This window comes from Thamnophis sirtalis, unplaced genomic scaffold (genome assembly GCF_051295495.1).
Source record: "Thamnophis sirtalis isolate CommonGarterSnake01/CBP01778 unplaced genomic scaffold, rThaSir2_p1.2 scaffold_5, whole genome shotgun sequence".
NCBI classification, from domain to species: Eukaryota; Metazoa; Chordata; class Lepidosauria; order Squamata; family Natricidae; genus Thamnophis; species Thamnophis sirtalis.
In genome coordinates this window covers 129,808,159-129,936,587 of record NW_028261385.1, presented here as the reverse complement: position 1 = coordinate 129,936,587, position 128,429 = coordinate 129,808,159, and the positions used below count along the sequence as shown (strand labels likewise).

The window sequence follows — 128,429 nt, the reverse complement described above, 5'->3', positions numbered from 1 at the left end:
TTAAGCATGACTTAATGCAGTGATGTGCAGTCAGGGGAGGCAGGAGAGGCACAGCTTCTCCACTGTCAATCATGAAAAGGAAAATAAAATGTAAACGGGAAAAGGTGAGTGCTGAGGTTAGGCTAGCTAGCTGCTGCCACACCGTGAATGACTGACTTCCTGTTTAAAAAAGCCTCTAAAAAAGCGCCCTCTACTATGAGGCAGGAGAACTGCATGCCTCATCTCGTCTGACTTTTTAGGCGCTCGAGCAGAGTTAAGCGCGGGTTAAAATCCCAAGGTAGTTGAGGCACGCAGTTCTCCTGCCTCATAGTAGAGGGCGCATTTTTTAGAGGCTTCAACTCTGTCACTCTGTTTAAAGCTGCAGCGTCGCACTCACTTTTCCTCCTCTCTTTCTCCGTTTCTGATGCCCCCACCCCCACCCCATCTCCCTCTTTTCCTTCAAATTTCCTTTTTTTCTTTTTTCTTTAATAAATGCAATGCTCAGGCATTCTCTCCTCTCCCACGACACCCCACTAACTAAAGCACTTTCTTTCACCTGCCTGAACTTGCGGCAGCCCTCCTGAGCTCTGCTGCGAGCACAGTGGGGTGTCGCGGGACAGGACTGCCTCACCCGCCATAAACCTCACCGCACGTCACTGACTTAATGTATCTTATGAATACAGTCTTTGTTGGAGGTTAATAGTTAAGTTGGAAAGGAGTATATAGTATCATAGGCCTGAACTGCAAAATGGACATGTGAGTGAGTGGCTGACCACTAGCTGTCAAAAAAGAGGAGGTGCAACAATTAAGCAAGACATAACAGGGTTCACACTACTGAAGAATAAAACGGTCTTGGTATGCTCACCTGTAGAAGATGTCTTGGAATTCCATAGAGTAAAAAACGGTTCCACCACAAAACCGCGTCCGACTAAACCGCGTAGCTGACGTCATCAACAGGGTGACAACAGCGCGGAGACAGAAGCACGCTGTAAACCCTAAACCTAAAATTAACCCCTAAACCTAAACCTAACCCCCCTAAACCTAACCCTAAACCTAACCCTAAACCTAACCCTTAACCTAACCCTAAAGCTAACCCCAAAGCTAACCCTTAACCTAACCCTAAACCTAACCCTAACCCTTAACCTAACCCTAACCCTAACCCTTAACCTAACCCTAACCCTAACCCTAAACCTAACCCTAAACCTAACCCTAAACCTAACCCTTACCTTAAGTTGAATCGGCTTGCTTTCAAAGCGCTATTTAAAGCGCCCTTCTTTCTCCGCGCTGGCTGTTGTCGCCCTGTTGATGACGTCAGCGACGCGGTTTAATCGGGCGCGGCTTAGTTGAGCGCGGTTTTGACGGGTCATGGTAAAAAACATATACAAAACGAGGAGGTCAAAGAGCATGAGGCAGACCCAGAAGACGATGGAGAGACAACACCCAAGACATGCTACAACAGAAGGTGCCAGAAGAGCTAGAAACAGAACTATATCGCTTTCTTGACCCCCCCCACCCCACGATCTGTAAAAGAGGAAGTAAAGAAGACATTTATATCTCCTTTTAAAAACAGTGTTACGTGTCCTTGAGATGCTTCGTACATTTACATAAAAACAGGTTTTAAGATGTTGCAGGGGTAATGAGTGAGGAGCATCAAGCTTCAGTCTCCAATTTTTTTTTTATGTTTGGCTGAAGGATCTTCCTTATCATGCAGAGAACATTCTCCGAATCAGTTTGTTCTAGTGGTCAAGGCACCAGACTAGAAAATGGGAGAATGTGCGTTCTATTGCCACCTTAGCCATGAAAGCCAACTGAGTGACTTTGTGTTAGTTACTGCCTCTCAGCCCAACCTACTTCCACAGGATTGATGTTGTGGGGAAAATAGGAGGAGGAAAATGTGTTGGATATGCTTGCTGCCTTGAGAGAGGTGCAAAAACAATGCAGGTGGGATATAAATAAAATAAAAATAAATAAAAATAAGTAGCCAACAAGTTGTTGTTGATCTTTTGGAAAGTGTAAAGTTTCCAATATCACAGATCCTGGAATTGAACTGAATTTATTGTATTTCTATGCCGCCCTATTCCCAGAGGGACTCAGGGCGGCTCACAAACCAAGTCAGGGTGGGGGGGGAATACAAACAGGAAAAAAAAGACATGGACAAAACAATACCACAATTTAAAAACAATCAGGAGCCACACCATTCGAGCGGGGGCAAGAACTCATCAGCCCCAGGCCTATCGGAACAGCCAGGTTTTAAGGGCTTTGCGGAAAGCCTGGAGGGTGGTGAGGGTCCGAATCTCCACGGGGAGCTCGTTCCAGAGGGCCGGAGCAGCCACAGAGAAGGCCCTCCTCCGGGTGGTAGCCAGTCGGCATTGGCCAGTGGATAGAATTCGGTGGAGGCCTAATCTGTGGGATCTAATCGGTCTGTTGGAGGTAATTGGCAGCAGGCGGTCTCTCAAGTACCCAGGTCCAATACCATGAAGGGCTTTATAAGTGACGACTAGCACCTTGAAGCGTATCCGAAGACCAATAGGCCCTGGAGCCCTTGAAAGTAGTGGGCCCTCTATTCCAAGTCATCTAGGGCTATATAAAATGAGCAAGAATCATTTTTCATTACATTTATTCATTATATTTAGCAATTCTTTTATATTATATTTTTGGGAATGGTATGACATTCTTTCATGATGAAGAGAATCATTCGGTGTGCTGATTTTTACAGAAAGCCCTGGTTAATGGCACTGTTTTTGTTTTAGGAAATTAAGAAAAAAATGCATTAAAATTGCTGCTTTTGCCACTGATTGTGGATTGCTATCCTGATAATGTATAGGAAAAATATTTAGTTCTTTATCAAGGGCTGAATCATTCTGCCAAAAAATTATTTGGTTTAGGGACTCGAGTGTTTTTTGAGTAGTAGCAAATAATATTTTCTTGCCATGTGCCATTTCCATTAATACAATATTGTAAAGTCTGAATTACTTGTCTTTTTGATTGGTCTGCTCCTCCCCCCCCAAGAGATTTTAAAATAAAACTAAAGGTACTTCCCTTCAAAAGTAAACCAAGTGGTTTAAAAGATACTCATACCTGATTTGTGGAAAGAAAAAGGGAACAATTAACCAACTTTGCAATTCTGTGCCCAATGAAACCGAAGTGAAGCCTCCCTCCATTTGTAAGGCCAAATTTCCAAATAAACCTACCAATCAACAAAGGGATTCTTTAAAAAATGCAATTGTCACAAAATGCTTTTCCTCGTATTATATGAATATTGGATCAGTTTGGTCTTTCTTGTTTGTTTAAAACGGGTCTGTTCCAGAGGTAGGTTGCTCCCAGTTTGCCCAAACTGGTAGTGGTACTTTGGGCTGGGTCACAGAACCGGCAGTGACCCAGGCTGGCCACACCCCCGAACCAATTCCCTGGTTGCCGCTATCATTGCCGGCATGTTGTTAGTAGTGCACACACCAGAGGTGGGTTCCTACCAGTTCGCACCTATTCGGTAGAACCAGTTCGTCAAATCTACCGAACCGATTAGAAGAGGTTCCACCAGTGGACCCGGAAAGCAGGCCACACCTACAGAAGAGGTTCCAAAAATTTTTGAAACCCACCACTGGTCCTTGGATATGATTATTCTACACTATCATGCTCATATTTATAAAACTCAGTGCCTCTGTGAAAGGTAAGGATGACTACTGCGTTTGTGGTGCAATCAGAACATTGCGTGTGTTGAAGTTGTTTTAACGCAAACCAAAGATGCCTTTTAAAAAACAAGTTGACATCCTATTCTTATGCATGCCAGGGCTGTGCGTGAGGTAATTTAAGGTGGTTCTGACAAGTGTCGTCAGCATCTTCATATCCGGTCACATGGGCGGCAAGCCACTCCCATCTGATCACATGGGCGGCAAGCCACTCCCACAAAGGAGGCCACACCCAGAGTAGGTTCGAACAATTTTTGAAACCCACCACTGGCACACACGTGTGCAGTTCACTGTAAATTGTTCTGCACATGCGCGAAGAACAATTTACATTAAACTGCACATGCGCACGTAGCAAACCGGTAATATAAACGGGAGCAACCCACCTCTGGTCTGTTCCCTAGCTAATGCTGCCATGAGCCAAAATCTTCTATTAAGCAGCATAAGGAACACATCCAATGGCGGCTGTTAGCTGAGCTCTTTCCATCTCAGACAGCAAAAGACAATCTTAAACAGTACAATAGGTACAAGGAAGTGCCAGAAATATATTGCCCTGCAGGTCTCTTCTATGTGTGAAAACCCCTCCCCAATATACAGGCCTCAGACATCCATCTTTCCCTTGTGTAGCAAATCATTATGCTCTGGAATGTTGCTGCTGAAAGCCTGAATTCTTTATTGACACAGGAAGATAAACAGAACCCAGCAGCCCGTCCCAAGAGGAGATGGTACCCTGCTTCAGAGAAGAATTCCTCGCCCCTCTTCCTTCCCCCCCACCCCATCAGCAAATACCGAGGGTCCTTCTCAACCTCAAGACTTATACAAGGTGAAACCCGGAGTTGAGAGACATTCCCAGGAAGTCCCAGGGATTAGTGAAGTTTCAAATAGCTGAACAACAAATTGTGAAATTTCAAATAGCTGAAAACATCCAATGTTTTTTTTAAAAATCCAAGTTAAAGTTTCACATAGGCAAAGAATCCGGGTACTCCATGGAAGTTTTGAAGCCCTTTTTAATCCAGGCATGAAATGAAAGGAATATCCAACATGTAAAATCTCTCAGAATTCACTTTCAGAAAAAGAGGCAATTTTTCCATTCCGCTCACAGGTATTCTTATACATCAGGACCACAGTTTCATGGTGCCCTCCTATTCTCTTATGGCTTTTCTTTCTTCTTCTTCTTCCTGTCTGTTTAGCTCAGGGACAGGATATTTGTTTCAGTTTGAATGGAGGACACAAATGGAGAACTGTTTAAAATAAAAGCATATGGCTGTAGGATTTATTTAGGAAATGGGTTCCACCACAAATGCGCGAACGACAAAAGCGCGCCTCACTACAGTGACAAAACCGTGCCGACGAATGAGCGCTGAAGTGCGCCGACAACAGCGCGCCGACAGAAGCGCACTGTAACATAACCCTAAAAATAACTGTAAACCTAACCCTAAACCTAACCCTAACCCTAAACCTAACGCTAAACCTTACCTTAACTTAAATCGCGCTTCTGTCGGCGCGCTGTTGTTGGCACGCTTTTGACATCGTGGTTTTAGCGCCGCGGTTTTGTCGGCGCGCTTTTGACGTTCGCGCTTTTGTCGTGCCACGTAGGAAATGTATACACTATCTTAATCCAACTGTATTCTAGGCAGCCCACCATGTACAGAGAATAATGCATTCTAATATATATTATTATATATTATATGTACAAAATAATATATACTAATAATAATAGCACAATACTATAAATATAGACAAAATGTAATTATAAAAAAGCCCTAAAAGTATATGGTTCCAGATGCAGAAGGCTCCATAATCTGTGTTTTATCTGGAATTATTATATTTTTATCCTGCCTCTAATATATGGAATGGAAGCCTGGTGATAATGGGTCTAAAACAAGAAACTGAGAATAAAAAAAGATACTATTAAGAAAGAGCCAAATTTATACACTTCTGAGTGACTTCTGGTTTGTAGAGGTATTCCTAGACTTTCGTTTGTATAAATCCAAATGGCATAACTTTTGTGACAGTTTCATTTATTTTACAAAGAGTACCTCTATGGATTTCAATTATCTTATTATTCCAAATAACTCTCTGGAGATAAAAGGACAAAACTATAAGTGAAATCCTGAAAGTGACAATCTCAAAAGAATGCCGGGAATATAAACTGAAAATATTAACTGAAGGGGAAAAGATTCCAAATTGTGTTTATGCGGTAAGTTACCTTGTAATTCCTCAGTATCAAATCCCCCGTCCTTTAATTTACGGTTTCATCAACTTTATCACTAGTAATTGAAATAAAATGTCCAAACAATTGAAACAGTTTAAAAACATTTCAGAATTTATTTTATTTGATTGCAACTAAAACATAGCAAAACATCAATAAAGCTAATTTTAATCACTATTCTACAAAATTCAGAAACTGCTGAAGCATTTTATAGTAAAAAAGTGAAAATTAAAAAAGGACAAAAATATGATATACAGTAGGAACAAAACAGAAGCCCTTTTGATTAAAATGAACTGGATTCTCTTTGGAGCCGATGATACATTTAGAATTTTGAAAAAGTCTCCTTCCAAAATGTTTATAAAATGGCTGCTATAGGGTGCAAAGCCAGTCGTAAGACATCCAGTTTACAGCAAGGCAAATTTATGATGCTGAAAATAAATTGATTTTTCATTCTACACACTTACACTTAGTCACCCTTTATTTTTGCAACGTGAGATCCATTCACCTGTGCTATGCAGGCCTCTCCCACTTGACTTAATCAGGCACAAATATAAGGAAATTTAAAACTCTTTAAATTGACCCTTGAAAAATTTATCGAAACATTTTTGGTTGCAATTGTATGGACAAGCCCCTGCAGTTTTCTTGGCAAGATTTCAGAAGTGGTTTGCCATTGCCTACTTAGGGCTGAGAGAGAGGACAGGCCCAAGGTCATCCATGCTTAGGCAGCACTAAAACTCACAGTCTCCTTGTTTCTAGCCTGGTGCCTTAACCACTAGACCAGTGTTTCTCAACCTTGGCAACTTGAAGATGTCCGGACTTCAACTCCCAGAATTCCCCAGCCAGCGAATGCTGGCTGGGGAATTCTGGGAGTTGAAGTCCGGACATCTTCAAGTTGCCATGGTTGAGAAACACTGCACTAGACCAAACTGATCATTAAAAATTACTATGCTAATATATACTATATTAATCTTTCATTTCTGCTGTCTTGTCATCTTTTCCCATGAAATATCAGTTATAACAGATAGTGATACATCTACGAAACCTTGTATCTTAGTACCTAAAACAACATTAACCTATAATTATGTAGGAGCAAATAATACTAGGAAAAATAATGAAATTGAATGCCCAATTATTTAGATGCTAATTTAATCAAGAAAAGGTCAAAGGCATAGGAAAAATGCCTTCATTCAAGGATAACAAGGACGAAGAATCTGGCGGAGTGGTTGGGGTGCAGTACTGCGGGCTATTTCTGTTGACTGCCAGTTGCCTGCAATTTGGCAGTTCGAATCCCACCAGGCTCAAGGTTGACTCAGCCTTCCATCCGGTTTACAGTAAGCAATATGCTGACTCTATAAAGCGCTTAGAGAGGGCTGTAAAAGCACTGTGAAGTGGTATATAAGTCTAAGTGCTATTGCTATTGCTACGGCGGTTCGAATCCTTAGCACAGGTCTCCTGCGTGAGCAGGGGGTTGGATTAGATGACCTTCAAGGTCCCTTCCAACTGTTAGTTTACTGTTTTACCTCTCAAGCAATTACCATGAGCTCTAGCCTCATATGCAATAGAATTGGAATCCAGCCACTAGGGGGCACTGTTGTGTATTTAAGATTTAACGGACCAGAAAATCTCTTCCTCCCTTTTTTCTTAGCACATATGGACAATTCTTGCTTCTACTTCTCTTCACTGTAACCACTAGTGGAAGAACCAGCCAGGAAGAATAGAGAGGAAAACATTGTTCCATGTTTGGGTCAAAATAAGTATCAGTAATTGAATAATTGCTCTCCTTCCAGAACAGGAGCCTTTCCAGAAAGTTTAAGACAATCTATTAACACCAATTAAAGTCTACAGCACACCGTGAAATAAGTTGGCTCAAGAATTCCTATAGTTCTAAGAATACGCTTCCAGAAGCATTCCAGTTCCACAAGTTCTTTTGAAAGCAAGATATGCTTTGAGTTTGGATTAGTTTTCTTCTCCAGTCCTCCAGACTAGTGCAAAGGATAAATATTATTTCCAAAAGGATATACTTCCCATAAATACATTATCGGTGTTGCAAGAAGATTGGTTGGGCAGCAGGCAGCTCTCTTTAGAACAATGAATTCCATTGACTGGAAAGGCTGTAAAGGACGGTGATTCAGTGTTGACAGGTGTGCAAAAGGGAACAGTAAACGACAACTGGGCTGCGCTCCAACAGATTGGCACGCTAAAATGTTTTCATTTTTTGTTAAGAAATACCTTTTACTTTAATTCAGGAGATTCTTAAAATAAATATAAAACCGAAACCAGAAGCTTTCCTTTTGGGTTTCATGGACCCCCCCCTCCAAAAAAAGCTAGAATGTTTTCAGAAGAGTCTTCTATTATGCAATTAGTTGCCTTGTTCATGGAATTTTGTGAAGGCTTCATCTGACAATCTCCCATTTATAATTCTGTCTCTTTCCACCATCAGCCTCCCTCCCCCAATGGTCATGGAAGAGAAGACAATAAGTAGAACATTGATTTTTGATCAGAACGTGAAAAGCTCTCCATCTTGATGCCAGAGGCTGATGCTTTGCTTCACAGTATGCCCGCTTCCTCTTTATCGATTTTTATTAAAGGAATCAGGCAGGAGGTACCAAGGAGCCATTTAAGCGGAGCACCATCACTTCTGGCCCTTCTCTGCAGTTCAGAAAAAGCTTCTGGTTCCCTTTCATTCCCTTCCACCGGTTAATTTATGGAACAAGTCTTCATCCAACGTCTCATTCTGGTCTTTGGAACGGGTTGACAGGAAAATATAGCCGCCAATGTATTCATGAACCACTTTGCAATTTGCACTCAGGCAAGCAAAAGCGATAGATACATTCTGATCGAACTCAATGGCAACCTGAAGGGGAAAGACAATTGAAATACCAAAAATATAAATGCCGTGGTTGCAATTTTCTTACTGCTCTAGGTTCATTAGTGTGAAAAGAATCACATGAGGCACAAATGTCTTAAGGTTAAATTTGGTATATCCTAATCAGGGATGAGTTGCTCCCGGCATTACTGCCCGTTCGGTGTGCGTGTGCATGTACATTTGCACAAAAATAGCTTTGCGTATGCGCAAAATGTAAAAAAAAGGAAAAAAAATAAAGTTGTGCAATTACAATTCTTCCCCGCATGTGCAGAACTGAAAATCAAGATGGTGCCCCCCAGTGGTGGGATTCAAATAATTTAACAACTGGTTCTCTGCCCTGATGACCAGCTGGGTAGGCGGAGATCAGTGGTCATGTGACTGTGTGGGCGTGGCCAACTCAACGTCACTCAGGTCTATGGGCGTTTCACCTTAGCTGTTATAATGTAACAAGGGTTAACTGGAGAGGCAGTTTCTGTAAGCAGGACAATAAAGATTAGGCTAGAAACAACACCAGAATGTTTCCTTCCTGCCTTCTTTACAGGATTAGCCCTGTAAAGTGGAAAAAAAACAAAAGGAGATTTCTTCCAACAACTGGTTCTCCGAACTGCTTAGAAAGTTAAGAACTGGTTCTCCTGAATAGGTGTGAACTGGCTGAATCCCACCGCTGGTGCCCCCATAGGAGAACCAGTTCGGGGGTGTGGCAGATCTGGGTCACTGCCAGTTCCAGAGTCCCAGGCTGCCAAATCACTACCGGTTTGGCTGAACCAGTCTGAACCGGTAGGAACCCCCCTATGATCCTAATACAATATTTCTCAACCTCAGCAACTTTAAGATGTGTGGGCCTGAACTCCCAGAATTCCCCTAAACACCATTCTGGGATTCGTTCCACATGTCTTTAATGTTGCGGAGGTTGAGAAACACTGACCTGTCCTAATGGCTCACTTTCTAAAATTTTGTTTTCCAGGGAAAACGTTCCTTTTTATTTTAATTAGATTAATTAGAATTCTTTATTGGCCAAGTGTGATGAGACACACAAAGAATTTGTCTCAGATGCATAAGCTCTCAGTGTCATCATCATCCTCTTTTAACAATCCCATAATCCCTTGCTGGGCAACTGAATTGAGCTGAGTTTTTATTGTCCGGATGCCCCTCCTGTCGCCAATGAGGTTTTATTCAGCAGATATATTCTCTGTGTGCCCAGAGAGAGAAATATCTGCCTCTACCTAGGATTGAACTAAGCTCTCGGTGTACATACAATAATAGTGATACATAGCGATTTTCCACCAAGCATCAGAAGTGACAGAAAGGAGAAGCTATTTAATCCTATTCCATGTTGGGCCTGCTGACCTCCCTTCCTTCAATCTTTCTACATTTTCCAGGAAAAACTCTTGAGGGATTTTTCCCCCCCTGCAGGGAGAAAAATCAGTTTTGAAAGGATAATTTAGAATGGACCCATGACAGTTTCCTGGGATTCTTCATGCACCTGCTATAGCTAGCATCATCAGACCTTTTAAAATGAATGTTTCTGTGGCGATTTTCCCTTTTTCGATATTGGCAACTTTTCCTGCAATATTAGCAATAGCAATAGCAGTTAGACTTATATACCGCTTCATAGGGCTTTCAGCCCTCTCTAAGCGGTTTACAGAGTCAGCATATTGCCCCCAACAACAATCCGGGCCCTCATTTTACCCACCTCGGAAGGATGGAAGGCTGAGTCAACCTTGAGCCGGTGAGATTTGAACAGCCGAACTGCAGAACTGCAGTCAGCTGAAGTAGCCTGCAGTGCTGCATTTAACCACTGCGCCACCTCGGCTCTGCAACTCAATAGATAAAAATCAAACCTTGGGTGGGGGGTCATCAGTGTGCCTTGTCTCACCCTAATTCAAAATAGAAACTTTAGAATACAAACTTTATTCTGAAACTTTCTCCTAAATGTAGAAATACATTTTGGCTGATAGCAATGATGAGAAAGCATTTAGGCCATAGGGGGAACCACAGAGGCCTATTTCATGTATTAATGGAGATTTCCTTATATTTGTGCCAGATATGCAGATGATACCATTCTAATGGCAGAAAGTGAAGAGGAACTAAAGAGCCTATTGATATGGGTGAAGAAGGAAAGTGCAAATGGTGGCTTGAAACTCAACATTAAGAAAACTAAGGTCATGGCATCCGCCCCTCTCAATTCCTGGCAAATAGATTGCGCCCCCCCCCCCCCCGGAAATGGAGGTAGTGACAGATTTTACTTTCCTGGGCTCCAAGACCCCGCAGATGGGGGCTGCAGCCAAGAAATTAAATGACGTTTGCTCCCTGTGAGGAAAACTATAGCAAATCTAGACAGCACACTAAAAAGCAGAGGCATCGCCCTGCCAACAAAAGCGCATAGAGTCAAAGCTATGATATTCCCAGTTGCAATGTATGGCTGTGAAAGTTGGACCATAAGAAAGGCTGAGTGCCAAAGAATGGAGCCCTTTGAACTATGGTGCTGGAGAAGACTCCTGTGAGTCCCTTGGACTGCAAAGCCATCAAACCGGTCAGTCCTAGAGGAGATCAACCCTGACTGCTCTTCAGAAGGCCAGATCCCGAAGATGAAGATCAAATACTTTGGCCACCTAATGAGAAGGAAGGACTCACTGGAGAAGAGCCTGATGCTGGGAATAATGGAGGGCAAAAGAAGAAGGGGACGACAGAGAATGAGGTGGCTGGATGGAGTCACTGAAGCAGTCAGCATGAGCTTAAATGGAGTCTGGGGATGGTAGGGGACAGGAAGGCTTGGAGGAACGTTGTCCATGGGGTCGCGATTGGTCGGACACAACTTCGCAACTAACAACAACAATTCATGGCATATTACTATTCATAAGCAGTCACATATGGGGCTGGGTGATGGCATTTGATTTAGCTCAGTGTTTCTCGACCTTAGCGACTTTAAGTCCTGTGGACTTCAACTCCCAGAATTCCCCAGCCAGCTCTGCTGGCTGGGGGATTCTGGGAGTTGAAGTCCACAGGACTTAAAGTCGCCAAGGTTGAGAAACACTGATTTAGCTTCTTGCCTATAATTTACCCCTCTAGAAGGCAGCATAGGAAAAAAATACCTCAAAAAAGACTTTCATTATACAGTTGCTGTGTCTTAACACAAAAACTCCAAAGGACACGCTTGTCCATTTGGATAGTCCTCGGTTTATAACCACAAACGGACCAGAATTTCCACTGCCAAGCAAGGCAGTTGTTGAGAGTGGTGATTTTGTGACCTTTTTTTTGCTACAGTCGTTAAATGAATCACTACCGTTGTTAAGTGAACCATGCAGTCATTTAGCAACTCCAGTTTCTCCCATTGACTTTGCTTGTGTGTGACTTGATGGCAACAACAAATGCTAAAGTAAGGTTGTCTTTAGAGAAGAGGCCTGAGGGAAAATTCTTCTTGAAAATCAGATAAGAAGCATTTTCTGTCAGCAGAGCCCCATCTCAACCAATGAAACAGTTGGAAAAAGTTGTGATTAGGGAAGGGGAATATATCTTTCCACCTCTCCCATTTTCTATTTAACAACTTGTTCTCTTCTCTGCTCCAGAAAACTTTTCTTCCACTAGCATTAAACAAAATATTTTGCAATTCTTCAGTCAACTCTTTCTCGGGTGAAGAAATTTTAATCAAGTAGCAACAGATCAGAAATGGTTGCTGTCCAGGAAACACTTCATATTTACCTGCCGTATCTCCCAGTTAACGTTCCATTGTTTCATATTTGAATACCTCCAGGTTGTAATTGGGTCCCCAGTTGCTGTGTCTATTCTAATCAGCCTGTTATAAGAAATCCCCAAGATATCGTCCTTCTTGCTTCCTTTAAATCTAAGGGAAAGAAGAAAAAGAGAAAAATCCAACCAATCGCTTTTGTTTCTCCAAGCAATTATTCCCATGTGCATTAGAATGGAACCAAATGGAATAGAATAGAAGCTGGAAAGGACATTGGAAGTCTTCTAGCCCAGCATCCCTCTCCTCAAGCAGGAGAACCTACCAATTCTGATAAGTGACTTCCTAAAAGTCTCCAGTGATGGAGAGCCCACGATTTCTGAAGACAAGCTGTTCCACTGGTTAATTGACCCCACTGTTAAGAAGTTTCTCCTTAGTTCTAGGTTGCTTCTCTCTTTGATTAGTTTCCAACCATTGTTTCTAGTCCTGCCCTCTGGTGCTTTGGAGAATAATTTGACCCCCTCTTCTTTGTGGCAGCCCCTCAAACACTGGAATACTGCTGTGATGTCCCCCTAGTCCTCCTTTTCTCTAGACTAGACATACCCAATTCCTGCAACCATTCTTCATATGTTTTAGTCTCCAGGCCTTTAAATCATCTTAGTTGCTCTCAGACTGAGCAGCAGGAGAACAGAATTACAGGTAGTCCTTGACATACAACTTCTCATTTAGCAATTGTTTGAAATTACAAGGGCACTAAAAAAAAAAAAAGACTTAAAACCGAATCCCTTGCAGCACCCCCATTGTCATGTGATCAAGATTCAGATGCTTGGCAGCTGGCATTTATTTACTACAGTTGCAGATTCATGTGATAGCTATTTGACACTTTCCCAGCTGGCTTCCGAGTAGCAAAGTCAAATGGGGGAAGCTGGATTTGCTTAATAACTATGCAATTCACTCAACAACTGCAGTGATTAAATTAACATCCGGTGCCAAAAGGTTCATAAAATCAGGTGTGATTCACTTAACAAATGCTTTGCTTATGGACAGGGATTCAAGTACCAATTGTGGGTTGTAAGTCAAGGACTACCTATATATGGTCTTTTTCATAAAGCCAGTGCATTAAAAGAGCAGGAAGTGATTCGATTTAGGGGCATTTTCCATTCACATTTGATTCCACTTCTCACTCTCACGCGAACTGGTAGGTGGGTTCCTACCAGTTCGCACCTATTTGGTAGAACCGGTTCGTCAAATCTACTGAACCGGTTAGAAGAGGTTCCACCAGTGGACCCGGAAAGCAGGCTACACCTACAGAAGAGGTTCCAAATTTTTTTGAAACCCACCACTGGTCCTTGGATATGATTATTCTACACTATCATGCTCATATTTATAAAACTCAGCGCCTCTGTGAAAGGTAAGGATGACTACTGCGTTTGTGGTGCAATCAGAACATTGCATGTGTTGAAGTTGTTTTAACGCAAACCAAAGATGCCTTTTAAAAAACAAGTTTACATCATATTCTTATGCATGCCAGTGCTGGGTGTGAGGTATTTAAGGTGGTTCTGACAAGTGTCATCGGCATCTTATATCCGGTCACATGGGCAGCAAGCTACTCCCATCCGTCACATGGGTGGCAAGCCACTCCCACAAAGGAGGCCACACCCACAGAGTAGGTTCGAACAATTTTTGAAACCCACCACTGTCTCACTCCCAAATCAATACTTGTGAGTCGGGCTATTGTGTGCATTTTGTTATACCCCTTTTGCTAATGCACATCTTTGTGTGTTCGTGTATCTCTAGGCATTTTCTTTTAAATGGCAATTGCATTTTGGGTTTGCGTATCAGTTCAGGAAACACAAATATTGTTAAGTTAGCATTCTGAATTCAAATCGGAAAAACTTCCCCATGCACACTAGCGGAAAGGACTGACTATAGCACCATCCCAGTGAAAGTTGCTGCTGAGGTGGAAGAAGGGAGGAAGCAGAGAAGGGTGCAGTCCTGTCAATCATCAGTTGCAAACAGAATTTTTATGCTTCCCTCTACTAGCCAAATATAGAACTACTAAACACACTTGGGAAAATAACCATCTAAGCCAGGGGTCCTCAAACTTTTTAAACGGGGCCAATTCACGGTCCCTCAGAGTGTTGGGGGCCAGGCTGGCTGGGTGGGCATGGCTAAGTGGTCATGTGACTGGGTGGGTGTGGTCAATTTAACAGTCCAATTGTTAAACAATGCACACAAATTAAACTTGAATTTGTTTTGCTCCTGGGGGTGTTTTATTTGCTTTTGTTTTCATGTTGCTCTTTTGTTTGCCTTTTCTTTTTACTAGATCATTTTTTCATTTGCTTAGGAGTCTAGCGATCTAACTCAATTTTGCAGCAATTCTTCTCAGCTCCAAGGAACTTAAGAAATTTCTCTCTCTCTCTCTCTCTCTTTCCCTCTCTCTCTTTAATTTTGATTTTATCTGTCTCTTTTTATCTATCTTCTGGAGGCGGGGAGGTGAAAAAACAGGCCTTTTTTGTCAGGTTTTTTTTTGGCCTCTTGGGGCATCTGTGCACTCTGTTTTTCATCTTCCCCGTCTCCAGGATGTCTCTGCAGGCCACAAATGTTGGCCTTACTTTTCAGTTCCAGTCCACGGGGCTCGCGAAGGTAAATCCTGCGCTTGGCCAAAAGGTTGGTGGGGTAACCTTGTGGTCCTGCGCGGGTTGGATTAATGGTTTCAGCGGGTCGCATGTAGCCTATGGGCCATAGTTTGAGGACCCATGATCTAAGCAGATAACTTTCCGAAGAGGCTTTTTGACTTCTGGCATGGCCTAAAAAAAGTTAATCCAGATGATATTACGTTTATGCTTGTTAACCCTGAAGGGCCAGGTTGAGGCAGGCCATCCTGAAGAAATTCTATTCATGAGGTTATTACAAGCTGTCACTGATTTAATGGCACACGATCAATCATAAGTCTGGGTTAGGTGCTGGCAGAACAGCCTGAAAATGGTGGAGCTGTCAATATGTGACACCCAGTGCTAGGAACAGGGGGAATTCCAGTGTTCGATAGATTCAATAGATTCTACTTTTGCTTATGTAATCAGAATTATCAATCATGTTTTCATGTTCTAAAATAATTTCCAATGAAAGGAAATGGCCACTGCTTGATAATAAAAGGCAGAATATATTTTTAAAAGAAGCCACAAAGCAGATGTTGCAGCCTTGATTATTCCCAGAAAGGTACCAAGAGCATTGTGGGAAGAGATTATATTATATATAAGCCAGAAAAAGGGTTACAGGTAGTCCTTGGTTTGGGACCATTTGTTTAGCAACCATTCATGGTAATGAAGGTGCTGAAAAAGTTGGACATATAACTGGTCCTTAGAGTTCCAGCTGTTGCAGTATGCCAGGGGTGGGCTTCAAAATTTTTAGCAAGGGGTTCTCTGCCCAGTTGCTGGGTGGGGGTGGCCACAGTGGGTGTCACCTAGTCAGCCTCCTGCACTATGGCAGGGGTGGTGGTTTTGTCCTCCTCGGGCTCTGGAGGCTTTTCTTGAGCCTCCGGGAGGGTGAAAAGGGCTTCCCGAGGCTCTGGAGGCTGGAAACGGGCGCATTCCGGACCTTCCCAAACTTCCAGTAGGCCCGCTTTTTGCCCTCACCGAGCTTCCACGCGTGCTCTGCACTTACCTGCATCCAAAACGGGCCGTGTGGGGACTCTAAGAGCCAAGGTGGCGCAGTGGTTAAATGCAGCACTGCAGGCTACTGCTAGATCAGCAGGTCAGCAGTTCAAATCTCACCGGCTCAGGGTTGACTCAGCCTTCCATCCTTCCGAGGTGGGTAAAATGAGGACCCAGATTGTTGGGGGCAATATGCTGACTCTCTGTAAACCGCTTAGAGAGGCCTGAAAGGCCTATGAAGCGGTATATAAGTCTACTGCTATTGCTATTGCTATATTCCTGGGAGAGGTGGGGTGGGCGTGGCCAGCCAGGAGTGGGATTTTGGGGTTCTCCAAACTGCACAGAGTCTTAGTTAGAGGTTCTCCTGAACCCCTGCAAACCCCCAGCAGCCCAGCAGCTGATATGAAGACGCCATTATATTCTGCCATCATCACCACCACCAACAACAGATCTTCCTACTCATTTTTCTCCTTGGCATATCTACCTTCTTCCTCTTCTCAGCATTGGCTGCCTCTCCCTCCTCTGGGCTTTCCAACGTTAGCTGGCCTTAAGGCCCACAGAGAGGAGTTCTATCAGTATTGGGTTCAGAGGTAGCAATGAGGGATGGGGCAATGGTGAGCGCAAGCCCAGTTCCAACAGAGGCCCTATGGGGCTTGAGGATGGCCAGTGTTGGTGAGCCCCATGTAAGAAAGGCGAGACAAAAGTGAGGGGAAGGAAGAAGACAACAATGGTGCTGAAGAAGACAGAGAGGAATGTCCAGTGGCAGTGATAGCAGTTGGTAGATGGTGGCAATAGAATACTGAGGGGTCTTCATTTCAACCATGCTGTGCAGGGTGGCCAAAAGCATAGGGGGAGATAAGTGTGGGAGGAGTAGTTGAAATGTCAGGGGAAACAAGTCAGCCTCTTCTGCAGTGGTGGGTTCTGGATCCCATTGCAACTGGTACAGTTGCAATGGGCCCCGGCTCCACTACATGAATGTGCGCAGTGTGCACGCACACATGTACAGTGCATGCATGCATGCCCACGCGTAGCGCATGCATGCATCCTTACCTCTTGCGATGCCTCTGTGAGACTCCATGACACTCCAGCTGCTTGGCGGAGCATCACGCAGGCACTGTGTGCTCCGTGCGCTTAAGCGCCGAAGAGCTCAAATACAGGTAAGGAGCTCGGGCGGGCAGGCGGGCCCTCCGGAACACCGTACTGGAACGCTACCTGGTGTTTCGGGCACGCACCGGTACGCCTGTACCAGGGCGTACCGCCTGCAACTCACCACTGCTCTTCTGGCTCAATGATCTCCTGAAAACAATCTTAGTTTTAGAAGAATCGAGGCTCATGCCTGGGAGGGACCAAGCCACAGATGGCTTGAATCTTTTGGGAGGCAGGAGACGTGATTGCCAGCTGGCTTCCAAGAAAAAGAAAATCAGTGGGGAATTCATCCAGAAGTCACAAGTTGTGGTCGTGTAAGGGCCTTGTTTAATGACTGCCTGCTCCTCACTAGCAACTGCATCTACGACTGCTGGAATTGCTATTGCTAAGCAGTCACAAGATGTTTGCTTTAATGATAGTTTTGCTTAGTTAGAAATTCTGGCCTGTTAAAGCCATAACCTGAGGATTACTGTACCTGTATATAGAACAGTGATTTTAAGAATGCTCCCAAACCTAAAATGCATTCCCTCCTCCCCTAAAGGCCATTTCTGTAGTCAAAACGAAAGTGGTTAAAAAGGTTCTAAGCAGTACTCTTCTATAAAAATTTAGGGGCAGAGGAACACTAGAATTACCTTACAACATAATAGGATAAGCCGAATTCTGGAAGTGATTGCCATGCCTGGATAAACCTCAGTTTGGCTTCCATAAGAGGCAGGTGAATGATGTTGTGGTGTGCTTCTAGAATACGAGCAGCTAACTAGGGAAACGTGGAAAGGAAAGCACAGGTTTAACTGAAGTAGAAATGAACAAGCAGCATTCAAATAGTGAAAAAGCTTGGACCACATAACTTTTGCTACTTTACTAATCTGCCGTTTTAAGGAATCAAACTACATACTGAGTATAGAACACACTGGGGGAACCCTGAGGATGTCAATACTGGATGTGAAAATGCTGGCAACTCCATCAGCATGGACACCCTTTATCTTAGCTCTTCCTCTTCTCCTTTCTTTGCACAGGTGAGTGGAAATGATATTCTAGCTACAACAGCACCTCTGTCACCTGGGTGATGAGCAGCTATGCCTATTTTCCCATCACTTTCTTATCTTCCTAGCAGAAATTCAAGCATGGCATCCAGTATTTAAGAGCAGGGGTCCCCAACCGGTCTATGGACTGGCACCGGTCCGCGGCATGCCAGAAATTGGTCCGTGCAAACCAGTGAAGTCCCATGGACAACAAAGGACACCACACCCCCTCTGGTACATGGAAAAACAGGTCCCTGGTGCCCAAAAAGTTGGGGGGGTTGCTGTTTAAGAGGACTTTATTTAATGGCTGCATTGTAATATGTATGGTTGGCCATAAAGCTAGTTGGCAATAAGAGTGTATGTATGTGTGTGTGTGTGTGTGTGTGTGTGTGTGTATGTATACACACACACATATATATATATACATACATACATACATACACACGCATACACACATACATACACACACTCGTATTACCAACTAGCTTTATAGCCAACCATACATATTACAATGCAGCTATTAAATAAATTATGTATTGTGTCACAACCCCTGGTATGCCCAAATATGGGAGGGAGCATACTGCTTTCATTTTCTGACTTTTGGCTCACCCTAGGAGCCATCTAGGTAGAAAGCCTTTTTTAATGTGGCCTTGTTGCATTTATGCTGATAAAATAAATAAAGGGAGAGTAGTATAGATTTATTTCAAGATATTTAGGTCTCATCAGCTAGCCATACCCTTACTGGGAATTGAACCTGGGCTGTATTACATATTAGGCAGTTGTATTAGCCACTCCGCCACAGGCTCTCCTCCTTTATCAACTAAGCCAGGGAAATCCCCTGGTATGCCCAAATATGGGAGGGAGCATATATGTATGCTGGTCTTGTTGTATTCGGGTTTTTTCCTGTGTAAGCTTGAGATTGTCTTGGCAAGTGAGACTTGCCGAAACATTGCCAAAACAATCTCAATCTTACAGAGGAAAAGACCCGAATACAACAAGACCAGCATATATATATATATGCTCCCCCATACACACACACACATATACACATACCAGCCTGAAGATGGTGAGTGGGACCTCGCCCAAACGTTTCCAAGTCAATTTCAATCTTACATGGAAAGAAACCCAAATACAAGACCAATACACACACACACACACACACACACACACAGTATTTGTTTTCATAGATTTTGTATATATATATATATATACAATACACACATACTGGTATTTTTTGTATACAATAGTAATTTCTCATTCATTCATTCTGTCGTGGCCTGCCAGCGGCCATCGGAGCTGGCAGCAAATTCGGACAGTGAGGAGGTTGGGGAGGAACATGGGCCAGTTCTGGAGTCTGGGGAGGGCTCTGAGGAGGGCTCTGTGTCAGAGGCAGAGTGGGGGCCAGAGCCGTATGTCTGTTATCAGCTGCCTTCCAAGTCAGACATCAGTGAGGCAGGTGAACATCTGGATATTGTTCCCAATGTGCACATGCATAGAGTTGCCAGACAAAGGGTACAGCTAAAGAACAGGAGTCGACTTGGGAGTAAGGCCACAGGTGGACAATGAATGGCCTCTCCCAGAGGAAATAAAAGAGGAGCAAAAGGGGAGTGGCGTTTGCAGGAGATGACCTGTCAGCTCTCCAAGCCAGATAAGGTCTGTGACTATAAATCCTCCATTGAAAGACTTTGCTGGATGTGAATGAGCAGAATTCACAGTAAATTAATAAAAGGGTTTTTTGTTGGGGCAAGGAGTTTGCTTCATGTTCTCGGGAAGCATAGGTCAGAACACATTCGTTCATTCATATCCCACCTTTATTTTCACAAATAACTCAAGGCAGTGAACATATCCAACAGACCTTCCTCCTCCTATTTTCCTCATGATAACAATCCTATTAGGTAAACTGGGAGAATGACAGGCCCAAGGTCACCCAGATGGCTTTTATGGCTAAGACGGGACTTAAACTCACTGCCGTAACCGCTAGACCAAACTAGCTATAGATTAATTAATGACAGAGTTTAATTACCAATTGTGGTTATCACATTCATCAAATGGTTTGAACAATTTGTTTTCTTTTAACTTCTTGGACTGCTTTGTGCACCTCTGCTTAGTAAATGTTTTTGCTCCAGTACACTTAGCGGGATTTGCAACCGCAAACATGCAAGGATATGACTATTGATCAATTCTGTAAAATGATGTTCTGCTGACTTTTTGTGTGTGTGTGTGTGGGAGATTCTGATTTGGGAGTTTCTGGGGTAAATTACAGGATTATTTATTTCCTCAGCTTCTGCTAGCCAGGAAACTATTTTTGGTTGAAGAGGCAGAAGATGAGAACTTCTGAAAATTGAAATTCTGAAAATGGAAGAGTTTAATGTATCTCTTCTTCTTCCTTTATTATCCTACTGCAGATGCAAAAACACAGAAGAATAATTACATAGAATCAATACACTGAGATCAGGGAAAAGCAATTTTGGGCAGAATTCCTATCTCACAAATTCAGGTCCAATATTCTATTTATAGGTTTGTGCTGTCTCTTCAGATTTTACTTGTACATTTGCTGTAAGAAAGATACTCCCTGAAATTCATTTTTTGACCTATTAAACAAGACTCGTCTACCAATTAGACCTGAGTCAGTTTGAGTAGATCCCCTGCAATTGGCCCAAGATGCAGCTGTTCCTGTATTTTCCTTGCCACCCCATTTACCTGCTTAGATTTATATTTCTTAGCATATCGTGGTGAGATGAAGCATTCCGGTTTCACGTCCATGCTTTCTACATCCGAAGCTTCTTGGATTGCAGCTGTTCTGCTTTTCATTTTCAGGAGCGAGAGGATGTTACGCACCTCGGATTGGTAAGAACTGTCTGCCATTGTTTTTCCTTTGGAAGCCAATGAACAAGCAGCCATCCATCTGGCATACTGCTCTTCCTGCAATGAATAGTCCATGGAGAGATATTAAAAATATATATATCTGGCACCGATTTTTACTCACATTGTTTAGCTGCAATCATTTGAAATGCTTTGTTTAACTTCTCCAACATTGGTAACTTTAAGACTTGTAGACTTCAACTCCCAGAATTCTGTTGCCAAGGTTGGAGATTCCTGCCATAGACAACAACACTTCATCAGTCTAATTTGTTTATTCAACTTCTATCCTATCTCTTCTTCAGAAATTCTAAAGGGGAAGCTTTCAAGGACCCAGGTTCTGTTTTCAGCCGTGATGGCCTTCTGCCGCCCTCTGCACCCTCCCCCTCACCAAGCTCCATTTTCAATGGCAGAGGGTGGTAGAAGGCTGTCATGGCTGAAAACAGAGCTTGGGAGAGACATACGCATTTTTGCTGGAAGAGGCACCGTGGGTTGGTCCTTTGCTGTTTCTAGGGCAGCCCCACGGGCCAGATCTAAGCACCCCGCGGGCTGGATCCAGATCCCGGGCCTTTAGTTTGACATCTCTGATGTAGAAAGAGGGAACAAAAAAAATGTATTACAACTGCTGCCATGAAGATTAGAAGCTGTTCTTTATTATCTTTTTCTTTTCTTTATATCTCAAATGTATATGCCCCCCCCATCTGACCTAGAGGCCACTCTAGGCAGCTTACAGCCAATAAAAAGCAACAAGATGGAACATTAAAACAACAAATATTACCACTAAAATTGACTTAAAAATTAACAAAGATGGCAAGGAAGGAAGACCTCCAGTATGACATGCGACCATCAGGGCTACAGGTCAATTGTCAGAGCCAGGTCTTCAGGGCCCTTGAGAAGGCCAAAAGAGTGGGCCTGGATCTCACTTCACCTTTTCTCACCAAAAGAGTGGGTTCAGATCTCATCTCACCTTTTAAATGTATTTTTCCACTATTTTTTATCATTTTCCTTTATTATCTTTATATTAGCTAAATAAAATATGTGTATAGAAAATATTGAATCCTTTTTTTTCTGTTCCTCGCTGACGTATCAGAACTCTTAGATCTCCTTTGTCCCTTAATTTCCCTCCGCCCCACCAGTCCATCTTGGGAGAGCCTGAGGAAATCCCAGGGCCACACAAAATATAGCCCAAACAAGGCAATGGCAAACCTACACTGTTGGCTGAGAAAGCTTTATTGCTCTGTTTGTGGAATTGCCAGATATTAATGACTTTAGGGAGGGAAGCTGAGTTTCATAAGAGTTCTTCAGCCAGGAAGGTCAGATGAGGCAAAGGACAAATACCGACAAATTTACAGAATAATTTGGCAAAGTAGCTCTTGACGCAGACTTTTAAACAAAAATCCCCTGTCACGAATGGAGGTGAGTAGCGGGATATAAATGCAAGGCAACCTGGGGTTTGGTTCATTGCTTTTTAAAAAAAAAATACAAGCCTTGTTTTATTTCCATGCACAAATAGCTGGGAATATTTATTACTGTGTGGGTTTGCAATGCACTGAAATGCCAGCCAAGCACCTGGACCTTAATGAGGTTTCCAAAGGGGCAATGCAATGCACAAAAAGCACATTAATACCCCTCCTCTGTGCACACAATAGGTTCATTCAGTTGTTTTGTTACTCACATCATTACACCTCAAAAGTATTTCATTCATTCCATCGGCAACTGGGATGAGTAATTTAATCCCATATTTTTTCCCTGACACACTTACATCTGGGACAATTTCACATCCTAAACAACAAAACAGAATTTATATGTAAATTTACACTTCATCTTCATTTAAAAACAATACACGAGAAAGACAGGGAGAACGAACAGCATATAAAAAAGGTAATAAGGACAATTTTAAAAAGGTAAATGATTAATTATTACTTACTACTAAGGCAGAGGTTCCCAATCCCCCCAGTCTAGTAGCGATCCACGCCCCGTTGGGAACTGGGGCACGCAAGGAGCACATGAAGCTCCATTTGCGCATGCGAACCCCCCCTTCCCCCCGCCGCAGCTGCTTTATGGACACAGCAAGATTGGGAACCGCTCCAGTTATGAGGATAGATTTAACCTTGTATTTTTATTCTAGGGTTGCACTCAGCCTTAGCTGATACTGTTACTTTCAAGGAAAACCATGATGTTTATTGATCATCATCTGATCAACAATACATCTTCTGTGTTTAAAATGAGGACTGGTGCTATGAGGATCTTTCCCTAGAAAAATATAAGTAGCATTGAACCATGTGATAAGCAGATGATCAATATGGTATTTGCAATATACACAGAACATTTGTACTAGTGGGGTTTCATTGCATCTCACTGGTCACTAATGGTAGCATAATTTGGGAACTCAGGGCAGTGAAAGCCTGGCACAATTTCTATGAAGCTAAGTAATAAGAGCTGTGGTGGTGCAGTGGTTAGAGTGCAATACTGCAGGCTACTTCTGTTGATTGCTGGCTGTCTGCAATTTGGCAGTTCGATTCTGACTGGCTCAAGGTTGACTCAGCCTTCCATCCTTCTGAGGTTGGTAAAATGAGGACCCAGATTGTTGGGGGCAATAGGCTGACTCTGTAAAACTGTTTAGAGTGCTGTAAAATGGCATATACATCTAAATGCTATTGCTAATACAATTTCTGTGGCCAGAAGTGTAATTACAGAGGTATGTGGCTTTCATGTGTTCCTCATCTTCACTTATGGCAGTGGTATCCACACTTCGGCACATGTTATGTGGGCAACAATGCCATAATGTTTAATATCCTTTGGACATCTGTCAGTAAATGAGACCAAAACAGTCCCAGCTGCACAAAAACAGGATACGGTAAATACTGTCTAAAGTCAGAGTAATCTGTGTCTATGCGTATGTACAGACGTTCATGTCCATGTGTTCTAAGACATATAAACAAAGATTATATACAATTGATTATATACAAAATAAATATGGGACTAAGAAATTCCAGATAGCCTATGCTTAAGATCAGGAATGATTTAAATTGTTTAAAGTTAGTTTAGCAAGGAGGAGCTAAGTTCAATGTAAAGATGTTATTAATTTATTATCTTTTTTTTCTCAATATATCTTAGACTGTGTTTGTTAAAAATCTATACGGTGTACGGGTTCTGGGAAGTCGGGGGGGGGAGGTAGGTTGTGGGGGTCGGGGGGGGGGAGGGTGGCGGGGAGGGATATATCAGGTTGGATGAGATGTGTTAGTTTTCAATGTAATTTGACTCCATATGTATACTGTTTTTTTTTCTTTTTTCTTTATTTTATATTCTCATTACTATTATTATTACTACTTTTTCTTTAGAAATAGGATAGGCTAAGCATATTGACATGTAGCGGAAATACACCAAGGAGAGGAGGAGTGGGAAAGAAGAAAGATGGGCAGAGAAGGTTAGGAGAGAGGGTAAGGGGGGAAGATGAGAAGGATAAGGAGGAGTGGATTGTAGAGAGAGGAGTAGTAGAAAGGGAGGGGAAGTAGAGTAGAAAAGGATGTTGGAGGGAAGATAGAAAGTTGGAGGGTGGTAGAAGAAAGAGGTGTATGGAGAGTAGAAGAGCTATAATGGGTTTCTATTTTTTGGGGCATTGTTGACAAGAGGAACTGATGTAATTATTATTTAATACTATATGATATTGGCTATGTATAGTATACATGTGAGTGTGTGTTTTGAAAATGAAAATGGAAATAAAATACTATTTAAAAAAAGACATATAAACAAAGAACAAAAATGCTTATTGTGCTAGGAGATCTCTGTAGATACAACCACACTTCATAAGATGCTGTATGAAAATATCAGCTTCTACCTCTTAGGTTAAACTTCTCGATAGGTTCTCCATGTTCAGCTTCTTTGCTTTTAAAGTAAGACATGGATGTGTCTTTAAAGACAAACCAATATTGCTTGAAGGCTTTCAGGACCAGCTTTTTGGATCTGCAAATGAAGAATTGCTTCATCAAGTCTCTGTTCTAATGAGGAAAACCGGTCAATCCTTTTGGCCAAGTTTTATTTCCCATCCATATATATAAAAACAGATGTGTTTGTGTTCCAGCATAACTCTGGAATGCCTCAAGCAATTTCAACCAAACTTGGTACACATATGACTTACCCTCTGGAGAAAAATACTGTGGGGGTAAAATACCCCAATACCCCTTGGTGTGTGTGTTCTGTTAAGATACAGCCAGTTGTGCCTTAAAATGACTTCTACTGTACTGCTGTAAAATGGCTTCTACTGTGCAGCACAGTGGAGTTGCCATGATAACGGCTTCACAGTACTCCACAAGGGGGCTCCCTCTGGTAAGGGGGAAAATCCAACATTAGAAATTATATTTGGTCTGGACATTTCCCCTCTATAAATAAATACCTGGGCAACGCCGGATTATTGACTAGTATATTATGAAAGTCTATGTGATTGTCTCATTAAGAAGTATGTGTTTCTCTGTTTTAGCTGCTTTATCAGAGAGGATCACATCACAGGGGGCTAATAGAAACTACAGTGATGACAACCCCCACCCCCCAAAAAAGACAAAACATGCAAAACCTGGTATTTGAGCTTACTTCTCAATACAGGTAAAAGTATAGATATTGTGGAGGTGGTATAAGTGGTCCTCGACTTACGACCACAACTGAGTCCAAAATTTTGTCACTAAGTGAAACATCTGTTGTGAATTTTGCCCCATTTTACAACCTTTCTTGCCACAGTTGTTAAGTGAATCTCTGTTAAATTAGTAACACGGTTGTTAAGTGAATCTGGCTTTCCCATTGACTTTGCTTGTCAGAGGGTTGCAAAAGATGATCACATGATCCCGGATACATGTGAGACAGTTCCCAAGCATCTGAATTTTGATCACATGGACCATGGCGATACTACAAGGATCGTATGTGTGAAAAGCGGTCATAAGTCACTTTTTTCAGTGCCGTTGTAACTTTGAACAGTCACTAAGTGAACTATTGTAGGTCAAAACTACCTGTATTGTAATATCGTGATGCACATTTTATCACCTGCCCCCTCTTCTATTTCCACAAAACACGGAATTGTAAAATATCTTGGTTATTCATTTTACGTCTTCAACAGTACAAAGACGTACAAAGACTGTTTTCCTGAAAGATTTCAAATAAGTCATTCATTTCTTTATGAAAACACAAATGCGATCGTTTTTCATGCAGTAGTATTTTAATGGATTTAATCATTGAGTTTCATTGCGATGATATTATTTTAATTTTGTGAACCACCCTGGGAGTGGTTCTTATATGAAGAATGGCTTATAGACATATTAAATCAATTTCCAATTCAACTGAAACGATCCTGATACGATACCATATTGAATTTTGAGATTTGGGGTATTGATTGCCTTCAAAATTCAGTGTATGAAAAACACAACGAAATATGCTAAAGTAGACAACATTGAACAATATATGGGTAGTTACCATCGCTCCTTTTCCTTACCTAAATAGTTTGAGGTTATCAGCAAGCTTTGGAATGTCTGTGATATCCTCCTATAGAGAACCAAAAATTATGCTAGTAACAAGGCACAGCTAGATACTTTCAAATGCATGTCAATGATTGCTCCACAAGGTGGCGCAGTGGTTAAATGCAGCACTGCAGGCTACTGCTAGATCAGCAGTTCAGCGGTTCAAATCCCACCGGCTCAGGGTTGACTCAGCCTTCCATCCTTCCGAGGTGGGTAAAATGAGGACCCAGATTGTTGGGGGCAATATGCTGACTCTCTGTAAACCGCTTAGAGAGGGCTGAAAGCCCTATGAAGCGGTATATAAGTCTACTGCTATTGCTATTATGAGTGCATAGTTGTTGTGTGTTACAGTTGCTAATTTGCTATTTGCTTCCCCCACACTTAAAGTCCAAGTCAGCAACACATTGCAGATAAATGTAAAAGTTTATTTCCAAAACAAACCCAAAAATCTAAATTTGGGAGATAGGAAAAAGCCAAAAGCTATGTTCCCCTGAAATGATACAATATTGAAAAAAAGTTTGTATCTCTTAAAATCTCAGGTGAATCAGAAAATAGGCACAAACTACCCTGTACTAAAAATACCTGAAAAGCAGAATTAGAGAAGAGTGATAATATCATAATTAGGTCCCCTCCTCTTGGGTTAAAGAGATATTGTACAGGTAGTCCTCGACTTACGACCACAACCGAGCCCATTTATAAAATGAGTTGTGCCCCATTTCACAACATTCCTTGCCACAGTTGTTAAGTGAATCATTGCAGTTGATAAGTTAGTAACTCAGTTGTTAAGTGAATCTGGCTTCCCCACTGACTTTGCTTATGAAAAGATCGCAAAAGATTTATCACATGACCTTGGAACACAGCAACGGTCATAAGTATGAACTAGTTGCCAAGCATCTGAATTTTGATCACATGATCACGGGGATGCTGCAAAGGTTGTAACTGTGAAAAACGGTCATAAGTCACATTTTTTCAGTGTCTTGTTAACTTTGAATGGTCACTAAATGAACTGTTGAGGACCACCTGTACATATATCCAGATAATGGTGAACCCATATTCTTTTTAACTCAATCAGGCATTGATAGTGGATACTGCAATTCATCAACTTCCAAAGGGCCTACCAGGGGAAACAGTGGGGAAACAATGGGAAATATGCTCATTGATAAAGTGAGCCCAGCCTAATTTCCTACACCCCAAATCAGGGGTGGGCTGCTGGGGGTTCGGGGGAACCTCTAGTTAAGATTCTGTGCAGTTCAGAGAACCCCCAAATCCCACTCCTGGCTGCCCCCCCCAGCATGCCCCTCTCCTCTCAGCAGTCCCTACACGGCCCGATTTGGATGCCAGTAAGTGCAGGGTGAGCAGGGAGGTTCGGGTAGGGTAAAAATGGCCTACTGGAAGTTTGGGAAGGCCGGAAATGGGTTTGTTTCTGGCCTCCAGAGTGCCTCCGGAGCCTGGGGAGGCCGTTTTCACCCTCTGAGAGGCTCGAGGAACGCTTCCAGAGCTCGGAGAGGGCAAAAACACCCCCACTGCTGTGGTGCAGGAGGCCGACTAGGCCACACCCACCATGGCTACGCCAACCCAGCAACCAGGCAGAGAACCCCTTGCTAAAATTTTTGAAGCCCACCCCTGCCGCCTGAATGTTACCTTGACTCCGTGCCCAAAGGAAGGGAATGGCATACCAATAGGCTCTCTGATCTTCCGCCTTCTAGGGTTATTTCCAGATTGGAAAGCGCTGCTTCCACTTCGTCGGTTTCACTCTCAACTGCGAAGTCTTTGGATCCAGATGATAAGGTCATCTTGCTGATATGGTACTGCAGTCAAGGGAAAAGATACCCGGATGGTATCTGGTAAGCTTGTTGATTTCATACAGAGGAAACAAACTGAGAAGTTAATAGTAAAATCTTTACAATGAAATCTGTTTAGCCTTTCCATTCGATTAGTACATTCTGATTCATCACATGTATAAAAGGCAATGGAAGTAATTATGTTTTCATCAAATTGATCCTTCATCTTCTTTTTTTTTTTTACAGTATTAGGTATTTACAGCATCTCAGTAATAGACTCTGAATCCTAATTTTACTCCAGGCTGCTGAATGACGTGTCTATCAAAATCAAATCATTCCTGACTGATTATACTCTCGGAAAGCTAAAAGCTATTCATACAAAAAGTTAAAACAGACCAAATAAGATAGCAATAGCACTTACCGCTTCACAGTGCTTTACGGTCCTCTCTAAATGGTTTACCCAGTCAGCCTATTGTGCTCAACAATGTGGGTCCTCACTTTACCAACCTCAGAAGGACGGAAGGCGGAGTCAACCTTGAGCTGGTGGGAATCAAACTGCTGGCAGTTGACAGTCAACAGAATTAGCCTGCAGTACTGCATTCTAACCATTGCGCCACCACCGCTCTAATGCCTTTGTTTTAATCCAGGCTGCATTTTCTATATAGTATATGGTAGCTGCTAAGAGAAGCAGACAAAATCATCCTTACGAAAGCAGCTCTTTCAGCTTCCCCAAAAAGATGTTTTAGTTAAGGTTTGCTAAGGAAGACTTCTTGCACTGATTCTTCTAGTACTTTTACTAAGCACTGTGTTCCCCATGCATAAAAGAGAAAGGGGCAATCCATAGGTGGTATTCCGCAAGTTCTGACCAATTCTGGAGAACCAGTAGCGGAAATTTTGAGTAGTTCGGAGAACCGGTAAATACCACCTCTGAGTAGCCGCGCCCCATCTATTCTCTGCCTCCCAAGCCCCAGCTGATCAGGAGGGAATGGGGATTTTGCAGTATCCTTCCGCTGCCACGCCCATCAAGCCCCGCCCACAGAACCGGTAGTAAAAAGTTTTGAATCCCACCACTGGGGCAATCCATCGGAAACAGAAACAATCTATATTATATGGCCTCTTTTTGTCTTTTAAGAATCTGTGTCCAGAGGTGGGTTTCTGCCAGTTCGCCCCAGATCAGGCAAACCTGTAGTGGCGGTGGTGTGAGGCTCTGCCCACCCGCCTGGACGCTTCTGAGCACACGCGCATATGTGCACGAGCAAATCGGTAGTAAAATAAATTGAAATCCCCCATTGCTGGGGACCCTATATCCCACTTATAGGTCTAGAGAACCCCGAGATTTTGCAGCCAAATGTTTGTATTATTTTTCCAGGGTTCTCATTCTAGTTTTGAGTTTCCTTAATCTCATCCATTCTTTCACCTTCACTTTTTCTTCCTCCTCTCTCTCCCCACCTTCATTTCTACAGCTGTTTATTCATGCAAAGGATGGATAGACAGAACAGGAACAGGTTTATCTGAAGGAAGTTTATCGCTTTCTCATTGATTACAAGAGGAAGCGTTAAGTTATGGGTGAAGAATGGAGGTGAGGCAGCGGTGAAATCCTCCGAAGTGTGCTACCAGTTTGGTGAGTCAGCTACTGAGTGCGTGCTTTGCACACATGCGTGCCTGAGGTGCGCCTGCGCAGTGCTAAAAAAGGAACATTTTGAAGCCTTCCGAGTCTGCAAAGGCAAGTAGAACAGCCGGGGGGGGGGGGATCCACTGTGACACGTGATTTAGATTAGCTAGAAAGCAGGAAATCCGACGATTCTAGCTAATATAAATCGCATGTCACAGCTGATTGTCAGAAATACCAGTAGCATTGTTTTTACTACTGGTTCGGGTGAATCGGTCCGAACTGGTAGCATTTCACCCCTGAGGTGAGATCAGAGTAACTTCTAACAGCTCTTTATTCAATACTGCCTGTCAGGCAATTTAAAAACTCCCTGGCTGACCTGGATCCTTTTATAGGAACTAATCTGGCAACAGCCAATCAGGAGAGAGTATTTTCCAGCTCCAGCAGATAACCAGGATAAACTATTCAATTACACTTACCGTATTTTCACCCATATAACCCGCGGGTTATATGCGGTTTTTACATGCACAGCGCCCCCCTGCGGGTTATATGCGTGGGCGGGGTATACGGAAAATATTTTACACGATCGGAGGCTTACACGATCGGAGGCTTGCTTCTTTCTCCGTTTCTTCCCCCACCCCGATCTCAGCTGTTTCCTTCTCCTCCGTTCCTTTCCTCTTCCCCAGCGTGCGCAGGCTTCTTTCTCCGTTTCTTCCCCCACCCCGATCTCAGCTGTTTCCTTCTCCTCCGTTCCTTTCCTCTTCCCCAGCGTGCGCAGGCTTCTTTCTCCGTTTCTTCCCCCCCCCCATCTCAGCTGTTTCCCTTCTCTTTTACTCGTCGCGGGTTATATGCGTGGGCGGGTTATATGCGTGGGCGGGTTATATGCGTGGGCGGGGTATACGGGAAATATTTTACACGATCCGGAAAACCCGCGGGTTATATGCGTGTGCGGGTTATTTGCGTGGGCGGGTTATATGGGTGAAAATACGGTATCTACAATACATAGCAGGAAGATAGATCTTTAAAGGAAAAAAAAGTCCTTTCCAACTTACTGGTATTCCCTTTTCCAGCTAAGAATTTGTCATTTTTTCCGAAGGTTGTATCAGGGTGCTACTTTACCAAAAAAATCATCAACCAATTTCTTTACTGAACAGTAATTCTAACTTATTTATTATGGCATCATTGAACTAGTAAAGTTGCAGGACTTTAGACATGAAAATCAATGTGGTTTTCTGTCTCAAAATCAGCTAAGGGACAGAAACAGTTATAATATACTAGACCGATGAAAAACAAGCTGTGTTGATATTTTTTGATGCAGAGGAAAGCATTTGCTAATTTGAATTAGATTATTATGTTTAAAATTTTGGAAGAATGGATTTTGGAAATAACTTTATTCAACAGGTTATATATATACTATCTTAATATCACAAGCAGCACAAATTACAGACAATGGTGAATTAACGTAAACTTATGAGATACAAAAAAGAACAAGACAATGTGGCTCATTTTCATCACTGGAATGTGATATAAGACAGGATGAGAGAATAATTGGGGTGAGAGTATTAAAAAGATATAAATTAAGGTCATTTGCAAACAATTTGGTTTTAATAGATGAAAATCCCTTGGGAAGATTAGATATATTAATGGAAAAGCTGAAGGAATTTTCTATTGATGGGAAAATTGAAATTATCATTGGAAGCATTTTGATGATAAAAATGAATAATCTAGAATGATTCTTTTATTTCATACTAGTTTTGACAAATGATGTACCTTTTACAGAAGGATAAATAGATTTATTTAGATTTGTATGGCAAGGCAAAAAATCAAAGGCTAAATACAATTTTTTTCAGGATGCAAAAGTCAGAGAGCTAGGAGTTTAAATTGTATTTTGCAGTTTGTTGTTTGGTTTGCATGAAAGAATGAGTTCTTCTGAGAAATAAAAGAAAGAATTGGAAGAGCATAGCCAGAAGTTTAGTTGGCAAGGGTTTTTAATGGTATGATAAAGTTCATATGGATGTTAACAAACATCATATGAGAAGTGCCAAATTGAGAGTATGAAGTAGCCCAGGAACTACTGAAAGATAATCTTTTTTGTCATTGGCACAGGAAGCATTCTATAGATGAGAAACAGCAGATAGAGCAAAACGATTAATATTTCAAAATGTATTAATATAAGAGGATGGAAAAATTAAAGTGGTCAACAGAACAATCATCTTCAGTAGATTTAAAAACCATAAGAATAATATTTTTGATGGTTTTTATATGCACAATTAAAAGAGGTTTAATATGGATAAAGAGACAATGGAATTGAAAAATACAAAATAGGGATCTGGGGATTTTTTTTGCTGAAAGAAGAAATTAAATGATATTGTATGAGTTTGAAGAGTAAGAAAGACATGGATTAAGTGAGGGTCTGAAGGAACGTATAAAATTTAAGAGGAAGGAAGAACAATATGTTTGTAATTATCTGTTGAAAATTTCAGAAGTCGTATTTCTTAACTTTAACTTTTCTCTTTTCTGTTTTTTGTACTTTGTTATTTCCTTCTTTTGATTTATATTTAATTCCACGAAAAACGTCTTAATAAATAGAAATTAAGAAAAGTAAAGAGAACAGAGATAAAAGAGCAAGGAAGTAATATTTCAAAGAGTAAACAAGGTCATTCTACTCCATAAATATGTGAGTTTTAGCAATTCATCCAAATAATTCCTTCCCTATAGAAGTTTGCCTTGCATACTAAATGAAAATGAAGTTTGTGCTGGTACCTTTAGGGGATAATCCCATAAACTCCTTTGGAGTATAAAATCCCATTCAATTCCTTGTAGCTGTTGTCCAATTAGACATACAGAGAATTGCAGTCATTTAATTATTGTTTGGGTTTATATTCGAAGAACTAATTTCTGAACCAATAACAACTAAACTGGTTAATAAATGCACAAAAGGGCCTTCTGTTTGTTTAACACCCAATATGAGGAAGAACTCTTATCAAACTCAAAACTCAACATCTAACACTTTGGGGATTAATGATATTTTCTCATCATTTGGAAATGGGATTGTATCATGATCAATCTATGTTTTGTATTTGGGAGGCAACACAATTCAATATTTGCTCTACAACACTTGAAGAATTAGCCGCCTCATCAAATACCCTCTGTTAATCATTGACATATGTGTAAACAGAATATGAAATAGCAAACTAGTTTATCACTTTTGAAGAAAGGTGGGGGAAAGGCCTCACTTGGAACAACCAATCCAAGTCCCGCTCCCTGGGTCTTTGTGTTCTGGCAGGAGTCTGCTTCAAACAGAAAAAACTGGTTTTGTAACAAGATCAAGTACATGCCTGCAATGCAGCAAAAATGAAGGTTTCTTCTTCGGTGCAGTCTATTTCTTCCAGCAGAATAGCCCAGCGGGCTTGCTCATATAGCTGGTGGATCCGTACTGCATCATACTGCCAAGAGAAGCAATATCAGGTTGCATTAGAAATAAGCAGACTTTGCCATGGGTCCAAGAGTTAAGCAGACTAACTACCTCCAGATATACAGTACAGTCCTTTGGAACATTTTGTACTCTGTTACAGCAAAGCCGAGGTGGCACAGTGGTTAAATGCAGCACTGCAGGCTACTTCAGCTGACTGCAGTTCTGCAGTTCGGCTGTTCAAATCTCACCGGCTCAGGGTTGACTCAGCCTTCCATCCTTCCGAGGTGGGTAAAATGAGGACCCGGATTGTTGTTGGGGGCAATATGCTGACTCTGTAAACCGCTTAGAGAGGGCTGAAAGCTCTATGAAGCGGTATATAAGTCTAACTGCTATTGCTAAAGAAGAACACACCACTGGAAGACCTGAAGGATGAGGTTGTGTGTGGTTGCAAACTTGATGGCATTCAGTCGTGATGACGAAGAGGGGGCAACTTTAGTTAACTAGAGAGCTGCGCCACATTTTACACTGTATGTCAATAGCTGCACTACAAAAATGAGTGGTGCCAGGATCAGATTTGGGGGGAAGGTTTAATGGCTTTATAAGGAGAAATAGATATGCACTATTTTAGACAGCTGTAGGAGGGATTATATTGATATGTTCAAGGGTAGAACTAGATGCTATCCATATGAATGCCCAAGAAAAACCGATAAAGGGGAAATGATAATGTTGAAAAATAAAAAGTCTACCGGTATAGATCGACTACTGAAGAAGTGTTAAAATCTACATATAGTTTGCTCAGGGAGTAGCTATGTAATTTGCTTAATGTCTGAAGAAAGTAGCAATGGCAGATGATTAGAAGAATGCCATTATTATACAAATAAAAAAATAACAAGAATTAAGGTTAAAAACTAAAAGAGAATTCACTGTATTTTTATGCAGGGTATTTTGACCAGAGCTTTTCATTTAAGCAAAACATATGCTAAGATATATGCATGAATTTGGGCATGTTTTGCATAGATATAGAATTGAAGGTTGGCTGTTAAATTTGGTAAGAGTTTGATGTATGCAATGGAAGTAAAATACATATGAGAGTAAATGCTTTCAAGATCGTCTAATATTGAGCAAGAAATTAAACAAGAATATATATGACCACTTTTTTGTGTAATGGACTTTTATGACTAAGTATATAATAGATATTTGTAATGATGTTAAGAGACATTTTGCTTGCTTGGGGACATTAATACAGTAAGCTGTTGGGATAAATAAATCCTTATTAAAAAAAATGAAAATGGGTGTAAGAACATGCTTCTACCCACTTAAATGGAATATGGAAATGAGTCGTGGTCTGTCCAGAGAAACAAAAGCACGTTGAATACAGTAGGAATGGAGTATTTCAGGAATATTTAGTAGTACAAGAAACGATAGAATGAAGAATGAATGGGGGATGCGTAAATGTAGGCTGAATACAAAAACTGACGGTATGACAGTACAGTATAAAACAAATAAGTTCAGATGGTTTTGTTAAACAGAGACAATGAATTAGCTCAAAAGGAAGTATATAGAAGAGCTGGCTGGAGAATTGGGGGGGGGGGGTGTTGAAGTCCACAAGTCTTAAAGTTGCCAAGTTTGAAGACCTCTGATATAGAAGAAGAATGAAGTGGTTGAGGGGAAGAGAAAGACAAAGTTGCTTGATAACATTGATAAGATTACGTAACAAAAGGCAATTTTTGAAGTGATAAGTGCACAAGGATAAAACAAGGATAATTTGCAAGACAGGGAGAAATGAAAAAGTCTAGTGAAGTGTGATGGTGCAAAACTAGAGTGTATCACTACTTCTTACTCTTTATCTGCACTCTGCATAATATTGCTTACCTTAAAAGGGAATAGAGAGATGCATGTACAGTGTGTTTCAAAAGCAGTATGTTTTATTATTATTTTTAAATATTGTGACCCACCTCAAGCCAGCTTGGAGTTGCTCAATCCCGAAATCAAATAGATAAGTCAAACGAAAAAGAATATTCAACAAAAACTATTGCGCTATTTTGCTTACATTAAAAGAAAACTGATATAATAATTACTACTGTATTCTGATCGATAAGCTATGGTTTGACAACATTCAGTTGTGACTACAAAATGAAATCCCTACATTTGCTTTTTAATTGTCATGTTGGGAATCTTAAAGAGCTTCTTACTTTTGCATTCAAATCAAAGAAATCATAGTATTTAAAACGGAGTAGAAGTTGATCGTCCTCCTGGATATCTTGTTCCATGAGTGATCGAGATGAATCTAACCATCTGAAATGAAAAGAACACCAAGCACTGAGAATAAATGCCACAGAGTTCTAACAAAGCACAAGATATTAGAAGTGTGTGTGTGTGTGTGTGTGTGTGTGAGAGAGAGAGAGAGAGAGAGTAATATAGAGTTTAGTAAGTATAGTCATAGTAAGGAAACTTGAAATTTATTTCTACACACCGTAACACCTATTATTATCATTGTTTATTACTAGCTGTTGCCCATGACAGTGTTAGTCTCAACAAACTCCCTTTTTATCACCCTATAGTCCTGTGATGGCGAACCTATGGCACGTGTGCCACAGGTGACACTCAGTGCCCTTTCTGTGGGCATGTGAGCTGTCACCCCAGTTCAATTCTACTGAGCAAGTGCGCGTGCCTCCCACCGACTAGCTGGTCTTCAGGTCTCTGCTGCACATGGGAGGAGGTGGGGTATGCACAGGGGGGCACATGCGCATGCATGGGAGTAGCGCATGCAGGGGTTGTGCACACATTGAATTTTGGGGGTTTGGGCGTGCACATACGCACTTGATCTGGAAAAGGTTAGCCATCACTGCTATAGTCCCTTAAATGTTAGCCTTAATAACACATTTAGCAAAAGTAAAGATAGCTGTATAGTTTTTCAATTTTAGCAAATGAACATATTTAGAAATTACAAATTCTATGTATATAAGAGGAAAATATGTGTTCTTTGAAAAAATATGTTTGAGAAGAGAGAATACAGTTATGAACAATCAAAAGTGCAAGGAGGAATTTGAGCCTTGTTTTATTCCTAACAGTATATGTCAAGGTGTTACTTTTCGTTCAACCCAAATCAGGTTCTTGTTTCTATGAAAATTCTAAATTATATTACTTGGGAAGGATCTTTTTTGGCTTAGGTTTCGGATAAAAGTGCCAGCTATCCTAATTAACTCTTTGTGTATGGATACACAGCACACACAGTCAGCATTGCCCTTGGCTTGTCAAAATGGTCTAATACTAATATTCGAAGAGAAAGGTTCCTCACCCAGCATTCAGTTTGGCTTTGTCGACCAATGTTCGAGGCTGATACATCTTGGCAAGTGTCTCTGGTGCACAGTTAGGATGGCTAAAAGCGAGGGTGCTCCAGCTCTGTTGTGCCAATGGGCTGTCACTGAACCACGCAACAGTGGAAGGGACAGGGGAACCAGTAATGGGATCATAAGTCGGGGTCATTGTCTTGCTATATAAGCCAGGACTGGCTGAAATATTGAGAACAGAAAATAAAACCATCAGTTTATAAAAGTGGTTCCCAAACTTTTTCAGTCCACCGCCCCCTTGGTGCTCCAAACTGATCCTCAGTGCCCCCCACCCAGTGGTGGAATTTAATATTTTTTACTACTGGTTCTGTGGGCGTGGCTTGGTGGGCGTGGCTGGGGGTATCATGTGACTGGGTGGTTTGTAACAGGAAAATTCAAAACTATAACAATTAATTGCACATTTATTCAAAATCCAATTTAAAACCCTTTTTAGTTAATGTTAATTCAACAAAATTGTTGAACATGATCCAGTGATACTAGGTTTTCAAAGTCTGATAGTCATTTATCAAGAACCTTAGCAACTAGTAACTTAGCAAACTCAGTAAAATTTAGTAACTACTTCACTGTTCAGTAAATTCTTAATGTGATGGATGGGCTTGATGATGTGATACCAGTTTCCCAATGTCTGGTTTTAAGTCACTTAGCAGAGTGCAATGTTTCCCAGCCTTGGCAACTTGTAGATGTCTGGACTTCAACTCCCAGAATTCCCCAGCTAGGGAATACTCGCTGGAGAATTCTGGGAGTTGAAGTCCAGACATCTTCAAGTTGCCAAGGTTGAGAGACACTGCTCTAAAAGCATCAGGACTGTTTTCCTCTCCTCTCCTATTACGGTATCAGAGGAGCGTTTTTGGTGGCATTAACTCGTGGCTCTAGTTTCCAGTAATTTTGGGTGATGGTTTGTCTTAAAAGACACTTAAAAAGAGCAGCCAGTTTCCTACCAGTTTGCCCCTGGAGTTCATGCAAAACTTGCTTCATCGCCGCCCACGTCAAAATTCCCTTTGGCCATTGCCCTGCTGCCCCCTTCCCACCCAAGGAACACCACCCACCACCCCCTTTTTTGTGTCGCTGCAGGATTTTAGTTGCCACAAGCACATATGTGGATTCCCGATCCTGGGATCGTCCTTCGCACACCCACAGAAAAGAGGACTCCCTGCCTGTGGAATACGATACTGCCGCCCTTGGTGCACAGTCCACGGATTGGCGGAGCGTGTACCAACTGACTGGCTACCCCGAGCAATGCATGGTATGCAGAGGCCAGAAGCAACCATTCGACGGGACGGGGAGGGGGGAGGACGGGAGTGGCCCATGTTTGTGGCGGGCTCAGGAAGCATGCATGTTCTGAGCTGTGGCACTCGGTCTGGAGAGGGGGGAGGAAAAAAGCCTGAGCGGCATGTGCCTAGCCGCCACGTGGGAGCGGCTCTGTGTCTTCCGATTTAGTTGTTTCGATTCCCTTCCCTCCTCTGATCGGTTGTTTTTCCCCTCTCCCTCTCTCTCTCTTTTGCTGGGTGGTGGTTGAGGCCGCAGGTAGTTAGGATTGATTCTGCTGTTGCTTAAGTTGTCGTGGTGGACAGCAGTAGCAGCAGCGAGAAGCAGCAGTGGTAGTATCGAGTAGATCAGTGGTTTCCAAACTTGGCAACTTTAAGACTTGTGGACTTCAACTCCCAGAATTCTCCAGCCAGCTCTACTCTGCTGGCTGGAGAATTCTGGGAGTTGAAGTCCACAAGTCTTAAAGTTGCCAAGTTTGGGAACCACTGGAGTAGATCAAAGAAGAAGGGGCATTTATGGCAGGCTGGCCAACTGAAGCTGTAGGCTCAGCGCAGCTCCTTCTCTGCCGCCTGCCAACCCCCTTGCCTCTTAGTGCCCCCCCTGCTACCCCCCTTGCCTCTTAGCGCCCCAAAGTGGGTGGTACTGCCCAAGTCATCCCACCGCCCCCCAGGGGGCAGTACCACCCACTTTGGGAACCACTGGTTTATAACATCACTGAATGTCAAAGGAGATGATTTTCCAATATAAACTTTCTTTTTCTAAAATAAACCTTTCTTTTCTAAAACAAACCTTTATTTCTTTGGGAAAAACTCTTTGGGACTCTATTTAATAGTTTTGCAGGCAGCTTTCAATAGAAAACTAAATTCCAGCAATCTAGATAATTGTGCTTGTTCAAAAAAAAATATAGTTAAATGTACTTTTAGTTTTCAGATGCATTTTGGTTTGGAATACTATGCCATTGTTATAATTCAAAGTATCTCTTTCTTTAATATCCTAGTACTATAAAAACATAACTGCATTTTTCCTAATATGTAAGTATCACTAACCATAATTGGTTAGATGGTACTGTGCCAGACTTGAATTGCATGGCGCTCAGGTTCTTTCAAGTCTTTCTTTAGAAAAAAAAAGGGAGAATGCTTCCAAATTGGCACACAAAGAGAATAATGATTAAATCTCACAATGCAGAACAGGGGTGTCCAACCGTGTCAACTTTAAGACTTCTGGACGTCAACTCCCAGAATTCCCCAGCCAGTCACGTCAGCCAGTTGAAGTCCACAAATCTTAAAGTTGTCAAGGTTGGACACTCCTAATGCAGAATAAGTCATGGAGTTTAAGCATACATACCAATGAGCTCCATCCAAATACCCAGAGAGCCATTAGATGGAAGCAAAGACTTCCTGCCAGCTAGTGACCTTCTGGATTTTTGCAGGTCACATAAGGTGTGCCTGCCAGCAATGCAGAAAGAAAATTACATTTACAGCAGGAGTTGGTGTGGTTTTAACTGGTATTTCCCTCGAACACCAAGTCTTTTTCAAAAGCTGTAACCGATGAAGAACTGTTTCACTTTCCTTGTCTACAAAAGGTATCCTTGCATGTCATTGTCAAAACTTAATTCTTATTCCTAAAAATGTGTAATTGAATTGAATACTTCTTCTTTCCTGATGGCAGGATTTCCAATCCAGAGGCCCCCAATAATCCCTATCATTTTGAGTCAGCATAGCCAATGTTAAAAACCAGCTTATAGAGTAACAAGCTCAAAGGTTTCTTTAACCTATTAATTACATGGCCTTTTGTTCTTACTTTTCAAACTTCAATGTCTAGAGAAGGCAGCCAATAAATAAGTAGAATCAGTATTGTGTACTGCACTGTTACCTGGCAATCCAAAACTCACTGGAGAATTGTGCAGGTTTAAAATATCTTCTATGACAGGTTCTTTGTCCTTCTCTTTGTCTTTTCTCTTTTTCTTTTTTATCTCATTGGTTGGCCTCAGCAGAGACAGTTCTTCTGATCGTCTAATACCTGCAACACAATTGAAAATATCAACAGGCTAGAAAGACCAGTGGGTTCTATCATCCAAGAGACTCCATCGATTTGACACTGTGTTCTTTTGCCCTCCTGGACAGGTTACAAGATGAGCCATGTTTTGGGCCCATACCACGGTTATTGGTCTCTCTGAAAAAATGAGTTTCTCCTGCTTTGAAAGTGAAGGTGATGTGGATCTTTGGATCCAATGGCTTTTGATGACTACCATCAATCTCCAACCTTCTCTTTTTGGGGAAATTTGTTGAAAATGGGGTTGATCTACAACTGAGGAGAACCCTATGTCAGGTTTCCGAAAGATGCCCTAATTAACTCATGAGCCTTCACCCCTTTCCTCACCATAGCAACAATGCAAATGCTTTGTGAGTTGACACCCTAAAGGAAACAGATTATGAAGGCCAATTTCAGTTGGGTTTCAGATCAGGATTTAGTACTGAGGCAGCCTTAGTCAACTGTGTCAGGATGGCGATGGTGCATCCATCCTAGTGCTTCTTGTTTTGTCAATGGCTTTCAGTAAACTTGCCCATGGCATCCTTGTGAGTTGGCACCAAGAGTTGTGGGTTGGGAAAACCATTTTAAGATGGTTCCCTTCTTTCTCCAGGGCCTATTGATGTTAGTTGGGGTGGGGATTTGCTTCTGGGTGCAATTCAAGGTGCTGATTACCCATAAAGCCCTTCATGATATAGGCCTGGTTCTCATATCCTTCATAACATCTGCCCATCTAATTCTATCTTGGAGGATTAGCCCACTCTGGCTTCCTTTGATTAAACAACGTCATCTCTTAGGAACTCAGAAGTATAACAAGGTTGTCCCTGAGATCTGGTTGCTTCCCCTCTACGCTGCTGTTTAGAAGAACTGTGAAGACTGGTGTCTTTGCAGAGGGAGATTGAGACTGCTCTTTTAATTTTGTGAGCCACCCAGAGTCCTTAAGTGGCACAATAATATTAATAATAATATTGCAGCTTCCTGCAATAACACCAGTGGAACGGCAAAAAACTGCGCTACTCCGAACATCGTATATTCTAAGAAGATACTTGGTTGATAACCTAGGACACTGGCAGCAACCTGTGTCAACCATTAGCACCAGTCAATGGTATTGGTGATACATTTTAAATGTCCAGTTAACTGAGTTTCATGTTTAATGAATAAAAGAGATAATAATAATAATGCTGGGAAAGATTGAGGGCAAAAGAAGAAGGAGATAACAGAGAATGAGGTGACTGGATGGAGTCACCAAAGCTGTAGGCGTGAGCTTAAATGGACTCCAGAGGATGGTAGAGGACAGGAAGGCCTGGAGGAACGTTCTCCATGGGGTTGCGATGGGTCGGACATGACTTCGCAACTAACAGCAAAAATAATAAACTGAAACTACGTGATTATGGATGAAACATGTGACAGTGATACCCATTGTCATTGGGGCATTTGGTACCATGTCCAAGAAGTTTACAAAATACATCAAGAAATTGTAGCTTCCTGCAATAACACTAGCGGAACTGCAAAAACTTGCTACTCGAACAATGTACGTTTTAAGAAGATACTTGGTTGATACCTAGGAGGCTGGCATTATCCCGTATCAACCATCAGTTCCAGTCAATGATATTTGTGATACATTTTTAAATATTCAGTTGACTGAGTTTCATGTTTAATGAATAAAAGTTTATTATAATAATAATACCACCACCACCAACATTGGCACTGACAAAATCATCATCAATCAATGGCAAAAATTAGATTTACTTGGAACCATTTACATTCTGCAATATTAATATTAATAAATCTGCCTCTCTCAGGCCCTTGAAAAGGACTTGCTAGATGGGCAAAAATGCTAAACCAGTCTAAACATGTGGCTGCTTGACCAACCATAATAATTATTTCGCAAAACAGTGCTAGGCAAACATCCTTCACCACCATAGGAATTTCGGTACTTTTGAAATCAGCTGTGGGGTTAATTTCTAATAAATGGAACCGAGAAGAATATTACTTCCATTGAAGTATTTTGTTTCACAAAATCGGCTAAGACAAGAAGCAGAGAAACAGGATTATGGAGTAGGCAAATAAAACATTAGTGGTTACTGGAAGTGCATCTGCTTTTGCTTTAACTTTATTCTGTGAAAGCATTTAAACACCACTTTCCAGCTAGAAAGTAGGCAATGAATAAAAGAAGAAAACTTCTGTCCTACAATCTATCAATGTAAGAAGACTTTACAGCAAGAGTGGGGGGGAAAGAGCAGGGAGGGAAAAGCAAGATAACCAGGAACCAATTCTTAAAGTTAATCCGCTTATCTAGTGATATGTTACAATGGAAGCAAGCTGCTCTAATTCAAACACCAGGTTTGACGAGAATCAAACAAATAGTCTAGAGGTGACCTTCCCTGAAAGAGTTCTATTGAAGTTAGAAATGGCTGGTCTTGGACTCCCGGAAACTTGCCCTTCTTTCACTCTTTAACTGCAGTCATTGTTTAGAGGAAAAGCATATTCCACACCTATCAAACAGAGTAGTTCTCTGCTGCTTCTGCTTTCAAGGCATTTGCTTCCAAGGGCTTCTGAGAGGAAAACGGGTTCCATCTAGCTAGCCCAACAGATAAAAGCAGCAGAAAGAAGATGTGAGATGATCAAGTCTTAATCTCCACCACACAGCACTCTCAGTACATTAGTGACCTAAAACTGACTTGAAACTCTTATTTAGATAAGATAGAAGCACTAGCTGATGACCTTGGATGATTTCAATAAGCTAAGAGGAATTGGACACACTTGGATGGAAAACTGGAGAAACAGCAGGCTGTTTTACAAAACACATCATAAAAAAGGTAGGGATCAATCACTTGTATGATTATGGAAAAAAAGTGCCCACAAACGCCAAATTTGCACTCAACTCAAAAAAGATATTTTACTTTTACAATACTTTAGTAAATAGCCACTAATTAAACATACTTTGCCAACAGCTCCAGGATAATCTACAAGTAAGTAGTAGATAAAAGAGACGCTTGCCTCTACAACCTTCACTTAAACCATCTAAGATTGACAGAAGTAGCATTATAGAGTTTAGAACAGGGGTAGTCAACCTTTTTATACCTACCACCCACTTTTGTATCTGTTAGTAGTAAAATTTTCTAACTGTCCACCGGTTCCACAGTAATGGTGATTTATAAAGTAGGGAAGTAACTTTACTTTATAAAATTTATAAAGCAGAGTTACAGCAAACCCCTACCGCCCACCATGAAAGCTGGAACGCCCACTAGTGGGTGGTAGGTACCAGGTTGACTACCACTGGTTTAGAGATTGACTGTCTCAAGATCCAGGAACTTGAAGGCCAATCTATCTGGAAGGTGTACCAAGTTGGGGAGAACTATTTTAGGGTAAAAATGGTCATGATATGAAGCTCTAGTTCATCATATTTCTTTTCCACTGTAATATGAGCTCAGATTCCTCCAGACTTAAAATAGCAAAAGGGCATAGCAGACTTTTGGGGAGTTGAGAGAGGTTTTAAATGGGAAGGCAACTGCAGCTGCTTTTTTCATGTTAACTATACCAGTGTTTTTCAACCACTGTGCCGTGGCACACTAGTGTGCCGTGACATAGTGTAAGGTGTGCCGTGGGAAAAACACTTTATATATAGTCAATATAGGCACAGAGTTAAATTTTTTTAACATTTTCTAATGGTGGTGTGCCTCGTGATTTTTTTCATGAAAAAAGTGTGCCTTTGCACAAAAAAGGTTGAAAAACACTGAACTATACCATTTATGCTTTAAGAAAGTTTAATGGTTGTCATCTGACTTATAGGTAGTAAGCGATTATGAGACCTCTTGAGAGCTGGCAAGGTGGAACTTCATTGTAAAAACCTATTATGCAGTGTATCTTCTCAATCTAACCAGTCAAACATCTACTCAGTTATCCACCTGCCTCTCTGGTGTGGCTGGGAACTTCCAGATCTGTTGCCTCATAATTCCTATTCTTTCTGTCTAGAAAAAAAAAGGCAATTCTATTTTGCTAAATCTCCATCAAACAATGTCCTTGGCTTATGAAAAAACCAGAAGAATTCATTTAATCATGTCTCCTACAGTGTGCTTGTGAAAATTCAGCAATATTCCATTCTTCTAGTCAATTCACAAAGAAACATCATCAAAATTATTCCTCCCTGTTCTATACAGATCCCTAACTTTACCTACCTCACCATTTTCATCTAAAAGAGTGATAGCTGAATGACTCTTAGCAGACCATCTCCTGTTAAGGAATAATACAATTCACACAGGTGTTATTTGCAGTTATAAAAGCATGGGTGAAGAAAAAACATGATATATCTATGAGAGAGTCTGCTTGATTTTCTCTGAGTTAACAAATGAATCAGTGACTAGTACCTGTGCTATGAGAGACTTCTAGTGCATTTATTTTCTACAATATTTTATCTTGTCACTACAGTCATATACCCATAATATCTACTCATCTACATACACCTACAACCCTTTTCTGCAGGCTGATACAAGTCTTATTTGTGGTGAGAAATATTTTAGAGATAAATTCCTGGTTGAGCAATACCTGAGGCTTTAATCATTGTAATTGTGGTGTGTTTACAGAAATGTGCTAGGAATTTATATTGCGAATTGCACAGCTGTTAACATGGCTTGAGGTGATACATTCCATCTGCAGAAAATGTAGCATATCACTGGGGAGGTGAACAATAATAAACCAAAGTTATGCTTGTGCACAACTGCATAGCTTTAAAACAGCAATATTCAACAAACTATTGAGTTCAAGGACCTTCAAACCTGGAAATTAGTATGAAAGTAGTGTGATAAATCCACTGCATTTATTTTAGAACTTTCCTGCTCTTTAGCTGTAAATAAAAATAGATGTATGCATAGAACCGTAACTTATTTTTATCTGTTTTATTTATCAAGATGAACCAACAGAGGTCATGACTTTAAAAAATTCACCTAATATCAAATGCACAAGGAAGATTGTAGAATTCTGTTTTGCTGGAGATGTTTGATGCTGATGGTCTATCCGGTATATTGCAATTGAGGATTTTACTTATTTATTACATTTGTATGCTGCCTTTCTCATCAAGGGGTGACTCTAGGAGGCTTACAACTGGGCAAAACCAAAATGAAATATTAAAATATCAAAACAATAAATATTAACACAAATATGATTAAAGATGGGAAGGAAGTGTGGAGATGGGAGTCTTGTCTCAGTCCAGGATTCCTTGCTTGGCAAGGTTTAGACTAGATCAGAGTTCTTAGGGTCAGTATTCGCCCTTAAAGGTCCATTTTTGCTCTTGCTGCTATTGTTGTTGTTTTTATTATTATTATTATTAGTTTAAGTAGCATTTTAATTCATTTTTAAGGTGTCTTGGGGGGGATTGGTGAATAATCTGAAACTTCATGATGGGGTTGATGAGGTGAAGAGTTTGGGGATCCCTAACTAGATGATCTATAACAGGGGTGTAAAATTCGCGGCCCATGAGCCGGTTGTGTCACATGCTGGCCCCGCCCACCCCATTTTAGCAAAAGGGAAAAAAGCAGCGATATGTCACGTAATGGCGTGATGCCGCGAGTTTGACACCACTGATCTATAATATACTTTCTGTCCCTTTCATTCTAAGTTTAGAATGACACTTGAGAGCACAAACAAACAAAATAAATGCTGTTGTTACATTACAGGAACCGAAGACTACAAACAGACTATCTGATGTCCCATTAGAAATCAGCAGCCTGACCTTGTGAAATTATCTATCCTCAGGAGTTTTAAACACATTTTGGGGTTTTTTAAGGTTTCCGCCGAACATGGACAGGGAGTTGTGGCTGTTTTGATGCTTTGCCATTGAATAATACCATGTGATTTGGGGAACTTTGAAGCACGCAGTATAAAGCCTCAGGTAATCTAGATGTCTAGATAGATGTTTTCCTGATCAAAGATCTTGTATTACTTCCCCTCCTGAATGATGATTCCTCTAACCGATAAAATTCTCATACATAGTAGGAATGGCTCTTTGCACTGCAAGTCCTATCCTGCCTCCCCTTCATCCTGAGTTATGTGTAGACACATCTTGTTCTGCTTTTTTAAAAACATGTAATTGATGTTCCTCTTGAGTGGGTGAAAACAATAAGCAGTAATGGGCAGCTCTGCAGAAATTCCTCAGAATAAAGTGAGTGATTTGCTTTGGGTAAAATCAGCTCCAAATACTTTTTTTCATTGGTCATTACACTTGTAGGAACAAACTTAATTGGGCATTGGTCTTATTGAGTCAAGATCCCATTTTCTTTATATTTAAGAGAATGCAGAATTCAATGGTATTTCTCTCAAATCTGCTGAACTGAAACCCTTAAAAAAAAAATCACAACAAAACAATTACAATAATTCCCCAGGCTGTCAATGAACCTGAAGGACTGAGCTAAACTGCCTTTAAAATTCAAATTACTGCCTTGCACAGCCTACACTGTGCTCTCGTTTTCCCTTTACTTTCAATAGATTTTAGAATTATAAATCAAACTATGCAAACTTTAGAATCTTGAACTGGTAATACACAGCCAATTGTGCTTTCCTTAACCTGGTTAACTTTCAGGTGTGAGGATCTGGTTACACAGTCTTAGAATTCCAGGAGAGAATTCCATAGATAAAAGGCTTAAAAGAAGCAGAGAGGCTGTGTCCAAATGCTCATGGTATGGAAATGCCCTAGCCACCAACTACTATAATTTGCATGGCAAGGTACCGTACTTGCAGTGAAATGTTAAAAATTAAAGAGCCCTCTTCTCTTTTGCATCCAGCCACTCAGTGTGGGAAGATGCCAGTGTTGAAGCAAAATTCAATCAGAGCTTGTTTGGCTTGTATAGGTAGGAGTAGATGGGAACCTTGATCTTCACATCAAGCAGGCAACAAGTTATATTTTGGACCTGCTACAAAAACGAAGTAATGGAAAAAGAAATGTTCCAAATAAGTGACTCAGTGTTATATGAGAAAACGTAGATTGCGATTATTGAACAAAATCTATTCTCTCATAAACTAGAAGGCTGATGTTCCAAAGAGAGAGAAGTGCTATGTCTTCATATCTCATCGGGGCTGCTATTCTGTAGGCTGCCTCTGAAAGGGATGTGATTGATAAGCTTGGAATGGATGAACATGATGGATGGTGTTAGCCATCACTCTGAATATGAATAAATTAATTTTGGATTAACTTAAAGAGTGTCTTCAAATCAGTGTCGACTCCCAGCAATTACCTGGACAAGTTTCTGAAGTTTTTTTTGGCAAGGTTTTTCAGAAATGGTTTGCCATTGTCTCCTTCTTAGGACTGAGAGAGAGAGAGATTGGCCCAAGGTCATCCAGCTAGCTTCATGCCCAAGGTGGAAGTAGAATTTACAGTCTCCCAGTTTCTAGCCTTGTGCCTTAACCATTACAACAGCCCTCTTAACCATTACAACAAACTGGCTCTCATACTTAGGGAAGTACTAGGGAATAATTATGAAAGTAACAAAGAAACCGACTATCCTTATTACTAATATTCTTATTTGTTCATTGAAAAATTCACCTGTATTAAATGGACAGCGTTCATCAAATCACCCTGTTATGCATGTTACTGTTGGAAACAGTGCTCCACGAGAATTCAGACATAAAGTGGAAGTTTCCCAAGACAGACATGTGGACATCCCTTACAACATCTGCTGGAAGCACATCAGGGCAGAACATGTGAACGCCACTTACCAAGGCTCTTGCAGATGTCCCCAACAACCCTGAATACCACAGAAGAGAAGCTAACATTCAGTCTCACAATCTTCATGCTTGGTAAACAAAGGCGCAGATTTTTGTGCTGAGGGGTGAAGAAGAGTATGGCATCAGCTTGCACTCCATATTTATCTAGAGTCCAATGAGTTTTCAGGAGCCAGCATTTCTTCTGTTCCCACCAAAGGGCATAGTCGGACCAATCTTGGGATATCCCTAAAAAGAAAAAAGAAAACAATGTAAAGCAGGAACTTTGAAAAGGATACCACAAATGCCACCAAGCTGAGGACGTGGTTCAGAGGTGGGTTCCTACCAGTTCGTACCTATTCAGTAGAACCGGTTCATCAAATCTACCGAACCGGTTTGAAGATGTTCCACCAGTGGACCCGGAAAGCAGGCCACACTTACAGAAGAGGTTCCACAATTTTTTGAAACCCACCACTGGTCCTTGTATATGATTATTCTACACTATCATACTCATATTTATAAAACTCAGTGCCTCTGTGAAAGGTAAGGATGACTACTGCGTTTGTGGTGCAATCAGAACATTGTGTGTGTTGAAGTTGTTTTCACGCAAACCAAAGATGCCTTTTAAAAAACAAGTTTACATCATATTCTTATGCATGCCAGTGCTGTGTGTCAGGTAATTTAAGGTGGTTCTGACAAGTGTCGTCGGCATCTTCATATCCGGTCACATGGGCGGCAAGCCACTCCCATCCAGTCACATGGGCAGCAAGCCACTCCCACAAAGGAGGCCACACCCACAGAGTAGGTTTGAACAAGTTTTGAAACTCACCACTGACGTGGTTATACCTGACATGTATCCCATTAGAACCATTTGTAAGCTATCTAGGCTTTAAAAAGTCAGAGAAAGCAAATGGGCTCATAAGACAGAACTTATTTTCTGTATCCAGTGTTCCCTGGGCAAGTCACTTTCTCTCAGCTCAACTTACCTCATGGGTGGTTATTGGGAAAAGTGGGTGAAGAACGAACTTAGGCCTACATTGGAGTTCTAAATGAAACCTAGCAAATATTAGAGCCATATCTATAATTTACTGACTTCATCTGATGGATTAAGTGACTTTGGGGTACCTCTTGAGTTTAAGTAGTACAGTGGTGATGGGTATAGTTCAAAGACAGGAAGATTGGGGGTTAGGGACAGAGAATTCTTCAGAAAATGTGGTTGTTAAGAGTCAACACTGACCTGGTGACACATAATCATCCTGAGCTTAACATTTGCCATTTCTTTCTTGTGTTTTATTATTTTATAACATATTCCAAATAAACAGAAACAATATAAAATATGCAAACAATAATTTCTATTCTAGCTTTTCATTCTACCTACTGATGGCCTTAATTCAATGCCTGCTATATATAAATACTAAAATCTGACTTAATATGTGGTACTGGCCTTGTAAATCAGTCCCTGCTTGTTATGACCTCTCCACCACTCCCACATATGCTGTGTGGGTTGTTCCCTCCAGATGTTTCTGGTATGGTGGCAGACATAACAGCTTGAAACAAGTGTGCAGCAAATGGGCAGCTGTGTAAGTGATCTGTCATGCAGAAACCTGCACAGCTTTAAGATTTTCTTAGAAAGCTTCTTCACTAGAAGCCCAGTGTCAGTAGCTCATGATGTCCTCCTAGTATCTCCCTTCCCTTCTGAGGGAGGTGAGTGGTTCAAAAATGTGAAAAATAAATAAATAAATACTGAATGGAAAAGCAGAACTTTTGCTATTTGCTATTAGGGACATTGGTTCACACACCCAAAAATATGTATATTATTTTGGAGGCTCTAATTCACTTGTATATACAATATAGAATGAGTTGCTTATACACACACAGAAACATAGACACACACAGACACACACATACTCAGGCAACCTGAAGCAACCCTAAAATGAATAAAGTATATAAAACGTTATTTGTTTTGGGGTTGCTTCAGGTTGCCTTAATTCTTTTGTCCTTTAAAAACACTATACTCACCAATTTTTTCCACAAGTCTGAGCATCAACCCTCCGACATGAAGCTCCCCCGATACTTGAACAGGAGTCTCTTTTTGTTCTTCTCCATTATGATGATCGACTCTGATTTTGAGCTCCCAGGAATTGGAACCATATTCATTTAAAGAAATCATAGTCCTGTTGGAGAATTCCAACATTTGTTTAAAATATTAAAAAGAAGGAATATATATATATATATATATATATATATATATATGTATGTATGTATGTATGTATGTATGTATGTATGTATGTATGTATATGTATATGTATATGTATATGTATATGTATATGTATATGTATGTGTATATTTAAAAATGCATCACAAATATCATTGACTGATGATGGTTGATACAGGTTGCTGCCAGCATCCTAGGTAATAGATAATAATCCTAGATAATAATTATAATCCACATCCTACATAATGATTATTATCTCAGTTGACTGAGTTTCATGTTTAATGAATAAAAGATAGTAATAATAATATAACACTAATACTAATAATAAATGTTTTCTATATGTTGTTAGCTTTGTTGTTGACGCCAGATATCATAGTTGTCAAAAATAGAAATGTACTATTTATTGACATCGTGGTAGCAGAAGATGCCAGAGTCGAAGAAAAAGAACTGGAAAAAATAATGAAATACCGTGACTTGGCCATCGAAACTAACAATTATGGATGAAGCATGTAACAGTGATACCCATTATCATCAGGGCACTTGGTACCATGTCCAAGAATTTTATAAGATATCGAGAAATTGCAGCTTCCTGCAATAACACCAGTGGAACTGCAAAAAACTGTTTTAAAAAGGAACATCATATATTTTAAGAAGATACTTGGTTGATACCTAAGACTGACAGCAACCCGTATCAACCATTAGCACCAGTCAATGGTATTTGTGATGCATTTTTGAATGTTCAGTTGACTGAGTTCCATGTTTAACGAATAAAGTATTATAATAATAAATGTTTTCTATATATTGTTAGCTTTGTTGTACCTGCTTAGAGTCACTGTGTCATTATGTGAGAGGCAGCTATATAAATTTGATGAATGAATGAATAAATAAATAAATAAAATTTAACCTGGCTAAAGACCCTAACTGGCAGAAAAAACAACAACAGGTTCCTCAGATCACTTTTGATGTGATGAATCAGCTCCTGGAAATCTAATCTGATCTCCTAAGAGGCCAGTTCTAGAATGTTTGCTCCCTGGGGTGGACATGACATGTGCACAAGCATGCACAGACAGATTGTGGAGACACACCACCCAAGGCTGGTGATGTTATTTTGGCACCCGAGGCAGAAGATTCCACAAGCATTCCTCCCACTGTCTGGCAGTAAAACACACAACAGCCTATTAAGTAACTAACAATTTGCGGTCTTTTCAGACATCCCTTAACAACTCCTAACAGTTGTTTTACTCTGCTTGACTGCAGGGGCTAAATTTCATAGGAGGATCATTGTTAAGGAATATTTTTTCAGCTTGATAATATCTCCAGCTTACAGTTTTTTTTTCTTGAATTGTGAATAGCAGCCTCTTAACCATGTTGGAAAATGTGTGGTGCCTTTTAAGGACTGAGGATAATATCTGTGCACTTGTGGTACTGTACAAAGTTTCAAACCAGCTAGTTTGGAAACCACAAAAGCAATCAGTCATAAATTTGCTGCATTTGTTTTTAACATCTAAGTGATGTGTTGCATCCCCAATAAAAACATTTAAAAGTACTTCTGTACATCATAGTCAATATACAGGTAACCCTCAACTTACAACCATTCATTTAGTGACTGTTTGAAATGACAAAGGCACTGAAATGACTAGTTTTCTAACTTGTTGCAGCATGTGATCAAAATTCAGGTGCTTGGCAACTGGCATAAATAAAAGCTCATAAAATGGGACAAAACTCACTTAACAAATGCCTTGCTTAGCAACAAAAAGTTTGGGAACAACTGTGGTTGTAAGTAGAGGACTAGCCATATGTGTTTTATTTCTCATTAAACTTCAGCTGACGCATTAGATCCCAACAGAATATCACCTCCTTCTTGGTTATCACTCTTCCAGCATCTTTTTCTAAAAATGCACGTTCACAATCATGTTTGTGGATTGTATTATAATAAACTGATTAACGCATAGAACTGTACAGAATTAATGGAATAGAACATATTCTTCTTCTTCTTCACCATCATCATCTAAATAAAGAACTACCATGCCAGAAACCCTAATTTTTTAAAAAATCTTCTTGAAGAGCAACCTCACTTTAAGATTGCAGGGACCCAATTTTATATTATTTCAAGAGCTTTTCTACTGTTCTGTGAAGCCACGGCATTCAAAGATTTAAATTAGTAAAATCTTCTTCCACAATATCCTATTTAGGAAGATTCTAATAATTTTTTTGTTTTATTTAGTTTGCCCCTCTGAGAATTATGGAAACACCCCCCCCCCCCCAAGCAAGTTGTAATCTGCATTGTTCATTTTAGAAGTGTTTGGACTTCAACTCCCAGAATTTGCCTGCCAGCAATGTTGGCAAGGGGATTCTGGGAGTTGAAGTTCAAACATCTCCAAGCTAGGAAGGTAGAGAAACACAATTCTAGATACCGCTAACCCCATATTCCATCACCCTTTCAAAACCTCCAGCAACTTGAATAATGGCGAGTTCAACACTCTGAGAAAAGCTCTCGGTTATTTAGATCAGAATAGAGCTGGAAGGGACCTTGAATGTCTTCTAGTCCAGCCCTCTACTCAAGCAGGAGATCCTATACCATTTCATACAAGTCCAGTCTCTTCTTAACTGTACCTAAGTCAAACGCAGTGTGACCAGAAAAAAAAAAAGGAAGTAACTCTGGCCCAATGTCCCCAGGACCAATGGTATATTAAGGCTCACCGGTGCCCTAAGCACTGACAAAGCTTGGTGCCCCCCCTCCTTTGTGCATACTGTACAAATCTTCATTGGTTCTTTTTCTTTCTCAACTTTATGGTGCCCCCTTGGGTCTGATGCCCTAAGCACGTGCTTAGTCTGCTAATGCACCATTGCCCAGGAGTGTCTCTATTTCAAAGTTGTTTTGTATTTTTCGTCTGAGCTTTTAAACATCCCTCCCGCTCCTACTCCAAGGTGGATTTTCTTTTTTTTTTTTTTATTACAAATATATTCGCTGCATGGACATCAGAGCATCCTCGCTTTAGCAATAGCAATAGCAGATTTTTATATACCGCTTCATAGGGCTTTCAGCCCTCTCTAAGCGGTTTACAGAGTCAGCATATTGCCCCCAACAACAATCCGGGTCCTCATTTTACCCACCTCGGAAGGATGGAAGGCTGAGTCAACCCTGAGCCGGTGAGATTTGAACCGCTGAGCTGCTGATCTAGCAGTCAGCTGAAGTAGCCTGCAGTGCTGCATTTAACCACTGCGCCACCTCGGCTTTAAACAGAAGAAACGACGCCTTTCCATCGGGGCTCGAGAAAGGCAACTTAACAGTTAACAGAGTTGGAAGGGACCTTGGAGGCCATCTAGTCCAACACCCCCCCCCCCCGCTCACGCAGGAGATATATACTAGGGATTCGAAACAGATGGGCGTTTATAAAGGATCCCAACGAGTTGCGGCTCCTGGCTGGTTCTGCTGCCACGATCATATACTTCAATTCCCTTTTGCGGCTCAGGGGAACCAAGTTCGGACGCCACGATTTCTCCCTCTTCCTGCAAGTACACTAACCCAAGGGGAGGCTGGCTAGCCGAGGGACCATTGTTAACACTCGGCGCATCCCATTGTTACACTCCGAGGGACGCCAGAGGTCCCATTGCTAAGACAGTTATCTAAACCAGATGGGACCCAGCGCCTGCATTTGGGATTATATCCTTTCTGGACCTTTTAAACGGGGCTCGGAGACCAGGTTAAATTAGGAAGGATGTTAGGATGTTACTAATGTGCCTTAATCTTAATCTCCGGTTAGCGATTTACTTTCTTTGCATTAGATTTATTTTTTTTAAAAACCTGCAGGCCGTGCAAGTTAAACCAACTAAGGATTTTAAGGCTTTCAAAAAGAGACTGGACAGCCAATTTATCTGAAATGGTATAGGGTCTCCTCTAGGAGGGGGCTGGAGTAGAAGACCTCCAAGGTCCCTTCCAACTCTGGTGTCTTGTTATCCAACTAACAGATTTGGCCGGATATTTAACTTTTTAAAAGAATAAGCACTAAACCAAACACTCTGAGTTTGCCCAGGCCGAGAGGCTTCAAAAACAAAGCAAGGCACGAGGCAAACATTGCACGCTGCGGGGATTTATCACACCCACGTTACACCCATCACGCAACATTAAAAGTGTTGTATGAATGCAGCCGATAAAGCTAGTACGCCACCCTCACCCACCCCCCCGTATTCACAAAGCGCATGCGTCATGAGATCCCATTGGTACGCTGAAGCTCGTAATTCTCCGCCGGACGAAAAAAAATCACCGACTTTTCCGGAGATTCCGAAGGATCCGGAGTTAATCAGGGCTGAGATTTCCTACCTGCTCAGTCGCGGATAATGCTTAGAACCCACGCGCGCCGCTCCCGACGCCGACTAGAGCCTCGGCGCAGGTTCGAGCACTCCCGGCGGAGGAGGTGGCTTACCTCCGCCGCTTTCCCCAGCCCCACCTTCCAAAGCGGTGGGGCCGTGAACAGCAGCAGGTGTCCCAGTTAGTAGTTGCTGCCTCTTCCTCCTCCCCGGGTGGGGTGGGGTGGAGTGAGATATTTTTGCTTCATGCCCTGCGATCTGAATATTTTAAATGCAGGTAGTCCTCGACTTAATGGCCACAGTTGAGCCCAACTGCTAAGTGAAAAAGTGACTTTTGTCCCATTTTATGACCTCTCCTGCCTGAGTTGTGAAGTGAATTCACTGCAGTTGGTCAGTTAATGACATGGTTAAGTGACCCTGGTTTTGCCCATTGACTTTTCTTATCGGAAGGTTGCAGAATGGGATGACATGAATCCCTGGACGCAGCAACTTTCATAAATATGACTCAGCATCTGAATTTTGATCATGTGACCATGGGGATGATGCAGTGGTGTGTGAAAAAAACGGTCATAGGTCACTTTTTTTCAGTGACGTAACTTTGAATGGTCAGCTAATGAACTGTTGTTGAGGTTGAGGATTACCTGTAGAGCTGTGTCATCTAGGCCAGTGGTCTCCAACCTTGGCAACTTTAAGACGTGGACTTCAACTCCCAGAGTTCCTCAGCCAGCAAAGCTTTGCTGGCTGAGGAACTCTGGGAGTTGAAGTCCACAAGTCTTAAAGTTGCCAAGGTTGGAGACCACTGATCTAGGCTACAAAACTCTGGATCAGCCTGGATGGCAGTAGAGGGAAATCTGCCATCAGTTGCTCATCCGGATTTACACAGTCCAGACCAGTTTTATTTTGGAAGAATTGAAAAGAATAAAACAAAACTATTCTTCCCTCTGAACTTTTAAGCTGGCTACAAGCCCCAAACTTTCTGAAGGTTGGTGGGGTTGTAACTGGGCATTTTGAAACCAACAGGAACTGAATTACCGCCCCTCTGGGATCTTTTGGTTGGGCTAAACTGTAATTCTCCCAGCCATGAGCTACTCCTGTGAATTGTTTTTAACATTGCAGTGGTATATTGAAGAATAATTTCTACAAAGAGTAGATGTGTTAGGCTGTTGCAACAACAGTAACCAAGAGCTGTGTAGAACCTTGCAGGCTAATACTGTGATATAATGTTAAAAACACAACAGTTCACTGCATGGAATGTATGCATTTTTGTACATTCATCCTTGTGTTATCAGTGATGGCATGTCACTACTCTGTCTTCTGGGATTAAGTGCTACTGAAGCCTGTAGGAAATTTGAGTTTTTTACGTTTTTGGAAAACTGATTTATCTTTGGCAGTTGTGTTTGTGGATGGCCACCTTGTGGAGAGTGAGATTGTTTTACAAAACTTTTCCTGATGGTTTACAAACATTAAAATGTTATTTTTTAATGTCAGATGTGGACTTCTTTGGTGATGTTTTTATTATTCCCAATAATTTTAAATATTTACACAGTTTTCCCATTGTTTTATGCTGACATTGTAATTATAATTTCAGTTTATTATCATGGTAGATCAGTATAGGCAGAGTGCTCTGTGAATATAACTACATTTATATCCATATCTTAATAGATAATGAACAAATAAAGTTTAAGACAAAGTTAAAATACATTTTTAAAACAACCTAACATTTATGAGTCGGGGCCAAGATGCAGCCTATATTAAATTATAATGTAGACACTAAACTTATATTAAGTGTAATAGCTTTTAAAGTTACAAAAAAATGATAATATCTAGAATTTAAATGAATTATGGGTACCTAGAATGTATTTAGCTAGAGGAAAATTAACCCATATTATGCTGGCACTCATAATTTGCATTATAACATATTTCAATATCATGAAATTGTACTGTGGAAGAGATAAGAAAATGGCACAGCATTTGCTCTGAATCTAGGAAGGGCTTATCTGGAAATCTCAGAGGAATAGAAATTACTTTTTAAATTCAAAAGCTGTAATCTTGGCAAACACCTCCTTAATAAGCTCCTTTAATTATCCTTGCACTTACCGCTGATATGCACTTACCGCCGACAGATATGGTCAACAAAGGAAAAGAATGGGCAACACTTGTAGAATACCGATTGGCAAGTTTCCAGAGCCAAACCCAGGAACAACTTTAGGCTAGGTAAGGTATTATTCTGGACCAGTTTGTTCTTAAAAAAAAAAGCGGGAAAATGTACAGAGAAGAAAGGGGGAAAAATGAATTCGCTCACGTGACCCGTCAAAACCGCGGAGGACAAAATCGCGCTCGACGAAAGCACGCATTTGACGTCATCACAGCGCGACGAAAAAAATTAAAAATTGAAATAAAATTAAAATTAAAGCAAGCCGATTCACATAAAGGTAAGGGTTAGGGTTAGGGTTAGGGTTAGGGTTAGGGTTAGGGTTAGGGTTAGGGTTAGGGTTAGGGTTAGGTTAAGGGTTAGGGTTAGGTTTAGAGCGTTAGGGTTACGTTTAGCGTTAGGTTAAGGGTTAGCATTAGGTTTAGCGTTAGGTTAAGGGTTACGTTTAGGGTTAGATTTAGGGTTAGGTTAAGGGTTAGGGTTAGGGTTAGGGTTAGGTTTAGGGTTAGGTTTGGGGGGGTTAGGGTAAGGTTTTCGCTTTATTTTTACATTTTTCGATCACAGCGCGATGTTTTCGTCGCGCTGTGATGACGTCAAATGCACGCTTTCGTCGAGCGTGATTTTGTCCTCCACGGTTTTGTGGTGGAACCTTGGCTCAATGGAATTCTCTTAAAAGCCCTACAGATTTGATAAACATGCACCACCTTCTTCTGCTTAGCAAACACCACTTTTATTCAGATTATTGATACTATCAGATTTCCAAATCGTGAACTGATTTCCAAGTCTTGTGGATCAGGGGTGGGTTGCTGCCAGTTTTATTACCGCTGCGCGCATGCACACTGTTCAATGTAAATTGTTCTTCATGCATGCACAGAACAATTTATAGCGAACTGCGCATGCACAGTCACTAGAAACCAAAATGGCAGCGGCCCAGTGATGGCAAAGGGAATTGGTTCGGGGGCTTGGCAGACCTGGGTCGTTGCCGGTTCTGCGACCCAGGCCTGAATTCCTCTACTGGTTCGGCCAAACAGGGCCGAACCGGTAGCAACACACCACTGTTGTGGATGTAATGAGATTTAATTGATTCGGTTTCTTACATTGCCATTTGAAGGCATTCTGCTGCTTTGCTACTTTTCTTTTTAACTTAGCTTTTGGAAAGATGGAAGAAATGGCTGGAAAACATGGGGTTCCAATAAAATTAAGGCATTTAAAAAAAAATCTTCTGAAATTCTGTGACATTTTGCTTGGAAACATTGTTCGTCCCCTTGATCCACCTTATGCGTGCGAGTCAAAACTCAGCTTGTGGTAACCAAATTAAACTGGTTTGCCTTCTTCGGAGATCTTTTTGTGGCTTTTTAGTTTAATCCAGTGGTAGTCAACCTGGTCCCTACCGCCCACTAGTGGGCCTTCCAGCTTTCATGGTGGGCGGTAGGGGTTTGCTGTAACTCTGCTTTATAAAGTTTATAAAGTAAAGTTACTTCCCTATATTATAAATCACCATTATTGTGGAACCGGTGGGTGGTTAGAAAATTTTACTACTAAGAGAGATACAAAAGTGGGCGGTAGGTATAAAAAGGTTGACTACCCCTGGTTTAATCCATAGAATTGGATCTTCTGTGATCTTCTATCTAAGTACTAATCGGGTTCAAATCTGCTCAGTATTAAGAATAAATCCTACTCCACCCAATGTGATTTTCAATGACAGTATTCCTTTTGACAGAATTTATTTGTAGATACTTAAATAGATTTGGTTGCAGTTCTTTATGTATTTAATCAAGAGTTATTTTCTATGAATTTGGTGGAATCTTTGTAAGGATGGGTTGTAAGTTTCTTCAGATGAGAGCCGAGGTGGCGCAGTGGTTAGAGTGCTGTACTGCAGCCACTTCAGCTGACTGTTATCTGCAGTTCGGCAGTTCAAATCTCACCAGCTCAGGGTTGACTCAGCCTTCCATCTTTCCGAGGTGGGTAAAATGAGGACCCAGACTGTGGGGGTGATATGCTGACTGTAAACTGCTTAGAGAGGGCTGAAAGCCCTATGAAGCAGTATATAAGTCTAACTGCTATTGCTATTGCTATTGTTTAACTGGATGAAAAACCATTATAGGTAGTTCTCAATTTACGATCACAATTGAACCCAAAATTTCTGTTGTTAAGTGAGACATTTTTAAAGTGAATTTTGCTCCATTTTATGAACTTCGTTGCCTCAGTTAAGTGAATCACTGCAGTTGATAAGTTAGTAACCAGGTTGTTAAATGAGTCTGGCTTCCCCACTGACTTTGCTTGTCGGAAGGTCGCACAAAGTGATCACATGACTCCAGGACACAGCAATGGTCGTACACATGGACCAGTTGCCACACATCTGAATTTTGATCACGTGATCATGGGGAATGCTGCAAAGGTTGTAATTGTGAAAAAATGGTCGTAAGTCACTTTTTTCCTGTGCCGTTGTAACTTTGAACGGGCACTAAATGTTGTCAGTCTACAGGACTACCTGTATTAGAAAGAATCAGCAGGTGCTGCTTTATCCAGTAAACCTTCCAAATGGGGAGAATGGTTTCCTCTTTCTGTGTATCTAGGACTAAATTATACGTGTTTGAAACTTGGCTCAGCACTATGGACAAGAGCCATGAACATCTTCCCCAAACAGCAAGACTCAGCAAAGCAAAATTCCCCTTCCTGAAGCAGGTTGCTTGGATCTAGGGGTCTAGGGAATTGCAGGCAAGAAGGAGAGGAGATCAAAGCTAGTGTTTAAAAAGCAGCTGTTTAGAAATCCCTGAACCACAGCAACAAAAAGATGTATATGGAAAGAGGAGAGTTGGCTGAAAAGCTATTCCTGTTTTTAGGGGTATGAAGTGGGCAGGATACCTACTAATTACTGGGAATGCATGGGGGGGGGTGTTACTCCCTGGTCTTGCTTTGTCTATAGTTTTATAAATAAAAACAATGGTATGAAAAAACTCCAGATCCAGGAAGGCTGGATGGTCTTCCAATGAAAACTAAACCATTTGAAAACTGCTCCTATTGTTACTTCTTACCAGTTGAAGAGAGAGTTGGGCTCCATGGGAGAAACAGCAATGGAAGGGAAAGCAACTTAACAGAGTTAACTTATGACCTTCCCTGCTATCTTCCCCATTGACTTTGTATGTGAAAATCCAGCAGGGAAGGTTACAGATGGTGATTCTGGGACCAGAGGACAGTGGTGGGTTTCAAAAATTGTTTGAACCTACTCTGTGGGTGTGGCCTCCTTTGTGGGAGTGGCTTGCCACCCATGTAATCGGATGGGAGTGGCTTGCTGCCCATGTGACCGTATATGAAGATGCCGACGACACTTGTCAGAACCACCTTAAATTACCTCACACAGAGCACTGGCATGCATAAGAATGTGATGTAAACTTGTTTTTTAAAAGGCATCTTTGGTTTGCGTTAAAACAACTTCAACACACGCAATGTTTTGATTGCACCACAAACGCAGTAGTCATCCTTACCTTTCACAGAGGCACTGAGTTTTATAAATATGAGCATGATAGTGTAGAATAATCATATCCAAGGACCAGTGGTGGGTTTCAAAATTTTTTGGAACCTCTTCTGTAAGTGTGGCCTGCTTTCCGGGTCCACTGGTGGAACCTCTTCAAACCGGTTCAGTAGATTTGACGAACCAGTTCTACCAAATAGGTGCGAACTGGTAGGAACCCACCTCTGCCAGAGGACATTGTTGTCATAGTGTGGATCATTTGCCAAGTACCCAGATCGCAATCACTTCAGTGTGGAGGTGCTGGGATGGCTGAAACTTTGAGCATCGGTTATATTACTTGTTTAGTACTGTTGTAACTTTAAAGTCACTGAATGAGTGGACTTTCAACTGAGAACTGTCTGTATGAAGGGAATTCACCACTCCATTCCAGCCCAAATGAAACAGGCTTGCTTGATTCAGAAGTTATGTGGGCGGAAGTATGTGATCTATGTGCCTTTCTCTGTTATAGCAGCAGTCTTCTGGAAACTGTTCCAAGTGGGTCCTATCCTGTTTGCATTTCAGAAGACCAGAAGACCTGGCTGTTTTCACAGGCTTTGGCTAGTGCCAAAGTTAGATGTTAATATTAGATGTTGGTGAAATGTTTTTGAATATTTAAATGTCCATGGAGATTCTCAGTCATCCTGGTCATGGTTGTCCCAAAGGTGCTTTTCCCAGAGGCAACTGGACTTTCTGGGTTTTTTTCTTTGAAGATGTTTCGTTTTTCATCCAAGAGGATTCTTCAGCTCAGAGCAGTCCAGTTGTCTCTTGAAAAAGCACTTTTGAATGTCTACCTACCAACTTTGTCTTCTATTTTCTTTTCTTTTTCTTCTTATTCTTTTTTTGTTTGTTGCTTCATACTATATTTTCTCTTGGAGTCAGTGCCACCAAAATGAACAAATTAATTAATAAAGGCGGGTTGTTGTTCACAAGGTAGACGAATGCAGGCATTTCGAGTTTTGATCTTTGTGCAATGGGAAATCTTGTTATAAACCTGCAAAGCACATATTTGTTTGGGGTAACTTCTATGTTAAAAAATGAATGCTGTAGACACGTTACCTTATGCATGCTTGACAAAATAAATAAATAAAATATATAAAAATAAATATGCTGTCCAAATGTGATATCGGGTTTCCCATATTCTACTCCTTTTAGTTCAAAAAGATGGGCTTGAAGGGATTACATACAGTCTCTATATCCAAGGAACGGTAAGGCCAACTTTGCAGAAAGCCTCTGGAGCCTGGGGAGGATGAAAAAACCGTGCCAAAAGTGGGAGGTGGATGGGTTGCACGCATAGCATTATGGGTCTGGGCTCACACGCAAGACACCCTGTGCTCCCCCCACTTTTGGCACATGATCCAAAAAAGGTTAGGCATCACTGTCCTATAGTGTATGAATTTGGAGATAATTGCTTAAAAGTGAGTGAGTAAGTAAGTAAGTAAGTATAATCTTCATTGTCATTGTACTTAAATACAATGAAATTGTATAAAAGAGAAAAAAGAGGAACAGAAGAAAAAAGAGGAAGGTGTAAGAAGAAAGCTTACTTATCAGCAATGAAGCTGGAGGCTGGAGGTCCAGGAAATTTATTCAAGGAATGAATGGGTGATAAGAGGAGCTGGAATATTCTCACCATTTCACTTCTATAGACTTCCATGGCTGCATAGCTACCTCTTGTGTTCCAGTAACATAATTTCTCAGAGCAACCTCCTCCCCATGTCTCAGTAGAATAGTTGTATAGCTACCCCTTGTGTTTCAGGATCATTACTGTTCTGTGTTAAGTTATATGTTTCTTAACTTCCTTAACTGTGCAGGAAGATCCCTAATACCTTCCTTTCTATTTTCCAAGAGCTGGGATGAAGGAAGAAATCCAGAGTGGAATGCCCCACTAAGATAAATAAGTTGGTTTCAGAGGATGCAGCCTGACTGATGTCTATGGAGATTCTCAGTCGTCCAGGTCATGATTTTCCCAAAGGGCAACTGGAATTCCTTCATTGTTTCCTTGAAGGAATTTTGCCTTCTTCAAAAGAAAATTCATGTAGAGCTCAATCCAGTTAGAACTGAAGAAGCTTCTTGGATGAGAAGCAAAGTGAAAAAACGAAGAAAGTCTAGTTGCTCTTTCAAAAGCACCTTTGGGATAGCCTGACTGATGGCAGTCTATGACAATTTTCTTTTATGGGGGAACCCTGGGAAGAAGGGCTCTGACAGAATAGCACTTAGCAATAGCACTTAGAAATATATACCACTTCACAGTGCTTTACATCCCTCTCTAAGTGGTTTACAGACTGAGCATATTGCCCCAACAATCTGGGTCCTCATTTTACTGACCTCGGAAGGATGGAAGGCTGAGTCAACCTTGAGCTGGTGGGACTTGAACTGCCAAACTGCTGGCAGTCAGCAGAAGTAGCCTCCAATACTGCACTCTAACCACTGTGCCACCACGGCTCTTTTGAAAGCCTTTTATCTATCTTCTCCTGACCAGAATTATAACAACATGACCAAGTATTAAAAACTTTTTCTGGGCTATTTAAACAGAGCAAAGCAAGGGAAGAACTTTCTGACATATGTGTTTAAAGACACACACACACACACACACACACACACACACACACACACACACACAGAGTGTGTGTTTTGTGTGTGTGTGTGTAGTCCTCCTGTTCATGTAGGAAAAAGCCTGGGAAGCCTAACACAATTCCTTACATATAAATGCATTCTTGCATGCGATTTTGATTTGAACCAAAGGACAGTTTTTATGTTTCATATTTTTATGTGCATTGTAAATGTTGCACACAACATTTGAAGACTTAATTTGTGCTTTGTGTAAGTGTTTGCTGAACACAGATGGATAAGAATTGGCAAAAGAAAAAAGGAAAAGAAAAAAATAATTTTCCACAAGCCCAGGTTGTCCCTTGCTTGCACATGAGAAATAATCTTGGCAAATGCAGCAAGAAAGACACATTTTTATTTAACTATTGTTCCAATAATCTCTCTCCTTCTGTATTGCTCAAGGCCTCTGGGTTTTGGGCCACAGATTTTCCTCCCCTGAGTTCCAACTACCTTTGAATTTGTTTTATGTGGGAAATCAGAGATCAAAAAGCTCTCTCTCTCTTTTTTGTCTAAGATCTACATTCACTTGAGGGCGAGACAATTACTCCTGCTGTCTGCTTTCTGTCTTTTGTTATTCCCTTTCTCCCCAATTTTCTGAATACCCCTACCCCCATATTTTTTAGCTGCCAGCAAGACATTTCCCATTTCAGAACTGAAGAAGCTCCTTGGATGAGAAGCAAAATGTCTTCAAAGAAAAACCAGAAAGTCCAGTTGCCTCTTGAAAAAGCATCTTTGGGACAACCATGACCTGGATGTCCATAGATATCCACTAAACTCCTTTTTCAATAGGAATGGGGTATGGTATGGTGTGGTGCTTGCATTATTTTATCTGTTTTGTGCACCTCAATTCTTGCAGCTCATTTGGTTACAGTTCGAATACAAGGGTAAAAAACATCACAAAGAAAGCTATGTCCTTTTTCTTTTATTTCACTTCACAATGTTTCAGTCTTGCACAAAACAAGAAATACCATAAAATTGAGCCAGGAGAATCCAGCACCATTGCACCAAACCCCTGACACAGCAGCCGTTCCCGCTCCAACCTGTGCCTTATATTTAAACACAGACAGTCCTCAAGTTATGCAAGATTCAACTCAATCAATCCATCATTATTGTCCTAGACCAGCACGAATGCAACTCATTGATTGTAACAAGGCATGCAAAACATTGCTGCTCCTCCTTTTGCACATGTGGAAAAAGGTCAATCCTTGTTTTGGTTATGGATATCTAAATGACCTGATCTCCCCAAAACAAAGAATAGCTTTCTTCAGAGCCAGATTTAACATTCTTCCTTCAGCACTCCTCCAGGGCCGGTATAAGAGAACACCTATAGCAGAACGCGTTTGTATATGTGGTAAAGGAGAAGTGGAAGATAATTCACATGTTCTATTACAATTCAAGCTATACAGAGCTTGTAGGTCTGCAGATATTCTCCCCTTATTAGAGAGATTGCCAGGGAGGGCAGACCATTTTTATCTAGGCTTTCTCCCCCAGGACACTAACACGGTTACCACGTATGCAGTGGCAAAGTTCTGTGCTGCTGCAATGTCCATAAGAAAAAAAATTGGCTACAGACGTATAGTACCATCTTGCACCAATTATCTGGGCATACCTTTAACAATCTTTGGACCATTATATTATTATCCACTTTTAATGTCAATACTTTTTAATTATATTTTAATGTTAGTATTTTTTAATATAGTGTAAAAACTAATGTGTATTGCTGGTCTTTGACCGTAATAAAGATTTTTTCTTCTTCTGTTTTGGTTATGGTGTGATCTGACTGCTCCACAAAAGCCGATGACCATGTTACAAATGATAATTGTGCTACACAAAAGTTGACTTGTCCAGGAGTCCAGCAATGCAGCAGTACAGAGCTAGGACTGCGTATAGTAACTACAAGTCTCCACCATGTCATTCGGGGCGTGACCCGACAAATGCGCGAACATCAAAAGCGCGCCGACAAAACCACGGCGCTAAAACCGCGATGTCAAAAGCACGCAGACAACAGCAGGCAGACAAAAGCGCGCCGACAGAAGCGTGATTTAAGTTAAGGTAAGGTTTAGGGTTAGGTTTAGCGTTAGGTTTAGGTTTAGGTTTAGGGTTAGGGTTAGGTTTAGGGTTAGATTTAGGGTTTGGTTTAGGGTTTGGTTTAGGGTTAGGGTTACAGCGCGCTTCTGTCGGTGCGCTGTTGTCGGCGCGCTTCAGCGCTCATTCGTCGGCGCGGTTTTGTCACCGCGGTTTAGTCAGGCATGCTTTTGTTGTTCGCGCATTTGTGGTGGAACCATTCGGGGAGATTTGCTTGGTAATGATCCTCTCCCTGAAAATAATATTTTTTAAACATTTCATATGTCAAATTTGATCCTGCTTTTTTGGGGGAGAGTATTGAGAAATGGTAGTAGATGGATCTGATTGAGAAGCAGCATAAAGGGACCTGCTTCCACCAGTGTGAAACGCCAAACAAATATCTCTCTCATCATACCCTCGTGCTACTTCACCTGTACACCTAACAGATTTTACCCACCTTGAGGCTGTCCTTGGATAATATTATAGTAAGCAGGAAAAATACTATTGTAATCTATTATTATTGCAGCTAATGATAACCTAGGGCAATTTGAGTCCTGTCCTGGGGACAGGATGAAGGCAGTGCTGTTGGGGAAAATCCGTGCTGCCCGGATATGACTGTGCTACAGCTAGGTACAGGTAGGGGCAGGTCTGTGTCTACAAGATATCTACCCTGTTGTAAAGGACTAATGAAGGCAACTGGAAAAAGGAATGGTTCTGCAAGAAAGCCGGGAGTAATTTACTAGGATTTGAATTTTTAACTGTATACGGTTCTTTCCAGATTATTAATACCTGTAACCCTGTTAACGTTTCTAAATTAAACTAATCTTATCAAAGCCAAATGATGGAATATGATAAAAACGTTTTGGCTTTTTTTAGTGTGTATTTAAGGGACGTGGTGGCTCAGTGGCTAAGATGCTGAGCTTGTTGATCAGAACGGTCCGCAGTTTGGTGGTTCGAATCCCTAGGTGTTGTGTAACAGAGTGAGCTCCTGTTACTTGTCCCAGTCATCCAGGTCATGGTTATCCTAAAGGTGCTTTTTCTTCAAGAGGCAATTGAACTTTCTGGTTTTTAACAGACTTAGAAGGGACCTTGTAGGTCTTCTAGTCCAACCCCCCCCCCCATCCAAGCAGGAGTCACTGCACATCATTTCTGACAAATGGCAGTCCAGTCTCTTCTTGAAAGCTTCCAGTGATGACGCTCCCACAACTACTGAAGCTGTTCCATTGGTTGATTGTTCAGAGCTGAAGAAGCTTCTTAGATAATAGCAATAGCAATAGCAGATTTTTATATACCGCTTCATAGGGCTTTCAGCCCTCTCTAAGAAGTTTACAGAATCAGTATATTGCCCCCAACAACAATCCGGGTCCTCATTTTACCCACCTCGGAAGGATGGAAGGCTGAGTCAACCCTGAGCCGGTGAGATTTGAACCGCTGAACTGCTGATCTAGCAGTCAGCTGAAGTGGCCTGCAGTACTGCACTCTACCCACTGCGCCATCTCGGCTCATCGAGCGAAACATCTTCAAAGAAAAACCAGAAAGTCCATTTGCATCTTGGAAAAAAAAAAAGCACCTTTGGGACTCCTTTCTATCAATTCTGTACAGAATTCATGCCTTGAATTATGAAAGTAAACTGTGATGAGACAATAATATAGGTAGTCCTCGATTTATTCATTTATTGACCATTCAAAGTTACAACTGCACTGAAAAAAAATGACTTATGGCTGTTTTTCACATGACCGTTGCAAAATCCCCATGGTCATATGGTCAAAATTTAGATGCTTAGCAACTTATTTATAGTTATGACAGCTGGAGTATCTCAGGGGTCATGTGATCAGTTTTTGCAACCTCCTGACAAGCAAAGTTAGGATTAACTTAACAACTGTGTTACTAACTTAACAAATGCAATGATTCACTTAACAACAGCCGCAAGAAAACTCATAAAATGGGGCAAACTCACTTAACAAATGTTTCACTTTGGATATCGTTCATTTCCAGCTACTAGCAGTCGGTCTGCTTTCCAGAAACAGAATCTCAGGAAGGCCTCCTGTTTTCTTCTAACTTCAAAATGAGTGAAGGATTTCCATTTCTGTCCTTCCCTCCTCTGCCTCGCCTGGAAAAACACCTGGGCACTTCCACTGAGTTCCCCTGCATTTCTGCCAGTGCAATTGCTCAATAGACACAAATATATTTCAGTCCTGAGGCAATTGTTTGGTGATTTGTTTCTCAAAGTGCTTCCTGGCACCAAAACAGCAGCTGTATAATCATGCTCAAGTTCCACTGATCCAGAAGCAGGTATTCAGACTCTTAAGACTCCAACACTTACTAAAAAGTAAGCCCCGGTGAACAACGTGGGACTAATGTCTCAGGAGGGTTAAGGCTAAGACTCTCCTAGAAAACTAGCAGAGCCTTCCCTGGCTCAGAATCTTCCAAATATGTTAACCAACACCCAGAATTCTTAGGAATGGCTATTGTTGGCCAGGGAATTTGGGCAGTTGAATTCCACACATCTGGAGGATACCTAAATTGGGGAGAACTGTTCCAGACATTGTAATTTAAAGGCATTGTTCAGTTTGTCCGTGGTGGATTCTTAATAGGGAAGGAGAGAGAGAAATCGGAGCAAACACAACTTTGGGATTTTGTAGCAGTCTCTCATTGTAACCCTATTCAGGCCTGACTACTTAGCTTTGAGCCCAGACAAGGTTGGTCAGGTGCTACTATCTCCAGAGAAATCATAGTGAGCATTATACTCTCTAGGGAATCAGGACTGTACATTGTTTTAAGGAAATACATTTTATTTAGTATAGAATTTCTGCCCTACTTTTTATGATTAGATTCAAATCAAATCAGGATACAATCAATTAAACATAGGAAACTTCAAATAATTACGCAGTATAATAGTTTAGTAAAGTTCTAATTAAGCATGTTGAAAATTTTAACAAAACTTTCAAAAGAGTTTTCGTAGTCCCAGGCCAGGAAAACACAGCACAAATAACTAAAACCCTGAGTGGACATAGATGTTGTATATTTTCACACTGCTTCTGAACATGTTTGTGTGTTCTGAACACACACACACAGACATGTTAAGCCAGTGGTTCCCAAACTTGGCAACTTTAAGACTTGTGGACTTCAACTCCCAGAATTCTCCAGCCAGCAGAGCAGGCTGGAGAATTCTGGGAGTTGAAGTCCACAAGTCTTAAAGTTGCCAAGTTTGGGAACCACTGGGTTAAGCCTATTCATTCCCCTCTTGTTTGTTTACACCCAGTTGGATGAGTCCCAGATTGTGCCTTGTTTATTGGTGACAACTTCAGGGAGACGTGCCTGCTAGCAAGCAAGGGGCATCATTCCAAAGTCTTCCCTGAGGAGCTACAAGCAGGAGCTTGCCCAGCCTGAAGTTAGAAGGCTAGCCTGCGAAGGATCAAAACAAAGGAGCCATGGTGGCGAGGCTGTGCAAGAAAGAGGCAGACAAGAAGTTGTGAGAAGCAGCCAGAAGCTGCCACCGTGTGAATTTTCTGCCCAAGTTTTGCAGAGCTGCCAGACTCTCTGGCAGCTTGCTTTGCTCAAGCAAGGAACTTCACTTTCTCTGTCTAAAGGTCTTTTCTCATGATTTTGCAGGGAGTGGCAGTGAGGCCTTGCCTTTTCACTGGCAGGCTTCTTTTCAAATCTCATAGCACAGGGGTGAGGAACTTGGGGAGGGGCGGGGGTGGTGGTGGGACGGGACGGGACCTTCTTGTGCGGCTGAATTACAGCCTCAGTGAAGGTATCCAGCTTGGACAGTGATGAGGGATGCTGGGAGTTGTAGTTCAGTCACACAGTGTCCTTTGGCAGATATCGTAGAAGCAAGGAATAACTGCCTAAATCTAGGGAACAGGCTTAAACCAAAACAAATTTATGCTTCCATATACTTTTGGGAATTTAAAGGCTAATTCCTGGTTATTTTTTTCCAATGGGAAAAAAAAGTGAAGGAAAATTGAGTGAGGTGGAGCAGCTGTTGAAAGCCCAGGTAGGAGAACTAGTCACATTATCCCAAACAGGTAAAACTTTTAATTTTTGTTCCTTCAGTGTCCTTAGTTTGCTGCTCCGTAAAGAAAAGAATGAAAAAACAAACAAAGGAACCCCTTTAAAAAGCTAAATAGAATGATATAATTGATTTTATATTGAGGAAAGAGTTATGGGAGAGGAAGAGTCAGATTGCTAGTTTAAGGGCCATACCCTAAATTTGCCTTTGACCATATTGGCTGAAGCTATGGGGAATTGAAGTTTGGGAGGGTTGACATAGACTGCATGGAAAAACAACAACTGAGGTTTATTCCTGTGATTCACAGGCTTCTTTCCCGATAATCAGTCTAATCAGCCTCAATAACCCTGAATAAAAAGCCAATTCTTTAGTCACTACAACAAAGACTTGAGAATAATACTAATACTATTCATGAGGCAATTATTAATTATAGATGCAAATCCTTTTCGAAATTCCTTTGATGAATTTAGGAAAGTACCATCCTTAACATTTACCCTTAAATGGGGATGATTTTACACCCTGGAAGTGGTTGTAGGGAAATGGAAGAAACAATAAACCAAAGAGAGGCTACCTGAAAAATTTGGATTTCAATTTCCATAATCCCCAGGCTAGAGAGGAATTAGTTGAGTATATCTACTGGATGCTATATTGGGGCTGGCTGGAAAAAGAGGAGTGTGTGGCTTATTATGATCAGTAGATGTCGCCCTATCTACACCAACTGTCAAGATTGTCTTTGAGTGGCCAGTAGTTAAGTCAAAAGTACAATTTTGTTAGCAGATTTGGGGGAAATAGAAGACTCACTCATGCACTTCCTACAACTTCATGACTCAGTGTTCACTCACAGCTGAACATGCCTAAGCAGATTCCACTGAATTTAAGGTGACTAAATTTATTCTAAAGAGACACATTGCAAGGGGATAAGGGATGAATCAATGAAGAAAGTGGTAGTATTTCTAGTCCGCGGAGTTTAGTCCCACATTCTCACCACATACGGTAACTTCTTGAACTTAGCTAATTTGTATAAATAAGATAAGTTATTTAAACATTTACAACAAATTGATTTATTCAGTTACTCAGAGGGCAGAAACAAATGGTTACCTCAGACTTTATTGATCTCGTTCAAGAGCTGATGCCAAAGATTTACACTTCAGAGAACCACAAAATGTTTTCTTCTGGTTTATGTTCTTTCTGGTTTATTCTTCCTGAAGAGAGTTTGCTACAGAAGTGTTACACAAACATTGTAAGTTCTGGCACCCTTAGCAGCAGACATTCATTGGGTTAAATTGTTGTTATTTTGATATGGGCAATAATAACCGTTTCGAAGGAAACATAGGTTTAGAATAAATTTTGCAGTAAATGTCAGTTTATTTCTCACCAGTCCCTTTAATGTTAAGACACTTAACTGTTTACTGTTACAAAATATGAAGTAATATATTGTTTATAGTATGAATATTGATTATGTGCCATTAGTCTGTGTTGGGTCCCAGAGATGACATAGAGTTTCTCCATTATGATTGTTGTTACGGGAAAATAGGAGAACAAAGGACTATTATATATGCTTACCACCTTGAGTTATTTATAAAAATAATAAAGATGGGATAAAAAAAATGTCTGTCTCTTTGTCCTTAACTTGGTCTTTTAGGCCTCCCAACTATGTACTCATCCCCATTGTAACTCAGTCCATCTTGCTGTGAGTTCACACAATGTGTCTAAAATAGAATAATTTAAGCCAGGTTATTTTGCCTTGAGGGAGAACTCTGGATTGATTGCTTTGAGATGTGTGTGTGTGTATATGTGTGTGTGTCTGTGTTTGAGTTTGTGAAATACATCTATTAAACATTTCACTCTCTTTTAAATAAATTATTAAATTAATTTAAATAAAAAATACAGCTTCGCAAGGACAGGGGAAGGACATTTTCTAAGTGTTGGGCGAAGTGAAAGGCATGATGGAGATGATGTCAGGGGAATGATGATTTTTTGGGAAACTATTGTTAGCAATTGGATGCAAGATGTCTGTTCATTTAAGTTGATGAGAAAAATGATATGGGAGGTGAGTGAATTTTAGTTGTGATGGAAAGAGTGAGATTGCAATAGCACTTAGATGTATATACCACTTCCTACTGCTTTACAGCCCTCTCTAAGCAGTTTACAGAGTCAGTATATTGCCCCCAACAATCTGGGTCCTCATTTTACCCACCTCGGAAGGATGGAAGGCTGAGTCAACCATGACCTGGTCAAGATAAAACTCCTGGCAGTGAATAGAGTTTGCCTATAATACTACATTCTAACCACTGCACCGCCACAGCTCTGGTGGCGCAGGATATGGTGGGAAATATGTGCCAAACCATTATAGGTGAAGGGATCAGCAGAGGAAATGGCAGCAAACCTATGTAAAACTACCCACAATAACTGAATGCTCTACTATTAAGATAACAGACCAATATCCTGCAAAAGGAGCTGTGTAAGAACATTATTCAGAATGAACACAAATACACTGCAGCAACCCAAAACACCAAAAAAAGAAAAGAAAAGAAATAGACCGCCTATTCCGCAGCATCTTCATGCAAAATGGATAGCCATGAAACTTTATTAAAAAGAGCCTAACCACTCAACCTTCTCTACGCAGAAATGACTCTCATAGATGCTTGTCCTGGGTAGAACTATTATGGGTTTCCACTCCAAATGAGGTGAGATTAAAGGGGCTCTGGTGAAGATGGTGGCCACCACTCTGTGGACTAGGATGCTGGTCGAATCAGCAACTGTCCTGACTTCCCTTTAGAAGGCAGTCAGTATGGAGGTATTGTTAAGAAGGAGTTTGAAGCCTTTTGAGGTTGCTTGACTAAATGAGTTGGCACTACTTGATATTAAAGTGACCTAGTCTTATTTTTTTTATACAGCATTTGTGCTTTGTTTTATCTCATCTGTAGTATCCTTTGCTTTGACTTTTGTGAACTGTTGGAGGTCTTGACATTGTGGTGAGTATAGAAATATGAAGAAATAAGTGTTCTTGGAAACCTGAAAAAGCAGCAGAGAGGAGAATGTTGTCTGCTCACCAGCTTTTCGCTCATGCCAATTGCGAATGCTTTCGGCAGTTATAGAAGAAAAGCAATTACTGAGACGCTCAATCCCATTTCTTTCCAACCGTTGCCAGCTATACAACAGGTGGTCTAAAGGGAAGAATAACCTTTCATTCAATGAAGCATTTGCACTCTCTGGGAAAAGAAAAGTATTTGGCACGTCTTCTATTAGTCTGTTTGCTGAAGGGAAGAATAACTTTAATCCCTCCCAGTGTTTCTTATTGAACGAGGAAGAAGATAGGCAGTTGTGTCTTGTTCCTAACCTGTCTTCAGGTAAAATGATTTCCCTGGCAAATCTTACAGAGGTTGAGATGGATCTTGAGAATCTTTAATTTTTTTAGATTGCCATTTTTGTTTGTAATACATTCTTTTATTACCTGGCTCACTCTTGAGTGTTGTTTTCATTCATTGACCTTCTCAGAGTTTTTTTTTTGAGTTAGGCAGGCTATACAATGATAAAATAACCAAATAAATAGACCACTGAAATAAACATAATAGGCTTGCATCAAAGGGTACATTTCCTTTACCATTTGTAAACCAAGGTTTCTCTCCATTAGGCTTCAGTTGGAAGCAACCAGCATAAAGTTAAATCTGGTTTAAAATTAGGCTCTCAGATAAACAATGTGTGTTTCTAAAGTGAACTTTCACTTTGCAAACTAGACTAGATATATTTAAATTTCCAGCTGGTATATTTTAATCTGAGCATCCTTGTCTACAACCACAATCGTAGGCTGGAAGGGAAGAGCAGGCCAAGATCAACTACATAGTGTCTTAATTGTGACTGTTGTGGATTTTAAAATTGTTTGTTTGTATTGTCTTATTTATTCCCTCCCCTGTTTATTGTGAGCCGCCCGGAGTCCTTCGGGAGTGGGCGGCATACAAAACCAATAAACCAACCAAACCATAGCTCTGCATTAGCAAGGAGAACAGGAAAGAGGACTATTTGGCAGGGGTCTTGTCCTAACACCCAGAACTGAAGAACCTGTGTGTATGGGTGTGTGCGTTACAGCTTGTAAAAGCACAAGCATCTGCAGGGGGTAAGCACAGGAAGATGATAAAATGTGTGTCATCAGTGCAAGATGCATATCCTGTGACTTATATATTGGCATCCAGCATCAGGACACAGGTACAAAAGACCAGAATATGTGATGACATGATATCACAAGGTACATTTTGCAGTAGCCAGGCTTTTGGTAAATCACCACGGCAAACTGACATCCCTAGAAAAAAATACTGAATCCAAAAATAATGCTCAAATGCAGGATTCAGGCTACCAAAATCTCTCCAGAATAAGAGGAAATCACAAGATTACCTGTATATACTCTAGACAGCTATTATATTTTTGTGTGAGCACACAGCAGGAACTGAGTTTTTGTGGTTGGCTGGGAAACGTGGGATTTCATCTTGCTTACAGCTGCTAATGTTATCTATATGAAATCTAAGTTTGACTAAGACTCACCTCTTAATCACTTTGGATTTAATTTTTTTAAAAATTAAGAACATTTAGATTGACAACTCCTATTGAAATCACCAGATGAGCTTTTCTTCAATTGCTTTTTTATACACAATTTTAAACAAGTTTAAAGAATTGTAACAATATTTAATGTACAGCAAAAAGATGATTAATGTTGGCTAATTTTAAACTGATTAAGGCTCAGATGGAACTTAATTTAAGACCGTAGCTAATTGAAAGAATCCTTTCTTGTGGAAAATGTTTATACTTAGGTAAAACTGGCAAAGGGAAGGGAAAAGATGATTTTGAAAATTGGACATTAGAAGGCACTAGATAGATGGATATTAAAAAAAAAGAATTTTGGTGAATGGGTGCAGGAAGTTTTACAGTCATCCATCCATCCATCCATCCATCCATCCATCCATCCATCCATCCATCCATCCATCCATCCATTCATCCATCCATCCATTTCTATAGCTGCCCATCTCAATTAATCTCTGGCTGGTTTACAATTAAAAAAAATATTACAATTTAAATATGAAAACATTTGAAAACAAGGAAAATAAACAAGAAAAACATCCAAAATAAATATACACAGCAGCCAAGATACTTGGCTAGTTAGCAATAAAGCCAGAAAACAGGCCCCTTGGCACATTCAGCACTCGAGACTCAGAAAAGTTGCCAGGTTTTGAGGGCCTTTCAAAAGACTGACAGAGTTAGATTTCTGATGACTGATGACTGGATACATTTTTTTAGCAACATTATGGAAATAATTTAGCATAACCCTTCTTTTTTTGGGGTGGGTGGGGGCATTGTTTTGAGCTTTCCAGTCTGGTCCACAGCCCTAAGATTTGCTAGCGGTTTCCCATCCAAACATCAGGTCTGTTTAGCTTTTCAGAGATCCATCAGATTTGGAGAGGTGATGCAACCTGCTGTGCTTGCCTGGGGCAACATGATACCCATAACTACATATGCTGATTGAAGTGGGCATAAATAACCTGTCTGGTGGGGAGAGATGGATGTATAACACCATTCTATCCAACATCAAACTTCTCTATCTGTATCACTAGGACCCAAAATGGTCTTGACAACTATAGTTGATTAGAGACAAAAAAAAATACACACACAAACACAGAGCTTTGGGTTTATTAAAATTCCAAATGATATACTAGTAAACTGCTTCTGAAAAGTTGTCAACTCCTGCATTACAACATACATAGAGTCCCCTCAGTGTATTCTTTTATGTACAAAAATGATAGGGACGTCGTTCAGAAGGTGATCTGTACACAGAAATCTGCTTCCATGTGTACTGGATAGAAGGATTATGCACACAGCGTAATTTCAATTTTAATGTGCTAATTGCAGTTTAATTTTAATGAGAAAACTCTGCCTTTAAGTACATAGGAGCAAGCCAATGAATTTTATCAAGGAGAAATATAAATGATTTGGAGTCTGCATGCCCTACATTTTCTATGATACTTTAGTGAACGTTTCTGTACTCAGTACAAACATTTCCAAAAGTTGTTTCCTAGTTTGGCACTCCCTTTCCACTTGAAAGTAACCAAAGGATGAATGTTTTCCTGGATTAAAAACAGCTCTCATTATTTAGGATGGCAGTTAGTGGCTAGGAATAGGGCAAAATCTTATTTTAGCAACATAAATCTCTCTCTCTCTCTCTCTCTCTCTCTCTCTCTCTCTCTCTCTCTCTCTCTCTCTCTCTCTCTCTCTCTCCCTCCCTCCCTCCCTCCCTCCCTCCCTCCCTCCCTCCCTCCCTCCCTCCCTCCCTCTCCCCATCTCCCTCTCCCTCTCTCCCTCCCTCCCCTCCCTTCCCCTCCCCTCTCTGTCATCATGTTAATCTCTATTATTAGAAGAGAATCAGACTTTCCATCTGATCAGGCAGATTTGGGAAGCTCTTTTCTATTTTTTAATAATACAGGATTGAAGAATTCATAATCATCTCCTAAGTTTTAAAAGACCTGAGTGCAAATGCATTTATGCATATGTGCACATACATACGTATTAGGGTTCAGAGAAATATTCTAAGCAGCTGAATCAGAAAGTCATACACTTAAACCCATCACGGACAACTATATTTACATCATTGTGAACACACATACTTTCTTTCAAAACCCAAAATTTCCACCTATTCTCCAAAGTGTGTTATTAATTTCCATGGCATGTATCATAGCAGAATGATTGCATTTTTGAGCTTGGTTTCTTTCAACATGATCTAGTCTCTGCTTTCTAAACCACTTGTTTTTATATCTATTACATAGAGGAAGCTCTGAAGTCAACAAAAGAGGAACTGGGGATGGACGGCTTGTGTTGAAGGAAGATTGCCAACTGCAAAATATGGATATAATTTTATAATATAATTTTATAATTAAAGTAATAAGTGGGGTTTCCTGCTATTGTTTAAAGACGTGTCGTGATGCATTTAAATCATCGATAAAAACATAAGAAAATGCTACTAAGTAAGATGTTGGCAGCAAAGCTGGTACCGAGGGGAAAGAGCAGGCGAAGGACATGTGCAAACAATTTCGTGGGAATAGTTCTGTTTATGGCATGTAGATTCTGTTTTAGGAACTCTAACCACTTAGAAAGTATTTTCATTCATGCCAGAATGAGGTTTTGCTTGTTTGTTATTGAACATCTTATGTGGATAGACTATTATTTTTTAACTGGCAAAGACATATAGTATGCTTGGTGTGTGAAATAAATATTTTAGTTGAATTATTTAAAAGCAAGTAGAAAGTATCACAGTTTGGGTGCAATGTTGTACCCAGCATTGAAACCAACTTAGTTTGTGTGTATGCGTGCATGTATGTATGTATACACATTAGGTATATTACATTAGAATAGAATAGAACAGAACAGAATAGGATTCTTTATTGGCCAATTGTGATTGCACACACAAGGAATTTGTCTTTGATACATAAACTCTCATTGTACACAAAAGCTTTGAGTGATAAATCATGATAATAGTCATCATAAAAATACGTGCTTCATAAAATAATATAACGCAGTGATAGAATCAACATAAATCATACTTGAAAACTAAATAAAATAATATAAATTGTAAAGATACAAGCAAAAAAGTTATAGTCATAAGTAGAAAAGGAGATAGATAATAGGAAAGATGAGAGGAATAATATTAATACAGTCCTACTAAATAGTTTGACAGTGTTGTGGGGAATTAGTTGTTTAGCAGAGTGGTGGCATGGGGGGAAAACTATGCATATACTTTTATATGTACATATTAATATATATCCTTATACACTGTGCAACTAAAGATAATGGCCAATATTCAAGGAGTCAGTGAGTTTCATGTTCCATGCACCATTTCTGATTCCCAATTGGCTGTCCCTTCATGTTATCCAGTGAATCACTGCTTTTGAATCTGAAGGATTTTCAAACATGCCTTGTAGAATGATACAGTGGAATTTATATCCTTTAAAAATGGGGAAGGGAGCACAAGAACCTCGCTTGGGTGTAACCAATCTATTGGATGCATCATGAATTATGATGAACAAGAGTTCCTATCTTTATGTCAAATAATGCACTCTGTTTTTATGAATTCAGAACACAAGAAGTTTTTAAATTGATAGGTTGTCCTATGCCATTTATATTCAGGGCGGTGAATCACCCACACATCCATCACAAAATCTGTAAGAAAACAACTCAAGATGGTTTAAGTTAAGGTCAGCTAATATTTCTAAAAATCCTGAAGGGAGGGGGGAATACTAAAACACTCAAATATGTTACCATTTAAATCTTCTAGGCTAGGGGAAGGAATCTCACCACCGAAGTTTCATATCATCCCTCTCTTTAATTGCCATTCACTTCAGTGGATGGGGATTGGCATATAAATGGATGGATCAGATAGGGAAGGAAGCATTTTTTTTTAAAGGTTTGTTTCATATAAGAAAACACAGATTGGTATCATGTACCAACATTTTTAAGGCAGTGAGTAAATATATAGGAGGTTTTGCCTTTGCCTGAGATAACATAGCGCAGCCTCAGAGTCAACTTTGTCAGATATGAGATCCAGTAAAATCACGGAGCCTTTCCAGAAACCGGCCTTCAGAAAGGACTTTTAATATGCAATTCAGCCTTCTTTTTCGTTGAATAAGTGCTTGAGAGTCTAATTAAGTTTGATTGTGGCGATCCTATTTGTTAATATTTCCATCCCAGCTGTGTTTTCGTTATTTGGGGTTTTGTTTTGTTGCAGAAGGGACATAGGAAGAAGGGACATTTTCTTCTGTCCACTAGTCTGTGACCTATTGTCCTGACCCTTTTTGCTTTGCCAGCTTGATTCTGGTATCTGACCAAATTGGAGAAAGCTTGGGTGAGGAAGTAAAGTTTGCAGAGAGTGCAGATAATTTCTATTTTTACATCAAAATTAAACGAGGGCACGTACCGTTTTATGCAGGAGTAGGATATGGTGAATTCTATGTTGATCAAAGTAACCATGGGATAACATGAAAACTCCCTCTTTAATACCTGCCTTCTCATTATGTTTCTTAGTGAAGCATCTTTTGACTTTAGCAGCAAACTGTCCACATTTCAGTACCAACACTGAACTCATTGACCTCTTGCCCATTTTTTTTTGTTTGTTTGTCAAATAGAGAAGGAATATCTGAGCATTTGCATCATTCAGTTTCCTGATTGCAGATGAATGGAAAGGCAGACTCATTGCTTATTTCAAACTGGGAATTCAACTCTTATTTCAAAGGTTTCGGATCTGGTTTGGTAATGTGATCGTCTTGCTGGGAAAATTAAAGGAAACATGAACATGAATTAAGCATGTGGGGATAGGATATGGCTTTTATTTTATTAACTCGGCAAATTTCTTGCTCTTATTCCCTCGTAGTTTACATAACATTGCTGGAATTTCTTCACTGTTGTTTTTCTTTCTTCCAAGAATGAGCACACAGCGATCTGTGCTTACTCAATACCTGGTCTTTTTCCAGCAAAAGAAAATATGAGTTGATCTAGTTCATTTCCAGTATTTGTTGTTCCAACTTGCTAGTCTAGTTTGCTTCCACTAATTACTGTTCTATCTACTATAGGAAGTAAATGGATGCTTTGATTATGTGATAAAATCCTAAGCTCAGAGTTTTAATAAGTGTCTTATAATGTCTACAAAACTGACCTTATATTTGTTGGCAATGTAGTGATTTAAACTAGTCCAGCCTTTTCTTCCCAGCCTGGTGCCCTATTGGGAATACAGCTCCAAAAAATATTTGATACATTTTAAATATTTATATTCCTCCTTTAAAACAAATGTTTTCCCAGGGCGACTTCCAATAATCTAAAAATCATGATTTCAAATTTAAATTAAAGCAGTACCTAAAGTATAGAAACTATATTAATGATATGTAATATTTATATTATTATTATTATTTATAAGACAAGCATTAAAATAGTAGCAAGAAATGGGTTAGAAGCTGTATGCAATATAAATAGGAATATGTGAATATACATTTATAGCTGGAAAAAACAAAAAAGTTTTCCCCTGGTGATACAGAAAGAATAAAGGCAGATCTTAATGAAAGGCATTCCAGAGGAAGTGGGTCACCACTGAAAAAGCCACATGGGACTATCGCCTACCATAGTTAAGCATGGAGAGCCCCCAAACAGTCCTTCAGTGGGTCATTTAAAGCAATGTTTCTCAATCTTAGCAATTTTTAAGACATGTGGACTTCAGTTCCCTGAATTGAAGCACTCCTATGATGCAGTCTCATGCTAGATGAGGAATTATGAGAGTTGAGCTTCACACATCTTAAACTTTCCAAGTTTGAAAAACATAGATGCAAAGGTTCATGTAGGATCTTTTCACAAAAGGTTTCTTCAGATACTGTACTTCCAAACTGTGGAGGCTTTTGTATATAGAAATCAGTGCATTTAGTTGGGACCAGAAATCAACCTGGAATAGTGGAGATGCTATATTATGACATAATATTGTGATACTATTTAAAAGTTATCTGTAAAACAGAGTCCGAGCCAACATCAATGAAAGAGAACTCAGAATACCCCTTTTCCCTGAAAATAAGATCTCCCCAGATAAGCCCAATTGGGCTTTTGAGCGCATGTGCTAAAATAAGCCCTCCCCTGAAAATAAGCCGTCCCCGGAAATATTGCAACACAGCAGCAGCCATGATGTGACCACGCTTGCCGCCTCCTGCACCTCAAAAATAATAAGGCCTCCCCCAAAACAAGGCCAAGCGCTTATTTCAGGGGTCAAAAGAAAATAAGACCCTGTCTTATTTTCAGGGAAACACAGTAGAATTATTTAGAAATGAGAGAGGCAGATCCACATCTTATCATATATTTGGCATACCAAACTCCCCATAGCAGGTAAATAAACTTCTGGAGATTAAAACAAACAAATAAAAAGAAAAACAGATCCTGGAAGAAGAAGGATGCAGACTGGAGAGAGAATCATTTAAAGTGACAGCATGTCCATTAGTTGAGTACATAGCAGTTTAGTCCACTGTCTGGCATGATTATCAAAGCCTTGAAACATAGGTTTCAATGGAGCCTCTTTATAAAGGACTCCCATACTCTTGAACTAGATACTTGATCAGCTCTAGCTGCAAGAGCCAGGAGAATGACTGGAGGAATGAGAATGGAAGTGAGGGCAACAATCATTTTACAATAGGTCAGTAAAGTTTGTAACCCTTGGGATCCCGTGTGCTCGTAACTTGCCAAAAAAATTCCAGCTGCTTTTCTAACTAATTCCTAGGGGAAAACAGGGAAAGGAGTCCCTCTAAGGGTTACAAAAGCTATGCAAGTATAGCACCTTTAAACTGTACAGTCACAGTAACATGGGCTCAGTTGATGGTGGGAGGAGCTTGAGCAGATGCTAAAAGAAGAGGAAGAGAGAAGGATTCTTGCATCATATGTGGGACTCATAAAACCACAGGGTTAGTCAGAATTTTAAAGGAAAAGTAGACATCTATACCCCTTTGGGTCATCGTTTCAGAGATATCTCCTTACTGAAATAGAGAATCAGAATAACCATGGGCTAGCAAAAATAATCAGTGGGACAAGGAGCATCTTCTGACTGACTCTTGGCTTCTTCATTGAATTTCTTCATGGGAAATTGTAGTCAGAAGCGTCAGAAATAAGCATGCATGTCTTCGTTACATTAAATCCATTGCTGGACCCCATGATTGTGAACACATTTCTCCTGATATCCAACCTCCCTTTTGGGAGGAAAGTGATTGAGAAAGTAGTTGTGCAACAGCCTGGATGAAGCAGATTATTTGGATCCCTTTCAGTCAGATTTTAGATCTGGATCTGAAACAAAAATGGCATTGGTTTCCCTTATGAATGGGCTCTGATGCAGGCAGGATGGTGGTGATTTGTCCATCCTTGCCTTCCTTGATCTCTTGGCAGCTTTTTATATCATTGACCATGGTATCTTTCCCGACTGACACAGAGAATTGGAATTGGTTGCAACGGTGTTTTGTTGATTCACCTCCTTTCTCTGAGATTAATTCCAGTTTGTGATGATGGGGGAGATGTCACCCTAGGTTCCTGCTAGGTGGGGTGCTGCAAGGGCCATTGCATTTCCCTCTCCTATTCAGCAACTACATGAAACCTTTGGATGAGCTCACTCTTTGCCGTGGGGTGAGGGATCATCAGTATGCTCCTGGTGAATTAAGCAATCCTAGTATCTGGAGGCTATGAGGGCCTGGATAGGGAACAGCAGGCTTCAAAGACTGAATGGCTTTGAGTTTTGGGCCCCATTATTCTGGGACTTTACCATCTTTGGTACTGGATGGGGTCATGATGCTCCAAATGGTCCCTATACAAAATCTTGGGGTCCTGGACTTTTGCTTGAGGAGATTGTGGTAGTTGTTAGGTAAGCTCCCCGTTGGGAGAGCGAGTACGTTCAGAGAAGCATTGTTAGAGTTGTGTTGGAGAACACACAAACCAGCATATAGAGACACTGCAGTTTAAATAGTCTTTTATTTTCGTGGAAATAGAGGTATCAGAGTCCATCAAACAGTCCAAGTCATACACGGATAAGACAATCAGTCATCAACGCCTCTCAGTAAAAGGATAATCCAAATAACATAGTCCAGTATCATATAATCAGTCCAGTACACAAAGTTTGCTAACATTTACAAAATTTACAATAGCTCACGACACTTACAGATTAGCCCAGCATCCAACAAACAGAGAGAGACTGTTAAGTCATTCTGGCTCCCTCTTATGGCCGATTGAGGAAAACAGCACCCAATCACATTCTACAGTATTGCTTAAAGAAACAGGTACAACATTGTTACATGATTCGTATATTGCCAATCCAACCGTTAGAATTATATATTATATAGTTATGGAGGCTTTTGTACAACTTTATATTATGCTTCAGTTACACCCAGTCTTGGATCAGGGCTGTGTATTTGCAGTCACTTATGCCCTGGTCACTTCCCAGTTGGACTATTGTGATCTGGGCTGCCTTTGAAGAGTATCCTGAAAGTTGGTGTTATATAAGCAGTTATGTGTGTCTCTGGTAGAGCACATATTTCATTTCTGTGGCATGAGCTGCAGTGGTTTCCAGGTTGTTTCTGGGTGCAATTCAAGGTGCTGGTGTTGACCTGTAAATTCCTACATGGCACGACACTGGGTTATTTAAGGCACTGCCTTTCCTTGATTTCATCAATCATTAGACTGAACAGAATGGTATGTTATGGGACCCAGACTCTAGGGCAGTGATGGTGAACCTTTTTTTGGTTCACGTGCCAAAAGTGGGGTGTGTGTGCAGGGGAGGGTTGTGTGTTGGCGTGCCATACCTATAATGCTATGCCCATGACCCCAGCGTGCATATGCACATGACCAGCGCTTCACTGTGCTTTTTTTGCCCTCCCCAGGCTCCAGAGGCTTTATAGGAGCATGGGGTGGATGAAAACAGCCTCCCCCGTGCCCCCCGGAGGCCCTCTGGAGGCTTCAGGAGTTTCCCTGAAACCTCTGGAGCACCAAAAACCAACCCTAAGGGCAAGCTGGAAGTTCGGGAATGGACTTCCGGTTTGCTCATAGGGCCAGTTTTAGCCCCCCCGGAGCCTTCAGAGAAGCTACCTGTAGGTCCCTGAAGGCTCTGGAGGGCAAAAAATGACCCTACAAGCAAACCAGGAGTGACTTCCGGTTTGTCAGTGGGGACGTTTTTCAGGTGAAAAATGGCCTCAAAAGAAGGCCGAAGCCTCGGGTGCCCTGACAAGTCTGTGGCATGCGTGCCATAGGTTCACCATCACGGCTCTAGGGAGCTACATTTGGTAGGATTTAGATAAGGGGCTTTTCTGCTGTGTCCCCTGCACTGTGAGATCTTCACTCCCTGAGGTGAAGATAGCCTCCTCATCTGTAGGCTTCAGAAGGTCTCTTAAGACCTGATTATGCCAACAGCCTGGGGAACCCAGGGGATGGGTAGTTTCATTACTATTAACATCGCTTCACGTATTGATTTTTTAAAAACTCTATAGTTTTGGATGTTTTAATTTTTGTTATTGGTAAGGATTCTAGATATTTGATGTTTTAGTCTTGTAAGATGAGGGGTGTTTATAGTAATTAGATAATAAACAAACAAACAAATGAAAGCTGAAAGATCTCCTTTAGCAGTTTTCATTTAGATACTGAGCACCATCAAAAGATATAAATATCCCACAGAAATCCACAGCATAAACGGAATGGAATTGAGTAAAAATCATATAGGATTTCTAGAGTTTGTCAATAAAACGTATAAAAACATCTAATTTTGTTGAAGGATATAGCAATAGCAATAGAATTTAGACTTATATACCGCTTCACAGTGCTTTACAGCCCTCTCTAAGCAGTTTACAGAGTCAGCATATTTCCCCCGACAATCTGGGTCCTCATTTTACCCACTTCGGAAGGATGGAAGGCTGAGTCAACCTTGAGTCGGTGGGACTTGAACTGCCAAACTGCTGGCAATCAGCAGACAGCAGAAGTGGCCTCCAGTACTGCCCTCTAACCATTGCGCCACCACAGCTCTATTATATTATGTTTGATGATATTGTGTTTTGTACTGAGATACCGTGTTTTCCCGAAAATAAGACAGTGTTTTATTTTCTTTTGATCCCCGAAAATAAGACAATAGCAATAGCAGTAGACTTATATACCGCTTCATAGGGCTTTCAGCCCTCTCTAAGCGGTTTACAGAGAGTCAGCATATTGCCCCCAACAACAATCTGGGTCCTCATTTTACCCACCTCGGAAGGATGGAAGGCTGAGTCAACCCTGAGCCGGTGGGATTTGAACCGCTGAACTGCTGATCTAGCAGTAGCCTGCAGTGCTGCATTTAACCACTGCGCCACCTTGGCTCAGTGTCTTATTTTCTTTTGATCCCCGAAATAAGCACTTTGCCTTATTTTCGGGGAGGTCTTATTATTTTTGAGGTGCAGGAGGCAGCGAACGTGGCTGCTGCTGTGTTGCAATATTTTCAGGGAAGGCTTGTTTGGGGGAGAGGGTTTATTTTAGAGCATGCGCTCAAAAGCTCTATTGGGCTTATTATTTGGGGAGGTCTTATTTTGGGGAAAACAGGGTAGATTTGGTTACCCATATACTAATTTTTATATTTCCCTGTATTTAATTAATGTTTTATCACTTTTATAGTTGTTTTTTAAGATTTGGGAGGGGGGATTTGTATGCACACACACACACACACACGTGTGTATGTGTGTGTGTGTGTGTGCGCGGATGCTTTTAAAAATGTTTTTAAACTTTGTACATTTTATATATTTTAGCTTTTAAACTTACTAATTGTTTGCATCCCACCCTTCTTATGCTGGCCTATAATTGTAATAAAGATTTGATTGATATATTCCAGTCATCTCCCAGATATTTTCCTTGCTCTCATTTGGATGCATTCCAAATGGCTAAAGGGAATTTGTAAAATGAAAGAGGCACTATAGGAACAGTCATGCTGACTTCCTTAGTCATCTGTGTAATCTATTCCTTTAAGGTAATTGTTACATTCCAACCATGAGTCTGATCCACCAAATCTAAGTGATATCCAGGTTGTACATGTCATCTAACACTAAGATTTCAGGTTTGTCCTGTTTCTTTCCCAATATAATGCCATTAATATACTGTACGGATACTGTAGACTGTGGGTATTAAATCTTTCTTGTCTCCCTGTTATGTCTAGCTGCACATTGCTAAACTTTACCTTTTCTATATTGCTTCCTCCTTTATTTATCATATGTTTCATCTAATGATTAGCTTTCAGCTCCTACTCTCCAAAATTTAAAGTAATTTTGGTCATTTTTGCAACGCATCTGTGACCAAGCATACTGACATTAAATCTCACGGTCTAGTCTTATCTTCAAAAGATCCTGGCATTATAGATCCCGATCTACAGACACATTGGAATATCTAGTTGTTCCTCTGCAATGATCTTTTTGTCATAACTTGGACTTTAAATGAAGAAGGATGAAAACACAACCTGTATTCCAAGATCTATCGCTTTCTTTGAAAGCTCATAATCCTTGGAACAATATTAACATTTCTATTAATCATATTAAGATAAAGAGCAGATACTTAGTTAATCTGATGAATCTCGGAAGCCACATTTCAATATAATCTGTGAAATGGCATTTCTAGAGATGATACATCCAGCCTGCATACACTTACCATATTTCTAGCAATAGGAGTGTCCAATTGCATCAGAAAATTGTGCTACTTCAGATTGGTGCTTAAATTTCTTCCATGTGCACAGGCTTATACAATGCATCTTTTTTTTCATGCATTGAAAACATCTCATCTGTAGGTGATCCAAACTGAAAACAGCTTGGTACTGGCACCAAGTATTGCAAAGTCTCAGTAGGGTTGCTTGATCTAAGTGTTATGTTCACCTACTCTATTGTCTCTTGTTCTTGGCTTTTTTCCTTGGTAGCTTCCCCATTCTCTTTCAGAAAGTCTTACTGTTCTTCTTCATTTTTTGAAATGCCTTCCCCATGAGGCTGGAATGACAGCAATATGTTTGGAACCTATTATGTTCTGTAAATAATAAATGAATTCCATAGTCTTGACCATAAACATTGACTTGTTCTGTGACCTTCTGAAGTTCTCAAGAACATAAATCACAACAAAACAGGACCCAGAGACAGTATTCAGAGACAATAATTGCCAGGGGAAACAAGGGGAGACAAGTGGAAGTGAGGCTATAGAAGCAAGTTAATTCAAGTGCTGCTGACTAGCTGGGGCAGGTGTCCTCTGGTGAAAAGATTAACAGGAAACAGGACCTTGGATAGCTCCCATTGAGTTTTGCAGGCTCTTTCTCCCCACTCCCCCAACAAAAAAAATTGTTGATTGTTACCTTGTTGTAACACTAAAGTCTCATATAAGTAACTAGGTCCCATTCTTTTTGAAGCAGGAGTTTGATATTTAAAGAACAATTGGTTGATTTCGTAGTGTCTGATTTGGGATGGGCAGATAAAGGTCTGGTTAGGGTTCAGATTCTGAATCCAAAGATGAAGCCAAGACTTGTTGAAAAAGGAACTGTCTGATTGCCTCCTGAGAATTCTGCATACTGTGAGTTTCAAGGATAAAGTAAAGACGAAAGGCAACATATTTAGGATTAAAAATGGAGTAGCTCCAAATACTCATGACTGGTCTTCTGAGAGTTGAATATGAATCTCTTCTTCCCCATTCAGACCTGCACAATCTTCAGACCACTGTGCCAATACATTGACAGTATTATGTAGTGAATCTGGAATCAAGATGTACAACTGAGTTTCATCAACATAATAATGAAATTAGACCGCAAACTGACAGATGACCAGTACCTTTATGTAGATGTTGAACCGGTGACAGCATTAAGCCCTGAGATACCCAAACTGTTAAGGGTTTTGTTGTTTGATCTTTCCTCTTTCCCCCATATTAGTTGAACCCAACTCTAGAGAAAGGAGAGATCTACTGCAATACTGTGTTGCACCCCTAATCTCTATAGACAATCCAGAAGGATGACATGATCGATAGTATTGAAAGCTGCAGACAAATAAAGGAGAACTGGGACAGTTGCACTACTTCTATCCTGGCTGTGCCAGAGGTCATCAACTAGCACAACCAATGCCATCTTAGTTCTGTGCCCTGATTTATAACCTGATTGAAAAGGGCCCTTTGAAGCTGGATGAAAATTGTCCAGAACAAATACAGTTTGGCATCAGTCCATCCCAGATAAAACCACCATAACAGCAACAGGTTAAAAAAGAATGAAAACTTGAAAAGTTCAATGGGACAATTGCAATAGCAACAACCACACTGAGGAGGCAAAAATAACGGGCTGATAGCAACCATTCCCTTGATTTGCTCAAGCTCCTGCCATTTCAGCTCCTCACAAATGCACTTCATTTGCAAAAACTCCCCACTGAGGATCAAAAATTCCTGGAAGCCAGAGAGTCTGCCAATGCACCTCCACGAGGTCTGTCCCCACTTGCCCAGATGGAAAGAAGAAAGGGAAAACTCCAGCCACATCTCTTTCATTGTATGTGTGTCACTGTTGTCATATACATGCAAAGACGAGACCCTGCCCTATCACTGGGCAATCCAGGGAGGCAAAAAAGGCAAACAAATATGCCAGAGAAACTGCTTCAGCAGTCCAGTACTGTGAGCTTTCAGGCCTTATTCTGCCAGCCGCCATCTTCACCTCTTGGTCACCACACATCTCCATCCAACACACTCCTGGAAGCAGCAGCCCTCCCAAGTAGAAGGCTGTTTCCACATTTGTTTTGGGTGGGTCTTCTATTATATGCCAGTCTTTTAAATGACTTGGGCTTTATATACATTTGCTGAATGAATGAATATCACATCTTCAAATTCATTCAACATTGTCAAATTTACTCAACTTGATTCAAAATACAACTCAGCTCTGGGCCCTCATAAATCTAATCTGTTTGCTATCCTGTTTTTTTCCCCTTAACATATATCCTTTTTCTTCCCAGGCCCAGCCACAAGAAAGAATATTCTTGATTTTGGTTTTAAGCCAGGCTACAGCTTGTTGTCTATAGCTCCACAACCCCCCATATAAAGTGTGGTTGAACATGATAACAGAGTTGCTATTGGTCCTTATTGAAATGAAATATAATTTGATGCTTTCTTATAAAATTAAGATTGAGAATGCATTTTTTTAAAAAATGGCTATGAACTATGCTGAAGCTGGATCTAATTTCAATTCAAATGTTGGTTTTGTAAATGATCAACATATGTATCCAGTGCTCCCTATTTAATTATTTCTTTGTGCAATAGATCCTGGATCTGAGGACGTTTCTAATCCAAATGGACCATCTGAATCCGGAAAAATATGGCTGTAGCAGACCTCTAGAAATAACTGGTGGGCTTTTCAGATGATTGTTAGACTTGATGGATGATGGCTTCTGTTAACGCCTCCAGTGAGATGTCTGAAGCCAATAATAGCTCCCAGATCTGACAGAAGGTCAAGAAAATAATTAAAAATCATTGCTCTATCCCGAGTAGTAGCTGCAGATCCAGCAGCAGACAAAATCTGATCACACATCCTCCACATAAATATTATTTTTAAGTGGAGGGAGGGAGGAAGAAAAACAACAGCCCCATGTTGAAGAGAGAATGAGAATAAGAAAATGATGAAGTGTGGCAATTTTGTCCCTTCTCCTTCTGTCTGGACTGCTGATGGAAATGCTTGTCTGTTGCAAGTCTGGAGCATTTTTTAAGGGTCACTGGGTTCTTGTGTGGCAAAACTCTTAAGATGAGCACTATTAGCACACAGTCATATGGGGTGATAATCCCAACTCAAACAATAGGTGGCATTGCTAGCTCACATTTGGCCAGCTGTTCTAGTCAGCAACCACACACATTGCCAACGAAACAAGATCCATTTCTGAGACCTACATGTTTCCTACAAATATAAGAAATCTGACAGTCGTTTTGGTCATCCATAATCTCACCCAAAAATTCCTTTATGAAAGAAAGGACCTTCAGACAGTAGCCAGCTGATTATCATAAGAAGGCAAATTAAGGTATAATAAAGACTTGCCCACCTTCAGCCAGAGCATAGAACAGTGTTGGTGAACCTTTTCAGCACCAAGTGCTGAAATGGGAGCATGCGCGCCCATACTGGAAACCGGAAGAGCAGGTGCTCGGTGCACATGCGTGCCCGGTGAAGATGATCTTCCAGTTTCCAATGCATGCATGTGCACTGGCCAGCTGGTCTTTGCATGCATGCACATCAGAAACTGGAAAACCAGGTGGCCGGTGCACATGTATGCACTGGAAATGGGAAGATCATGTTCCCGGCACATGCATGAGCACCTGCTCTTCTGGTTTCCGGTGCTGTTCCCGTGCATGTGAAGACCAGCTGTCCAGCACATCAGAACCTGGAAGAGCAACGGATGACAGCTCGCATGCCCAGAAGGATGGCTCTAAGTGCCACTTCTGGCACGGGTGCAATAAGTTTGCCATCATGGGCATAGAACAACTCAAGGAAGGAATGCAAGACTGGAAAATATAGAGAGACCTGGCTCAGAATTGCCAAGAGCTGGACATGACTGAATGGATAACACCATCAAAGACTTGCCATTTAATTCTCAGTAGCATAGATTGGTTCTCTTAAAATCAATGTTGGGATCAGTCAGTCCAGTTTTATACTCTTATCCTGGAGTATAAACAACTCAAAACAATATAGAAAAATATATACATAATATTACATTTGTATAATAAAAACGAGAAACAGGGTAACATTGAAAAAAAATGTAAGTTTTATTACATTACTCATGTCTGAAAAGCCTTTGTAATAAACCTCACAAATGCAATCAGAGAAACAGCTACTCAAAACTCTCTTTCAGATGGCAAATAGTTCCAAAGAATGAGTGTTTCCGATTACTCTTTATCTGGGATTCACAAAAGGTTTTCCTCTGTTATATATTTTGAAGGCACAATGCAGGAAGATGTAATACTTTAGACTTGGAAGGAAATTTGAAAGCAGGTTGTTGCCAGTTTAATAAAAGGCTTAACAGGCATGGCCATTCAGAAAATATTTATTTACAGGAAGAAAACATTGGAGATTTTCCCTGCTATTGATTCTAAGCCATATTCTTAGGTGATGCTTATTATTTGGGGGGGGGGGATATCATTATGGGGGGAAGGTACTGAGCTGAAACCACATACATATTATTTAAGAATGCCCATGGGACTTACATAGGTCCCATTTAGTTTAATAAAGGAAGATAAAGTTTAGAGTCCAATATTTTGAAGCATACTAACTTTCATTCATTTTTTAAAATGAAAATAAGCTAAAAAGCAGTCTAAATCAGTCTAAATCTAAGTGAGAACTTGGTAGAAGAAAAGGAAACTTAAAGAACATTGAGTTGTCAATGTTTGAAGTAGGCAACTGCAGGAATACAATTATTGAATTACGATATAGAATTTAACTTATACCCTGATGTAGGAGATGACCAGGTTGAGCCTGAAGTGAGGGGTCAAGTACATCACCGGTCTTGAGTCTCTTTGCACCCACAAGAGATATAAGTCCACTCTATCTTTAATTCCATTGTTATCTACCACCAATTTTCTTTGACCATTAATAGTTCAGATTCTTGTATAGAGCATTAGCATGTAATAACCCTGTAATCATTTGAACTGCCTTGCTTCCTGATTACTTGTGTCTGACGCTTAAATATATATAACCCACACTCCTGTGGCATCTTCTGGGTTGGGGATGATGGGAATTGTAACCCAGCAGTTTGAAAAGTCAGCATAAGGAATGACACATGCCAATATACTGCAATGTCATCTTATATTGGGCAATAACTCCATTTAGTTCACAGATAATTATGTGCTTAACAGAAACTGAACTACTGTTGCCTGTTTTATGTTCATTTATATTGGATCTGCTTTATGTCTTTTGCTGTTGATCAAATGTACAAAGCTGACATGTAGCTCCTCCTTCCCTTGTCTGAAGAGAGACCATAACAATTTGTAGATAGATCTTCTCACAGTAGGTATCACCTTCCTGAATCTAGAGTCCTATTATACAAGGGGGCTACTTAATGCATACAATTCTTTGATTTCTGGCTTTAGGCAAGCATACAGGAGAACCAGGGTATTTGTTGTCAACTAGTATATTTGTCAACTAGTATATTTGTATATTATAACCACTAGTAAATAGTGGTGAATAAGACTTGTGCTTCCAAGTCTTTTCAGAGTACAATTGCTGTAATTCTTGCTATTGAATTATTATTAGGTGGAGTTGATGGGATTTGCTCCAAAATATCTAAAGGGCAACAGTAAATAGTGTAGTAGTGTATAATTTCTAATGGATTCTATATTCTCTTTTCACCTGCTTTTTATGTTGCAGTAGAATTGGAATATTTAATGCTAAACAAATTATGTAGGTTATAACTCACGGAAACGTTTATTAATAATCTCTCCTTTTGCCCATGTGTGTATATGTTATGTGTGTACATATATGTGTATGTGTATGTATATGTACAGTATATGTAAAGACTGAACTGCATTTGGTGTATTGAAGTAACATAATTTGGGCTTCTGGGACTTTTTAATTATTGAATACTTTGCTTTCAACAGCACAGTTCACTGAGTCAACTCCAAAAAGAGACTAATTGATCCAGTCAGTTAACAACAGAGGATTAAGTTTAGCATTAAACAAATCCAATTGTGCATAGTGTTAACCAATTCTACCCAATCAGTCACAATGTGAGAGTTTTTAGCACCATTTAGTTGATTCATTTTGCTTACCTTGTCCTCCAGGGAAAAAAAGCTTGAGGGAAAGAATGGGTGGAAAATAGAGCTTTTCCATTACAGTAGATAATACACCCCAAATATCAGACAGCTGCTGTGCCCAAGCCATGCCTGCTCTTCCCTGCCTGTCCAATGAGGAAGAGGCTAGTGACAGCATAAAGCTATGTCAGGGATCCTGCAAAGAAAAAGTAGGTGCAGATTCTGATTGTAAAAAATGGGACATTTGGTCTAGTCCCTGAGACTGTGTACTGTCAGAATCAAAGGTAGGAAATCTGTCTGGTTTAGTCATGGTGTCAAGGGAATAGGCCTTGGTAAGAGTCAAAACAATATGCCAAAAGCTGAAAGGTGCTATGCAACTGATGAGTACATGCCCTCTACTCTAGCAATCGGACCCAGAGCTCATCATCACCGGTGTTTAAAACTATGAGAGAACTCAGATTCATTCTATATCTATCTATCTATCTATCTATCTATCTATCTATCTATCTATCTATCTATCTATCTATCTATCTATCTATCTATCTATCTATCTATCATCTATCTATCTATCTATCTATCTATCTATCTATCTATCTATCTACCTACCTACCTACCTACCTACCTACCTACCTACCTACCTACCTACCTATCATCTATCTATCTATCTATCTATCTATCTATCTATCTATCTATCTATCTATCTATCTATCTATCTATCTATCTATCTATCATATCTCTCTCTCTCTCTCTCTCTCTCTCTCTCTCTCTCTCTCTCTCTCTCTCTCTCTCTCTCTACCTACCTACCTACCTACCTACCTACCTACCTACCTACCTACCATCTATCTTTCCAACTTATATGACCACCCATCTATCCATGGAACTGGGCACGAAGAAGATAAAAACAAAGTATTCCCTTCAACCAACCAACCAACCAAGTACTGAAGTTTAATAAAACCACAAAACCACTAATCGTATCCACCCAGGCCTAAGCCCTCATGGTAACATCCTGACTCCAAGAATTTCTGGTTTGAAGAACAGTTTTTTTCCCCCCAGGAGGCCTCCTCTTTCTCTCTGAAAGCACTTTGTTATTTCTAATGTATGTCCTATAATGCAACCCCATATTTAAATTGCAGTATTAATGCAGCTATCAGTGAAGACTGTCAAACCATTCTGATGGTACAATTAGACTTTTTTTAAAAAAAAACCCAAAACACAACATTGTGGAATCTGAATGTGGGTGGTCTTAATCTGGTAGCTGTAGAGTTCAAAGGTTTTGAGTCAAGAGTGTCTGCTGCCCTTACTAGCTTCATTTGTGTACATCTATGTCTTCACAAAAGATTTTTTTTTACTCTCCAGATTTTACAGGAGGTGCCTAGATTCAAGAGAATTTTTTGCTTCTGGATATTGGCCTTTGCAGTTTGCCATGGTAGGGAGAAAAATGCAGAAGTTGACAAATATGCCTTTTCTTCCATTTAACCTTTAGCTTCCATTTAAACAGTGCATTTTACTGGCACATATTATCTGGGAATGAATAAGGACAGATTGACAAGAGTTGGAAAATGGCTAAGAGATATGATATTTACAAACCCCCTCCCCCCATGCAATTATCTATCTATAATTATATCTGTAGAACTTGCTAATATCTGCAACAAATTTGAAGTTCCCATGCAATTTTAATATTGACTAAGAACTGAAGTTCAAGATATTTGGAGGATGCAAATTGGAAAAGACTAACAACAGTTCATGAAGATCTAATACACAGGCTGCAAGTTTAAGGTTGCATACATTGGCAATCAAATGAAAACAATATCTTTATAGTATCTGTGGGATGATATATACTATGCTTATGCATGAAAACCACAGAACTGAATGCAACATTTAACATTTACCATTTTTTAAATCAAGAAAATTAGTGGCAATAGAATCTTGATGGATTGGTTTCTGCATATATGAAACATGAGAGAAATAGGTGAATATAGGCAATCTATTTACTTATATTTATTTGAGTTGTTTGATTATTTATATCTCACTTTTATTATTTTACATATAACTCAAGATGGCAAACATATCCAACATACCTTCTTTCTATTTATTCCACGATAGCAACTTGTAAGGTGTGTTGGGCTGAGAGAGTGACTGGCCCAAAGTCACCCAATTGTCTTTCACAGCTAAGATGGGACTAGAACTCATAATCTCCTGCTTTCTAGCCTAGTGCCTTGACCACTAGACCAGTGGTTCCAACGTGGGGCCCACGCCACACAAGGTGGCAATTTTGAACCTTGTTTAAACCAAATTAATGGCTTTTAAGCTTCCTTCATGTGAGTAGAGTTCACTTTTTGAATAAAGTAAGAATTATATGTCACCGGGGGAATCAGGATTTTAAAGATGCTTAGGTGGGGCATGGCCAAAAAAAGGTTGGGAACCATTGCATTAGACCAAACTGGCTGTCTGGCTCTCTCATATAGTGGTGACAAGGAGAGTTTGATGACATAGTTGATACCAGAAACTATGCTAGTAACACTTTCCATTTTTTCTAGTAGTAAAATAGATATTTCAGATACAACAGGATACTAATTAACATGAAGCCATGGATTTCTCATGTGTTGTAACATCCACTTTCTCAAGTTATGTCATATTTCCCACTCATTTGCCATTTCTGGAACAATAATATTTGTTGTATCTGGAATATAGGAAAGAAGCTCATTCAAAATGCAAATTGTCAATAAAAAAAATTCTGAATCGCCCAATAATTATAGATATAATTTACAGTAGTTAGGCAGTCATAATGGAGAAATGTAGCTTCTCCATAGTTTGGGTAATGAAATACTTGCAAGAAAAACAACACAGCTCAGAGAGCACCAAGGACCTCTCAAGCTTGATTAGAAGAGGATGGGTAAAGAGAAATATGTGAGTCTGAGGGACACTGTGATGTCTTCTCATCCAGGGAAAATACAGTTGCCCCTCACATCTAAAAAAACAACAACTAAAGGCCCATTCAAGAATACTAAGGCAGACCTTAGCTGCTCCTAGATAAGGATGCATACCTTACGTTTCAGAGCAAAACCCTGGAATGCCACTATCTGGAATTCACTTACCAGCATCCCTTGACTTATATTCTTCAATATGTGTAGGTAGGGAAAGGCTCATTGAGTTCCAGCTGGGCTTCAGCTGAAAGAACATGAACGGAATTGGACCTGAAAGCCTTCAACGTGAACATAGTAGCTGGTATTGCACATGGAAGAGGTAAATAACATTTCACTTTCCACAGAATGAAGTTCCTTCATGTTGACAGGAAGATGCTACTCCTTTTTATAGACTGATCTGATAAGTGTTGCACTGTTTATTAAGCTGTAAAGGAAGCTGAGCTGAATAACACAGTTATTTTATCCTCGATAATGAAGCAGATTGTAAAGAAAAGATAATTTGACTGTACCTACTTGGTAACACTTTAGCATGTCAAACTCAATTTCACTGAGGACTGCATCAGGGTTGTGTTTGACCTCTGAGGGGCTGAAGTGGGTGTGGCCAGGGTGGGCATGGCCAGGTCGATGTCACTTGGGTCAGGGGTGCCTGTGGTGGCCCGAGTGCCCTGCCAGCTAAAATGGGCTCCTCAGCTCCGTTTTTGGCTGCAACAGCCTCCTGGAACCCTCTGCCAATGAAAACGAAGAGCTGCATGCAGTCCTTACAAGCTCTGTTTTCAGCTGCGACAGCCTCCTGCAATCTTTTGCCAGCAAAAATGGAGCTCCGTTTTCTCTGGCAGAGGCATCACAGGTCACTCCTTTGCGGTTTTCAGGGTGTTCCCACGGGCCAGATCTAAGCACCCAGTGGGCCAGATCCAACCCCCGGGCCTTGAATTTGACACCCCTGCTGTAGAAATCACTCTGCATGGCTCATGTCCAGAATTATCAACTCTTGTGGCATCCGTGTATGTACATACACATGTGCAGTTATCTCACTGCTTTCCGAAGGGCAACATTTTGAAACTCTTAGTTAAAAATCCCAAGTCCTAAAGAATGGAAAAAAATTGAAAAAAACAATACACAAAAACTGAGGAACTGTATTTAATTTTTTAGATAATACGCCAGTGCAGCTGTGGCTTGTAAGACAATAGAACCATTTCACACTCACTTAAAAAAACCTCAAAGCACAAATGTAAGTGAAACATCTGGCATTCCACTGTCTTCAGCATGAGATGGCTAAGCAGTTCCAAATTCTCTTGGTGAAATCTAAATATATGTGCTCACTTCCTTCTCTGAGAGCGCATTTCAAAATTGGAAGACATCATGTCCATGCTGGTCTATTCATGCAATCAGTTCGGTTCCGTTCAAGTATCTTCTCCTTCCAGAAAGTTAATGACTATCGCTTGTCACTGTGTTGTTTTGACTCACTTTATCTGCGAGATGAAAAGTTGTGGTGATCCCCTGATCTGTACCACATTTTATTCTGCTGATTAAATGAGGTTGATTGATCCATCTTTAAAGCTATTTTCTCACCTACAGGGCGAGAAAGCACCCTAGAGACTCATCCAGACAAGCTGCCATTGATTTTTTCCCCTTCTTTTGTCCAAATTGTCCAATGTTTTTTCACAGAGGTCCTTTAGCAATCCTAGTAGCGGGTCCCAAAGAGCATGGAGAGGCTATGGACTTACTTTGCCCCTCTCCCAGATACTTCCCATTGGCAGAAAGCATAGCCAACAAAAGAAAGCACATTCCTTTGGTTTCTAGAGAACCAGAACACTTCAAAGAGAAATTTCAGTAGCTTTTAGATGATGTCAGTCAACCCTTTTCCCCTTGGATTTAGCATGTGTGCAGGTGGCTGATCATCTGCCAAACCCAGGCTCATCAACAATTATACATTCCCCCTACCCCTCTTCATTCAGTGGGATCATTTTGTGTGTGTGTTTTTGTTTTTTCTCTCTACTTATAACTTAGTCCAGCATCTCCAAAAATCACATAACCTCTTTCTCCCCTGAATCTGGTATTTATTTCAACAGTTCTTTGGAGGGGGTGAAGTGGATGCCTGGGACATGGGGTACATCCCGTGGACCCATTGGATATGATCACCTGGCAAGAAAAAAAGATTTTTTTTACTGAAGGAAAAACTAGCCAGTTCAGACAGCTTTTTTGTTCTCCCTTGTAAGAGGAAGCTTACTACAATTCCTAGATGATGGCTCCCCAGATACTTGGTTTACAACAGCCTTCTTCAGCCAGGTGCCTGCTCTCTACAACTCCCATAATATCCAATTGGTATTCCAAATGGGGTTTAGGAGACTGTGGTCTGGCACATATTAAAAGGGCTTAGTTAGAGGAAGTTATTTGAATGAGCCTTCTTCCCACTTTATTACGGAAATTTATTGGAAGTTGGTGGTAGCAAAAGCCATATATTTTTAAAAATGTGTCCTTTTTAAAATCCATTTTCACAGTATAAGCTAGTCTGGTTTGAGGAAAGAATGGTAGGCAATGAGACTTAGGTATGAATGCTAGCTTATGTTCTTTATTCCTATCTATAGAAGAATTCATCCTATTCTGGATCTGGGGTATATTTCCATTGAGACTGGAGAAGGGAGATGATTTAAAAGTAGGCTAATCTCTCTGCCATATTAGTTTTCTGTGTACAGGGATTTTTGTTTTTAAAACATGGAGTGAAAATCACAAGAAATCTCTATTTGAAATTTAAATAGTGCAGTTCTGACTATCCCAATAAAAGAAACAAGGCAGATTTCTACTCCTTGACTTTATATTTTATATAGGACTGCAAAGCTCCAAGTGACTATGAAATGGCAGGAGAGAGATGCAGAACGATAACCTTTTCCTTCCATATGGTGATTGTTTGGATTTTAGGAGTCTCTATACCAGAGCCAGATTAAGGTTAACTGATGCCTTAAGCACAGCCCAGCAAAAGTGACTCTTGATGGAACTGAAACTCTCATGCCATGACTTGGAAACAAATAACACTTCCAACTAAATTTTTAAATTTTAGTCAAAGAAAGAAACCAAAGAAAACTTTTTAAACAATGTACATTAAAGTTGAACATTTGCAGATAAGGTCAGTTAGAAAAAAATGAAGTGGAATACACCAGAGGCTCAGCAGGCTGAGATAGCCAGCCAGTTCCAGGCCATGATACAGTCCCACTGGAACAAGGTCCTCTGGCTCTTTACCACTAGCAGTGCATCCCTCCAGCCTTCGCCCAAAGCCCCACACCAGGAAGCTGAAGTAGACCCCAAGTCGAAATTTCTGTCCTTCTCTGACCGGCAAAAAAAGACCCCGAAGGGGGAGACTCTCTACAGCAACACAAGTGTTCATTGCACGTATCCAGCCCAGGGGCCCTAGTTTGAGGGTTCCACCACAAATCCGCGAAGCCCTTATCCGTAGAGACATAAGCGCGAAGACTAATTCGCGCCGTTCGAAGCGCTAAGGAAAAACGTGACCCTACCGCGATGACATAATCACGGAGGGCAAATCCGCACATTTCCAAGCACTCAGTACCCTAACCCTAACCCTAACCCTAACCCTAACCCTAACCCTAACCCTAACCCTAACCCTAACCCTAACCCTAACCCTAACCCTAAACCTAACCCTAAACCTAACCCTAAACCTAACCCTAAACCTAACCCTAAACCTAACCCTAAACCTAACCCTAAACCTAACCCTAAACCTAACCCTAAACCTAACCCTAAACCTAACCCTAAACCTAACCCTAAACCTAACCCTAAACCTAACCCTAAACCTAACCCTAAAACCAACCCCTAAACCTAATCCTAACCCTTACCTTAATTGAAATCAGCTTTCTGCTGCGGCGCCGTTTTAAAGCGCCCTTCTGTTGCCGCGCTGTTGTCGCGGTGGTGATGACGCGCGATGATGATGTCGCGGCTTTAGCGACGCGTTTATGTCTCCGCGGATAAGGGCTTCGCGGTTTTGTTGTGCCACGAGTTTGAGGACCCCTGATTTAGTGCAATATAAAAAATTAAAAAAAATTTCTGTGGACCACCAATATTTTCTCACGGACCACCACTTGCTGGTCTAAAGCAATGTTTCATTCCACTGAGGTTTTAGCAGTTCTGTTTTGACTGAAAATGCATTTAACAACTGTGATAGTAGGACCATGGAAGACTGTGGGAAGATACTGTTACTGGCAATAGACCCACATCTCGAGGTCTGCGAGTGGATTCTGGAGATGCCTGCATGAAGTCTGAGGATATGCCTGTGGGAGGGGGGGGTGAGGTTATGGGAAAGCAGCCTCTTGTAATTACATGTGATAATTAAAGCCAATTCAATCTTTCTATCATGCATTAGTGCTGTTAGTTGCCAGCTCTGCTTTGATTCCTAAGTACGGTCATTCCCGCCCTCCCAGCCCTTCCCCCCCCTCGAAAGACAGCACAATAAGGGAAATGGACCATTTGGATCAGTCTAAATGCAATTTGTTCAGTTCTTTTCAAGCATATAATCCTGGTACAAAGAAAGGATTTGGGGGGCATTTTCAGCTCTGCAGGAACAAAGGCTCAGGCCAGTCAGAAGGCAGAATTGTCACTTGCAGCTGCTCTGATAAATAAAAGAGCAGCTAGTAAATGCCTCTACAGTTTTGGATGCTTCTTAGGGAAACTGAATTTTCTCTACAGCAGGTGCTTTGGCTGCAACTCTCCAACTTCCCTTTGGGTCTGGTCATCTCTCTTTCTAGGGCAGCGTGAACAAGGGCTACTGTGCAAGCGTGGGAGGAGCATAGGGGGCTGCCTCATCTGAAGCCAAATCATTCATTCCTTGAGCCTAGCACGATCTCCTCTGACTAGCAGGGGTCCTGGAAAGGCTTGATCAAGCCATGCGGCCCTGGGACAACACAGAAACTCCTAGTGAGGACTTTGCAAGGATGGAAGCAGTCATTACAAAACAAAGAGCTGCATGTCCACAGTCATATTAATGTTGGGGTGATGGGGTGCAGAGAAGTGGGAAGGTAGCAATAGTTGGTTGTTATTGCAATGGTCACCTCTTTCATATCAAAATGAATAGGTTTTTAGCTAAACATTTCAATTGACATGTTGAAAATGTCCTTCTGGGTTCGGCTCCAAGTGGGGAAAAAAGACACTGGAGACATGGAGGCTGCTTGGGTAGATGGTTTAATGGAGGAAAGGACCACATGGCTTGAGTCCTGAACAGAAAAGGTGATCACATGCTTCAATGTTGGTGGAGAAGAGAAGGGAAGTCAGGAAGAGAAGCTGACTCCCTGGTTTTATGCCCTCTCTGGCCTTTGATCTTGAGCTTGTGTTCTGATTGGTTGTCAGACTCCCATGGAGCCATGCAGGGGCAACTCTCTAGGCTGCGTTTTGAATCCAGGTTTGGTTGAGTTCTCAGATGCCATGTGAGGAGTTGGGTAAAGGGCCAATATTAGCATGCCTTAATCCCATGCCCTGGAGCCGAAGGAGAGAACTCTTTATTATGTAAAGTGGACCAGCTTGGTCTTCTTAATGGCCCATTGACAAAGTGGGGATGGGCAGGAAGCTACAGGGAGCTATTATGTCTTTTAAAACATGTTTCTTCCTTTTCACATCCAGAGAAATATTCTGCCTTTTCAATATTTCCTAGGATATTTCATTTTTCTGGGAGAGGGCTGGGTGATAACTTCCTACAGTCAATTGTCAACATTTCAATTCTCAACTTTACATCCCACTATTGCTACTAGCATGTATGAATCAATGCAGAAGTGGGATTCAAATAATTTAACAATCGGTTCTCTGCCCTAATGACCAGTTGGGTAGGTGGGCCTCGGTGGTTATGTGACTGAGTGGGCGTGGCCAACTCAACATCACTCACGACCCCGGGGGGTACCGGGGTGGTTGGGGGGATTACGGCCACGGGAGTGGGTCGGAGCATTGCGGTCGTGACAGGGAGAGGCAGATACGGCGGGGACCTTAGGGCTAGCCATTACCGGGGAAGGAGGGTTCGCTACATTACAGAGATCCCTCCTTCCGGCCCTTTGAGTCCCACTCCAAGACCAGATGGCGCGAGTAGCCAGGACCCTGGTCTCAGGCTGCTGTTGCTAAATGCCAGGTCTGTTATCCACAAGGCTCCCCTCGTCCGGGACTTAATTGTTGACGAGAGGGCAGACCTGGCATGTATTACTGAAACCTGGCTGGGCACAGAAGGAGGAGTCCCCCTTGTAGAGATGTGCCCAGAGGGATTTCAGGTGCTTCATCAGCCGAGAGCCCAGGGAAGGGGTGGCGGTGTGGCTATTGTAATCCGGGAGTCTCTGTTACCTCGTAGGGTCCCTGCTCCGGAGCTTGTCGGGTGTGAGTCCCTGCTGATAAAGTTGGACCTCAAGGGTCAAGTGGGTTTGCTGCTAACGTACCTGCCTCCCAACTGCGTTGCAGCATCCCTCCCCTCGCTCCTCGAGTCAGTAGCCGAGCTGGCAGTTGAGTTCCCCAGGCTTATAGTTCTGGGGGACTTCAATTTGCCATCGCTCGGTGAACGCTCTGATGGGGCGCAGGAGTTCATGGCTTCCATGACAGCCATGGGCTTGACCCAGGTAATTCGGGGCCCAACCCATGCAGCGGGTCACATGCTCGACCTCGTATTCCTCTCGGAGCAGTGGATGTGTGATCTTGGTCTGAGGGGTAATGAGATCATACCCCTGTCGTGGTCAGACCACTGCCTACTGAGGCTTGACTTCCGCAGGCCAAACCCCCACCGTAGGGAGGAGGAACCGACCAGGTGGTTCCGCCCCAGGCGACTTATGGACCCATTGAGGTTCCAGACGGAGCTTGGGGTCATTCCTGATACTCTCGCCCACAGTTCGGCGGAGACTCTGGTTGCCGCCTGGCACTCGGCGGCGTCGGAGTCTCTTGATCGGATTGCGCCACTACGGCCCCTCCGGGTCAGTGGATCCCGGAGGCCCCCTTGGTTTACCGAGGAGCTCCGGGAGAAGAAACGCCGGAGGAGATGCCTAGAGCACCAGTGGAGGTCCGATAAGTCCGAGGCGAACCGAGCACTTCTAACCACCTGCACCAAGGACTACGTTCGAGCATTAAGAACTGCCAAAAGATCATACATTTCTGCCTTGGTTGCGTCCGCCGAGTCACGCCCAGCCGCCCTGTTTAGGATAACCCGCTCCCTCCTTAACAGGAGGGATGTGGGAGACCCCTTGCAGGGTAGGGCTGAGGACTATGCTCAATTCTTGGCGGACAAAATAGCTCGGTTTCGGTCGGACTTGGACTCCACCGCAGTAGATCCAGCCGAGACACAGGAGGACCGCTTGGCAAATCATCTCTGGGTTGAGTTCCAGGATGTTGCCTCTGGGGATGTGGACAAGGCCATTCGAGCTGTAAGTGCCTCCACCTGTATTCTGGACCCGTGTCCCTCCTGGCTGGTTGCCAACAGCAGGGAGGTGACACATGGCTGGATCCAGGCGGTCGTGACCGCCTCCCTTCGGGAGGGGCACTTCCCCGCCGTACTTAAAACGGCGGTGGTGAGACCCCTCCTGAAGAAACCATCCTTGGATCCAGCCATTTTAAACAACTTTCGTCCTGTCTCCAACCTCCCCTTTATCGGGAAGGTTGTTGAGAAGGTGGTGGCCTTCCAGCTTCAACGGGCCTTGGAGGAAGCTAGTTATCTTGACCCCTTCCAGTCCGGCTTCAGACCTGGTTACAGCACAGAAACCGCTTTGGTCGCATTGACCGATGATCTCTGGAGGGCCAGAGATGGAGGCTATGCATCCATCCTGGTTCTCCTTGACCTCTCAGCGGCTTTCGATACCATCGACCATGGTATCCTTCTGCGACGACTGCGGGAGGTGGGAGTGGGAGGCACTGTTTTACAGTGGTTCTCCTCCTACCTCTCGGACAGGTCGCAGTCGGTGTTGGTCGGGGGGCAGAGATCGTCCCTGAGGCCCCTAACATGTGGGGTGCCACAGGGTTCGGTCTTATCCCCCCTACTATTTAACATTTACATGAAACCGCTGGGCGAGATCATTCGGAGGCACGGGATAAAATACCACCAATATGCGGACGATACGCAACTGTATCTGTCCGCCCCGTGCCAACTCAATGAAGCGGTGGACGTGATGAACCAGGGTCTAGAGGCCATTAGGAACTGGATGAGCGCTAACAAACTGGTACTCAACCCGGACAAGACCGAGTGGCTGTTGTGCTTCCCTCCCAATAATTTGGCGAATGTACCAACACTTAGGCTGGGGGGTCAAATTTTACACCCCTCAGATAGGGTCCGCAACTTAGGAGTCCTCCTGGACCCACAGCTGACTTTTGACCACCAGCTGTCAGCTGTGACCAGGGGGGCATTTGCCCAGGTTCGCCTGGTCCGCCAGTTGCGGCCCTACCTAGACCGGGAGGCTCTCACAACAGTCACTCGAGCCCTTGTGATCTCTAGGCTGGAATACTGCAATGGGCTCTACATGGGGTTGCCCTTGAAGTGCATCCGGCGACTACAGTTAGTCCAGAATGCAGCCGCGCGAGTGATAGTGGGCGCACCGCGGTTCGCCCACGTTACACCTGTCCTCCGCGAGCTGCACTGGCTACCTGTTGGTCTCCGGGTGCGCTTCAGGGTACTGATGACCACCTTTAAAGCACTCCATGGTAGTGGATCTGGGTACTTGAGAGACCGCCTCCTGCCGATTACCTCCCTTCGACCAATTCGATCGCACAGACTGGGCCTCCTCCGAATCCCATCTGCCAGTCAATGCCGACTGGCGACCACACGGAGGAGAGCCTTTTCTGTTGCAGCTCCGACCCTGTGGAACGATCTCCCCGCTGAGATCCGTACCCTCACCACCGTCCAGACCTTCCGCGCAGCCCTCAAGATCTGGCTCTCCCAGCAGGCCTGGGGATAGGTTCCTAATTCACCCGCCCGAGTGTTTGATTGTTGAACGAAAGTTGTGTTTTACTATTTTTTTCTTTGTTCACATTTTGTTTTGTTTTTGATGTTGCACTTCCCTCCCTTGTGATTGTAAGCCGCCCTGAGTCCCCTCAGGGAAAAGGGCGGCCTATAAATTTTAATAAACAAACAAACAAATAAACAAACAAACAAACAAACGACGATGGGTGCTTCACCTTAGCTGTTGCAACGTAATAAGGGTTAACTGGAGAGGCAGTTTCTGTAAGCAGGGCAAATAAGATTAGTCTAGAAACAACCCCAGAATGTTTCCTTCCTGCCTTCCTTACAGGATTAGCCCTGTAAAGTGGAAAAAACAAAGTAAGATTTCTTTCAACAACTGGTTCTCCGAATTGCTTAGAAAGTTAACAACCGGTTCTCCCAAATAGGTGTGAACTGGCTGAATCCCACCGTGACCCGTCAAAACCGCGCTCGACTAAACCGCGCCCGATTAAACCGCGTTGCTGACGTCATCAACAGGGCGACAACAGCCAGCGCGGAGAAAGAAGGGCGCTTTAAATAGCGCTTTGAAAGCAAGCCGATTCAACTTAAGGTAAGGGTTAGGTTTAGGGTTAGGTTTAGGGTTAGGTTTAGGGTTAGGTTAAGGGTTAGGGTTAGGTTTAGGGTTAGGTTAAGGGTTAGGGTTAGGTTTAAGGTTAGGTTAAGGGTTAGGTTTAGAGTTAGGTTTAGGGTTAGGTTAAGGGTTAGGGTTAGGGTTAGGTTTAGGTTTAGGGTTAGGTTTAGGATTAGGTTTAGGTGGGGTTGTTTAGGTTTAGGGGTTAATTTTAGGTTTAGGGTTTACAGCGTGCTTCTGTCTCCACGCTGTTGTCGCCCTGTTGATGATGTCAGCGACGCGGTTTAGTCGGGCGCGGTTTAGTCGGGCGCGGTTTTGTGGGTGAACCGAATCCCACCACTGAATCAATGGCTTTTAATAGTAGTGACAGCTAAAAACTCAGCCTATCAAAACACACAGTGTTATTCACCCTACTCATTCCTGCACACTGGCATTGCACTAAAATCAAGTCATGATTATTGTTTCTATCCATCAAAGAGGAGGTAGCTACTGAACTGTTGTAAATGTGTGCTCTTCTGCTACCCTAAAAAAAAAGGTACATCCATCCGACCCTCAAATTCCCAAGTATAGTTTTAACCTCCAGGAGTCCAGGAATTTATTGGCAGAGGGACAGTTGGTGGGCTTGCATGGTGGAACCAGAAGCTTATTCTTCTTCCAACTCTTCCTGGCCTTTGAGCTTATACCTTTCCTTGGCATCTGGATTTCCTGGAAATGCCTTGCTTTTTGGGAGTATGGACTTCATCAACAACATCTGGATTTTTTTCTGCAGGTTTCCCAAATCCCAGGCCATGCAATGTGCAAATGTAAGTGTAAATCATTATGGATGGGATGACTTTGATAGCATTTTCATCTTATTTTAGTGGAGAGTTGACACTGCTTCCCCAAACCCTATGGTTGTAAAATTAAATGTGTATGTGGGAAAATCAGAACGATGTCACGGTTATCTAAAACACTTCCTTTATAGCAGACAGCACCCCTGTTTGACTCTGTTCCCATTTGAGCTTTTCTCTCTGCTGACAGGCACTATCTGCATCTGGAGGTGAGCAAACACCAGGGCCACTTTGTGTGTCAAGTGCCAGGACAAGGCATGGACTGATACAGCCTCTATCCCTAGTGATAGCAAAGCCAGGTGCTCCTTAGAAGCAAAAGTTCAGTTCCTGTTGGCCTCCATTTGGGCCCAGAATCTGGGAAAAAGAGATAGTGGCAAGTGACTTGGTGTTGACAAGTCAGATGATAGAAAGGTCATGTGTCCTTGGGTGAATTCTTCAGCAAGTGGATCAGAAGCAGCTGGTTAAGCAAAGTGGACCTTTAGGAGCAAGGGTGGCTGACTTTTTATCTACAGTTACAACACTTAAGGACTAGAGCAGTGTTTCTCAAACCTGGGAACTTTAAGCGGTGTGGATTTCAGTTCCTAGAATCGGTTCCACCACAAAACCACGTTCGACTAAACTGTGCTTGACGAAACCGCGTAGCTGACGTCATCAACAGGGCAACAACAGCACGGAGACAGAAGCACGCTGTAAACCCTAAACCTAAAATTAACCCCTAAACCTAAACAACCCCCCTAAACCTAATCCTAAACCTAACCCTAAACCTAACCCTAACCCTAACCTTAACCTAACCCTAAACCTAACTCTAAACCTAACCCTTAACCTAACCCTAAACCTAACCCTAACCCTTAATCTAACCCTAACCCTAAACCTAAAACTAAACCTAACCCTTAACCTAACCCTAAACCTAACCCTAAACCTAACCCTAAACCTAACCCTTACCTTAAGTTGAATCGGCTTGCTTTCAAAGCGCTATTTAAAGCGCCCTTCTTTCTCCGCGCTGGCTGTTGTCGCCCTGTTGATGATGTCAGCGACGCGGTTTAATCGGGTGCGGCTTAGCCGAGCGTGGTTTTGACGGGTCACGCCTAGAATCCCCAAAGTCAGTAGGAGGATAGAATGCTCTAGAAGATGTTCCTTGCACCATGAGATTCTTCATTGTGCCATCATATTCTATGAGCCTGTATTTTACATTACTTACCGACATCATTTACTGATGGGAGTCTGCTCTGCTGGTGAACTAAATATACTATATGGGCTAAGTTGAGAATTTTAGGTACCTAAAAAAATCAGGTTCGGCTTCTCCATGGATGGGCTTATCCATGAGAATATACAATAGGTTTTTTTTAAAGTAGCCATACTTTATTTGTGGATAAGCCCAATTATTTGCTGCTAATTCAAATTTTTTAACCTGAAAATGGAAGAAGTCAGATTTGCTTAATGAGCACCTTATTTGCTTAACTTCTATGGCAAAAAGGGGGTAAAACTAGGTGTGGATGATTCACTTAGTGACAGAGGTTCTGCCCCAATTGAAGTAGTAAGTCAAGGACTATCTATATCAGTGTTTCTCAACCTTGGCCACTTGAAGATGTCTGGACTTCAACTCCCAGAATTCCCCAGCCAGCATTCGCTGGCTGGGGAATTCTGGGAGTTGAAGTCCGGACATCTTCAAGTGGCCAAGGTTGAGAAACACTGATCTATATTATCTGAGGTGATTATTAATATTCCAGAGGCTTCCGTGACAGTGTTGAAATGATGTAACAGGCATCGCGATACCATAACACAAGCTGTTTGTGAGTCATTTTGAAGCTCGTACTGAGATTCAGTAAAAAAAATTGAGACCTGTTCTTTCTTAGTCTTAACATGAGAAAAAATATAAAGGGTTGTAACTTTTTTCTTTCAGCAGAATGGGGCAAAATTTGAAAGAGCAAGTTGAATTTCACAGAAATCAGAGCACTTTGAAGTTTGGGGACAACAACGGCATCCCAACAGGACAGACTACTTTGCCCATGTTTCTCTCCCTGTTCCATCCTACATCAGTTTTTTAATTATTCGAGGATACCTATGACTCAAGTCATGGTCTGTTTATAAAACGATTTACACTACAACTAACTAGATTTTATGCAGCATGCCAAACTATAAACCATGATCTATAAGCCACCATGGTTTAGTACAACAGACAATTAGTACAACAATTAAGTACAACACATCTAGCCAGAGTCAAAAGCACCACATTATAGCTTAGGGCAATTTGTTTCAACTGTATGCAGCAAGAATTTAAATCTGGGCACATCTGTTCCTAAAACAGTTGTTTAGTTTAGTTTAGTTTCCCTTTATTTGTATGCCACCCTTTTCCCTGGGGGGACTCAGGGCGGCTCACAGTTCAAAAAGGGGGGGGGGGGAAGACAAACAATGTTTCAACATGAAGACAATACAACATATTAAAAGAAAACACAACAGTCACACGATTCGAGTGGGGTTAGAATCTTAACCCCAGGCCAGCCGGGACAGCCAGATCTTTAAAGCGGTGCGGAAGGATTGGAGGGTGGTGAGGGTCCGAATCTCCATGGGGAGTTCGTTCCAGAGGGTCGGAGCAGCCACCGAGAAGGCTCTCCTCCAGGTAGTTGCCAGTCTACACTGGCTGGATGATGGAATTCGGAGGAGGCCTAATCTATGCGATCTTATCGGTCTAGTGGAGGTAATCGGCAGTAGGCGGTCTCTCAAGTTGTTATATATAGCCTTATAAAGGTAAAGGTAAAGATTCCCCTTGCACATATGTGCTAGTAATTCCCAACTCTAGGGGGCGGTGCTCATCTCCATTTTAAAGCTGAAGAGCCAGTGCTGTCCAAAGATGTCTCTGTGGTTATGTGGCCGGCATGACTAAACATCGAAGGGGCACGGAACACTGTTAGCTTCCCACCAAAGGTGCTTCCTATTTTTCTACTTGCATTTTTACATGCTTTTGAACTGCTAGGTTGGCAGAAGCTGGGACAAGTAACAGGAGCTCGCTCCGTTATGCGGCACTAGGGATTGCACTTATACTACATTCTTTACCTTCATGTTTACCTGACACTGATTAACTGGCATCCCTGGGTCTATTTTTTTATTAAAAGTTTTAAAGAGTTTTACAATTATGTACCTTCCCTCCCCCCCCCCGACCCCACATCCCCTCCCCCCAACAACCTCCCAGAGCAAATACAGGGTATAAACATTTAGCAATCATATACTAAAATAAACTAACTAACTTTAGCATCATCCCTTGCTTGTACTTTAACTCCCTTTTGTAAAGCTAACTTTAGATAAGTTGTAACATTCCTCGTTCATTCATTCATAAGCTATCTGGAGTTTCTTAGTCCCATATTTATTTTGAATATAATCAATCCATCTTCTCCATTCCAACTTGTATTTCTCATCTGAATGATCCTTGAGATATGCTGATATTTTAGCCATTTCTGCTAAGTTTCTTACTTTTAACGCCCATTTTTGAATAGTAGGCAATTCTTCCTTCTTCCAGTACTGCGCCACCAGGGGTGGGTTTCAACCGGTTCGCGGCGGTCCCTGCGAACCGGTTGGTCGCCGAACCCGGAAGTAAGTAACTTCCGGGAACGGCGAAGGGCGCGCCCGCCTGCCCGCGGTCCTTACCCGGTTTTGACGAGTTCTGCGCTTCCACGCATGCGCAGGACGCATACAGTGCCTGCGCAATCATCCAGGAGCAGCTGGAGCGTCGCGCAGACGCTAGTACGCATGCGTGCACTGCACGCGTGCACGAGGACACCGCCAGCCCCGTTCCAACCGAACCGGTTGGAACGGTGCGAGAAACCCACCCCTGTGCGCCACCAACAGTCTTGCTGCCATTGTTAGGTTCAGAATCAAATTAGTCTCTATAGCTGTACAATCAGTAGTTATACCTAACAAGAATAACTGAGGAGTAAACTTTATCCTCTTTTTGAGAATATTTTGCATAATCCACCATGTTTTTATCCAGAATGCTTTGACCTTTTTACAAGTCCACCATATATGATAATACGTAGCATCACTGGGTCTTATTTCCAACCTTATTTCCTAGAAATGTGTCAGATGGGTGGGAACCTGTGATTCGTCATCATTGCCCTTTTCTTCATCACCTCCACGATCTCAGGTTTTTGGTTTGCTTTGTAGAGCCTGACACGAAGAAATGCTTTATTTGCCTTTAACCTGTGTGCCTGATACCAGTGGTTTCAAGAAAAAGAGAATCAAGGGGATTTTGATTATTTAGAAAAAAACATTGTTTAAAGCCGGTATGATCTCACCTCGCTGGCTTTGGGAAGAACCCTCCTTCTCCTCCATGGCCATCATCTGTGGGAAGTGTTTTCCCTTTTCTAAAGTAGAAAGGCAATGCTTTTGTTGGCTAAAGCTTCACATAGCCTCCTGAATGTGTTAAAAGGGGGTGAACAAGAGAGGAAGCTTCCTGAATTACAAGATAAATACATATCCATTGCACATAAGAATATTAACTGCGTAAGACTGTTTAAAATAGCGCTTGGTTGCCTCCTTCCAGAAGAACTGGGGAGGAAATCCTATAAGATTTTGTCTGGAATAGCAGATGGTTGAGTGGTAATCTGCTTGCTTTTACTGAAGTCCTAGAAGGGGTGTCAAGCTCAAGACACACGGGCTGAATCCGGCCCATAGGGTGCTTAAATCTGGCCCACAGGGCCAGCCTGGAAATAGCAAAGGACTGGCCTGTGATGCCTCTGGCAGCCAAAATAGGGTGTGTGTGTGTGTGTGTGGGTGCTTGCTGCCCTCCCTGCCCCATTTTGGCTGGCAAAGTGCTATAGAAGGCTGTCCAGGCTGAAAACAGGGTACATTTTGGCCAGCAGGGTGCTGCAGGAGGCATCCATCCCATCTCCCCTCTTACCCCCCACCCCGGCCAGTCCATGGAGGAAGATACTTAAAAAGCAACTACATTTAATTCTTTGCAAAAAAAAAAAAAAGATTTCTCCTAAACTATCCATCTTGAAAAATGCATATATCCACACAAACAGAATGTATCCTGCTTACTGCTAGTACTCCCTTAATATCTGGTCTGTTTAGGGACAGTTTGAAATTAAATGGAGGTGAAAAAGTAACTTTGCAACTAGCCTTGACACTTATGACTGTTGGAGCACCCCCATGTTCATAACTGTTCCTAAGAGTCAATGGAGAGTTGCCTAGACTAGCGACTCTGGTAACAGGCAGCATCCAAAAGGAAAAGAAAAGGAAACAAATAGGACTATTTCTTTATATCTGAGATCATGGATTTGGCTCAACAATTTGGGACAGACAGTGTGCTCCTTTCTGCTTGATAGGCAGCAAAATAAAGCCATGGCGAATATTATTGTGCAAAATTTAAATGCTCACATGTGGCCAGCACTGTTCCCTCTAAGGTGCGTGGCTGCGCGGCCGCGCACGTGGTAAGAAAACACCATGCAGCTGTTTCTAACTGCCGCGCAGTGATTTCTGTCATTTCTATCAGTCGCCCCGTGTTCAGCAAAGCAAACGCGGGGAAGTCCTTTGCAGGCGGCTGGAACTGGCCGCCCGCAAAGGACCTCCCCAGACTTGTTTTGATGAGCACGGAGCGACTGACAGTAGTTTGCGCCGGCCGCGGCTGCTCAAACTAGCATCAGTCGCCCCATGTTCAGCAAAGCAAGCCCAGGGAGGTCCTTTGTGGGCAGCCAATCCTAGCCGCATGCCCCTGGCCTTGGTTCTGCGGCTGAAGTGAATCCCCAAAGCCCCCGCCGCCACCAGAATATCTGCTGCCACCTCCTCCTCCTCCTCCAACAGCACTGCCGGATTTGCCGCCCGACGCTGCGGCTGAGGTGAAGCCGCCAAAGCTCCCGTCAGCACCCCCGCCCGTGGCAGTGGTGCCTCTCCCTCCATGCGGAGCACCTGAGCTGTCCCCCGCATTATCCCTCCCCCTTCCTCTTCTGCTGTGCTTTTGAGGAGCCATGAGGCCGCGGGAGCTAGTAGGAAGGCAGCAGAGGTGGCGGGAGCAGGAAAAAAAACCTCATGGCTTCTCAAAAGCATGGCGGAGGTGGAGGCGGCGGCAGGGGTAACCCAGAGCCCAGCTGAGGTTCTCCGAGGGGAGGGGGAGGCACCGCCACCGCTGTCATGGGCGGGGGCACCTGCGAGAGCTTTGCCGGCTTCACCTCGGCTGCAGTGCTGGGCAGAAAATGTGTTGGTGATGTTGGAGGAGGAGGAGGTAGCGGCAGCAGATATTCTGGTGGCGGTGGGGGCTTGTTGGCATCTTCAGCGGCAGCCCTGCCCCCTGTGAAAAAACCCGAAGATGGAGCAGATCCACGCAGATGACATCACCGCAACATGACTGGAGGAGGAATTCTGGGAGTTGAAGTCCACAAATTTTAAAGCTGTCAGGTTTGAAGACCCCTGGGGTTTTTTTCCCTAAAGGGTTATGGGTGCAAGGATCTTGTAACTTGACAGCTTTAAGACTTGCATGCTTCACTGCCAGAGTTTCTGAGCCAACATGACTGGAGGAGGAATTCTGGGAGTTGCAGTCCACAAGTCTTAAAGCCGTCAGGTTTGAAGACCCCTGGGATTTTTTTGTCTAAAGGGTTAGGGGTGCAAGGATCTTGTAACTACAGCTTTAAGACTTCCGTGCTTCAAATGCCAGACTTTCTGAGCCAAAATTTTGGTTGCTAAGCAGGAGCGTTGTAAAGTGATACTGATATTATATAACACTTTTAATTAAGCAGGTACCTTGAATAAACATAACTTTGAGTTTCAAATAATACTGATTTCGTTGTTGTCTTAGGTGACATCTGTGAAAAAAATTCAGGTGCTCAGGCATGAAAATATGCCACTCAAACTGCTCACACTGAAAAAAAATTAGAGGGAACATTGGTGGCCAGTCCATTATTATCTAATAGATCTTATCATATTTGAGACAATCTGATCATATTTTTAATCCTGAGCTTTCTTGTCTACACTCCCGAATTAGTTTTAAGAGTGCTAGAGTGCAAATTGAAGAGATTAATTCCGTTCATTTCCAGAATGTGAGCCTTGCTGAGTTTAGAAGCTCAGGATCTGTGCAAGGCAAACATTAGTTTGGCCCTTGCTTTCTAGATGTGCTTAATAGAATGATCCAACTCAAAGAGTCTATAAACACAGATGGTGATTATGATTACTTGCGGAGCTCTTGCCTGAAAAGACATTGTTAATGTAATAAACATTAGATAGTTAGACTTCACATCCTTGTTTTTTTCTGTGGGCCAGAATAATAATTATATTTATTTGGGTTTGCAGCAGAGGTGGGTTCCTACCAGTTCGCACCTATTTGGTAGAACTGATTCGTCAAATCTACCGAACCAGTTAGAAGATGTTCCACCAGTGGACCCGGAAAGCAGGCCACACCTACAGAAGAGGTTCCCAAAAAATTTGAAACCTGGTCGTTGGATATGATTATTCTACACTATCATGGTCCTATTTATAAAACTCAGTGCCTCTGTGAAAGATAAGGATGAATACTGCGTTTGTGGTGCAATCAGAACATTACGTGTATTGAAGTTGTTTTAACGCAAACCAAAGATGCCTTTTAAAAAACAAGTTTACATCATATTCTTATGCATGCCAGTGCTGTGTGTGAGGTAATTTAAGGTGGTTCTGACAAGTGTCATCGGCATCTTCATATCTGGTCACATGGGTGGCAAGCCACTCCCACCAGTCACATGGGTGGCAAGCCACTCCCACAAAGGAGGCCACACCCACAGAGTAGGTTCAAACAATTTTTTGAAACCCACCACTGGTTTGCAGACCAAAACCATCAAATCCACAAAAACTCCCTGAATAACCTTCAACAAGTTTCAGCTTCTTTGTATTAACTAGCTCATATAATGGTTAAGAGCATTAATAGACATTAATATTCACAATTTTACAGAGATGTAAAATATATCTATGACGAATTTTCTTCTTTATAAATGTTGTAAAGGAGTTAGCTGCAGCTCAGACATTTTATGCTAGACTGTTTCCGCTTGCATCTCTATCTCCCCCCACGATTAAAAATTGCAAACAAACTTGATATGATTGTAAAAATGCATCCAAAATATTTCTCAAAGCTACAGGAAAAGTTAAAAGGCAGAGTGGGGAATTTTATCTGTTATGTCTGATATACTGCTTAACATCTTAAAAAAGAGGTTTCGGCCAGAAAATCATATTTACATTTACGTAAATCAAAGGAAGTGATATACATAAATGTTAGGAGGATTTATAGTTGACATTTTTTGCTTGATTATAAAAAACAAAAGAAACCAGCAATTCAGAACACTGTCTCAATGCAAAGAGAAAAACTGTCAGAATTTTAATGACCTCTGCATCACTGAACTACTCTAAAGTTGCCTCGCAATTATTTTTATATAGCTGAGTTATTTACATTCGTAAATTTAGAAGTTCTATAAGCCCAACAAATGGGCTTGCATTTGACAGAAATAAAAGGAGAAAGAAATTAGCCAAGTGCAATGCCTTTTTTCTCAGCTTTTTTAAAAAAGGAACTTTAATTATCAACAAATGTCAATTAATTTGCTGTCATGTAAGGACTGTAGTGTAATAGCCCATCACCCATTATAAACAATGTTGACGGTGCATGGTTGATTTCAAAGTTGAGACTCGCTTTGCTACATAGAGTTGGGATTGCAATTAACTTGGCCTTTTAATTATAAATTAATGGATGAATTATTTTAATCACAACTATATGTCTCAACTTCTTAACAGTAGTTTGTACATTTGACACAAAGACAAGAACATCAAACGGCTATTAAATACTAGCACAGGAACTTTGCCAGCCAGGCACTAAGGGAAGCTGTTGAACCTAACCTGTTATTTTGGAAGGTTCAAAATCTCAAACACACACTCTGGATTAGTGTCCTGACTGTGGTTTATCAAACCAGCTTTCTCCTTCTTAATAATTCTTCTCTATCATTGGTTTAAATACTGCATGCTATATAGCTCCAGATGGATAATTACACAGCTTCAGGTATTCTCTTCTTCCTGCCTTTGAAATATTTGCTTTGAGGATTTTTTGGGGTGGGGGTGGGGGTGGAGGAACAGATGATGATGATGATTAGCTTGCTACTTGATGAGCGGTACATAAAGAGGCGAAGCATACACTATTTTAAGAGCCTTGCCAAGAATAAAGACAGAGAATGCCGATTCCTCTCCAACCCATCTAAAATTTCAATTCTGGAATTAGCACATAGCTAATTTTAAACAAAATCACTTAGTTGCAAGTGACACATTGAATTTAGAACCTGACTTGCAAAACCTACCAGATTCTTTGTGTTGCTGAATAATATCGCAGCACAAGTGCCTCCTAGAAAAGATTTTTTTTAAAAAACTGATCGGTTAAGTCAGTCTTCCTGAGTGTAATATCAGCAAGACAAATTGAGGCAAATTTAACCTATGATGTTTCAAACAGAAATATGCAAGGTCTACAATGGACTGGATGAGGCAGAGTCAATGTTTGAATGTTTGAATGTTTATTTTATTTATATGTCGCCCTTTCCCCCCGAAGGGGACTCAGGGCGGCTCACAACTCAACCAAGGGAGAGGGATGCAGACAAAAATTAAAACGACACGCAACAATACATAATTTAAAACACACAAGAGTCATACCATTCGAGAAGGGGGTAAAAGCTTTTTAGCCCCAGGCCTGTCGGAATAGCCAGGTTTTAAGGGCTTTGCGGAAGGTCTGGAGGGTGGGGAGGGTTTGAATCTCCATGGGGAGTTCGTTCCAGAGGGTCAGAGCGGCCACAGAAAAGGCTCTCCTCCGAGTAGTCGCCAGTCAACACTGGCCGGCGGATGGAATTCGGAGGAGGCCTAATCTGTGGGATCTAATCGGTCTAGAGGAGGTAATTGTCAACTGAATTTAAATCTAGAAAAGACAGAAGTTATAAAGAGTTCAACCTGTGTTCTTCCTGATCTTTCTGGATTTGGTAGTAATTCTCCATGACTTGACTGGATTACATATTTACTGTTAAAGTGTTCTGTTATGTACATGTTTTAACTGTTTTATAATTTTAGAACTGTAAGCTTCCCAGAGTCACTTGGTTGTGATGAGTGGCTATAGGAAATGAATGAATGAATCAATGAATAGGACTGCCCTTGAAAAGAGTCTAGAACTTGCCGGTGGAATAAATAGGCTTCTAATCAATGAAATGGACAGTAATCATATAATGCCAGTCTTGAAAAAAACTTAGCAGTTGCTTACTTAACACAATTTATATGTATGATGTTGTACAAATATATTTAAAAGCCTAAGTTACATAATGGGAAACTTTTGATATTTAGGCAGGATTGCCCCTGCCATTATGAACTTTCTTCAATTTTGAAGATCTTCAGGAGAATCCCTTGTTGTGAGAGATCTATTTTTGTGATACTGGGGAAATGGCCTTTTTGTCCTAGTCCCTGGATATGGGAGAAGTTGCATCTGGTTCCTACTATTTTAGTGTTCAGGCGATTCTTAAAAATATAATCTTTTCACCTAGCATTTTAATATTTGATGGTTTAGGATTATTTTTAAATTCTAATTGCTCTCCTTTAAGCCACCCATAGAAATAATATCCTTCACAAATTTGAAGAAGGTGAAAGAAACTGAAATCACATTAAGACCAGAAATGTTAGTTCTTGGAATCTTCTCCGGAGAAGAAAGGTGGGAAAAGTTAATTAAACATACAATTATTTGAAGGTAGCAGTTTTGCAAAGATCCTCATTTGAGTCCTGCATTATAGGCAGTGTTGATCTAAATGAACCACTGTTCTTATTCCTTATAAGTCTCTTCTATCTTTGAAGCATTATTCATCCCCCAGCATTGAAATTAATAACTTCCACTTATTCAAAAAGGAAACCATTCTAAAGATTTCATTTTAATGATCCTATTATCCCTTTCATCAGGGTGGAGTCAGAGTGACTGAATGGAGCTCAAGTGTTTACTGGCCAGATGCTCTTCCTGACACCTACATGGAGTTCCCAGGACATTGTTAGATAGATTTGTGCTAAGGGACAAGTACACTGAAAGTACATAACAGAGATAAAGAGTTTGAAACAGATCTAAAAAACTGTTGGTCAGGGTTGTTGATCACTATCTAAAACACTGGAGCCTCCTCACATAACCTTATTTAGCTCTAAGTGCACAAGCAGAAATACAGGAAAGTTACAGTTTGAATATAGTCTTACTGGCTTTGTTTGTGATGAACTTTTCATAAAAGAAAAAGAATAGGCAATGAAATTTTCTCTCCCTTCTCTCTTTCAATCTGATTAACCAGGTAATTATCTGGTGGCACAAAAATTCTACCTTACGAAATGCTCTGAGGAATATTCACCATCTTCTTTAAGCTAATTTCATTGGCTTATTCTTACCTCAGATCCATCTTTTGTGGTAAGATTCATTCATATCTGAGCCCACATTTTAGACAGTGGCAAGATTCATTCATATCTGAGTCCACTTTTTAGACGTCTTGATTCACACAAACTCAGGAACTCCTCAGCAGGGGGATTCAATCTTGAGACTTGATTATGCGTCTTGGCTACATCCCAAAGCTGTGGTAACTAGGAGATGAAAAGATGTTGGAAGTCTTTGAGGTCACAATGGCCAGCAGCATCAACATGTAGTCACAGGAGACATTCCACTGAGGGAGACAAAAGTTTCACTGAGGGAGACATGGTTTCTCCTTCCAATTTTGCTGAGGCAGAAGAAGCAAAAGCATGTGGACACACACTACTGTTCACTGAAGAAATCAACAATAGAGGTACACATAGAATGGAAAATATTTAAGTTGGCTGTGTTCATGAAGTCACTTACAGTCAAATTTGATTTGAAAGAGATCTTATCTTTTTAATAAGCAGGGATATTTTGCTGAAATGGCAGTCCAGAAATGAGTAGAGAATGAGACTCCTGATAAAAACATGGTGAGTTAGATGTCCCTGAAGGAGTGGGGATGACATTATGGCAGAGATCAGCAGTCAAAGGGTAGGTTCTGGTTAACAAAATCTCTCCAGAGAAAGGAGATATCGTGATATCAGCCACATGTACTCCAGACAGCTGCATCTCATGAATAGATTGCAGATACTGAGGTTTTTGTGGTTGGATGGTGAGTTGAATGGCTGGGAGTCAAGAGATTCCAACTAGGCTCACAGTTACAGTGAGAAGTTCAGCCAAGCCTCATTTCTCAGTCACTTTTGGAATTTATTACTGCTTTTCAAATATTAAGAACTTTTGGAAAGGCCAGTTTTATGGCATTCACTAGGTGAGTTAACTTCAATCCTAAACCTTAGGTATGGAGTTAGGGAAAAAATATCATTTTTGGAGGGAGGAATGAATGGCAAATAATAGACTGTTGTTTATTAATTAATTAAAATGGACTAAGGATCAGGATGGATTTGAAATAAGATTTTGAGATTAATTATAAAACTCATTCCCATGGGAAATGGCTGTTGAAAAAAGAAAGGATAGGATTTTGGAGGTTGGGCACTAGAGGGAATCAGGAGGAATTAAATTAGAAGAACCCTTACATTCATCTGGCTTACAGAGAATGAAGCAAAATACATTGGTATTGAAGGATGTTTTTCAATAAGGAAGTCAGAAATTCTAAGAATGTTATCATAGATAATCTCTGTGTAAATGATGTTAATGGAAGCAGAACAAATTGTAACAGAGATGACTGAAATTGACTTAAATGTGGAATTAAAAACAACAACAACAGGCTTTCTCCATTCTACTGACAGAATCTTATCTTCAGGTGGATGGAAACCTCTTTGCCAGGCTGCAGAAATAGCAATAGCACTTAGATTTACATAGTGCTCCATAATGCCTCACAGCATTCTCTGAGCAGTTTACAGAGTTAGCATATTGCCCCTAACAACTTGGGTCCTCATTTTACCAACCTCGGAAGGATGGAAGGCTTGAACCTGTCAAGATTGAACTCCTGGCAGTGGGCAGAGTTAGCCTACAGTACTGCTTTCTAACCACAGCACTCAAATTATCAGGATCTGAGCTACATTTTAAATTAAAGTTTCATTGACGTATAAAATACAAATGAAAATAAAAACTGGGAAAATAGAGGGAAAAAGGGGAAAGAAAGATGTATAGGGTAAAAGCGGGGGGGGGGGGAAAGTACTGACTTCCAATTCCTTTTAACTCAAAAGAATAAAATATTAACATCACAGTCTCAACTTCTTACTTTTACATACTTTTACATCTGTACTAGCCATTTCTCTAATAACAAACTTATCTAATCAGCTAAACCAAAAGTCAACTTTATTTGTTTCTAATTGAAGCAGAAACCCCAGAAGTGCTTTCCAGGTAGAAGCAAAATTGGATGTGCTCCTTTCTTTGATTAAAGCAGTTAATTTAGCCATAATTTTTAGTTCCATCAATTTTTCCAACCATTCATCCATTGAGGGAATTAAAGTATCTTTTCACAAGAAGCTTTCAACCTTCCCTTCCCTTCCTGGGGAAGCTGGCAGAGAAAATTGCAAATGTAAATTACATGAACACGGGGCACTTGTGAACAGATCATGAGTGTGAACAGGTTGCTAAACACCCAGTTCATGAACTTGTGTCCATGGGATATGTTTGTGTATAACTTTGGGATGCTTTAAACAGCTGGAAGTGTTTTATGAGTTGTAAAGCATCCTTTCTGAGGCTGTTGTAAGTTTGAATTGTTACATTATTTGAGTTGTTAAATAACTAGTCATAATTTCAGGACTATCTGTACAGAACAGAGACATTGCAACAATATCTCACCCATTGAGAGTAGAATGGGAGAGGTTTTGAAAATGGAAATAATGGAGAAAATACAAGAATCCAAACACAGTTACTGAGTGTGTCAGAGCAAGGGAACATCTGAGGGACAAATTAGCATCTTAAAAATAAGAACAATAGCTGAAAATGCAAATAATGCAAAATCTACTGCAATGAAAATTAAGGAGCACATTAAAAAAACGGGGCTATGAGATTACATATAAAGAAGATCAAACTACAGATAGTCCTCGACTTACAACCATTCATTTAGCAACCATTTTATTATACCTTGGTAATGCTACACTTGGAATATTGCATTCAGTTTTGGTGGCCATGATATAAAAAAGGTGTTGAGACTGTACAAACACCGGAGAGAAGAGCAACAAAGATGATTAGGGAACTGGAGGCTAAAACATACAAAGAACAGTTGAAGGAATTGAGTATGTCTAGTTTAATGAAAAGAAGAACTCAGGTGACATGATAGCAATGTTCCAATATCTAAGGGGCTACCACAAAGAAGAGGGAGTCAAGCTACTCTCCAAAGCACCTGAAGGCAGGACAAGAAACAATGGATGGAAACTAAGCAAGGAGAGAACCAACCTAAAACTAAGGAGAAATTTTCTGACATAACTTGCCTTCAGAAGTTGTGGGTGCCCCATCACTCGAGGTTTTAGAGAAGAGATTAGACACCATTTGTCTCAAATTGAGAGGAACCCACTAGAGAAGTCAAAATGAAGATAAAATGGCAGCAGTTAGACACAGAAATTGAAAGAAGAAGGCCGGTGTGTGTGTGTGTGTGTGTGTGAGAAGAAAGATCCAAGAAGAGAAAGACAGAGGAACTTTTCCTATGTTTCATATTAATGATATCCAACATATTTATATACCGGCATAAAATTTACTGCCTCCATTAGTGATCGCCGATATTGTCTTTTTCAGGATTGCAGGCAAATAGTACTACTATTATTTGCTTATCAAGGAAAGGATATAGCAGATTCCTGTGGAATTTTTCCTCCCCTTCCACTGAATATCACCAACTAGTGGGAGAATTTCTACTAATCTGCTTAATGAAGAATGATATTAGGACTGAATCTGGAAAGGATAGAATGAAAAACTGGTGTTCTACCAAAGTTTTGAAAACCGGACTAACAGATGGCAATGCAAAGAGGCTGTCCTATGAAGCCAATACAACACGGGAAGTTAACAGACAGTGATGGTAAAATGAAAATGTAAAACTTGTGAAATTTCTCTCCTTGAGAGGAAAAGTAAGTAAATTTGGATAATCTTTGAGATGTTTAGACAGGACAATTAAAAAAAATGTTCATGAGAATGTGTTTTTTAAACCCATCAAATCATACTGAATTTGATAAAATAATCTTCATAGCTGACAGTTTCTTAGTTAATGAGTTAAAAAATGATATATAAAACTGACAGTTTTTTCAGAAACATAATTTTTTTATTTAATTTACTAGCAATTAGTTTTGACAATTGCTAGCTATTATGCCAGAGACATAAATAATCCACAACACATTCGTTATCCCTGCAACTTCCTATCTGAATAATGTGGAGAGGTGTAATTTACATCTATAATAAAGTGGTGTCTGAAATAAAACTCTGAATGGCTGTTTATGCATCTGCAAAGCAGTGTATAAAACATGTGCAAAATATATACCCTTCCTGGGGGCGTGGCCTGTTGCCGAGGAGGGCTCCACCGAGCTCCTCAGAGATCTGGTCTGTATATCTAAATAAGATCATAGATAGCACCCCTTTTTGGCTAAGAAAGGGGCAGGGAGGATAGCTCCGTAGACTAGGGTCTATTCGTAAGCCACAGCCTTTTTCTTTTTTTGGCTGTGGAAGAGATTAGATCCAGCCGAAGCGGAGCTTTTATCTCCGGCCAGTTCTTCTCAGCTGCCTTTTTTTTTTTGGCAGCCCCAGACAGGCTAGCCCCCCCCAGGACAAAACAAAGTTTTTTCAAGCTAGATTTGATACGGGAGGGTACCACCCCTGTGAGACTTATGCTTTTATTACTATCTTAAATACCAGCACCATTCGTCTTAAAGACTTCTTTGTTTAAATAGACTTCAAAATGGCGATTTCTCTCCGTGGATGATTACTGGATGTACTTAGCCGGGTTTATCTTCCTGCAGACCGCTCCTTAACAAAATAAACTTTTTTTTTCTTTGGAAATAGAGGGGAGCGAAGCGCTGCTTACTTGTTTATTTATTATGGCACCCAGATCAAAGAAGCGTCTTGCTACAAATGTGTCTAAAGAATTTAAAGAATCTTTTTTGGAAACACAGCCTTTGTCTCCTACGCCCTCTACTGGAGAAGTTTTAACACAGGAATATCTCTTTAAAATATTTAATGCCTTTAGGCAAGAAATTGAGGAATTTGTATTGCAACTTTATGATGATCTAAAATCTAAAGTTAATCAAATGAAGGTGAATACGTTTGCAGCCGTGTCTGCCCTGTCAGATTACTCTGCTGAAATAGAGAACAAATTGGAAAGTCTGGAGAAGGCTAATTTTAATTTGACTACCAATATTCAAATTTTACAAGAAAAAATTAGAAATAACGAAGAACAGCTTATGATGCTAAATTTTGATAGGAAGGCATTTTCAATAAGAGTCAGAGGATTCCGTGAAAAGGAGCAAGAGAATTTGAAAGAGACCTTTGCTGAAGCCTTCAGCCATGCGCTGGGAAGCCCGGGACTTAACTTTGATTGGCAGATTCGGAAAATCTATCGCCAGAACTCATTGATAGCGGAACAGCGACAGCTCCCGAGGGACATAATTATACATTTCTCTACAAAAGAATCTAGAAACGCGATTGTGCAAAAGTTTCATAATAACAGTCTCCGAGTTGATGACCAGGACGTGATTATCTTCAAAGATATACCTTTCCAGATGTTGAGAGAAAGAAGGGACTACACTTTTTTAACCAAAGAGCTTAGGAGTCAACAGATTCGATACAGATGGGAGGCCCCTGCCAGCATCACGGTTACATTTGAGAATCAAAGATTTCGTCTTAACTCTGTTTCGGAGGCTCAAGATTTCTATTGTAGGATTCTGAAGGCGGGACCTCCTGACGCGCTTGGAAGAGAGGAGAGACAAGCGGAAGGAGAAAGCAAACGGCTGGCCATGCGGCTGCAAGATGGAGGGGGCAGCCCCTCCTCCCTCGGAGAAGCAGAAGAACGCAGATCGAGAATTTAGATACTTCAAAAGACTTCCTAAAGTTGAGGACTGAATGGGGGTTTGAGACCTCTCTCCGGTAGAAAAAGTGGACTAATTTTTATCAGAAGGGAAAGCTGGGTGAAACTACTTTGAGCTAGATTCTAAAGTAACGTTAGCATAAATTTGATAGTGGTTAAAAGAATGCGGAATGATTTATGTTGTTTAAACTTTGCTAGATGGGACTATTTTAAAACAGAAGGTTAACTGACTCTTGCTGAAAGTATTATTTGAATATGACCCATGCTATTTAACTTTTATTTGAAGGGAAAGTTGGTAGTAATAGTTCTGAGTTACTTCTCAAATAAACGCTAGTATAAATTTGATAGTGGTAAATATTAGACAAGCAAGAGATGAGGGTAAAATGCATGTGGAATGAACTACGTTATTTGTGGTAAATATCAGACAAGCAAGGGAAGAGGGCAAATTTACGTTGTTTAAAGCTTATTAGAACAGGAAGCCGCTTGGGATTATCTTAAGATAACTGTAAAAAGAATGCGGAATGATTTATGTTGTTTAAACTTTGTTAGAAGCGACTACCTTAAAATAGAAGGTTAACTGACTCTTGCTGAAAGTATTATTGGAATATGTGGAATGATTCATGCTACAAATCGCTCTGAGTTATATTTTAAACAAATGGTAGTATAAATTTGATAGTGGTAAATATCAGACAAGTGGGGGATGAGGGTAAAATACAGGTGGTATGAACTAAGTTATTTAAATCCTATTAGAAGGGGAAGTCGGTTGGAATTATCTTAAGATAGAAATTGATTCCTGTGTAAAGTAATATCTGATCTACGCTGCTTAACTTTACTAAGAAGGGGAAAACTGGTTAGATTATTTTGAATTACTGTTTGAAAAAGGGGTAAAGAAAGATCATTTACGTTGTTTAAATTTTACTAGAAGGGAAAGTTTGATTACTTGTCTGTAAAGTTATATTTGAATATATGGTATGAACCACGCTGCATAAATCTTATTGGAAGGGATTATGAGGTTTAGGAAGGGAACGGGAGAGCCTACAGAAGGTCGGGGTAAATAGCAAAGAAGTAAGAGATGAGAATAAAACATAGATAGAATGATTTATACTATTTAAGCATAGATAAAGATGGGGGGCTGAGATCAACACAAAGAGTGGTTTCTTTTTTTCTTTTCTCTCTTTTCTCTTTTCTTTTTTTCCTTTTTTTTTCTTTCTCTGCTTTTCTTTTTTTTTGATATATTACTTTTATTTTTTAATCCATATGTATACAAGATATTTTAGATAGAAGGTAGTGCCAGGTGTGGGCCCTGGGAAGTCGGGAGGATCAGGGATGGGGATTGTGGGGGGTGGGGTGGGGGGGTGTTAACATAGTCTTAATAAGAACAAGAATGTATTTATATACGGTGGTTCTTTTTTATTATTATTATTATTATATTTTTTTTTCCCTTGGTTCACTTTACTTTTATCAGATCAAACAACACTCGAATAAAGGCATACACCAAGGAGGGAGGTAGAGGGAAGGAAGAGGGAGGAGTAAGGAAGGAGTAAGGGGAATGTAAGGAGTAAGGGGAATGTAAGGAGGGTGTCTGGGGAGTAAGGTTTGAGGGGAAAGGGAAGTAGGAGGGGAGTGTTAGAGGGAGAAAGGAAAGTTGGAGGGGGTAGATGGGGTGTATGGAGGATGCAAGGGTTAGGTGGGGTTGTGAATGATGAGTTGTGTTTTCTTTTTACTTGTTCGTTTTATTCCCTTTTTCTTTTCCTTTTTTTTCCTCTTTTTTTGTAGTAAATACCCTGTATATAAATGATTGCAAATGGAATGTGAAAATTGAATAAAATATTTTATAAACAAAATATATACCAATTAGATAAAAATTAAATGAAATAATATAGAATGTATCTGCTGTGTTACTTGATGTGACAAAGAAATTCTTGTAGGGAATAAACTATCTATTTTGAGCCCCTGAATTCCAAGACCACTAGGCCTAGCATTGTAGCTGTTACCCTGTTGCAGTGGAAAGCTAAACACAACTTTATATTTATTTATATATTTATATACGGCTTCTTCAGACTTTGGTACTGCATAAAATGTAAAGGTAAAGATTCCCCTCGCACATATGTTCTAGTCTTTCCTGACTCTAAGGGGCAGTGCTCATCTCCATTTCAAAGCCGAAGAATTAGCGCTGCCCGAAGATGTCTCTGTGGTCATGTGGCTGGCATGACTAAATCCCGAAGGCTCATGGAAGGCTGTTACCTTTGCATCAGTGGTCCAGTGGTGGGTTTCAAATTTTTTTAGAACCTATTTTGTAGCTGTGGCCTATTTTGTGGGCATGGCTTGGTGGTCATGTGACCGGGTGGGAGTGGCCAACTTGTAAAATGTGGTGAAACTCATTTAACAATGCTCTTACTTAGCAACCAAAATTTTGGGCTCAATTGTGATCATAAGTTCTCTTTCTTTTTCTTTCTTCCTTTCTTCCTTTCTTCATTCCTTTTTTCTTTCTTGTATCTCTCCCCTCCACTTACTTTCTCTTTCCTTCTCTTTCTTTCTTTCTTTCTTTCTTTCTTTCTTTCTTTCTTTCTTTCTTTCTTTCTTTCTTTCTTTCTTTCTTTCTATTTCTTTGTCTCTCCCTTTCTCTCTCTCTCTCCCTCTTCCTTCTTTTTATTCTCTCTTTTTCTCTTTCTTTCTCTCTCTCTCGCCTCCCATCTCACACACACATACCTCCCAGTTGGTGAAAATTTCTGGGAAGCTAGCAAAGAAGCCTCGTTTTCCTTGCTGCCTGCAGCTCTCTGAGGAAGGAGGCAGGGAAGCGAGCCCCGGGCCTCATCTCTGCCTCCTTTCTTGAGAACTGGCTTCGGGTGTGGCCAGCCTCTCCTGTCACTGTGCCCTTCACTTGCCTTTCACCTGGAGGCTCTGCCAACGGGGCGCCTGCCATTTCACCTCCTGAGAGAAGTTCGGGAGCAACACACAAATGGCCACAACTCAAGGAAGTGACAGGAGAGGCTGGCTTCCTCCTTGAGGAAGGAGGCAGAGATGAGGCCCGGGGCTCACTTCCCTGCTGGGCAATGGGGGGGGGGGGCTTTCTTGCATGCCTCCAGAGAAAGAAAGAAGGCGTGCAAGAAAACTCCCCCACACACTGCCCGAATGTGTGAAGGAAGGCAGCTGCAGGCTCCTTTGCCCTCAGTTATGCGACCTCCTTTCATTCTCTGCTTCCTTCCTTCACACATTCGGGCAATGTGGGGGCTTTCTCACATGCCTTCGGAGAAAGAAAGAAGGCGTGCAAGAAAGCCCACACACTGCCTGTCAGAGGCGGAGTGATTGGTTAGCCAGCCAATCAGTGAGCGGCAGGCGGGGCAAGCATGGTGCGGATGGGCGGGGTGGCGAGCAAGCGAGCGGTGACCAAGTGGGCGTGGGGAGAGACCGAGGGGGGGCAGGCGGGAGGGAGCATTCTGGTACTGTGCCACCGGACGAACGGGTTCCAAAAGGTATGCTAAATTTCACGAATGGGTTCTAGCGTACCGGTGCGAACCAGCTGAAACCCACCCCTGCAGTGCTCCCTATTTTTATACTTGCATTTTTACATGCTTTTGAACAGCTAGGTTGGCAGAAATTAGGACAAGTAATGGGAGCTCACTCTGTTACGCTGACTAGGGATTCGAACCGCTGAACTGCTGACCTTTCTGATTGACAAGTTCAGCATCTTAGCCATTGAGACACCATGTCCCTTTGGCACTGCATAGACCATTAGTTTTCTTGAATTCTCTTGATAGTGATGATCACGATGAGGAAGATGATGAGCGAAAGTGGTGATGATGGGAGATGAAGAGATAAATGATAGATAAATGTAGTTGAAATGTATTTTAATATAAGTAGTTCAGGTTGGTAGTTGGGCTGTTGGTCTGAGCTCTGAGCTTGGCAATTTGGTTGGAAATGTTTCGTCACCATTCGAGGAGGTATCATCAGTGCGCTTTGAATTGTGCCCGTCTGTTAGAGCACTGGCCTTTAATTCCCTTTTTATGTGATGCAAATTAGTGTGGATGTTGTTTGTTCAGCTACTTCCAAATCATGGTCTGACTTCGGACTGTTTGACCAAGCCTTGGTAACAACAGCCAGCCAATCAAACAGTCCAAAGTCAGACCATGATTCAGAAGTAGCCGAACAAACAACATCCACACTAATTTGCATCACATAAAAAGGTATTTAAAGGCCAGTGCTCTGACAGATGAGCACAATTCAAAGCACACTGACGATGTCTCCTCAAATGGTGAAGAATTTGCAACCAAATTGCCAAGCTTGGAGCTCAGACCAATAGCCCAGATAAATATAGTATTCTGGAATTAGATTTTTCTGATAACTACTCTCCCTTATCTTTTGATATTAATATTGAGCCACATACAACATGCCTTATACTGTTTAACTCAGCTGATTGTCAGAATCCCATATATCTGTATCTATAATACTGTACATGGATTCCATTGTGGCAACAGGATGAATAAGAGCTTTGCTCCATGCACTGGTTAAATTAAGTCAACCCTAAATAAGACCTCTATTCATGGACCCAAGAATGATGAAAGACAGAGGGAAGAGAAGACACATAGCTGACAGCTGAAGCTTGTCTCTGCTCTCTTAGCCAGCAAAGCTGACAAGTAGATTGCCCAGGACAGGCACTTACAGGTTAGCCTGTCAGCTACTGGAATGCCCTATTTTTTATCTGCCACCTTCATGGAAGACTTTAAAAAAAAAAAGAAAGAGAGGGGATCTGTGCCCATCTGATGAGCTGGCTCATACTGGCATGTCATCAGCTTTTGCAGATGAACACAGAGAAGGCAAAAAATTACAGTAAGATCTTTCATATCCTTGTCGGATTTGTTCCTCTGTCTGCAATCTTTGATGTTTACAGAAAAATACAGAGCAGAATGTGTGGCTATAAAAGCAGCACAGGCAGCAGTGAAGATAAAATAAAACAAGGGCCAGTAGAATTCCAATATTGTTAGTGGACTTGTTATATCTCTGGTTCTGGAAAATAAAAACACAGAATCAAGTTTAGGACACTACCCCAACATCACTGCTTTTCAGCCTCCAACCCTAACAGTAGCAATGTGACAGAAGCAATTCTTTCTACCAACTAGCAATGCTGAGAAAAAGAAGCAAAACTCAGTGTGCATGCCAAGTTGCTATAATTTCTCTCTATATAATGTTTGGATTGGACATACAAGACTCACCTTCGGGGTCTGGACTCTGGAGAAAGTCTGTAACAAAGTTTTCCCCAGAGAGAAAATGGAAGGAAGGAAAGAAGGAAGAAAAGAAGGAATTCCTTGTGAATTGCATAAGTGGAGGAAGGTATTACATTCAAGAAAAGTATGTTAATGGCAGAAGAGCCTAATGAAAAAGAGGGTAGTATTGAAACAGATGCAACAGAGAAACCATCTTGTTGCTTCAAGCTGGGATGAAGATGAGCGCACCAAACTTGCCTTCCTTGACCTGCTCTTTTTTAAAATAAATTTTTATTTTTTTTATTTAAAACAAACACAGCATCCTTCTTTACATGCTGTAGAAAGTGTATCAGTTGGTTACAGAAAGACTTTCATGCATCTCTTCCATAGTCAACAAACATAATTCATATTAACTCAAGCATTTTAACTTGAATATTTATACATGTCACCATCATCATATCTCCATTTTCATTTGACTATAATTGTTTAAACGTCCTTCATCATAAAATATACCAAAATCTAATACATAACCACATACTGGCCTTTAATTACTATTTCTAAAATCCTCCACTAACACTAAATCCTTATGTCCTATTCTAGCTAAACATCCATAATATTTAATAACAAAGTTTTCTAATCCTCCTTTCCAAATCACTGTTTAAAATTTACATCATATCGTCGCGACGTTGGATCCTCCCCGACCTGCTCTTCTTGAGAGGAGAATGAGTGTCTGAAATGGGGAACTTCTCCATCTATAGAGGCTGTTCACATGATGAAGCCTCTGGAAAATTTAGGCTTCTCAATCAGTTGAAAGTCACCATGGACAGAGAGTGGCATTACTGCAAAAACTCATCCTGAGTATTTGGAAAAGATGGGAGCTGACAAGAGGAGAATAAACTTAATGGTGATTGAAGAGGACTATAATTAGTCAGCATTCTTTTCTAGGAATAGGAGTTACTGAATCTGCAAGAGTAAGGTTGTAAAGCAAGTGTAGTTTCCTTGGGCCTGCAGCCCAACACAAACCCTAGAAATAGGCCTTTACCAACCGTATTTCTTTTCCCCAACAGAAGGAAAGGAAACAAAACCAGTGATCAAAATTCAAGGACCTTTTCCCAAGTTTCCATCCCAGCTTCCAATAAGTCATACTAAACACATCTATCTCTAGCAATGTAGCAGAATAGGTATACTGATTTGGAATTAAGAAATTCTGGCTTCAGTGGGGCTTACCACAGGAAAACATACCGTATTTCCATTTATGCTCATTTAGCCCAAATGTTAAATTTCTCAGTTTAAATGTATGATGCTTTTGGGTATGTGCAAGTGTGTGAGACAGTTTCTTATATGAGAAAATAACTTGTGTTCTACATGGGATGGGGATCACTTAAATTTGAGGCGCCTTATTTTGGAAGGGATTTCATTTAACTGGTAAGATTTCTTTTTTTCCTGGCTGTCTGTACCTCTGAGGAAAATGGTTCTTTGCCAAGTATACAAGGAATATGCATTTGTGTGCATGTATGCACACAACCACATATACAGAGAGACTTGTCTATCATGTGCACACACACTTCTTGGTGAGTGGGATTAAAAATGTAAGTGATTTTAATGGAAATTGGCAGCCACAATAGACAATAGGGCAGCTGGGCTGCATACAGAACTTTTGTTTTTAACCATCTTTTTTTTTTTTTTTTGCAGAAGTCTTTAGCTGAAATTCAGGGTAGGCTTCCTTTCAGGTGAAAACAGACATTCTGAGATAAAAATGAGTTCATGATGCCACTTGGCCCTGATTAGACCAATATATTCATTTACCACAGAAGATGGCTACTTTTGTGAATGGATAAAAATTTTCCAATAAGAACAGGAAGCTATCATAAGATATCTTCAAACTAGTCAAGGACATAGCACTATAATATGAGATCCCCTGGCTAATGTGAGTAGAACCTATTAATATACTTTATAAACACTGTATATTTGTATCTGATGTTATAATGTATGAATATAATGCTGTAATTCGCGTGATGATATAATTGCACATTTGCCACTATTCTGGTACCCTGGTTTGTTACAGATGCTGTTGCATGAACTACTCATATGTAGTTAATGG

The 128,429-nt window shown here is 41.2% G+C and overlaps 1 protein-coding gene across 1 annotated transcript; it reads right to left on the bottom strand.

Annotated features, from left to right (window-relative positions):
* Positions 1 to 6,736: 6,736 nt before the first annotated feature.
* Positions 6,737 to 54,413, bottom strand: FERMT1 (FERM domain containing kindlin 1). The gene is made up of 15 exons (XM_087716878.1): positions 54,281 to 54,413; positions 49,764 to 49,918; positions 47,760 to 47,993; positions 39,897 to 40,043; positions 36,707 to 36,920; positions 35,601 to 35,703; positions 33,332 to 33,439; positions 28,280 to 28,411; positions 26,579 to 26,628; positions 24,941 to 25,065; positions 22,778 to 22,884; positions 20,944 to 21,165; positions 17,854 to 17,978; positions 12,440 to 12,581; positions 6,737 to 8,728 (listed from the first exon to the last, which is right to left on the bottom strand). The coding sequence occupies exons 2-15, from the start codon at positions 49,912 to 49,914 to the stop codon at positions 8,555 to 8,557; spliced, it is 2,034 nt and encodes a 677-aa protein (XP_087573004.1). The 5' UTR covers positions 49,915 to 49,918; positions 54,281 to 54,413; the 3' UTR covers positions 6,737 to 8,554.
* Positions 54,414 to 128,429: the final 74,016 nt, after the last annotated feature.

Bases quoted from the DNA above. Each gene is read 5' to 3' on its own strand.
- FERMT1 (XM_087716878.1), bottom strand. From the start codon at position 49,914: ATGATTTCTTTAAATGAATATGGTTCCAATTCCTGGGAGCTCAAAATC. The intron at 33,440-35,600 runs GTAAGAAGCTCT...TTCTCTTGGCAG, and splicing joins TCTTTGATTTGAATGCAAAA to TATGATGCAGTACGGATCCA. The intron at 17,979-20,943 runs GTAAATGGGGTG...ACGTTTCCCTAG, and splicing joins AGAAATATAAATCTAAGCAG to TTAGCTGCTCGTATTCTAGA.